At 37.8% G+C, this 144,179-nt stretch overlaps 4 protein-coding genes across 8 annotated transcripts; 3 read left to right on the top strand and 1 right to left on the bottom strand.

Annotated features, from left to right (window-relative positions):
- Nucleotides 1-8,644: 8,644 nt before the first annotated feature.
- Nucleotides 8,645-70,652, top strand: LOC149816505 (protein LATERAL ROOT PRIMORDIUM 1-like). Of its 5 annotated transcripts, none has more exons than XM_089987602.1 (3): nucleotides 8,645-9,614; nucleotides 10,579-10,938; nucleotides 70,317-70,652. In XM_089987602.1, the coding sequence occupies exons 1-2, from the start codon at nucleotides 8,921-8,923 to the stop codon at nucleotides 10,905-10,907; spliced, it is 1,023 nt and encodes a 340-aa protein (XP_089843728.1). In that variant the 5' UTR covers nucleotides 8,645-8,920; the 3' UTR covers nucleotides 10,908-10,938; nucleotides 70,317-70,652. The 5 variants fall into 5 exon arrangements, with proteins under 5 accessions (XP_089843728.1, XP_089843729.1, XP_089843727.1 ...); XM_089987603.1 differs by lacking the exon at nucleotides 70,317-70,652 and adding an exon at nucleotides 13,633-13,885; XM_089987601.1 differs by lacking the exon at nucleotides 70,317-70,652 and adding an exon at nucleotides 11,818-12,026.
- Nucleotides 70,653-74,001: 3,349 nt separating this feature from the next.
- LOC149816506 (uncharacterized) lies at nucleotides 74,002-93,092 on the top strand. The gene is made up of 7 exons (XM_089986598.1): nucleotides 74,002-74,242; nucleotides 74,392-74,437; nucleotides 84,193-84,263; nucleotides 88,855-88,949; nucleotides 92,203-92,270; nucleotides 92,386-92,496; nucleotides 92,808-93,092. The coding sequence occupies exons 1-7, from the start codon at nucleotides 74,080-74,082 to the stop codon at nucleotides 92,956-92,958; spliced, it is 705 nt and encodes a 234-aa protein (XP_089842724.1). The 5' UTR covers nucleotides 74,002-74,079; the 3' UTR covers nucleotides 92,959-93,092.
- A 4,551-nt stretch (nucleotides 93,093-97,643) lies between these two features.
- LOC149816507 (O-fucosyltransferase 35-like) lies at nucleotides 97,644-104,584 on the top strand. The gene is made up of 9 exons (XM_089986599.1): nucleotides 97,644-98,244; nucleotides 98,936-99,076; nucleotides 99,163-99,235; nucleotides 99,329-99,399; nucleotides 99,480-99,568; nucleotides 99,661-99,793; nucleotides 99,887-100,119; nucleotides 102,869-103,345; nucleotides 103,856-104,584. Exons 1-9 carry the CDS (start codon nucleotides 97,765-97,767, stop codon nucleotides 104,046-104,048), a joined length of 1,890 nt encoding a protein of 629 aa, XP_089842725.1. The 5' UTR covers nucleotides 97,644-97,764; the 3' UTR covers nucleotides 104,049-104,584.
- A 4,392-nt stretch (nucleotides 104,585-108,976) lies between these two features.
- LOC149816508 (MOB kinase activator-like 1A) lies at nucleotides 108,977-130,161 on the bottom strand. Its single transcript, XM_089986909.1, has 9 exons — nucleotides 129,963-130,161; nucleotides 122,999-123,112; nucleotides 122,821-122,895; nucleotides 122,700-122,767; nucleotides 121,096-121,204; nucleotides 120,790-120,883; nucleotides 110,472-110,605; nucleotides 110,226-110,389; nucleotides 108,977-109,443 (listed from the first exon to the last, which is right to left on the bottom strand). The coding sequence occupies exons 1-9, from the start codon at nucleotides 130,159-130,161 to the stop codon at nucleotides 109,369-109,371; spliced, it is 1,032 nt and encodes a 343-aa protein (XP_089843035.1). The 3' UTR covers nucleotides 108,977-109,368.
- Between the last annotated feature and the right edge of the window lie 14,018 nt (nucleotides 130,162-144,179).

A 144,179-nucleotide genomic window follows, 5' to 3' on the forward strand; every position in this document is an offset into this window, starting at 1 on the left:
ACACCAAAAGCAAGAAAAAACGACCAGTGAAAAGGCTACATTTTCCTCCCATGTAGTAAACGGTATCCTGTGCCAAGCTGAAGGCCCAGGTTCGAATCCTTCTGCTACATGGGGCCTAAGAGATATCTGGTAACGGTCTGCCTAACCTCAGCTTGCCTTTCAAATTTTTTTTTTTTTTACATTTTGTTACTTTTTTAACAGAAGTAAGTGCACCTTTAGAAGAGAAAAAGTGATGCAAAATAGAAAATCGATACAGATTTTTTGACCCTTCCAAATGAGAGAGTTTTTCGATGAGAGAATTTTTGTAAAAAAATACACTTTTTGATAGAAAGCATTCCTCTAGAGAGGATGGAGGAATGTTCATTACCAAAAGAAAATTTATTTTTACTCTCCCCACAGCTCATCTCATCACCACCCATCTCACCTCCAGCAAGCACTCCGACTGTTTTTCCACTCTTTTTTGTTATGTTACACAAACAAGCAAAAAAAATTCTTTTGAAAAGCTTGTCATAGGCAAAACCTTTTTTTTTTCTGAGTTTTTCTCACTTCCAAACGTTCCCTAAGTAATGATAAAGCCCTTTTGCTTCATAAGCAATAAGTCTTTTTCCATATGAAAAAACGTCCTTTATTCATGACAGAAGAAAACACACAGGTACAATCAAAGGAAAAGTTTATGCTAACAGATGTGGGTATCCAGCTTTTCCCCATGTTGTACGTGCAATTCCATTCGCACCTTCCTTGTTGAGAAAAAGGTGTTTCATAAGAAATGCCATGTTGACATGATTATATAAAAGGGTGTGCCTTTCATACGAAAGGCTTGCTCTTGCAACAATATGACCTTAAGCGTTTAGTAAGATTATGTACACTCTGTATAAAATGAACATATTGCACAAATGTTTCTCTCTCTATATATATTTTATTTTATATATTTATAGGGTAATTAGAATATGTAAACCAACAAAATATGTAAACTAGTATGCACCGAGATTTTCATAGTTTACTTATTTATTTTTTTAAAATTTAATTTACCATATTGGTTTTATAGAAACAGATTCTTAGATCATCCGAATGTATAATAAGGATCTTTTGAGACTTTAAAATCAATGACTCAAAATTTTTGTAAATATTCAAGCATACAAAAACACGTTTCTTGATCTTATTAGGACGATCCAACAATAGTAGATTTCAAGCCAATGGACCATGCTGAATGCAACTGTAGATTTAGATTTGCAAAAAAACCTATGAAAATTTCAGTTTATACTATAATTTATATATTTTGCTGGTTTAGATATTCCAGCTCTAGAGCTCTCTCTCTCTCTCTCTCTCTATATATATATATATATATATATATATATATATATATATATTAGAGAGAGACCCACGCGCGCACCCTAGAGTGATGGCTCCAAGATAGCTTAGTCAGAATCTCATGTATTATTCATATAGCTTAGTGGAAAACGTGTAGATGGAATACTTTTTTATCTTGAAATATGTTCTGAGAGGTACCAAACATCAACGGCTCCTCTTGTTCTAAAAATTGTATGAAATAAAGCAGAGTTTTTTCATCAAATTATTTCTATCCAGAACTATTTTAAAGGGCATTTCCTATCTCAACGTTTCTCGAGATGAAGACCACACCCATCTCGAGAAATGCTTGATGGGTGGCTGTCAGCAGCGCTGCATCATGAACCTGAGCCACTGCATATAATGTGAAACACTTTTTTGAATCATAAGTTCACATTAATAAGAAAAATTTTCGTAGGACGGTTAGAACAGATCCGATCCAGTCAAACGCTGAGTGCGTTGCTAATCTCACCCGGCGTTTACAACCACCGCTTTCCCGTTAGGAGATAGAAAGGGTTAGTGCCTACCAATTATTCGTTTTATTTTTTTTTAGGCACTGGCCTACCAATTATTCTTGTATGCATTTAAAGAAACGAAAGCTGTGTTTCTCTTTTCCAATCTTCGAGAAAATCTTGCCCGCAAACGACGAAGCCAATCGGTGAACTGGGAACCCGATCTTAGAGCAGATCGTGTAAGGCGACACGTGTGAAGCATGTGGGAGACAGGGACCGTACGGATGACGCGAGGCACTGGCTCACCAATAATGGCATGCGAACTATTTTAAAAAAAAAAATTCCTTTCGGGGGCTCAGAAATGATGACGCGAGTGCGTTGCTCACGTAGCTTTAGGTGCGCTACCTGCTACACCCTCTGATCCGAAAGACAATCCAAACGGCATCGGTACCTCGCTTCATGGATGGAAAGGGATGCTCAGGGGATCGCAGCGCATATTAAGGTACATGAGCGCTGAGCCTACGTAATCCTAAGTTTTTATAAAAATATGATTGATCAAGGATTCAAGATGGGGTCGAATATGTTTGCATATTGTCTTCAGAGGACGAACGCGAGAGCCAATTTTACGGTTTCCTCCTTTACCTTAAGCAAAATTTATAAAATTGCCACCCTTAATTCATCCACTGCCAAAGGTTGGTTTGTGCTAGTATTTGCCCTTGGGGCGGGGGTCCTAGCCATCAACGGGTCGAGTTTGGTTCGAACTCAGGTGAAACTAGATTTGGACTCATTTTTTCGGGTATGTATCTAGTTCAGATCAGAGTCCATTATAAGAGAAACCATACCTGAACTCGATGAGAACTACATGAACCATACTCGGTAAAATAATATTTTTATCACTTTTAACATTGAAGAATTGCTGTTAATCAAATTTCGGGTCAGGTATAAAATTTCACAAACTATACCCGGATCCATATATTAATTGAACCTTTGGATCCAAACCTGGGTCTTAATTAGGTCTTCTTATTTATCACCATACTCGGACCCTACTGGGTTTGGTCTGGCTCGGGACCCATTGACACTCCTAGTCCTAGTTAGGGGTGGCAAAACCTGACACGACCTGCTAACCCGCCTCTTAGGTGGGTTCGGGTTGGGCTTAAGCCAACCCGTTTAATAAATGGGTCGACCCGCCTAACCCGTTTATTAAACGGGTCGGGTTCGGGTTGGGGTATGCCAACCTGCCAACCCGGCTGACCCGTTTAATAAACGGGTTAGGCGGGCAGGTCAACCCACCAACCCGACCCGCCAACTCGCCTGCTATCTGCCAACCCGTTTTCCCGACCCAACCCATTTATTAAACGGGTTGATGGGTCATGTCGGGTTACCCGTTTATTAAATGGGTTGGGTTAGTGTTTGCCACAGCCGACCCGTTTAATAAACGGGTCAGGTTGAGGCATACAGACATGCCAACCCGACCCAATTTCCACCCCTAGTCCTAGTCAGGGAGTTTTCCTTGGGTCTATCTATGATCCACCAATTCCCAAGCTTTGGGTTTTTCAAAGTTGCAAGTACGAATCCCAATGATATCGTTGTATAACTGGTAGGAGTCTTGAGAAAAAATAAGGGAGCGTTTAAAACTCAAGACAAAACCAGATATGAAATACTACAACCCCTGCTAGGAGATTGTCACGTATTTGCAAAGCACAAGAACAAGGACAAAATGTCCCTACCATAGTGCGAGCATCCTAGACATGCATGCCTTGGCATTTAAATGGGTCGTAAGCACGGGCAGAGCTACATATGGGCCAGGGTAGCAAGTGCCCAGCCTGACCTAGATATCCCCAATAAGGGCGTTTGGGTCAGTGAGCAGTGCTCACCCTAACCCAAATGTTGTGCCCGCCCCCCATAAACCACCCCTCCACCGTCTCTCTCTCTCTCACACAGTCGGTTCATTGCCACACACACCTGTGCCCACCCTAATCTCGGATCTCAATCAGGTTGAAACAATAAAAAACCATAAAAGTTGCATCCTAGATATTGATCATGCATAATATTTGCATTTTATTAATCATTATTTATGCATGATTTATGTTAAAATTGCTGTAAAAACTTATTTTTATCGTTAGTTTTGATAAACCGCATTGAATTAAATTTTATTAAAAAATCAAGTTTTCAACGTTTTTTCTTGCATTTTTAGTGTTTTTATTAGGTTTAGATTTTTTTAATTGTAGTTTAGTTAGCTTAGGTTTGTATTAGCTAATTAGTTTAGTAAGTTTTGATTTTTAGAAAAAAATATGTTTTCATAAGAGACCTTGTTTTGAAAATTATCGAAAATATTCAAACTCTTTTAAAAACTTTGTTTTAACCTAATTAAGCTTATAAATAGTAGTTTAGAGGTTTCAGCAATCCTCTTGCTTCCCCTCCTTCTTGCCTCCCTCTTCTCTCTTCCTTGCTTCTCCTCTCTCTTTTGTCGATTTCTTTTTCTCCTTGTTCTCCTCTTCTTATTTTTTCTTTCTCTTTTTCTTCAAGCTTCGAACCTTTCATCATCAGCAATTTTTTCTTGTCTACATCATCGAGGAGGCAGGTATGCAGGTGGGATCAACCACTTTCTCCTCTCCCCCAATCCGTCGGAGGTGAACCTCATGGCGAGCTTCTTTCTCCTTTTTCTTCATAGTTTAGGATTTTAGCATCGCATCATATTTAAATTTTTGTGTTTTCATCACATATAGCATAACGTAAGTTATATTTCTTTCGTTTTCATAGCATAAAGTAGTTCGTATGCACCCATAAAATTTAGTTTCATTTAGTTTTTTTTTTTATTGTATTTGATTTTCGTTGATGACACAAATTGTATAGAATAAAAAGTAGAATCATGTTTTGTTCATCATATAAGCCACACAACCGAAGATCTGCTCGAGATCCATTGACCCGATCTGCATGAATACGCAGATTCATTTTAGTTTGCAAAATCAAAAACTTCATTATGATTCAACACATTTTTGCTTGCTAGACAAATATGATCAGAAGTCATCCCCGAAATCAGGTTTGTTATTTTGTTGGGTGCTGCACAATGGCTGGCTCTAAATAGGAAACATTAATCTAGAAAAATCCAGAGATTTCCAGTTTATAGCAGGTCGGTTCAATTGAATCTTATCACAAGCATATTAGACGTTGATCTGGTATGTCAAAACCGGTTGCTTGCATGCTGGTCGTTGCAATTAGATCAATGTTTGATCCCCTGATGAACCACCTGCTACATCAAACCAACGTGATCAACGCAGGTTGTAGCGTCAATATCTAGATAAAGATCAACAATATATTTATTTATTTTTCTTGATTAAAACTCGGTTCAATGGGATTGTTGCGTGCATAGTTAAGTGTGGTTTAGAATAATTCTATTAAGTCGTTAAAAGTAGTCATTCTTATTTTTATTAGACGTTTTATTTTACTAGATTAGTTTCATTAGATGTCTTAATTTTATTAGGTACAACCATAGCTAGCTTTCTTTGAAGTAGCATAGTGTTGCATTAATTGATGGCTTTAGATGTTAATTATTTCACATCTTGCCTATTTCAATAGTTAGTTTACCTTATTAATAACACGTACGTTGTTTTGTTTCATCAGTTTGTCTTTTGTTTTTATGTTCTGTTCACGGTGTGTACTTAACGTCACTGGAGTCGTCTTTCTTTAGCATAGCATATATGTAGCAGTTAATCAACCCACTATACTTTAATTTTTTTAAGTTAGTAGTATAGAAATTTCTTCATTAGTTAGTTTTTTTTTACTAGTTTATTTCGCAGCATTAATTCATAAGCATTCTTAATTTTTCTTGCTTATTCTTTTCATCCATTAGGTTGATAGCATTTACTTTTTTTTAGGTTAGATTAGCTTAGTTAGATCTTAGTGTAGTTAGCGTAACAATAGACTTAGCCGAGTTAGCTTAACTCTCGTGTTCTTCTACGTATTATCATTTTCTTTCTTATTCTTGATTTGCTTAACATTGCTTATTTGTTTAATTTGTTTCTTTATTAGTTTAATTGTTAGTTCATGAATTGTTAGTCATCAATTTGTTTTCTTTCTTGCTAGTAGTTTGTTATCCAGTGCATAATTAGTTTTTCTGTTCATAATTTGTTAGTTAATTATACTAATTCATCTTTTAGTGGTTTGTTATTAGTTAGTTTAAATCTTAGTTTGTTGAATTTTAAGTGTAGATCTTGTTTAGTTTTCGCTGTTTTGCTGTGTTTTTTGTTTTTTGTGTTTTTCAGGAAAGCAAGCAAACATGCGGTGAAGCCCTTTTCATGCCCTTGAAGTATCTTATGAGATCCTCTCAGGCCTTCAGAAGTGCCCTTCAGGGAGTCCTCTGAAATAAGGATCAGTAAAGGAGAAGTATAAATATTATAACCATTCAAAGAGAGAAGCGCAAGAATCAAGATGGGACAAAAAGACTCAAATCATTGAAGACCTTTCTTTATTTTTAGGTTAGAAGTTTTTTTGTTTTATTTAATTAATTGGGTCTGTAATAAGCTATTTAATTATTTATTTAAGCACTTTGCGTAGGGCATCACTATCATATTTATTTATTTTTATTTTGGCAATAAAGCATAGTTAGATTGTGTGTTGAATACAAAATATTTCTCGTTCTCTAAAATCGACCCGAAATCCACCACTCGTGCGAGTCGGTTTTTATTAATTTTGATGTTTGACTTTGACTTGATTTTGATCAAAAATATTATTTTAAAAAGCATTTTCATAAAACTCACATCACTAGATCCTAACGGTATGCATCGCTAGCCGTAAGGGTGACATTGAATACCTCATGTATCATTAGATATATCTTTAGCCTGACCCTTCCCCACCATCAGGCCAGTGATCCACCTATCTCTTGAAATGTGAATATGAAATGTACATTTTGGCACGTATTTTCCAATTACACACTTAGATATCTAAGGCTTTTAAATGCGGCCCTACTAAAGTAGCTAGCCACCTAACCTATTGGCAGCGAGTTTTTCTTAATCGAGCCCACATGTGCTCATGGGTCCCAATTTGCTCGAGACCATCTTTCACACTCCGAGCCATCCCACCCACTCAGTTATGCTGACACAATTCACCGAAAAGGTCCGTGCCTTTTAGGGATGTCAATGGATCGGATTTTACGTGGTATTCTACTAAACTCGACTCTGTTTAATCAGATTTAGAAAGCTAAAACTACATCTGATTATAATCAAACCTGGATATGGTTTTGATTTTTTCCCTACTGAATCCGACAGATATCTGAATCCGTTTAAATGCAAAGAATCGAATTTTGTATGAGCTTGTAACCTTTCGAACCTGAATCCACTTAGCCAAATTCTCAATAGCTGGATTTGCTATTGGCCACATCTGACCCGAATCCGAACCATTTACATCTTTAATGCCTTTCCTTAAGACGACTGCATTCATAGAATTGTTCTCAAAAGAAGCAAGATTAAAGGAAGATTATTTCCATAATCAAATCATTACAGTGAAGAACTTGCTCTGTTAATTAGCCCGATCCATCCTATCACACCAACTTAATGCAAATGGAGGAAGGACCCGTCATTTTGACGCGGATTTGGACAAATCTGACCTTTCCCTCGTTTCAAAAGCATCATCAAATGGTTGTGGTCCAATCCAGTTGGGCAACGGCTACTTAACCAAAAGGAATTGATCGCCTTTGAACTGAAGATCTCTTTCAAAAGCTAAACAGTGGATGAGCATAAATTCATCTACTTAAAAACAAGTCATTAGAAAAACAAAACCAACAATAATATTTAAAGCCAAAAAAGGGAAACATATGCTCTCCATAACCCATTATTTAAGAATCCTTAATCACTATTGATTGTCTAGGGTACCAAACAACGTGTTAAAAAATTAAAATACCACCACCATGGGGGTCGAACTGTGAAAAGATGGACGGTTCACAATGCATTTAATACTTTACCCATCGTGGGGCCACCTCCATGGCCAGAGGGGCGATTGTGAGGGACGTGCTGGTACGAAGACACCGGATCAAACGCCAATGGTAAAGTTGGATAGATGAAAAACTCGATCATAAGTAACATATTTGATCATCAAATGTAGTACAATTTAGACCTTCCTTTGATTGAACGGTCCCCTTTCTTTTTATACATAACACTAGAAAAAACTAGTGTCATGTTAACCGTTGGGTAAATGCGTTGATAATTAAATGCAACAAACGAGATATTTCTAGCAATATATACGAGAAAGGAAGCGACCTATAGAGCAGGACTCCCCTCACCATGATGTGAAAAGTGGGAAGCTAACATAACCAAGTTTGACAGGAATTAATCAAATCTGCACTATCTGACAGCAGAACAGAAAGGCCTATAGTTTCTGATGCTGGCAATAATTTGCCCTTCAATAATGTGTATGGGGCATTTTTCACTTAGCAGAGTGACCGGCCGTCCCTTTTTTTAGGGAGAGTCCTGAGGACAATCGGTGAATACTGCTTATTGGCATTCTTGTAATTTAGTGATTCTAGGAGGGCGTTTAGTGGGTGGGGCATGGGAAAATCCAGAGTGGTCCTAGGGTTGTGGCAGAGAAAGGAGAGAGAGAGAGAGATTGTCACCAACCGCGTAGGAGGCTGCCTGTAAAAGTTAACCGACTCTCTCTCATTGCAGAGAACGAAAAGGTAAAGCTCCGAACTTTTCTAAACCACGCCGACCTCCACCGGTCTTGTAATTCCGACGGGTCACAGTCGAGAACTCCCCAAGAAGAAGAGAAGAGAGAGAGAGAGAAGCTTTGGCTGAATTGGTCCGCCACGAGGTGGGGGGGGGGGGGGGGGGGGGAAGAGGAGGAGGGAAATGCACAAAGAACGAGCTGCATGAGATTGCCTCGTTCATGGCCACCGCTTTCTGAAGCCGGGCAGTCTCGGTTTCCCCCACTGCCCCACCCAGCAATTGGATGCCCCCCGCCTGCCGGAGTAATTTGATCCTGAGATCAGGGTGGCGAGGCTGGGTGGTGGCGCTGGCGGAGACAGACGGATATGGGACATCCCTCCGGAGCTCTGCCTCGGCTTTAATGCCGGAGGTGGAGGCGCCGGAGGAGGAGGATGGATCGGCAGACCGGCGGGATACGGCTTCCCCGAGATGGGTATCCGCGGGTTCCAACCCCTAACCGCCGGAGCCACAGTAAGTGCCGCCGGAGGTGGCGGAGCTCTACCACCTTACGAGCAGCAGACGGTGGCGGCGCAACAGCCTCTCCAGTTCCGAGACGTCGTCGTCGTCGGCTCGGCGACGTTCCACCACACCACCGCCGATTCGGCCATCTCCGTGCACGGCTTCGGCCCAGCGTTCCCCCTCCGTGGCTCACTCGAGGACGAGCGGCGCAGGATGGGAGGAGAGGAGAGGAGGGGAGAGGCGGAGGGGATCGCAAGCGCGGCCGCAGCGGCCGAAGCGAGGGCCAGACAGGAGGTGCTCGGCCGGGCGGGACAAGTGGGAGGCAGTACGTGCCAGGACTGCGGGAACCAGTCGAAGAAGGACTGCGAGTTCCGGCGTTGCCGGTCGTGCTGCAAGAGCCGGGGGTTTGAGTGCGCCACCCACGTCAAGAGCACCTGGGTGCCCGCGGCCAAGCGGAGGGTTCGCCAGCAGTCGGAGGCCGCCTTCGCCGCCGCCGTCACCGCTGCCGCCGCCGGAGTTTACGGCTCCGGAACCGCCGCGCAGCAGGAGCAGCAGGAGCAGCAGCTGGCCGGGAAGGGTTCAAAGCGGGCGCGAGTGAGCGCCCTGGCCGCATCCCACGCTTCCACCTCCGCTAATAGCTCTGACATCAGTTCGGCTCAACAAGGCTTGAGTTTTTTTCCTCTGGTTTTCGTTGTTTTTGTTCTTTTGTTTGCTTTTCTATCTATATTCCGTCGGTTTTTTGCTTCTTGCAAATCTTTTTTTTTTTCCTTCATGGGGATAGCTGTTTATGGTTTGCATGCATGGTAGATCAATAGTTGATCTCTTTCGTGGTTTTCTTTAGGATCTTTTGTATGAGGTCTCACCTCACCTGTTAGCTTATTACTAGCTCGTGGTGACTCGTTTCTCAATGAAATTTTCGAGTTAGATGATTCGTTCTTTTTGGAATCTCTAGCTCGTATAGTGCATGCATAAGTGGTCGATTTGTTGGGGCGTCGTGTTTTAGTGTTTTAGCGTTTCTTTGGGCACGTCGTTCTACGTGGGGGATTGTGTTGTTTCTCGTTGTGAACCTTGTCTCGAGCTATGAGAATTCATGGGCTTCTTTTCCCATACTTCTTTCTGCAGCGTGAGTTTCGTCTCTTGATCCTTCCTTCGTTTTCCTTTATTGGTCTCTTTTGGAGCTCCTTGTTTACTAGTCAAAGAAGTTTGATGGTTATATTACTTATCTTGTGTTTCGTTTATTTACATCAACGGATGGTCTGCAGAGTTTCTACCAAACAATGCGCTATGTGCATCGATTTTCGTGCGGTTTATTCTCTTGCATGCATTATCTAAGGCGGAAAACATGTAAAAGTTTTTTTTTTTTTGGTTTTTTGCATCCTTGTATTAGTTGTTGGTTGATTTGCGTAATTTTTGAAATAGATATATTTTTATAATAGGCGTGTATTATTTTCTCCTTTGAAATGTGTATGATTTTCTATGCTTATCTGACAGATGCTTGACTTCTTGCTTTGGTTGAAAGATTTTCATGTTTCTGTATACGATACTCTTTGTGAGAACGAGTGGTTTCTTTTGATTTTTGTTGGTATGAATCTACTTCTGACTGTTGTTTTCTTCTGTCTTTGTTGTAGATTTGAGCTTTAGGTCGGGCTTGCCTGGTCAAGTTCGGACTCAAGCAGTGTTCAAGTGCGTTCGGGTCAGTCCCATTGATGATGGGGAGGATGAGTATGCATACCAGGCTGTTGTGAAGATTGGTGGGCATGTCTTTAAGGGTGTCTTGTATGATCAGGGGATCGACACTGGGGAGCTACCGGATTTTTCTGAGCTCCAATTAAGCGGCCGGAATTTAAACATAAATTCTACATCCCCAATTATGGATCATGTCGATGTTTATGGTGGTGTGTCAGGGAGCGGTTTCATCGGAGGTACGAGCTATGCTGCGGGGAACTTGGTAAACTAATAAATAATTTGATGTTGAAGTTATTGTATAGGTGAGATTGGCAATTGTAAATTATTGATTTGGTGATTGCCATCTTCTTCGATGATTTTTATCCTTCTTCTTGAATGTCTGTAACTTAGCATTGGACAAAAAGTTGGTACACTGATATTCATGCTTTTCAATGTTTGATGCCATTCAGAGAATGGTAGGCCCAAGCTGGAAGTCTTCTCTGATGGAGGCAGGTAATAACAGTGATGAACAGAAATTAAGCTTTTGTATTCTGTGTTAGAGCAACTTGTACGCAGAACTAACTGGTCATGCCCATAATCTGAACTGCCTATAATCCATTCCATTCAATATGTGTTTGAAGCCTTCCATTGCTGCTCTCACCTATGCAGTATAGTGGTTAGCTTTGTCAAATTATTTCTGCATGTCTTTACAGTTAGGTTCTTCTTGATTTCTTGTGTGATGGCCCAAAATCCATACATATATATATATATATATATATATATATATATATATATATACACACACACACACACACACACACATTCACTATTGGCTTGGTTATGCATCCTATTTTCATTCGTACAACTCTTACAAAATTTCAGAGATAAGACTTTATTCATTAATGACTCGATGGGGTTAAATTTTTTGTAAAAATTGATTGTTATGCATTTTTATGTAGATTATATTCATTATTATGTAGGTTATAATGTGTGTATTTTTATCGATGAATCAGTATGTAGTAAGTGCAAAAGGGAACGTGACTTTGTGGAATTGAGATTGTCTAATTCCCTCAAATGTTAGGCACCTTAGTTGAATTTTTATAACTAGAAAAAAATGTCCGCAGCATCTATCAATTATAATCTCAAATTACTGGTTTTGGTGATAAAATACTTATAAATGTTGGATGCTTTACTTCATGCAGGTTTTGTTCGGTGAGATATATAGTTTTATTTTGAAAATTTCTTGGGACCTAGTGTCATTTCATTAGAACTGGAATTTAGTTTAGGTAGCTCGTGGGAGTTGCTCCAATTTCTTGAAGAGAAAAATATCGCCATTTTGATCCTGTCCTTTGCAACTTATGGTGCTTCCTTTATACTTCATTAGATGAGGCAGATTCGCGCTTATAAACTAAACTTCCAATGCTTAATAACCTTACTGAACTTCCACGTATTTTTTTTTGAAGGAAAATTATTATCATGTATTCATAGATAGAAAGAATTACAACAAGGAGAGATGAGGTGTCACTCGAAAGATTAGAGAGACGAGGGTCATGTATAAAACTGAACATTCAAATTTGGCTGCTTAAATTTGCATCTAGTAAGTAATTTGCGATGAGCTGTCCTGGCGATTATGCTGTGGTGATGATGTGCTTCTGTGTGCAATTTATGGTTTCGCTGCAGCCAAATGAGACACCATAGAATGAGTACGAACCAACGCCAAGCAAAGATAATCTTGTTTTCCCGTCGCTGGAAATGCGAAGCAATTAACACATCCCTTAAGTTGTTTGGTGTACTCCATGGTGGGTGCAGCTTCTTGCCAAACTAACTTGAAGAATTCTCTCACGAAAGCACATTCCCAAAATAGGTGAAGCGATCTATTAAACTGGACTCTGTCTGGGTGAAGGGACCTATTAAACTGGACTCTGTCTGGGTCTTGGTTAAAATACATATGCAGCCTGTCTAACCAACCAAAATTTTAGCCAAGTTCCTAAAGTCTGTTTCATAATTGTGAAACATCCTTGCCTAGGTTGTTTTTCTTCCCCGTATAATGGCACAAAGTTTGACTGGTGATTCTCTTGGGGCAAATTGATGCTTATAATGATTTTTAGTATATAATTATGCTTCTGAAATTCACTCATCACAAAGTTTATTTTGCTAGCGATGATATTGTATTTTTGTAATCCATGTATTTCGTATCAGTTATAGCAGCTTCTGTTTGTGTTGTTCATTTCCACATTTGTCTAAAATCCATTTTATAGGAATAGGATTTGCTGGTCATACGAATTGATTTTTGTGCTTCACTAAACTATATCCTGTAGTTTGCGTATGTCTGATGTCCATTTATAATGGTTCCAATGTACATTAATTTGTTTTTGCTTCTCTTTTCTTCAACCAAAAATAAATGAATAACAAGGAGCCTTTTTCAAATACTTAAATCTTTTGCTAAATACTCTTTTGTTTATAGTATTTATTGGGTCATGGTCACGGTTCCACATTTTGTATAAATAAATGTATTCTCTTTTTGAGGGGGGATGAGCTGAGAAAATTTCCTGTGTTGGCGGATCCCTTAGGTGTCTTTTCTAGCTTAACGCGCAGGTCTTTGTTTGGCTTATCTGAATTCACCATTGTTACTCTCTTCTTCCTATTCATTGGGATTGCTGTGTATATTTTTATGCTTTTGCTCTTGTAGCGTGAGAGATAAAGTGTGTGTGTTTGTTGTTGTGCATGCGTATGGGTGCGGTTGCGGGTGTTGCATGCATGTCATAGGGTACTATTTTGTTGTTTGTGTTTCAGTAAGTATGCAATGATTATTGTTAGTTATGTTTGTTATACTTATTACATGCCACAAAATGCGTAGGTTTTCTTCTTATGATTCAATGCATCTATAGTACTTATCTCCTGGAATATGTGGAATAGCTACAAAGTGATTCATGCAGATTATTGGTCTCATCAAATGGCTACTGTCTCTAATTTCATTTGTTTGTTTTGGTAATAAAACTGTGATTTTTCCATAACAGGATAGATGGAACAGTAGAGTTTTCACTGTCTTGACTGTCGTGTTCTGCTTTCAAGACCATCTTGGTTATTAGAAAGAAGAAAGAAATGTCCAATATATCAATAGGTTGGCTTGATCTAGTGGTTTTCTCTTGATCTTATTTTTTTTTAAAACCATGCTAAAGCTTTTGAAAGACTTGTTCTTGAATTGAACTATTTTAGTTAAAACCCAGATTATTTTGCTAATTCATCTATACCACCCCAGGTAAACCTATGATTCTATGCATGGATGGACAGGATAAATGGATTTAGTTCTGTGTTAAAAACAGATGTTCATGTTTAGTTGTAATCATTTTGTTTGATTTGAGTCTTGTGCCTTGCAAGCGTGTGCTGTTTTTGTTTGGGTGATTTAAAAGTGAAACACATTCCTGTGGCTTCCACCGATCTTTCTACTGCTGCAATTGTCAAATAATTGAACAGTGGGTGAGAAGGACGACTTAGGTTTCCTAGGGGCTGTTGTGTTCTTTTCTTCATTGGGAGTGGGTTTGTTTTCTTCCAGAAAATTCTGCATTGTATGTCAGGATACGATTTTGAAATAGTGTACTAGAGTGCTTCATGTAATGCTAAAGTGTGTAGGTGTGTGTTGTCTTCGTGTGTTTTTTCAGTAATTTTAAAATATTAGGCAGAAAACAAAATCAAGAAGTATCACACCTTTAGCACCAACAGTGCAGTCTTTTTTTTACTGCAGCCTTTGTATTTTATGTAATTGGAAACAAGGGGTAGAGATCTAGAGAAGATCTAAGTGAAACGTTACATGTTTGGAAAAGGAATGTGGACTGGTTTCACCATGGTGTTTAGATGATTGTTTTTTAGTATCAGTATGTAATGGTTTAGTATATCATATTGTACCAAACGCAATGTGCATGCACTGAAGAAGCCTTTATTTCTGTAATTACGTGTACTTTTGCTGTTTGTGGTGCGTGGTTGAGGTTTTGAGTTTGGACGTTGTATTGGCTTGGTTGCACCCCATGTTTCTATTCTCCTTTTCTTCATTTGCGTCTGTGTGTCGGTTAGGGTGATCATCGCAACGATTGGCGTCTCGCATGTAAACGGGTTAGACTCAGGTCGGGTTTAGGCATGTACCAAGTCTGACTTAATGGGGTATGGCCTAATCTGGTTCGGTTTCTCATGGAATTAGATAAGACCAAATATAGAACCGACTAGCTTAAAACCTGATTATTAATCGGGCCAGGTTTTAATCCGATTGTTAATTGGTTCTCAAGTTTTCTACCAAACCCCGAGTAAATGGGTTTATCCGAACCAAATCTGTTCTTAGTCACAAGTTCAATTGTACGTTGATTATTTCGTTAGGGTGAGTGTTGGGATGTTCGGTCACAAGTTCGATTCTCTTTGTTCTATCGAAAAATAGTTCGATTCTCTTTGCCATGATCAAACTCACAAGAGGTACAGAACAACGTTGTAGGGCTGTATCGCACTTTTTGGGGCTTACAACTTATATAACCGATCAGGACAGGCTCCATTTTGGTTGGTTTTTCATCATTTCGGAGAAAAAACGAAGTTTCAATGGTGGTTGTTATCGACTATCAGATAATCTATGATGAATTAGACCAAACCATCCTAATGAGTAATGTCTGAGTGTTATTGAATATTAGAGGTGGTTTGTTTGACATGTTCACCTGATTGATCTGTAGTGTCACAAACTCCAGTTCACCGTTTGAACTCGGTTAGTAATATCAGTCTTTGTCCGGATTTATTCATTACGCGGTTCGAGGCATACATCTGTTTCTATTTGGTTATGATACAAAAAATATAGCCTTCCTAGTTCCTACTGCCCCAGCAACCTGTAAAGTGTTCCGTGTTCACCTTTTTTAGCTTTATCATTGTACGTCAGGAATAAGGCGACGCTGCTGAAACCCGAAGGATAAAAAGAATGCTTGCCAATTTTATTTTTTTATTTTTTTTTAAGAAATCAACTTCATTAGTCTGGGCCTAAAGGGCTCTGTTGAACTGATAGGAGCAATTCACAAACGTCGCCAAGTTGACAGGACGGGTGTGCATACTTTATCACGAGGCTGAAGCTGAGTGTACAGTGTACTCCTTGGTTGGTATGGAGGATCTGGGGTTTTAAGCCAATGAACTTGGTGAGCGAGGTGGTTTTTCTCTGGTTATAGAAAAAAAAAACTAGTTACGGACGCATGGTTTAATATATGAAGATTTCACAACAAGCGCACATAATGAAAGCTTTTGCTTTTCTGGGTTTCGTTTGTTACCTGTGGTTTTGGCTAATTCTCGCATAGAGTTAGTATACCGTGCTCTTGGTTGGTGATTGCCAAAAATGAGGTTGCCATTAATTCTTGAGGGTTGGTTTGAAAAGTGAAGACTGCTAAGTTTTCTTGTGATTTAGGTATGGTGCGATGATGTCATGATAATTAGAAAGTAGTGTGTATTAAAAGTAGAATTTATTGTAAGAATGGCAGGAGGGGTGGATTTAATGTAGGGTTGCAAATGGGTCGTGTTGGTCAGGTGCACATAAAGACCTGTCCAGCTTAGGGGTCTCTCACTTTTTTTGTTTGAGAGTGTAGCTTAATTAGGGTTCTCACACTTAATTAGTGGTAACAGGATTACCTTGGGCACGCCCTGTATGTTTTGCACGGTTGGTTGCAGGACAAAGCTGTGGAGAACTATTAGGTTCTTCAGTCTCGTCTATAATCATGAATGCTGCGTCATATCAGAGATCATATGAACGCAGCATATCTTCAATGAAATGCTTCTGTAGCGACTTCCGAGCTTCATGAGCATCACTAATCCTGCAAGTCATCGCCAAAATCTTGCAATTTCTAGCTTTTCTGTCTAGGTGATTTTCCTTTCATATAACTTAGCTGGTAATAATCTCAGTCTGAGAGAGAGAGAGAGAGAGAGAGAGAGAGAGAGAGAGAGAGAGAGAGAGAGAGAGAGAGAACCCTTCCAAATGCTACTTTCCCAGCAAGCTCATATTACTCTAATATGTGCATTTAGGGATGTAATCGTTCGGATTCGGGTTGGATATTGCCAATACCAAATCTGACTAATCGGACTCGGATTTGGATTTGGATTTGGTTTCAGATGGATAATCAGATTTGGATATTTGTCAAAATTGGATATCCGTTAGCTTTGATAATGAAATCCTTAAACCAAATCTGAATCCGATTACTAATCACATTCAGCTTTCTTAACCGATTCCGACTAATCAGATTTGGAATCGGATATATCCAATGGGGAAGGCTGATCAATCAAGTGATGGCATCATGCAGTTGTCATATGTTGGCTTAGTTTTTTATTTTTTTGAATAGCAAGCTGGTGTTAGGCAGACCCCTAAACCAAATCTGAATCCGATTACTAATCAGTACTGAAATCCTTAAACCAAATCTGAATCCGATTACTAATCTGATTCAGTTTTCTTAACTGATTCTGACTAATTGGATTCGGAATCGGATATATCCAATGGGAAAAGCTAATCAATCAAGTCATGGCATCATGCAGTTGTCTTTGGCTTTTTTTTTATGAATATATAGCAAGCTGGTGTTAGGCAGATCACTACCAGTACATGAAATCAATACATGCTTTACTTGAATAATAATAATCAGAAATTCAAAATCATCGATTTTCTTTCAGGGACCACATCTCTTCTCTCCACTATATAACTCACTGGACCTGAAATCCTAATTTTTCTTTCCACCAAGACACGAATATATACATCTCGTTGGCGTGCGGCCATCCATCCCATATTCAAGAATTTTCCTTGATCATCCCTTATAGTATATCCCACACGCCACACAGTCTTGAATCTACTGTAAACCGATACCTTCACCCATCCACTAGGTGGTGGCCGCCACCTACTAGCATAGATCCAATGAAGGCTGATCGGGCGAGAAGAATTATTCATCAAGGGGATCAATAGTTCACGAATCCTGCAGAAAATCCTTGCTATGCGAACCTCCTCCAAGACTTCCTCATCCTTGAAGATGACACTGTTGCGCTCCTCCCACATAACCTCACCACCAATTGAAAAGACAAAATCCTGCATTGCCGTATGTTCTTTTGAGAAAGCCTGATCAAGGACCATTGTTTCAGCGATTGCATAAGATCTGCTTTCATTTTACATCAAACGCCAAAGAGCTCTCTCAAGCGACACCAAGCCTTGCGAGCAGTCTTACAATCTAAAAATAAGTGTTCATTAGTCTCCTCTGATTTATGACACAAGCTGCACCTATAAGCCGCCTGAACTCCAATCTTTGCATACGATCTACTGTAGGTAGCCTTCTTTCCCTTGCCAATCTCAAGGTAAACGCTGCCCTTGGATAGTGGTTTGATGGCCAAAAAAAATGATACAATGGGTTCTGCTGGCCACGATCACGAACCACCTCACAGGCATCCTTCAAGCTGAACTCACTGCCCTTTAACCATGCAGTTGTTCATGCCTCAGCCCTCCCGCTCTTGATCAGCAACCGCCTGCAACACACAAGAGGCAATCTGCACAGGAAAGTTATCAGATAGTTCATCATATAATCATTATCAGGAATAATATTTTGAACTGTGACACCTCTCAAGGATTGAAAGACCTCTCTAGTTAGGTTCACTCAAGGCGACTTATGAGGGAGAAATGACTCACCCAAAGGTCAAACCAAAATTCAATACTCTCACCAGTGCCCAAGATCCATAGCACTCCAATCAATCCCCATCTTCACCCACCTCGATTCCCATGTTACACGAGAGGGGGTTGTGTTTTCTCCCCCAAGACAGATTCATGTGTTCTGGGGTGTACGAAGGAATATCTTGGGACCCATGATAATTCATATGCCAATGTTACCCATGATGATTTTATAATAAAATAATATATAAAAAAGATAAATAACATATAAAAAAGATAGATATGCGTTTGACGGAAATGTCCTCACATAAGATAGATATGTGTTTGATGAAAATGTCCTCTCATAAATAGCTTTGCACATTCCCGCGAGTCCAGATTATCACCTTGGTTTTTAGTTTGTGTTACAACACATTGTCACCTTCTCGTTCCAGCCTTTTATTACAAAACATTCCCAGGTTCGTTCCTACATTATTGAGATAACTATAAATCGATCGACTAGTTCGATCATTAGTGGGCATCATAGGGAGATTTGTCGGCCATCTCTTTTTACAGTCTTCTCTTCTTCTTCATTTTTGTTAGGCAGTATGAAAAAAAGCAATGATGCACAAACATTCCAACAAGTGTCATTAAGGCGTCGTGAGTACCTTTTCATGTCATCGTGCTATTGTTGAAGAACATATGTCTTCGTGAGTGCCATTAAGGCATTGTTTTGTTATTGCAGGTGGATGTTGGTTTTTCGACGGTTGGAAAATTAAAGATATTTGTAAGACGCTGGGATTTGTTGACAAGAATGCTTGGTTACAGATGCGAGGATGGGCCTCTACTTCATTCGGTATTGTCCATTCACTCAGTATATGCAATGTATCGCAAATCGCGGTTATAGTAACATACTATCGATTTGTAAGATATTGTTTTGTTTGTTAATATCAATTTGTAAGTTAATATGCTGAATTGTTGTATCGATTTGTAATATATTATGCAATAGGTATGTATTTTTTACAGCGATTTATAAGATATTTGTAGTATGATTTTAAAGTGTGTGCGTACAAAATTTATAATATTGCGTGCTTGCGGTGACAATTTGCGTATTTAAATCACTAATCATTTAGCGATTTCTATTAAAATCACTTCATAGCATCGTAGATATAATTAAATCACTATCACGTGAATCACTATCATCAACACAAATATACGATAAATCATTTCTTTTATTGGCATGGTAAATAACAACTCGATGCATAATATAAGTAAATAACAAATCATTGTTGCTTTTATACTGTGATTCATTCAATCGTTTCTTTGACTTGCTTAACTAATCGATATCCGTTGTTATATGCATCTTGAATAAATCGTAGTAAACGTGTGCGTTAGCTAACACAAATTGATATATTGCTTATGACAATGGTGAGTTTATCATCTTGTTGCAGTGAAGATGATGTATCTCAATCATTAGAAAGTTATGGAGAAGTGAACATATGTACTAATGACGCATCTGAAGAAGTAAACATGTGCACTAATGATGCACATGATAAAAAGGGTGAAGACATTGGATTCACTCTTGACTTGAATGTTCCAGCAAAAGAAATGCAATTCGATAATGATGTAGACGATCATGATAGTACACTTGACTATGTTCCTATAGAAAGAGTACAATTTAATAATGAGGAAGCTGCATACAAATTTTATAATGATTATGCCTTCAAACTTAGCTTCAGTGTTAGAAGGTATTTTTGGTCAAAAAATGCACATGATGTCATGGTGAGAAAGACATGTTTGTTCTAAGGAAGGTTGAAAGAAGTCAAGTAAAAATCCAACAAGGCGCAAGATAGATTCAAGATGTGGTTGTCCAGCGAAAATGGTGTTAAGAAGACTTCCGAATGAGAAATATATAGTTTGTACTTTAATCAGTGATCATAACCATAAATTAACAACTTCATTTATGACTCCTATGTTAAAGTCACATTATAAAGTAACAAAAGTGTATGCTGCAATTGCTGAAATAGATGATAGCATTGGCATTGCACTAAGGAAAATATATAATTTGTACACACACATAGATGGTGGTCGCGAGAATGTGCCATTCACACCTATGGATCTAAGAAACTACTTGAGAAAGAAGATGACAAATAACATAAAGAATGGAAAAATATGTTCTTTGGTTGATTACATACAGAAGAAATCAAGCAATGACCCTGGTTTCTTTAGTGCAATGCAACTGAATGAAGATGAATATGTTGTGAATATGTTTTGAGTAGATTCAAAGTCAAGTAGATTATAAATGCTTCAATGATGTGCTTGTTTTTTATATGATAGTGAAGATTAATACTGAACAGTAGCCATTTGCACAGTTTGTCGGAGTGAACCATCACTCACATAGTTGTATATTAGGCGCTTTTTTGTATGACTAGACCAAGGAAAGCTTTGAGTGGTTGTCTAGAGTATTTACACAGACAATGAATGGAAAGCAACATAAAGTTGTACTTACAGATGGTGATCACGTAATTGCAGCTGCAATGTCTCATGTATGGTCAGATGCACATCATCACCTATGTTTGTGACATATCTTTTAAAATGCAGCAAAGAACATATGACACATATTTAATCAGAAAACATAATTTGATAAAAAGTTTACAAGGTGTGTACTTGAGAGTGTAGACGAGGTCACCGTTATGTCTAATTAGGAGGAAATGATTTAGATGTACGAGCTTGAAGACTGTGTGTGGTTATAAAATCTATACACAGACAAAGAGAAGTGGGTATTGGCATATGAAAGACAATAATTTTGTGCAGGTATGATAAGCACATAAAGAGTTGAATCTATGCATGCCATAATGAAGAAAACCTTGTATTCACGTTTAACAATGTTTTGCTTTATAGAACAATATGAATTATTTGTAGACAGTCTTAGACAGAATAAGCTTGAAAAAAATGTGAAATGCTTCAACACACGCCCTGTAACGTTGAGCATGAAAATATTGATGTGATCTGCAGATCTGTATACACTATCTGTATTTGAATGGATTAAGAAGGAGGTTATACAGGTTATGAATTGCAACATAGAAGGTCGTATGCAAACTGAGAATATGCACAAATATCATATTGTATGGGTGAGCAAAGAGCATCCAAAAATGCAAGAAGCACATGTTATGTATAATGTTGACAATAAAACAGTTGAATATACGTGCAAAATGTATGAATTCAAAGGTATTTTATGTCGTCATGCATTAAAGGCACTTAATCAAGAAAAGATAAAAGAAATATTCGAGTCATATTTAATGCGAAGATGAACAAGACAAGCAAAGATTGAACTTCTGGATACAGATAATGTCAGTGCATCTGGTGTTGATGGGAAGTGACACATAACCTCTCGTTACCAACAACTATTTAGGTAACTTATGCATGTTGTAGATTTGGCATCGAAAAGTGAAGAAGCCTGTGTATGCATGAGAAAAGTGTCAAGGGAGTTACTTGTAAACATGCAATTAATTCAGCATAAATCTGTTGCAACTCATGAAGACCAGTCTAAGAAAATGAGAGCGAACAATGAAGGTGAAAATCATGCTTTCTCTGACCCGCATGGGAAGTTACACTGAAGCATAAACATCATCTTCAACAAGTCAGGAGTCAACATGGTAGATTATGATGGACAAATTCACCTAGCGAAAGGTATAAAAAAGAAACCTGCCTCTGATCGCAATCATCGGAGGACAAAGGGTGCACTAGAATTGGTTGACAAAAAAAGGTATAAGAAACAACCAACCCCTAAGCAAAAGCAACCAAGCCCTTCACATGAACATGTATGTAATACATTATACTACTTCCCACGTAAATTGCATTATGTGCAGCTTATCAATATCTAACTTGTGCAATTTTCAACATGCAGCAATACCCAACAGACGCACACTAAAATGTTGGAACCTTCAATCCTCTCGATCAGTTTGAGTGAAACGATGACATCAGTTTTACAAGTCTTTTGGTATGTAATCAATGTTGGAAGAATGTTTGCATTTCTTGTTAAATGTAATGTAGTATCTTATATTGTTCTGTTTCATGACAGGCTCAATTTAATTCAAAAGTGAGCAATGGAACACAAGAATCAAGTGTGAATTCTTCAGCTACATAATTATGTAAGTACTGTATTGAAAGTAGAAATCATTGTCTCATATAGCCTTCACATATACAAATTATTGTACATATATTGTATTTAAATCGCTGCTCAAAAAGTTATTCTGTGAATAAACTGTATTAAAAGTAAAAATTGTTTTCACATCGAGCCTTCACATATACAAATCGTTATACAAACACTATACTTGAATCGTTGTATAAAAAGTTGTTATGTGAATAAATTATATTAAAACTAAAAATCATTGTCTTATCTAGCCTTCATATATACAAATACTACAAGAATTCTGCGGATTAGTGATGGACGCTATTCGACGCTAATTCATCACAAATCTATCACTAAACTGTTTAGCAATGAATTGGCGATGACTTAGCGATAGATACGTCTGTCATAATTTCTTGGTCTCTAATTAGCGACAGAACTAATATGTCGCTACTTCTGTCGCTAATTCACAATGGATTAACGAATGTCATGATCTGTCGCTAATCCATCGCTAAATAAGCACTGATTTGGTTTTGCGACAGATACATATCTGTCGCTAATCCATCGCTAAAATTTAATGATGAATATATATTCGTCTCTAATATCTGTCACCAATTTAGCGATGGATTACATTCCATCACAAAACATCAGTTGATTCAGTTTTTTAGACATAAATATTCATCCCTAATCCGTCGCTAAATTGGCAATGGATATTATTCATCGCCAACAACTGTCGCCATTTTATGACTGAATTTCTTCGAAAAATCCATCGCTGAATATTAGCGATGGATAATATCCATTGCAAAATTTAAAAAAAATAAAATAATTTTGTTTGAAATATAAATATTGAGAAAAAATTTCTCATTATACAATTTATATAACCTGTGTATAAAAAATACATATACAAAGTAGGTGAAACAAATTTAACACAAGTTATAAGTGAAACAAATTTAACAACCCAGTATAATCCTTGCCAACTTCTAATTAGTTATAAGTGAATATATACAAAAGAGTTTCGTTTGAAACAACAAGTACGTGAAACAAATTCAACACATAAAGCTAATCCTCGCCAAGATTTGGAGCATCATCCTCTTCATTGTCTCGATCTGCCCCTCCATCCATGCCTCCATCAACTCCTCTGCGTTGATAATCTCCAGCATCCTACAAGAGAACCGAAATGTTAGTATTAATAAACAAAATATAATAAAATAAATTATATGCAATGCACCTAATCTAAGGCAATCAAAGTAGCATGGCTGAATGACACATAGACTAGCAATAAAGTGAAGGACATTAACATAATTCAGAGGTTGTCAAAAAAATTTCATAGTGATGAAATCATGCTTATATGTGTTTTAAGGTTGTCAAAAAACTTTCATAGTGATTCAATTATGCATATATGTGTTATAAGGCAGTCAATTTTTTTTTATAGTGATCCAATCATGCATATATGTGTTCTAAGTTGTCAACAAAAATTATAGTGATTCAATCATGCATATATATGTCCGAAGGCTGTCAAAAAAATTTCATATTGATTCAATCATTTATATATTTATTCTAAGGCAGACAAAAAAAATTCATAGTGATTCAATCATGCAGATATGTATTCTAAGGTTGTCAAAAAAATGTCATAGTGATTCAAGCATGCATATATGTTTTTTTCAGGCTGTCAAATAAATTTCATAGTGATTCAATCATGCATATATGTGTTCTAAGGCTGTCATAAAAATTGTATAGTGATTCGATCATGCATATATGTGTTCTAAAGGTGTCAAAAAAATTTATAGTGATTCAATCATGCATGTATGTTTTCTAAGTTGTCAAAAAAAATCATAGTGATTCAATCATGCATATATGTGTTTTAAGGGTGTCATAAATTTTTTATAGTGATTCAATCATGCATATATGTATTCAAAAGGTGTCAAAAAAATTTATAGTGATTTAATCATGCATATATGTGTTCTAAGGTTGTCCAAACAATTTCATAGTGATTCAATCATGCATATATGTGTTTTAAGGTTGTCAAATAAAATTCATAGTGATTCAATCATGCATATATGTGTTCTAAAGGTGTCAAAAAAATCATAGTGATTCAATCATGCATATATGTGTTCTAAGGTTGTCAAAAAATTTTCATAGTGATTCAATTATGCATATATATGTTCTAAGGTTGTCAAATAAAATTCATAGTGATTCAATCATGCATATATGTTTTCTAAGATTGTCATAAAAATTATATAGTGATTCAATCATGCATGTATGTGTTCTAAAGGTGTCAAAAAAAATTTATAGTGATTCAATCATGCATATATGTGTTCTATGGTTGTTAAACAAAATTTATATTGATTTAATCATACATATATGTGGTCTAAGGTTGTCAAATTTTTTTTATAGTGATTCAATCATGCATATATATGTTTTAAGGTTGTCAAAAAAATTTTATAGTGATGAAATCATGCTTATATGTATTTTAAGGTTGTCATAAAAATTATATAGTGATTCAATCATGCATATATGTGACATGAAACTTTAGATATGTATTGAAATAAACGTTATATGTACTTGACAGGTATTAGAGCTCATGTTGAGGGCAGACGAAGTTCCTCTGTCCTGAAAAAAGTTGCACAATTCATTATAGACAAGGTTGAGAATGGTTTCATGTAAAAAGTCACGCATTGTGTTTTGAAGAAGCTGACAGACACCATCCCAAGAAATAGTTGGGTCAATCAGACCTTGGGAGTTGATGGTGGTGGGAGAACTCTGAGAGCCCTAGCTGCATGAAGCAACGACTGTTGTGGTGTTCATATTACTCCCAAACCCGAACACACGACCTTTTTTGGGTTCATCGGTTGCAGTCACCCATGCTGCAGGATCAAAAGGCGGATGCTGAGTGGAGTCATCACCATGACAGACCTACAAGCATAAATAATGACCATAAACACGACCAATTAAGTAATATATTATTGTTTACACAGAAAGAATGCATATCATCATCTTTACCAACTCTTTCAACCATGCCTCAAACTTATTTTCACATTCTTTTTGTACGTCTGAATTAGTGAGATGTGGCAGTTTTCTTCGCAACTCCAGATCAAATTGTCTGCACTTAACAAATAATTATATTAGCGAACCATGTACGTAGAGAACTTAGTGTAACATATTATGTATACTTACTTGATGTAGGGGTCGATCTCTGAGCAATTAAAAAGGATATAGATTTGTGTTGCGTCTTGCTCTTGATTTTTCAAGAGTCTTGATCGACAACTTGTAAACACCCCAAATTTTTCACACTCATTTCAGACACATCCCTCGTGTGAAGGCTAACCCTGTTAGATCAGTGTAGGAGTCAAACCCCGAGTCTATTTTAGAAAATCACCACTTTACCCATTTTCACTAGGAAAATTACCATTTTACTCCTAGGTCATCCTGGACCCCAGTAAGTCGGAGTCAACCAAACTTGTTGGTCAGTTCAGAACAGTTAGAATATCAGTCATTTCAAGTTCATCTAAGCTCATAATGAACAGACCATTTTCATTTATGACCATTCCTGCCAAAATGGGATCATTTCTTCAGAAACAAGCTCTTTTCTCACTCAAATCCAAGCCAATTGCCTCTAAGTCAGTCATTTACAGTCAGTCGTATTCTCCAGAGTCTAACTTGAGCTCACCAGAAGTTCAAGTGCTCTAGTTTCAGTTCAAAACCATTTTCAAGTGTCTAGGAGCCCATTTTAGCCCGTTTTAGCTCTTTCAGCTGAAATTGAACTGAGTTCAGTCGATTGACCTAGTGTTCGAGCTTCGATTTTAGTTCATGTTAGTATTACTGATCTTCATTCTAGCTCAAACCCAGCTCAGATTCGTAATTCACTTCACTCCAGTGACCATTCCGTACCATTTCTCTAAAAATGGTAGCTTTTCTTGAAAATTTAGTTGGAAAGGTCAGTTGAGTTAGTGCCTTGTCAATCCAGTCGAGTTCTAAAACTCTAAAATCCAGCTCAATCCAGTTCATTTCAGTTCAATCCAGCTCAAACCCCAATTTTCAGTGTCACTCTGCACCAGTAGAGCCCGAAAACCATTTCTTGAATCATTTTGCAAATTTTATCAATTCTAACACCTTTTGAACTGATACAACTGCCAATCAGGGTCTAACATCCAAATTTCTTCATTCAGGGTCTGCATTTCGCATAACATTTCATGTCATTTCTCAGCATTTCATAGCATTTCATAGCATTTCATCATATTTCATTTTATTTTCGAAGTCCAGAACTCCAGTTTTATAAATTTCAATCCAGATTGAGTTTTAAAAGTTTTCAGAAATCAATTTCAAACCCTGGGTTTCCAAAATTGATATTTTTACCCCCAAGATTCTGAATTTGGAAATATTTTCTCGAGAAAAACAATCTGGATTTCTTTTAAACTCAAATTTTCAAATTTTATATTGGATTTGCTTCGCAACGGGGTATTGAACTTCAAATTCCGAGCTCATTTCAAAAATTGCCAAAAATAGCCCGTTTCGTCTGAAATTATTTCCGAAAACAGTATTTTACCCCTCTAATCATCAAAATAAATTTCAAAATTGGAATTTGGACCCGCTCGGAGACGGCCCATCCATTTGAAATTTCCTTTTAATATATATATAAAAGAAAAAATATTTTATTTATTTATTTTTTTAACCTAAAGTGGGACCCACTAGGGGGTCGACCCCCCTAGCCCCCTCTCTTTCCTTTTCTTTCTTCCTCTCATTTCTTCTTCTTCTTTATTTTTCTTCCTTTCTTCTTCCTTCTTTTCCTTCTTTCTTCCTTTCTTTCTTTCCTTTCTTCTTTTTCTTCTTTCTTCTTCTTCTTTCCCTTCTCTTCTCATTCACGTAGATTTCCTCCAGCCCCCTCCTTCTCTTCCTTTCCCTCTTTTCTTTCCTTTTTCCTTTCCTTTCTTCTTTCCTTTCTTTTCTTCCCTTTCTTTTCCTTTTTCTTTCCCTTCCTTCCTTCCCCTTCTCCAGCCCAAGCCCATGTAAGTATACCTTGAATCCTCCCTTCTTCCCTCTCATTAAAACCTATTTCCATTAAAACTTAGGAAAGAAATATTATTTGGCCCTAAGTTCAAAACCAAAAAAAAGGAACTCTAGCATTCACGCTCCTCTCCCAATTCACGCCAACCCCTTGATCTCTCTCTCTCCTCTTGAGCTCCTCTCAGCCCCCAAAAAGTTTTCTCTCTCTCTTGATGCCATTAACACCCAGCCACAAGAAGTGCTTTTGGCAGCCATTAACCAAGCCTCCAGCCGGTCCATCCCCTCCAGCTCCACCAAGGAGCATCACCTTCAACAAAACTTACAACCACCTTCAGTCGTTGCCCAGCCACCTCCTTCACGCCAGCCACCAAGGAGCAAATTCCAGCAGCCGACACTTCCATCTCTTTGGTATCAGCCCCCGTTGCCTCTTACATGGCACCAAGCCTCCTCCAGCACCATCAAAGTGTTGTTGTCGCCTCTCCGAAATCTTCTTCAGCGGTCGCACCAACACAACACCATTAAGGCACCCCCTTTAGTCGATCAAGCTCCAATTTTCCAAGGTGAATACCTTCATTGCTCATGTCTTTGTTATTGTTTTAATAATAATGGTTACCTATGTCATATAATGCGATGGTGCTATCGGATCCGGTGCTTCACCCTTTCCATGGATGAAGTCACTCGATTGAATGACCAATATAAAAAAAACGATTCATACTTCCCTGCCTTTTCTTTTTATTTATTTATTTTAAACATTCTTTTTCAAAAAAATCATAGATTTTAGGCCTAATGTTTAATTAGTTTTCTTCATTTTCTAGATCGATTTATTAGTTTCGTTAGTTTTTACTTGAAAGACTACAAGTTTTGATTTATATAGGAAGTCTAATCATTATTTTATATAAATTCATTCTTCAATAAATTCTGATAATTTCATGCTAAATTTTATTATATGCTATTGATGTTCTGCAAAAAAATTGAGTTCATTTGGGTTCATGAACCCCAACAAGTAAATCAAACCCTAAATCAGGTTTTCTATACTTTGGAATCTCCAAGTTCTATTTTAGCAGACTTGTCGGCCTGAGATCTCCTAGATGAAAGATTTGAATCTCCTCTTAAAAATTACAGTAGATTCACGGTGGAATCTACTAATTGTCTAAAAATTTTGGGATTTTTATAAAGAGATTTGACCTCTGTTAAAAATCGATTTTTCCAGACCCCAAGGAAAACCTTGATTTTAAAAACTAGAATCTGTAAAAGGAAAAAAATGTTTACCTAACTGTCCTCTATCATCCCATAAAATTTTAGAAATTTTTATGGAAGTTTAGTATCCAAAATCCAATTTAGAGTTAGCATTTTACGCAAAAATCACAAAATTTAGGGTTTTTATTTGAATTTACATATTTAAAAATACCAAAAAAATATATTTTCAGATTTTATTATGTTCATGGAGTTAGTATAAGTGTCCATGCCAAATTTGTCTCAATTCCAAGTACATTTGATTATATGTTAGTTTATTTTTAAATTCAGAGACAAAAATCAGGCGAAAATCAAGTTAAATTTGATATTTTATGATATTTTTGCTATTTTAAGGTTTTTATAATCTAAATAATCATGACATGTCATATTAGAGTTAATTTCAATCTCATTTGCATTTAAATTTCCTATTTTTGCAAAATTTATTTTAGAAAACTCTGGTTTAAAGGCCATAGTCTTGTTATGAGGGGCATTTTGGTCATTTTGACCTAAATTTCAAAATGCTAAACTTCAATTTTCCAAATTTTAATGCATATCATCATATTGTGTTTGATTTATTTCATTTTATTTTCAAATTTTCAAATTTTACAAAAATTCCTTTAGAAAACCCTGATTTCAAGGTCATTAGAGGCATTTTGATCATTTTGACCCTAATTTTAAATTTTCAAGTTCATTTTCGAATTTTATTCATTATTTCTCATGTTTATATCAAAGAAGGTATGATTTTGGGTTTATATCTGAATAATATCCGATAATTTTTAATATTTTTGGATAAATTCAGAAAAACCTACATTTTGTGTTAACATTCTTTTCTAGTTTTGCAGGAACATTCAAGAAGAAGATTTAGTTATTTTATTTATTTTATTTATTCAATTAAATATAAAAAGCAATGTAATATTTAGAATAAGAGTTACTTTTCAGCTTAGACTAGGACTGTATTGCATATAATTTAATTTATGAAAAATGCAATATCTGATGTATGATGCATATGCACATTTTTCAAAATCACTATGGTTGACACAAATGGCACGTGCACAAGCTCTTAGGGAGTTTATAAACTTGGTGGGATTCGTATTTATGGCCATAGTCATAATACGAAGAAAACTAAGATTTATGATCTCCGTATTAGCCATATTCAGCCTACACTCTTAGGCTAACTTCAAAAATGCACTGCATTTCTCAAAATTTTAAAAGGATTTTCCCAATTCCTCAATGAAATTCTCTTTCAAATTCATTCATTCATTCAATTTGCATTATTTCCAAGTCCTTTTCCAAAAATGCCTCACAAATTGAACCCTCTATTCTTGCTTTATTCTGAACCTTTTTTTTAAGGTCAAACATGCATCTGTCAACAATATACATCTTGTAATACAATAAATTCTCAATAGCATTAGAGATAAAAATATAAATAAAAATATACCTTTCAAATGGGTACATCCACCGATATTACATAGGACCACCAACCCTAAGTTCATATGGCAAGTGTATGATCACATGTTCCATAATGTCGAAAAATGCTCGCGAAAATATCTTCTCTAGCTGACAAATAATAGTGACGACAGAATCCTCAATATTTTTTATCTCAATTACTATAACTTTCGATGCACATAATGTTCTAAAAAATCGATTCAACTCGGATAATACCCCCATATAGGTTTGTCTAACATATCATGGAATGCTAGGGGAATCAACCATTGCATGATGACATGACAATCATGGCTCTTCAACCTATATAATTGTCCATCATCTATCTTCACAGCCTGAGCAATGTTAATGACATATCCATATGAAAATCTCAATTGTCTCAACCACTAACATACCTGCTTTACTTGATCTGGTCCAAGCACGTACCTTGTCTTTGGTTTCAGTACTTTGCCATTGTACTCTTGGAGTTTCATTTCTAGTCTTTTACATATTACTTTTAAATCTATATGGGCTTTCAGATTATCCTTTGTTTTCCCTTTGACATTCATTACTGTATTGAACACATTATCAAATATATTTTTCTCCGCATGAATCACATCTAAATTATGTCGTATCAATAAGGTTGGCCAATATGGTAGTTCTCAAAATATAGATTTCTTTGTCCAATTGTGATCATTCCCAAATCTAAGGAAGGGCGTCTCACTATGGGTATCTGTCAGTGCATATGAAAAGTATTGCAATCATCTTAAAATCTCTATGTCAGACAGCCGTGTAGGTGGGTCTTCTATTTCAGTTGTTCCTGCTCAAAACACATTCCTTTATCGTCGAAACGGATGGTCGCTAGGTAGAAATCGACGGTGACAATTAAACCAACACAACATCCTTTCATGCATCAATTTAAAATATTTTTTATCCTCCATACAGTATGAACATGCCAACCTCCCATGTACTCAAACCAGATAACATACCATATGCAGGAAAGTCACTAATTGTCCATAGAACAACAACCTTCATATTAAAGTTTTGTTTTTTATGGGCATCGTACGTGAGAACACCGTCATCACATAGTATTTTCAGTTCATCAATCAATGACCTTAAATATACATCAAGATTTTGGCCCGTAAACGTCAGACCAGGGATCAATACAGACAAGAAAAGATTTTGATGCTTCATATAAAAAGCTTGGAGAAAAGTTGTATGGGGTGACAAATACCGGCCAACATGAGAACGGGGTTGATCTACCCCTAAATGGATTAAATCAATATGTACATAAATCTAACCTAACATTTCTCACTTCTATTGCGAATGTCTGATGAGTACGATCGAAGTGCTTCCAAGCATCCGCGTCAACAGGATGTGTGATCTTGTCTTTATCATGTCAAACTTTATTTGCATGTCATCTCATGTGTTTAGCTATCCTCAAAGACATATACAGTCGTTGCAATCTATTAGTGAGAGAGAAGTAGCGAAGTGACTTGTATGACACTTCTTTTAACCTCATGCTAGCATTACCCCTTGTCTTTAGCTTGAATCGAGGATGCCCACATGACGAACATGATCTGCCATTTTCTTGATCTTTGAAATACAACATGCAATGATTTGGATAAGCATATATCTTTTGATACCCAATACCTAGAGCGTTGACCATAACCTTTGCACGGTAGAATTTTTGTGGCAATTTCTCATCTTTGGGCATCATACTCTTCACAATAGAGCACAAACGATCAAAACATGATTGACTCAAATTATACTCTGACTTCAAATTCAGTAGTTGAAAAACTGCAGACAAGATAGTGTGACTCTTACAACCATTTCACAGTGGCTCATCAGCATTTCTAAGTAAGTCATAAAATCTACTAGCTGTATCATTTATTGCTTCTTCCTCTACCCCAGTTGGTACATCACTAGGACCCAAATATCAAATCTACATATGATTTATCGTGCACTACATCCACCCATGCGTCAAAATTGTTCTAAAATTCTTCACCATGAAGCATCTAATTTTGATAACCACTGACAAAATCCTTCCTATATAGGTGATGTCTAACGTCATGAGGTTCTACAAATCAATTGTTCTTACATATCATGCAGGGGCACCTGATCCAGCCAGTGGGATCCATTGTACTGACACTTGCCATTGCAAATTCAATAAAACTGTCAACACCATCCATATATTCAAGCGACACCTCATTATCAACTATCCTACGATACATCCATTCACGGTTTGCAGCCATTTTGTCCTATGATGTTATGGATATTATCTTAACCAATTAAAAGAGAATCATAATAATGCTATGATGAAGAAAATACTTAATAAGTCTATTTTTTGCTTGTTGCTTGTGTTGAGTTGGTTAACACTTTGTTGTGGTTTACAAATCTGTTAGAAATTTTGGTTTGGTGATTGTTGGTGAGCAATTTTTTTTGTTTCAGTTAATGCATAAATTTTCTTCCCCTCTCTACCATAAACATGCTTAACATAAAATGCAAATTCATGAACTATTATGCATGTATTGATAATTCAATATTTTTATGTGTAACACCATCACATTATATTTACACACATCACAAGGATATTTAGAAAGATAAAATCACATTCACAAACACAATATATTCATTTTAAGCATATTTTCACGATACCATTTCACATAGAATACATAATCAAATCGAAAATAACTTCATGCAAGCATGAATACAGGCACATCAAACATGACAATACAAATAATCATTCATATCACAACAATGTCAAACATATACCTGCAACAAATATACTCTAATGTCATGCTAACTACAACCATGACTAGCATGGTCTCCGAACTACAAAAATAAGAGCACTTCTATTCCCATGCATTCAAATCATGCTCAGCATGATCTCCAAACTCTAGCAGAACAGTCCTAGATATACATAACTAAGTGAGTGTGTGACTAGGAAAGTGTCACATCCAAGAAAGCAAAGAACATGTGATGTGCTTGCATCGCTTACTCACCATGGATATTTACCCGATTTGCATTCTTTTGCATTTATATTTTTCATTTTCTTATTGCATTCTTTTTGCTTGGCCTTTTTAGCAGCATATGATGCTTAGCATTAAGCATCGTGAATATGCTCAGGTACGCACCTGCAATGCACGAATATATAGGCAATACAATATAATTCTAACATTTATACAATGTGCTTGTGCTACAAACTAAGTGTGCATGCAACTAACTTTTACATTTCTATCATACAACATGAATTACATTTTAAAATTTTAGTTTAGGAATCCTACCTTTTCGATGCAATAAAAAGTAAAGCAAAACTCAAAATCCGAAAAGTCAAGTGCAACCACTACACATGATGACCTACACGACCCTCTCACCAGAGGAGAGTGCTGCAACTGCACACACACACAAATGATAAATTCTAAATACACTTTCGCTCACGTGCGACAAAAATTAAAACGTAAATTGGTAATTCGATTGGCAAAAATCATGAAGCAATACCCTAACAAGTCCAAACAAAATTGGACAGTCGAGTGGTGCAACTCCATGGGCTGCACGTTGCCTCATGCATCCCCCAGTGATGACACAATCATCCCTACGCAGAGCTACAACAAAGCTTTTCTCTCTTTTCTGCGTGGAGAGAGAGAGAGAGGTGGTAAAACACTAACAATGAGATGAGAGCCATTGGGAGATTGCCCACAAGCGCAGGGAGGCCAGCGACCACCCTTGTACGGTTTTGCCCATTCTCCTCTCTAGCAGGAGGCGACATTGGTGGTGGTGGTGGCAAGGGAAGAGGGAGAGGTGGTGGTGGCTCTCCCTTCACTCCGGGTCGAATCGAAGAATCTTTCGAGGAGGCAACCGAGAATCCCAACCTGCCTCCCTCTGGATTCGGCCATGGAAGAGGAAAACCCATCCCTTCGGCTCCAATCCTTCCTTCTCATCGTGGGTCTCCAAAATCATGCCCCTCACCTGCTGAGACCGCCCTTCCTCCCCTCCCCAACAAGAACCAGGCAGCGGTCACCCCGTGAAACCCATCTTTTTTCGATGAGAAGACGTGAAACCCACTAGTCTTCACCCAGGGTAAAAACCCCATTTCGCCTCATGTGCTTAGAGAACCCAACCTGCATTCCTCTTTGGCCGTTGGGTTAGCGGACGCAGGCCGTGGGCAGTCGGTTAGGTCACAGCTGAGTGCCGCGATAGGAGAAGAGAATTGACATCTTCATCGTAGGGGCATCGATGATGGCTGGCGTTCGGACAAAAACACAGAAGAAAGAAAGGGGGAAAAAAGAAGGGAAGGGAAAGGAGAGCAGAGGGGAGAAGGCGGTTGATCCCCGGTGTACCTGAGAAGGATGGTGGCGCGAGTCAACGACAGAGGTGGAGTGAGGGAAGAGGGAGGAGAAGGGTAATCAGAGAGAAGAAGGAAGAATTTTGTGCCCTAGATGGGCCATTTTATATCGAAAAGTAGCAACAGATTAGCGATGGAAACATTCCGTCTCAAACGTCACCACAAATTAGTGCCAACGTAGTGACATAAAATTTTTATCGCTCATCTATCATGAAGTTGTGATGGAGTTTGAGACGAAATGTTTCCATCGCTAATCCGTCGTTAATTAGCGATGGATTTTGAGACAAATTTTTTCTATCATTAATTCTATAACTAATTCCAATTTTAAGGATGATGTAAACACCCCAAATTTTCACTCTCATTCTGTGTTTACATTTCATGTGTCATTGCATATCACTGTATGCATTCGACATGTCATTTCATCGCATTGCATAACATTGTACGTCATTTCATCTCATTATTGAGATCCAGAACTCCTGTTTTCAAAATATTAAATCCAAATTCAAGCTTTTAAAACTTTTCTTTCAAAGTCAATTTCAAAACCTGGGTTTTGAATCGACATTCTACCATTTGTCAACCTCCAGGATCTTATATTTTGAAGTGTTTTTTTCATAAAACAATCTGGATTCATTTTAAACTCAATTTTAATCATTTTCAATTCTCAAATGAGACCCATTCAGGTGGTATCGCTTCCGGATTCCTTTATTTATCAAAAATCTAAAAAATTTCAGAGTTCTAGTTGGATCAGGACTCTATATTTTCATCTTTTTGAACCTTTTCAAAACTCCATTCTAATTTTAAACCAGATGTAGTTATATCCCTTGCCCATTCTCGTCAATTTGTGTAAAATTTCAGAATCTCAGTCCAATCAGGACTCTTTTTCCAGAATTCTAGTTGGATCATGACTCTTTTTCCAGAGTCCTAGTCAGATCAGAACTCTATTTTTTACTACCCTTTTTACCTATTTTTGAGAAAACTTATCAAAATCTTTTATTTTTTACCAAAAATCTAGAGTCCCAGTCAAATTAGGACTTTTTCTCAGAGTTCCAATTAAATCAAGACTCTATCCTGATTTCGTCTGTTACTCTTGTTCTTCACTTGTTTTCAAAACCTTCTCATCTGATTTTCAAAATCTTTCATTTTAGCCAAAATTCTAGAGTTCTAACCAGATCAGGACTCTTTCCAGAGTTTCAGTCGAATTAGAACTCTATCTTTTATCGTTATTCTACTTGTTTTTAACCAAATCTTTCAAAATCTTTTAAAAAAAAGTAAAAAAATTAGAGTTTTGGTTGAACCAGGACTCTGTTTGAAGAGTCTCAGTTGGATCAAGACTTTGACCCTGATTTCACTTTTGAGAGAATCTTTCCAAAATATCCTTATTTATTTTTCTAAATTTTAAAATTGTACACCTTTACCATGGAATTTCAAGATTTTGGGATTTTACCCCAGAGTCCTGATCAAGTCAGGACTCTATTCCAGAGTCCTGATCGAATCAGGACTATGTCCATAGTTTATTGTCTCACTTCATTTTCACTAGTTTTCAAAAGTTTTGTTTAAACCTCACTATTTGCTTCTTAGAAAACCAAAATTTTCAGAGTTCTAGTCGAATTAGGACTCTTCTTCAGAGTCCTAATCAGATCAGGGCTCTGAACCAAACTTCAATTTCATCTTATTTTTACCTATTTTTCAAGATTCCAACATTTGTTTTCTCAGAAAATCTAAAAATCTGAGAGTCCTAGTCCGATTAGGACTTTGTCCTTAGAGTCCCAGCTGGATCAGAACTTTGTTTTGATTTCAATATTTGTCATTATTTTCACTGTTTTCTAAAGTTATTTCATCTGTTTTTTAGAAAATTCCAAAAAAATCTAGAGTTTCAATCCGATCAGGACTCTGTCCCAGAATCTTAATCGAGTTAGGAGTCTATTCTGAAGTTTGTTTTTACTTCTGTTTTCATTCTTTTTCATTTGTTTTTCAAAAATTAGGTCATCTTACAAAGTCCAGTTAATTCAGGACTCTATTTCGGAGTTTTGGTTGAGTTAGGACTCTAACCTTGACTGCATTTTTCAACTTGTTTTTATCAGTTTTGATAAAATCTTTCAAAAACTCCTTCATTTGACTTTTAAAATCTAAAATCTCAGAGTCCTAATTGGTTTAGGACTCTGGTCCAGAATTTCAGTTCGTTTAGAACTCTATCTTTAAAACTTTGAATTTTAACTGTTGATTTTATCCCCTTTTCAAAGTCATTTTCAGTCTTTATTTCAAGTTTTTCAAAACTTCGATATGGGGGCCACTTAGTTGGTGCCATATCTGGAGGAGTTCTGACCCAGTCAAAACTCTGTACCATTTCAAAACTCTCAATCTCAAAATCTACTTTTAAGTATCTTTTGAAAAACCTCTTATTTTCAAGTTTTAAAATCATTTTTGAAAATTCAAGTGGGGCCCACTCGGGGTGGCGCCACATTTGAAGAGGTCAGGGCTAGACTAGGGTTAGTCAGTGTCCTAGTTAGTTTAGGGATTTAGAAGAGTCAAAATCTATTTTGAAAAAAACCATTTTAGCTTTGTTTGTTTTAACTATTGTTTTTCAGCTTTAAATTGGAAATTAAAAAAAAAACAATGTGGGCCCACAAAGGGTGGCGCCATATTTGGAGTTATTTTAATAGGATTAGGATTCTTAGGTTAATTAGGGCCTAATTAAGAAAGTTTAGAAGCCCAAACCAATTAGGAAAAATTGCCCCTCCCCTTTAGAGTCCATTTTTTTTAAAACTCTTAAATTAAACCTAAAAAAAATCTATATAAAGAGCCCATAGGAAGGGTCGACCCCCTATCCTTCCCCTTGGACTTTCTTGGAGCTTCTCTCTCCTCTCTTTAGAACTTAATATTCTCCATTGCAGTTGCAACCTCAAGGTAAGGTTTTTCATAATTTTTTTACTTTATTTAATGTTTTTCCATGTTTTAACATGGATTTAACCATTGGCACCATCTCTTTCATGGTTTTAACCATGGTTTTTCATCCAAGAACCTCAAGTTTGGTCAAAGAAGATGATATAACCTTGTTTAATGCTGTATTTTGAGATTCTAATCCATTAGAATTGTTTACATTATCGTTTTCCATATTCATAACCAAGAAAACATGAAATTTACCCATTAAATGGGTTAAATCCATGTTTTCAAAGGTAAAAGTAATTTCAGCCACGGATTCTCTTTGTTTTATTTATTTTTTTATCATATTAGTGTTCATTGAATGTGTTCCAGCATTAAATTAAATTTCGTTTTTTCTATTTAGATATTTTTTATTGTTTTTCATTGTTAAATAATAATTTTTTAAGGTTTTCTTAGATTTTCATGTGTTTTGATTCTAGATCTGTAAAAAGCATGTTATTTTGCATTTAAAACTTTGTTAGAAATTAATGTTTTTTTATATGTGATTTACAGATATGTTATTGAGTCTTTGTAAAAAAATCAGAGGTTTTGGGATTCAGAAACTCTGTTAGAAAAATACAAAGTCGAATCGGGATTTTTGTTGATTAAAATTGTTGTTCGAACTCAAGTATAACTTGTAGATGTGATATTTCTCTCATCCAATATCCGATTTAAAATCCATAAAGTGAAGTGGCTTTGTGTTAATGTCAACTATTTAGTGTAAAATTTTTATAATTTTTTGTCACTGTTTGTTATTTTTCTTATGTCAGAGAATCAAATAAACTTTTTAAAACTCGTTACGATTTACTAAAACCCTAATTTAAATTGTGTTGATCATAGATCTTTAACCGTAGATCTGATTCATGATCTGTAAAAAGAGAAGTTCATTATTTATCTGTCTATTATTCAATACTGAAATCTTAGAATTTTTTGATGAAGTCTGTTATTTTTTCTTGTATTTACAGCTGGAAGTACCTATTTTGATCAATTTTATATTCGTTAAATTTAAGTCCTGATTGCCAGAATGATATCTCCCTAACCATAGATGATTTTTCTGATATGTAAAAGATAGATTCTTTGTTTTTTTGTCTACTATTTCTCTGTAAAATTTCAAAAATTTCCATGGTAGATTGGCCCCTGATTCGAGCCTAACACTGAAATGGGTATGTGCCCATGGGTAAAAATAACATATTTTAGGGTTTTAATGTAATTTTTAAATTGGAATAATGTCAAAAATATATTTTTATGATTCCAATCTAATTTTAGAGTGATAATAAGTGTAGGTATATATTTTTATGAATTTTGGATCTCATTTGATGCTTGAATGAATTAGATTGCAAAACAGGGTGCCCGTAGTATCCCGAAACACTGCCAAAATCATGTTTTTTGTGATATTTTTATTGTTTTTTGCATAAGTTCATGTTTTTAGGGTTTGTTCATGTTTAGAATCATGCTAGGACACCTCATGTTTGATTTAGCTGCTATTTGATTTTATTTAAACCCTAAACCCCAAGTTTTTACCAAAATATTTTTTGAAAACCCTGATTTAAAGGCCATAGTATTGCTATCGGGGGTAATTTGGTCATTTGACCACATTTTCGAAATTTCTAACTTGTATTTCCTTATTTTAAATCATACCACATCACCTTATGTTTGATTTATTTTCATTTGAATTCCAAAACCTCATTTTTATAAAATATCTTTCTGAAAACCCTGATTTTAAGGCCATAGTCTTCTATTAGGAGTATTTTGGTCATTTTGACCCTAATTTCAAATTTTTCATATCTCATTTTCATATTTCTTCCATTTTATTTTCTATTTCATTATGTTTATCTCAGTGAATCATGGAACAAGGCTTATGTCTAGCAAAATCCAGTAATTCCTAGATATTACTGGATAAATCTAGAAAAGCCAACATATCTTCACTAACAAATTCTTTAGTTTTGCAGGGATAATTCAAGTCTGTATTTTTTTTATTTTCATTTTTTTAAATTCAATTAGTGATGTAAATTGTAATTAAATTTGGAATAAGAATGTCAATTCCTGCTTAGATTAGGATTTACATTGCATATAGTTTAAACTTTGATATATAACTATTATGCTTGTCATTCATATGCATATTTTAATTCCACCATAGTCTACACGAATGGCACATGCACAAACTTTTAGGGAGTTGGCAAACTCGATGGAATTCGTATTTATGGCCATAGTCAGAATACGAACGAGACCCAAATTTGTGATCTTCGTATTAGCCACATTCAACCTACACTCTTAGGCTAACTTCAAAATGCACTGCATTTCTCAAAAAATACAAAAGGATTTTCTCAATTCTTCAAAACAATATCTTTCAAATCCATATTCATTCATTCCATTCAATTAGCAAATCCCAATTCTAGTTCAGAAATCGATTTCCTCAAAATTTCTTAAGTGTTACTCAGAAATTGTTTTTCTCAAAACTCTGAGCTTTCAAGTGATATTTCAAGTATTTCTCAAGTTCAAATCATGATTTTCCAAGTCACAATATCTTTAATTTCAAGATTTAAATTCAGAGAAATCAAGTTTTTCCAAAGTTATTTGAAATTCCTCAGAAATCGATTTTCCTAAAACACTTAGATTCTCTAGAAATCGATTTGCATTTTCCTCAGAAATATTCTCTCACCATGATTCACGATTTTCCAAGTGACATATTCTCCAAGAATTTTCCAAGTATTTCAAATATTCAAAGCAAACATCATGTTTTCAAATCTGCATTTTCTGAAATCCATAGCATATGCCTGATTCTTTGTGCATTTAGGAAATAGAATGCGATTTAAACAAGTTGAGCAAAGCTAAGCACACTTTTGATCCTTGGTTCTATTACCTCTGGTAAAGGCACCAGGAATGGTTGAACCTCGTACCGACAGACGAGTCCCATTCTTCGAAATTATCCTGCATTTTAAAACAGAGGCGAGTTATTTTCAAAAAAACTTTTTCAAAGGTCAGTTTAACTTGCAAAAGTAAAATTTTGTGATGATAACAGGTTTGGCGACCGAGATGGACCTGTCTTTGCCTGATCAATTATGTGCTTAACTTAGTTCAAAATGTCAAAATCGTGTTTCATGGAATGTCAGCTTTTACTTTCTGTTATCATGTGAACCTTGGAGCCTAGACTTGAACCCAGCTGACATGGATTGCATGTAGACTAGGTATGGTTTGGTAGGACCATAATGAGGAGAATTATCCATGCTCACATAGACTTAGGTCTAATATAACCATCATCAATCTAGAAATTGTATGAAAACAATGTTTGCTTCTTTAGATATTTCAAAATTCTATCTCTTTAGGACTTAGAACCCTCTGTTTGCTTGCATGTGCTCATGTTTTAAAAAAACACCCCACCTATGTCTACCTGGTCTTCACGTTGTTGGGCTTTCTTCCAGAACCATAGTTCGGGACAAAGCCTCACAACTGAGCCACTTATTTGGGCTAACGCCCCCCTGCCACGTACCAAGGGCCATAGTCGAACGTATATCGGCAGGTGCTCAAAGATGTTGGAAAATATGAACCTAGAACCAGAGAAATTGATTTTATGCCACGTACATTGGGCCTTGGCTCGAGTATATAGGCATAGCATGATTAGACACAGATGATCTGAGCCTAGAGTCAGGATTAGGGTCCTACAAGCTATTTCAAAACTGATGCATTTAGAGTCAGCTTCTTAGGGAATGCTGTATATGCATAATTGTTTGTGCAGGATGTGATGTATTTATTTTTCATCTTATCATATTTTCCTCAAATTTTTCCAAAATATTGGACAATTTTTCAAGTACCTCATTTTCCAATTTATGAAACCCTTTTTCGTATTTCCTCAAAAACCATGGATGATTTTTCTAAAATCTTCTCTATTTCCTTCAAAACTCCAGGTGATTTTCCATCCTTTTGTTTTTCTGGATCTCGAATTTCCAGTTTCATTTTTATCCTGCCTGCATCTTTTTCAAAATCCTTATATTTTCCCAAGTCTTATCCCAATTTTTTATGTTCTTTAGTCTGATGGCATTCAATCAACTTGATTTGGTCTTTCCTAAGGGTCACATCTCCTACGAGGAGCGGCAAGGTATTTCTGAACATCGAACTCTCAACACTGGATCCTTAATTCCCTGGTGGTATTATTCATGGCTCAAGAACTTCTCTAGTATGTTTCCGGACCATCTGAGCGACTGTGGGTTAGAACTGACATCCACAGTGGGAAAGCAAACAATCAACGATAATTTAATTCATGCGCTAGCAAAGCGGTGGAATTCGTTCTGGTTCCCATGGGGAGAAATGACTTTGTTGATGGACAAATTTTCAGGAATTATGGGATTGCCCGAGCCAGCCGATCATTCAGGAGAACCATTGAAGAAACAATTCTTAATCAATGTCAAGGGTTTGGATCCTCGAGACGCGTTAGCCCGCATGACAGGACGCAAGTCTTGGCCATTGATCGAGGAGAATGAAAATGAATATGTGAACCTACTCGAAATCTATAGACAATATGGGGCATTTGTGAAAGTCAGTTCCTTATCTCAAACAATTCGGGAGAGAATCCAGCATGCGATGGTCTTATGTACAGTAAGATTGACTTTCTTTGCAGACGGACAAAACTACATGGATATCAGGGTAGTTCAGCTCTTGCGAAAGTGGGGAAGTCGACAGACCAGCCGTCTCTCCATAGCCATGGCCACACTCGCTTTTCTATACTGAGGGTTGACACATTTCACACTCGGAGAATCAATTCTTTTTGAAGGGTGCACCTATGCTCTGCAATCCTGGTTCCTCCAGCATGTGCCAACCAGAGCCAGTTCATTCAGATACAACGACGAAATGCTTCTTCCAGTAGCTCGCTACCGGTTCTTGATCGATAATCTTTAGGATGAAGAGGTTGTGTGGGACTACTTTGATCGTCAAGAATCACCTCTCAAATATACTTATGCATATGACAAACGGTTCAGGCTACTTGGCCCATTCTTCTGCATATATTACCATTCAGAGCGCTGTGTTAAGCAGTTTTCTCAGAGGCAGAAATGTGTAGAAGCTCGCCTACTTTCAGGGATCATGCCAGAGTTCGATCTTGCATCAGCGCAGTGGTCCGGAGCATACCATTCTGCCAGATATAACTGGGATTCTTTTGTCAATCTTACTTTGTTCTCGGGTCCTCGAGTGTCCAACGATTACTAGGACTGGTGGAAAATTGTTTGTCCCCCTCCTCTCTATCAAGTTTATTATTAAATCATGTTTCCTTCAATAAAATTCTTTTCATTTTCATTCTATCATGGTTTGACGACCTCGCCTAGGTAACAAGGCGCATTTTTAGTTTATTTTGCAAATAATAGCAGCGCAATTGTCGTGATTTCAGTGAGGACTCAGTCCCTAGTAATGGGACATCTTTCAAATTGTCTATCAGATATCCAACAAATGTTTCCTATTCAAAACCATTTTCAGCAACTAACCCTCAGTTTTGCTCTGCAGAGAGCACTTGCATCCTTACATGGTTCAGACAAGGTTCGACAGAAAAACCACACTAGTCCAGCTTATCAGTTCTCTGTCAGCCTCAACACAAGAAATGACCTCTTCACAATCCGCCGAAAATGAAAGTCAACAATCCAATGATGACATCGACCCACAGATGTATTCGTTGTTTCAGAGAATACTGAGTAAGTTATTATCTGAAGAAATAGGGGCCAGTTCAGGAAAAACCCACACTAAGAAAAAGGTCAAGGGTTGAACAATGAAGAAGAATGTGAAGATCACTAAAAGGCAGAGTCGTCATGAAGAAACATTTGATGAGGCAGATACTGACGAGAAATATGAAACCCAACAGGCATTTAGAAAGTCGACTCAAGGACAGGGGTCATCTTACAGATCCAGGAATCAATCCGTCAATGATCCTACGCAGCCACAACTCAAAGACGTGGTTAAGATGGTTAAAGATCTGCAAACCCGAGACAAGGGCAAAAGGGTCTTTACAAGTGAAGACTTCTATGATGGACTGAATGGGGATGATGATCTCGATAATCTCTCTAAGAAATTTATCAAATTCGATGGCTCTGGCGATCCAAAAGCACATCTCGCTCTATTCTTTGCAGAGTGTTCTAAGTTCAGAAGGAACAAATGAGCCATGTTCCTCTGTTTCTCCCGTAGTTTGGAAGGTATCGCAACAAAGTGGTACTCAGAACACATTAACCCCATGGAATTAAAAGAATTTGACAAGGTGGTCAATTTGTTCATCGAGCGTTTCTTATTCAATGCTGAGGCACTTCTGACCCTCAGCCACCTCTGCAGTCTGAAACAGAAGGAAAATGAGAAAGCCAGGGATTTTATTCACAAGTGGAGATCCGCTTGTAACAAGATGTGTGATCCAATATCAGAAGAACATGCACTATCTTTGATCCTGAGTAACTTTTCACAACCTCTGAGGGGATTGATTTCCACCTCGCCATCAAAAACTTTTATTGAGCTAACAGAACGAGCCGAATGGCTCGAGTTGAGTATGAAAAACAGATCCTACGAGGGTTTCACCTTCACCAAGGGCAACAATCAGCAGAAATCTAAGAAGAAAACCCATTTCACCTACTCTGTCAATAACAACAAAAATCAACATAAGGAAAATAGGAAAGATCACAGTTATGGATCAAGGGGTCAAAACCCCAACAAAAATGATGAGAAAGACAAATCGATTTCCCAGTATGGCAGACAACCACAACAGACTCTTGAACAAGGATCGAGACCTCAAGAAAAGTCGAAGCGTGAAGGATGGAGTTATAATCGCAAGTTTACTCCCCTAGACCAGTCCCTTAGAACAGTGATAGAATATATGCTCGACAACGACATGATTAAGCTTCCAAGAGTAGCTGATCCACCAGTAGTTATAGGTAAAATGAAAGACAGATTCTGCAAGTTCCACCGAACAGTGGGATATGATACTGAGAACTGTTTAATTCTAAAAAACATCATACTAGATTATATTGATAAAAATCTGCTGGTAGAAGGTGCCGAAGATGAAAAAATGAAAATTTTAAATAAGCTCTTCATTTAACATTCAACCGTAGTGATATCTGATCACCCATTTCAGCCACAAGATCACATCCAGCCATATCCGAACAATGATATTGATATTCAACACCAGGTGTTAGTATTACATAAGGCCCAGTCCAATGCTCGAAAGATGGATCTCGTTTCAGCTTTTAGTAAGATGAAAGACTCAAGAGAGCCTGCTGGGGTATCTCTTGAAGTAGCCAAAAGAATTCTATGTCTCCCCAAAAGCTTTATTAAACCAGTATCTGAAAAAGACAAAGCATCAGAGGAGAAGGTGAATACAGTGCGAAGATCGATTACTACCCTCTCAAATATCCCGATCCTTGAATTGGCGCGTGCTTCTTCCAAGCATCAGCAAGTCCTGGACGATCTACTGCGAAAAATCAAGGTTAAGCCAGGCACCACTCTTGAAGACATGGCCTAGATCATTAATCAGGTCATGACCAATGCTCCCATAACATTCTCCGATGAAGATCTACCCAAGCCCCACACATTTCATAACAATGCTTTGTACATTGTGGTTCGAACCAAGGGGATGACTATACCCCATGTGCTCGTAGATGGAGGCAGTAGCCTCAACATCTGCCCCAAAATGATCGCCAAGGGTTTGAGTATAAAAGAAGAAGAATATGCACCAGACCCAATCACCATATACAGATTCGATAATCATGGACAGACAGCAAAGAGCAAGATTTTCCTGGAAATATTTATCAACTACTTTGTTCACACAGTACTTTTCCATGTTGTCAATGTGTCGCCAATGTATAATCTTCTATTGGGGCGAACGCGGATTCACAATGCCAATACAGTGCCATCTACCCTACACCAATGCATCAAATGGTCTAAGGGCAACATGATTACTACTGTCCTGGGGGAAGACCCAAAAGAAAGGCTGCCTCAGCCTATGATTCCCCGACTGACCTATACTGCTGATATTCCTAGCATCAGGGAAAGCGAAGAAGTTATTCTTAATGACAACCTCGAGATGTTAAAGCTAGAGGAAGCACTAGAGATGAAGCATACCACAACAATGGTCTGATGGCAAGGACCACATTTCTTCAAAATCGGAGGTTGTCTCGATTACAGCACTTTCAAAGATCATTCTCCATTCCTAAAATTCATAAAAGTCAAGAAAGAATTTGATCTTCTACTGAAACACGACTATCAACCTTTCAAAGGCCTAGGCAAGAATGGAGGTGGCCGGCTAGAACCAGTAATCTCGGATCATCACCCGCACAAAGCAGAGTTGGGATTTAGAAGCAATCGCTCTCACAAGGATACTGTCTTCATCACGCGGACCCGTTAGGAGCATTTGTGATCATTCTTTTTCTACTTCAGTTCTTTGAGTCTTGCAATTTGTAGGGACGATGTCCCGTTTTCATCTTATCTCCTTATGTCATCATTTCAATCTTCAATAAAGTTATCAATTTTTCTTATCCATTGGGATGCCATCCTTCCTTTCCTCCTCTGCAATTTGTCTTTGAAATTCGTTGTCATTTATCTTCTCTGTTTCATGCGATTTGTTCCATGATAAGCCAACTTTATCTAAAAATGCTACTCCTTTTCAAATTTTCAGAATTTCTTCATGATCAATAAGGAGATTAGTCATCAATCCATCAATCATGTCAAAGTCCGCGAAGATCTATCAGGTCAAGACAAGAACTGGGGACAACAAAGTCACAAAGCAGTCAGAAAAAGTCATAGAATTTGATTCATCTCTCCAAGAATTGTCAGAGTTTTCAGCGATTCAGAAGCAAGATGAGCCATTGACCCTAGTTCAGGACCCAACTGAAGACATCAATATTGGTTCAAAGAATAGTCTGAAGATTCTTAAAATCGGCACTGGTCTGAGCGCAGATGAGAAGAAAAGGCTCATTGACTTTCTCAAACGATACCAAGAAGTGTTCGCATGAACTTACGAGGATATGGCTGGTTTAGATCCTAAATTGGTAGAACATCGCCTCGTTCAGAAACCCGATGCAAAACCAGTTAAACAGAAGTTGAGAAAGATAGATCCCTGAAACGCGATGCAAAACCAGTTAAGCAGAAGTTGAGAAAGATGGATCCTCAAATCGAGCAACAGCTCAAGGAAGGACTTGAGGATTTGCTTAAAGCAGGATTCATTCGAGTAATAAATTATCCAGATTGGCTGGCAAATATTGTAGCAGTTCCTAAAAAGAATGGCAAAGTTCGAATCTATATCGACTTTCGTAATCTCAATAAAGCTACTCCAAAGGATGACTATCCACTCCCAAATATTGACCTCTGGTGTTCAATCTTCACCTGCTGACAGGTAAGACATTGGGACACGAACTCTGCGATGTCCCGCTTCATCCCATTCCACCAGTAAGTTCTCTGAAGATCGTTGAACATCTTGGTGGAACCAGGGTGAACGAAATATCTAGACATGTAAGCTTCACTCATCAGCTCCTTCCGTAATGCTTTCAGAACCCACCATCTGTCTCCAAACATGATGGCCATGTCTTCCTCTCAGTGAAACTGCGCTTCTGGCTTCTTGGCACTTTCGCATAACTTCTCAAAGTCTGGATCTACTGACTGAAGTTCTTCAATCCGATCTATGATCTCTGGTCGTGCCCGCATCCCAACACAAAGGATGCATCTGGAGTCATCAGAAAAAGGTTGCCCACCTCACAAACTCTTCGGCCAGATCTCAACTGCGTCCAATCAAGCTAGCTGTTGTGACTGATGCCTTTCTACTACATGCGTCTTTCACCATATTCGCCTTACCCGGATAGTAAGCGATGGCGAAGTCATAGTCCTTCAAGAACTCCAACCACTTCCATTGCCTCAAATTCAAGTCCCTTTGAGTGAAGATATATTTGAGGCTCTTGTAGTCGGACATGACCTCAAATTGTTCTCCATAAAGGTAGTGGCACCAAATCTTCAACATGAAGACCACTGCCGCCAACTCCAAGTCATGTGTGGGGTAATTCTTCTCATGCACCTTCAACTATCGAGAGGCATATGCTATGTCCTTTTTGTGTTGTATAAGAACACAACCTAGTCCAGTTCCCAACACATCACTGTATACCACAAAACTGCCCGTATTGGAAGGCAATGTCAAGACCAATGCAGTGGTCAACCTCTTTTTTAACTCTTGAAAACTGTCTTCGCATCGAGAGGACCACTCGAACTTCACTCCTTTCTGCAACAACCAAGTCATCGGGGTAGCTATATGAAAGAAGTTCTGGATAAATTGATGGTAATATCTCGCCAATCCCAAGAAACTTCTAATGTCTGTCACCGTCTTCGGTTGTTTCCATGACAACACGACCTCTACCTTGGCTGGATCAACCTCAACTCCTCTCTTGGATATCACGTGACCGAGAAACATCATTCTATCGATCCAAAACTCATACTTTGAGAACTTAGCGTAAAGCTGATGTTCTCTCAGTGTCTGTAGCACAACTCGTAGATGCTCTTGGTGATCTTCTACACTCTCTGAGTAAATTAGAATATCATCTATGAACACGATGACAAAAGAATTCAGTCACAACTTGAACACCCTATTCATCAGGTCCATAAATGTCACAGGGGCATTAGTAAGTCCAAAGGACATTACCAAAAACTCATAATGCCCATATCTGGACCTGAATGTTGTCTTAGGAATATCCTCTATTTTAATCCTCATCTAATGATATCCTAAACGAAGATCGATTTTTGAGAACACATTTTCCTTTCTCAACTAATCAAACAAATCATCGATCCTAGGCAGAGGGTATTTGTTCTTCACCATCGCTTGATGCGATAGTCAATACAAAGCCGCATTGAACCATCCTTCTTCTTAACAAAGAGGACCAGTGCACCCCCAAGGGGACACACTCGGTCTAATAAATCTTTTATCAAGAAGCTCCTGCAACAGCTTCTTCAATTCCCCTAACTCAGCAGAGGCCATGCGATACGGAGCGCGAGAGTCTGGTGTCGTACCGGGTACTAGCTCGATTGAGAACTCAATATCCCGATACGACAGCAAACCCGACAAACCCTTAGGAAAGACATCCGAAAACTCACGAACAACATCTAACTGATCCAAGGGTATCGCCTGGCTATCTTGAGTGGACACACTGGCCAGGAATATCAGGCAACCCTGCTTGTGGTATCTGGAGACCTTCAAAGCTGAGACAATCCTCACCCCGTCGGTCGGTCTTGTCGAATGACATAACAATGCAGACAATTTGTGATGCTCCAAGATAACCTTCTTACCCTGACACTAAAAGGTCACATTATGCTTGGATAACCAGTCTATACCCAAAATGACATCATAAAAGGTCATATCCAAAATGACCAAATTGGCGGACAACTCATGACCTTCTATCACCACGCATACTGCTGAAAAATACTTCTCGCAAGAAAAGGATGCATCCATAGGTGACATCACATTAAGAGCCCTTTCGAGGCTAGATGGAACCAAATCAAGCAACTTTGCAAGCAAAGAAGAAATAAAGTTGTGTGTTGCATTTGAATCAAACATCACACATGCAAAGTGTTTAGCAACTAAGAATATACCTTCGATCAGATCAGCCTGATCGCCTTAGGAGGCTGTTGTCGCCGCATAGACCCACCCATTAGTCTTGCGTTGACCTTGCTACTGTTGAGGCCTCTGTTGCTGCTGCGAATGCTGTTGTCCTCCCAGAACCGTAGGCTTGTTCAAACAGAAGAGGCCAATGTGCCCTGACTGTTGGAACTGGTAGAAGACCCCCTTGAAAGATGGACCAAAACCTAGTGGATGGTTCTTGCCACACCTGCGACATGCCGGTTGGGCCTTCCCCTGTTGTCTCTGTGGTTGAGGTCGATCCTGTTGCGGTCCCTGTTGTCGCCCATCATGGGTCCGCTACTTCTTGCTGCTTTGCACCTTCCCTCATGTCAGTGAGTTCTTCCTCGTCCCATCCGAAGAACCCCCTCAGTTGCCACCCTTCTGAAATCCGCCCTTTGATCTCTCCCAATCCTTAGTCAGAACGGTAGCCGACTCGATCGCATCGACCAAAGTAGTAGGCCGACTCATCAGGACGCGAGTTTGCAATCCATCTTTCAAGCCGCACACAAACTTCGCTACCCTCGCATTCTCATTCTTGAAGAGGTTCGGGCAGTACCTCTCGAGACTCTGGAACCTGGTAGTGTTGTCCACTAGACTCATGGTCCCTTGAGTCAAATCGAGAAACTTCTGCTACATATGTTTATCGGCGTAAGAGGGAAAGTACGCATCCAGAAACTCCTCTCTGAACGTCTCATAGGAAATCTCGTCCCAATCGGCAAACTTTACCCTTCGCAGGGTGTCCCACCACTTTTTGGCATCGCCCTTCAAACGATATGTGCCAAAAGGTGTCTTTCTGTCATCGAGGACAGGTAGGACGTCGAACGTCCACTGCATCTCCTCGACCCAGCTCTCAGCAGCCTCTAAGCCTGCCTTCTCTGAAAAAGAAGGCGAGTCTAACTTTAGGAACCTTTCGAAGGAAACGTGTGAACACCCCAAAATTTTCAAAGTTTTGTAAAAATCACCCTTTTGCCCCTAACTCATTTTTTGAGAAAATCAAAGCGATTTCAAAGCTAAATTTCAGTCATTCTTCAGATTTTCTGGATTAAAAACCATATTGATCCATTCAGAATTGATTTCGGGTCTGAGCCTAGTGTTTTAAATCCAAATCTGAGTCCCGTTGTCCGAATTCCAAATTAAAATTACGAAAATACCAAAAATGGTTCTAAATGGCTCGGGCAATTCATCAGGCACTCTGGTGAATCCCTAACCCAATATTTTTCAGTTCGAGGTTATAAATCTCGAATATTTCCTAAAATTCCGGACATAAATCCACTTTCTGAAGAAATTTCCTCAAAAATAGCTTTTTATTCTCAGAAAAACTCCCCTGTGTAAATATTTTACAAAAACACCATAAAATTAGTTTTAACCTTTGTTTTCTCGCAAATCTTAAGATTTTATTCTAAAAATACAAAAAAAAATGGAAAGATAACGCAAAAACCAAAAAAATTGGGAAAATTATGAGAAAAACAAAGGAGTGTAAAAATCGATTTTTGCTAAAGAGACCTCGGAAGCCCTTTTTTTGTAAAAAATTGAAAATCAAGAGGGGGACTTTTGCAAAAACCTTTTTAGGGTTTTACAAACCTTCGTAAGGAAGGAAGAGGATGGATGGCCGCCCCCCCTCCATTTCTCTCTTCACTCTCTCTCTCCAATGCGCTCGTTCTCTCACCCATCACACTCCTCCATCACCAACAGATTCACCTCCGGCCACCCATCTCTAACAAACCCCCTCCTGAAGCTTCTTCTTCCTCCTTAAGAAGGGACTCAGGAGACCCTCTCTTCTACCGCGCTTCACCCCAGCATTTTCCTTCTTCCATCGCATCATCCATCTTCTACCACTCCACCTTCTTCTTCTTCTCGACCCGTTCTCACCCCCTCCACTTCGTGTGTTTTCTCGTCTTCTCCTCCTTTTTTTGGACGTTACGGAAGGAAGGTCAGCACTGCAACAAAAGACCTCTTCACCTCCTTCGCTCTCTACTACTTCTCATCTAATCGACCCTCTCAGTTCCAAGGTATCCACTATATATCAGAAGCCCTTTTTGCTCCTTCCCCAAATGGAAGCCCTATCGAATCGAGAATCGTTCAAAAGCCGATCTGCAGAAGGTCATTTCATTTCAACTGAACTGAGCTTCCAATCCTAGCAATAACAGCAAAACCACGGTAAGTAGTGTTTTCCCCCTCCTCCTTTTCCTTTGGTATTGTCCTTTTTTTTATGGCTTTATTATCCTTCCCATTTGTTTTCTGCTGATTTTGTTCTTTGATATTCTTGTTTCGAGTCCCTTAACGCACTATGGAGGGTCTTGGGTTGCTTATGGTAACATCTACCTTTTTCTTGTGCAATAGCAAAGGAACAATCCGTTCCAACATTTTATTTCTCTGTGTTTTCTTTTTTTATTATTATTTTCTTTTAATGATACACGATATCGTTCTCAGTTTAGTTTATTGTCTTTGCTTTATCAGGATTTTCGATTGTCTCACTCGCATATCTACATCACTTTGCCCCATCGATCCGATCGATGTCCCATGCTTTTCCATCTTCTTTGCATTACCCTTCATAATCCACCTGCATCATATTCAAAGAGTTTTGTTATGATCGGCTAGATTCATTAAGCTTTATAGATATAATAACATCTGATCCATATTACCCAATTAAAGTTGCTGTCCATTGACGATTGATGTCGTGTTGTCATAACATCATATTTTGCAGCTGCTTTGGATTTCTCAGGGTGCTCACGGTTCAAGGTGCTACCCTCATTTTTCTGTAATTGATTGTAAGCCTAAGGAGTTTTGTGGGAAGAGCATTATGCGCTATGTTTTTGCTTTTCTCTTATTTTGTTCATTCGGTTATGATCATCTACAACGTTCCCCATTTTACTCATTTGCTTGTGTGCATCACTCGATTGTCTATCCATTATCAATGTTGAGGATGATCAAAGATATTGCAAAGGCATGACCTCTAAAGCAGCTTGAGGCCATAAAAATGGGGATTCCCTTCTGAGGTTTTCTGCAAAAGGGAAATTCCAAAGGCTCATCATTCACAACTTTGTTTTGATTTCCAGTTTTCATCGAATATGATTCAGCATCGCCATTTTCCATATCATTCCCTGTTTATCTACCTCCACTCTCGAAATTGGAGTTTCTGTTTGTATTAGTGGTTACATTTTGACCTTCTTATTGTCTTGTCTTAAGATTTATGATTAAACTTGATTTTCTGTTTCGTATGGATCGTCACATTCTGTTTATATCTTCATATTTGCACAATCTCTATTTCTTTTCTGGGGTATTTTTGCATCTCTGTACATTTCCTATACTTATTTTTACCTATACATTGTAGATTATTTCACCCTTTTCTTCTCCTCTGTTTGTCTCCATTCTGTAAAGCACGTCAATACAGTTCACTGTTTAGCAGGGTGGGTACATAACGTTACTCATCTTGAATTGATGAGTCGCAGAAGCTTCGTCACAAAGCTGCTGATGAGCAACTCTCTAAGGGGTAGCCGTTGATATAATATTTACAGCAAGAGGATCTTCTGCTGTACTTAATCGATACTAAAAAAAAAAAAAAGAGTAAAAGGGCGTATAACCTTCAACCTTGTGTGATTTGGAGTAACGATCACAGAAGGACTAAGCTACAAGCCAGGCTACTGCAATCAGGTAAAAGTTACTCGTCCCTTTTTTTTTTCTTCCATTATTTATTGTCTGAGATTTATGCACTGTAATACTCTCTTTCTGCATGACTCTTAGTATGCTCAATATCATAAATAAGTTAACCTGCGTGAATACTTTGTAATACCCTTAGTCACTGCTAACATTCTATTTTTATTTACCCCTGTATAGTACTTCAGTCCTCACATCTCCACTTTACACAGTATATGCACAGTTCGCCCATTTCCCCAGTGTTGTTGTACTCACATCTATTTCCATGCACATCCCAAAAACTTCCATTACAGTAGTTTCTTCCATTTGATACAAGCATCCAACATCTTCTCCCCTATTCACCTCATCCCCATCAGAGGCATTCACTGTATGTCATGTTAGCCTCCACTACATTCTGTTCCTGTTTATAACATATCATTTTAAGTTTATAATGCATCAATGATAAGCTTCAGCATACAGCTACTGTCAAATTAAAATGCCTGGCCCTATACGGCCTGATTTATGTTTAAAATTTTGGATTAAGTGATCTTGATTTTGGCATGTATATAGCCTGGGCCTACACGGCCTATACCCCCACCCGTGTTTCCTCTCTCTCAATGTTAGCAAAGGGATTTTGGCATGTATATAGCTGCGACCCTTTATGGGTGAATAGCAGAGGATGAGAAAAGGGCCCTCTCTCTGGCTCGAGCTCTTGCGAGCACTAGTTTTATTTAATTGCTCATGTGGCTACCAAAGCATAACCATGGGAAAATATTATTTTTGAAACCACAGCCTTCCCATGACAAATACATCTGCATATCAAACAGATTACTGTTAGTAAAGAGAAATCAATTTGCTCATTGCAAACCTCTTGTTGCTGCAAAAAAAGGAAATCTAGTGGTATTATTACTGTAAATTATTTTCGGTCTACTGTCTGGATGCCAGGTAAAACATTTTAGAATATACAGCTGTATATGCCACCATTTTCACTACCTTATTATATCTAACCACAACACTTATGTTTTTGCATCCCCTTTCTGCCATAGACATCTATATACATCCCATACTCTATGACATTAATGTATACCATCAACATCACTCTCATTCACCCACATTGCATGTATGTCATATGTGATGCATAGGTATATATGAATATATATGTATATATATATCAGTTCTCACATCTTGAATCATAAAAATCGTGGCATAGGAGCATCTCATTTTACATCTTTGAAATCAAGGTGATATTCTCTTCTACTTTCATACTAACCCGGTTGTTTTGCAGGAAATATGTAGATAAAGTCGTTATTTGAAGTTGTAAATTTGATTTTATGAGTTGTAATAGCTAGACTTTAATGAAAATTTACATTTCCTGCTTTAGGTAAAATGAATGAGCATTGTAGAATATCATGAATTGTTTGTTTTCATACATTTTTCTTTATTTCTCAAAAAATTCTCACAATGGTGAAACACGAATGACACACGCACCATTTCGTAAGAGGTAATTGATACTAAGTTGATGATCCACATCAATGGCCATAGTCAGGGTGTGGATAAAACTTAGCATTTCTATCTTTTACAAAATAACACTGGATCCACACTGGATCCATTTCTCAAAATCCATCATATTTTCCTAAAAATATTTTCTTCTTTTATCAGAATTTAACTCAAAATTAACTCAAGATATATACCAATGGCCATAGTCAGGGTATATTGAGGGTTAATTTCATTTTAAATTCTATAAAAGCACCAAAAAGGTATTTTATCCTTCATTTGAATTTAGATATGACTATTATATAATACATTCAATGACCATAGTCAGGGGTGTATTATATCATTAGTCTTATTTAAATTCATTTGAAGAGTGAAATATGATTTTCAAATCCAATTTCAAACTTATTCGAATTCATTCATCATATAGGATAGAGTTGCATCATATTTTCAAAATTTCCTTTTCAAAACTTCAAGTGATTCTTCTTCTTTATTTCTTAGATCAAATATTATTCAAATCCAACTCTATCTCATCTCAAGATTTCAATTTCAAAGTCCAATTTGACTTTGAGACTCCAAAATCAGTTTATATTCAAACTTTGAATTTCCAACTCAATTCAAAATCCAATTTCAAAGTTCAATTTAACTTTGAAGTTTCTGATTCATCTTCTGATTCAAAATCAAGTTTTCTTCAAGTTTTTAATCAAAGTTGAGATTGACTCTGAATCTCAAAATCCAAACCTTCCTAAGTTCAATCTGGGTTTTCAAAACCCAGATCCATCTTCAAAAGTCCCATTTGGACTTTCAAAACCCAAAACCCAAAGTTAATCTCAGCTTGGATCCAGATTTCCAAGTATGAATCCAACTTCACTTTGGATCTCAGATTACAGATCCAAAAATCCATTCTAGGATCCGGAACCCAATTTACTTTGGATCTCAGATTACAGATCGAAAATCCATTCTAGGATCCAGAACCCAATTCGCCTCGGATCTCAGGTTCAGATCTAAAATCCATTCTAGGATCCAGAATCCAATTCTACTTTGGATCTCAGACTTCAGATCCAAATTCACCTTAGGATCCAAAACCAATTCTACTTTGGATCTCAGATTACAGATCCAAATTCCATTCTAGGATCTAGAATCCAATTCTACTTTGGATCTCAGACTTCAGATCCAATTCCATCTTAAGATCCAGAATCCAACCCTATCTTGGATCTCAGATTTCAGATCCGAATACCATCTTGGATTCCAAATCTTGAATCCAATTCCATTCAAAATTCCAGATCCAAATTCCACTTTAATTCCAATTCTTAAAACTAATTTCATTTCATTTCCAGATTTCAAATCAAGTTCGCATTTCAGATCCTAAATTCAAAATCCAACTTTGAACTCTATTCAAATCCAGATCTTGGATTCGGATTTCATCTTGAAATTCCAAACTTCTAAATCAATTCTGTTTCTCAATTTTATTCAGATTTCCCAATTCCATCTTTTCTTCTGATTCAACTTCATTTTCATTTCTATTCCGATTCAAAGTCCGTTTATGACTTTGAAAATTCCTTTTTAAAATCATCTTTCAAAAATCCAGATTTATTTTCCCAAGCTCTTGATTATTCTAAAAACTTAGAACTTTAATCTTAAGTTCTAAGTTAGAAATCAATTTCTTCACTCTATCAGATTCATCTCAATAACACTTGGAACATTTTAGAACATTTTCAAAAACAACATACATCTTTGCATTTGCATAAGCATGATTCTTTGTGCATTTAGACTTAGGATAAATTCTTAGATAATATTCTTAGCAAAGCAAAAGGCATAAATTCGACCCTTGGTTCGATTACCCTTGATAAAGGCGCCAGGAACGGTCGAACCTCGTACCGATGAGCGGATCCCGTCTCTCAGTTTTCCCACAAATATTTAAAAAACGGAGGCGAGTTATTTTAAATATTTTCAAAATTAAGGTCAAGTGAAACCCGCAAAAGAATTCCTCTTCTCTTCTCTTTTTTCTTTTCTCTTCTCTCCTTCTTTCTGTCCTTTATCTTTCTCCCTTCAAAAAGGAGGAAAATAAGAGGTTACAAAGGGTAAGAGAAGGAAGAGAGAGAATATTACGAGAGGAAAAATTTTGCGATGATTACAGTTTTGGCGACCGTGATGGGACTCATCTCCGTCCGGTCGAATTTATGCCCTTTGTTTTGCTAAAAATTATCTAAGTCTTTATTCTAAAAATATGTCAGCTTCATTTCCATGCAAACCTTAGGAGCCTAGATTTTGTCCTAAGCTGACATCATTGCATATAGGATTTAAGTATGGTTTGGTAGGACCATATTGAGGAGATTACTCCATGTTCACATTAGACTTAGGTCTGAAATACAACTCTCCTCAATTCTAGGGATTGAATGCAAAACAATGTATGCAAGTGTATGCTTCTCTTCATTTTAATCTATCTCTTTAGGACTTGCATTAGAGCCATCTGATTTCTTGCATGTTGAACATATTTTGAAAACCTCCTTACCTATATTGTCCCAGTCTTCACGTTGCTGGGTTGTCTCACTGAACCATAGTTCGGGAGAGAGCCTCACAACTGGACCAGTTATTTGGGTTCGCGCCCTCCTACCACGTACCTAAGGGCCATAGTCCGAGGTATATCGGTAGGTGCTCAAGGATGTTGGGAAGCCATTACTTTAGAACCGGAGGAATATTTCTATGCCACGTACTTCGAGCTTCGGCTTGAGTATATCGACGTATCTTGATTGGAATCAGATGATCTGAACCCTAGAGTTAGGATTAAGGTCCTACAAGCCATTTTAAAATATTGCATTTAGGGTCAGCCTCTAGGGAGTGCTGTTTGTGCATCCTTGTTTGTATATCTATGATTGTATGATATGTTATATTTCCCAAAACCCTGGGTATATATTATTCAAAAAATTTCTCCTTGTTTTAAAACCCAGGTGTATTTTCCTTTTCTTCTCTTAATTTCTTCTAATTCTCTTTGATCCTGCTTGCAATTCTTCAAAAATTTTCTTTTCTATATTCTATTCCTTACCCTCATTTACAATAAAACATCTTTTGTCAAGATATGTCCTTTTCAAAATTTATCTTTATTCACATTTTACTTGTTTATCTTTTTTCAGAAAAATAGTGCGGTTGTCGCAAACTTTGGTGACAACCCGATCCCTCGTAATGGGATATTTTCATTGTCAAATTGTGATTTCTTCCTTTATTAAAATTTCCTTCCTAGATCTTTTATAAAAACCCTTCATTTATTCTTCAGAGAAGATACCAACATTCCAATCATGGTTCAAACGAGAGCAAGGAGAAGGGCAACTCAGCAACATAATGACAGCGAAGTGGAAGAGATGAACTCTTCCAGATTGTCCCGAAAACATGATTCAGATAAGGATGACGTCGATCCGACGATGTATAAAATCTTTCAAAAGATGATGGCAAAAATGATGTCTGAGCAAGCTGGGGCAGGTTCAAAGAAGACATCTTCTAAAAGCAAGACCAAGAGAAAGCCAGTGAAGATGCATGCCAGGATCAGCAAGAAGAAGGTCCAGCAGGACAGCACGTCTGAGGGCACAGAATCAGCAGAAGAGGATTCCGAAGAAGAGCAATTTGTGTTCATCCCAAAACATCTGCGGCAGCCCAAGAAAGTGGCAGAAGAACCTGAATCAGTCAACAAGCCTAAAGATGGAGTCCCGACATAAGATTCAGTTCAAGTATTGACTAAGATGGTCAAAGATCTACAGATTTGAGATAAGGGAAAGAGGGTATATACCAGACAAGACTTTTACCTTGGTTTAGATGGAGACAGCAACTTGGAAGATCTCCCTCGAAAATTTATTAAGTTCGATGGGTCCGGCAACCCAAAGGCTCATCTCGCAATGTTCTTCGCCGAATGTGCCAGGTTCAGTGAAGACAATCGGGCCCTCTTCTTGTGCTTTCCTCGCAGTTTGGAGGGTGTAGCAGCTAAGTGGTATGCGGAGCACATCAACCCCGTTGAGCTGCAAGATTTTGATAAAGTTGTCAACCTATTTGTAGAGAGATTCATGTTCAATACTGAGGCGCCGCCAACCCTCAATCATTTATGCAATCTGAGGCAGGATGACAACGAAAAGGCCATAGATTTTATCCGTAGGTGGAGAGATACCTGCAACAAGATAAGAACCCCTGTCTCAGAAGAACATGCCCTTCAACTCATCCTCAATAACTTCTCTCAACCCCTGAAAAGCCTCATTTTCCCATACCCTTCCAAGTCATTTATTGAGTTGACTGAGCGAGCTGAATGGCTCGAGATGGGAATAAATAACGGAGTCTATGATGGCACCACTCTGGCAAGGGGCAATCAAGATGCAAAGAAGAAAGCCCATTTCACTCTTTCCGCTGGTCCCTCATCCGACAACAAGGGTAACAAGGATGATCATGTTAGCAATTCAGAAGGATTCAGGGGTCAAAAAGGAAGGTCTTCCAACAACAATAGGCCTTCCCAGCCTAATTCTCAGCAGCGAGAAAAGAATCAGGAAAAACCAAAGTGCAAGGATTGGGATCCTGACCGTGAATTCACCCCTTTAGAGCAGACACTCGATGAGGTTCTGGAATATATGCTCACAAAGAATATGATTCGTCTGCCAAAAGCTGGCGATCCTTCAGTAGTCTTGGGCAGCTTCAAGGAACAGTTCTGCAAATATCATCGAGCAGTGGGGCACGATACAGAGCACTGCTTCGTTCTGAAAAATATCGTCCAGGACTGTATCGATAAGCACCTTCTGATTGAGGAGAAAACTGAGGAGCAGTCCGCCATCCAGACATAGCCTTTTTCGGATCATTCAAAAAGCCGATGACACTAGAGTCTTTTTCTATTGTCCTCCCTTTTCTTTACCAAACCATCATGTAAGGGCAAGTCAGACTGAGTCTTTTGTGACCTTTTGGTCAAAAATACCTGTAAATATTTCAGTCTTTGCTGTCAATTTTGCTTATAAATGAAATGTCAATTTCCTTCCTATCTTTGAGGTTCAATTCTTATTTCTTTTCGCAATATTGGGGCACCTTTTATTATTTAAATTTTCATTTTCACTTCAAGGTATTCTTTTGCCACCAAATTCCTATTCTTTTTCAAAATACGGGACAATCTTGACATCATTCATGAGAGAAATGATATTACCTATGAGGGTCTTTTAAAAATCATGAAAATTTTAGTTCAAATATTTTATTATAACCTTTTTCAAAGATCAACCCTTGTGTTGATCATATTTTTTCTAACAAATTGATTTCAAATCATTGCATTTTAAAGATCAACCCTTGCGTTGATCATATTTTCTGAAAATTGATTTCAACCGTTGTGTTGATCATATTTTCTGAAAATTGATTTCATTACATTTCAAAGATCAACCCTTGTGTTGATCTCATTTTCAAAAAAATGATTTCATTACATTCAAAGATCAACCCTTGTGTTGATCTCATTTTTCAAAAATTGATTTCATTACATTCAAAGATCAACCCTTGTGTTGATCTCATTTTCCAAAATTTGATTTCATTTTATTCAAAGATCAACCCTTGTGTTGATCTCATTTTTTTTTTCAAAAATTGATTTCATTACATTCAAAGATCAACCCTTGTGTTGATCTTATTTTCCAAAAAAAAAATTGATTTTATTGCATTCAAAGATCAGTCCTGGTGTTGATTGTGTTTTCTAAAAAATTTGATTTCGAATCATTGCATTCAAAGATCAACCCTTGCATTGATCATATTTTCTAAAAAAATTTGATTTTGAATCATTGCATTCAAATATCAACCCTCGTATTGATCATATTTTCTACAAATTGATTTTCAAATCATTGCTTCAAATAATTAACCCTCATGATGATCTCTCATGAATGATCCCCTTTCAAAGATCAGCTCTCGCGGATGATTTTTCTTTCCAAAAATGATTTTCTCATATTCTTCTCTCATTTTGAAGATCCCACATGCAGGCAGGATCAAATCTTTTCTCAACTTTTATCAAAATTTTCATTTATCAAATTTTCTTTTCAGTCTTATCAGTTTTATTCATCTTTATCAAATTTTATTTTATTTATTCATTTTTATTAATTCTTCTTGTCAAATTCTTATTTCAAAAATCTTACCCTTTCAGGTTAAGGGATAAACCTGATGCCACTTTCCCATGAGGTATTTCTTTTTCCTTCTTTTCTTTCTCCCCCCTTCAGGTTAAGGGATAAACCTGAAACCTCATCCTGCGAGGTCCTTATTTCTTCAAAATAAGGGATAGTCTTGAATGTCTTTTCTCCTCTTTTAAAGCTTCATTAATCTCTGCCAAATTTCTTCTTTATCAATTTTTCAAGCTTTGCTGATTCTTTTGATTCTTTATCAAACCTTTTATCAATTCTTGCCAAAATTTTATTTCCTTCCCCATTCAAGATAAGGGGTTAATCCTGAAGAACCAGGCCACATACAGCTTAACTATGATGGTCTATTTCAATCCACAAGTTGAATCCTTTTTTCTTAAATTGAGATATTTAGTTTGAATTCTTATAAAATCAAAAACCCGTAGGTTGAACCCCAGTCAAACCAATATGACTCGTAGGTTACATCCCTTCTCAAACCAAAATTCTTTCTTAACCCATCGATCTTTAGGCTGAACCCCTACTGATCAGCGAGCCTTAGGTTGAAGTCCTACTGATTCGCAGTCCTTAGGTTGAAATCCTTTAGGACCTTTTCTTTCGATCTTTAGGCTGAACCCCTACTGATTAGCAAACTTTAGGTTGAAGTCCTACTGATTCGCAGTCCTTAGGTTGAAATCCTTTAGGACCTTTTCTTTCGATCTTTAGGCTGAACCCCTACTGATCAGCGAGCTTTAGGTTGAAGTCCTACTGATTCGCAGTCCTTAGGTTGAAATCCTTTAGGACCATTTCCTTCGATCTTTAGGCTGAACCCCTACTGATCAACGAACTTTAGGTTGAAATCCTACTGATTCGCAGTCCTTAGGTTGAAATCCTTTTAGGACCATTTCTTTCGATCTTTAGGCTGAACCCCTACTGATCAGCGAGCTTTAGGTTGAAGTCCTACTGATTCGCAGTCCTTAGGTTGAAATCCTTTTAGGACTATTTCTTTCGATCTTTAGGCTGAACCCCTACTGATCAGCGAGCTTTAGGTTGAAGTCCTACTAATTCACAATCCTTAGGTTGAAATCCTTTAGGACCCTTTCCTTCTGATCTTTAGGCTGAACCCCTACTGATCAGCGAGCTTTAGGTTAAAGTCCTACTGATTCACAGTCCTTAGGTTGAAATCCTTTAGGACCATTTCTTTCAATCATTAGGCTGAACCCCTACCGATCAGCGAACTTTAGATCGAAGTCCTACTGATTCGCAGTCCTTAGGTTGAAATCCTTTAGGACCTTTTCTTTCGATCTTTAGGCTGAACCCCTACTGATCAGCGAGCTTTAGGTTAAAGTCCTACTGATTCACAGTCCTTAGGTTGAAATCCTTTAGGACCATTTCTTTCAATCATTAGGCTGAACCCCTACCGATCAGCGAACTTTAGATCGAAGTCCTACTGATTCGCAGTCCTTAGGTTGAAATCCTTTTAGGACCATTTCTTTCGATCTTTAGGCTGAACCCCTACTGATCAGCGAGCTTTAGGTTGAAGTCCTACTGATTCGCAGTCCTTAGGTTGAAATCCTTTTAGGACCATTTCTTTCGATCTTTAGGCTGAACCCCTACTGATCAGCGAGCTTTAGGTTGAAGTCCTACTGATTCGCAGTCCTTAGGTTGAAATCCTTTAGGACCCTTTCCTTCCGATCTTTAGGCTGAACCCCTACTGATCAGCGAGCTTTAGGTTAAAGTCCTACTGATTCACAGTCCTTAGGTTGAAATCCTTTAGGACCATTTCTTTCGATCTTTAGGCTGAACCCCTACCGATCAGCGAACTTTAGATTGAAATCCTACTGATTCGCAGTCCTTAGGTTGAAATCCTTTAGGACCATTCCTTCCATCGATCTTTAGGCTGAACTCCTACTGATCCACAATCTTTAGGTCGAACTCCTACTAATTCGCATTTCTCATTTTGAATCCCCTTCAGACCATTCATAAGTCAATCTGTAGGTTGAATTCCTACCAATCTATATTCTTTTTCAGTTCTTAGGTTGCACTCCTATTAAACCAAAATTCGTTTTTCCAAAATTTAATCTGTAGGCTGAATTCCTACTAACCCATGTTCTTTTACGGTTCTTAGGCTGAATTCCTATCGAACCACATTTATTCTTCAAAAAGTAAATCTGTAGTTTAAGTTCCTACTAATGTGTATTCTTTGGCGGTTCTTAGGTTGAATTCCTATTAAACCCAAAATTCATTTTTTCAAAAGAATCAATTTGAAGGATAAAGTCCTACTGATCCATATTTCTTTTGTTGTTCTTAGGTTGAAATCCTATTGAACCAAATTTGTTCTTCGAAAATTCAGTCTATAGATAAATTCTTATTAGCCACAAATTCTTTTGCAAAATTCTTAGGTTGAATTCCTATTAAATTAAACTTCATTTTTCAAAATTTCAATCTGTAGGATGAATCCCTACAGATTCAATATTCTTTACGACTCTTTGGTTGAGTCCCTGTTGAGCCAATGTTGTATGATAAAACCAATATTTTCATGTTATTTCCTCCAAAATTTCAACTCAAGGTCTCATCAAAATCTATATTGAGTGATTATTTCACAAAAGAATTCGTGAAAACTTTGCCAATTTGCTAAAAGCATTTGTTGATTCTAAAAATCTGACTACACAAAAGGAATTTCTTCAGATTACCTCTAGCATTTCTTTTCAAAAAGGTAAAACTTTTTGCGAAAGAGGTAAAATTCAAAATCTTTTCCTGTTGATCAACCAAAAGGATGCGAGAAATATCCTCGATATGATCAGTAAAAGAAATCTTCAATGATGTTGAAAAGCCAGAAGCGAGTTGATATTGATCATGGCTATGACGCATGTTTAAAAATGACTTTCTGGCAATCAGGAAGTGGAAATATCTTGAGCTATAAAAAGAATTCACTCAACCCATATCTTCTCATTTTCGTTTAAAAAGTTGCAATCAAATATCCGCAAAAGGGATCTCTCAATTGTCGTCAAGATGAAGACGAATTAAGCGAGTAGACCCCCAGGGCCAAAGAAGATTTGAAACATCTCAAAGATGACGAAGTTTGTGACGGATCCTTCCAGGGAAAGTTCAGATCACCGTCAAGATGAAGGCGAGTGTGATGAACCTACCGACAAACCCTAAAAGATATTTGATTTCTGCTATCATCTAAAGACCTTTTGAGCCAATATCATATATAATCCCTGAGAAAAAGAAGGATCGGAGCATCTCCAAGATGAAGGAGTTTGTGACGTACCCTTCCCTGAAAAAAGAGAGAAAAGTCAGGACCCATCCAAATGAAGGATGATGTAAGAGCCCGAGAAAGTGCAATGACTCAAAAAGAGTGCAAAAGATCATCATGGGAAAACACCTAGATATCAAACTGCCAAAGTTGCCAAAAAGTCATCTTTTCTAATGCAAAATTCTTTTATCAATATCTCTTCATTTCCTGCTTTTATGAAATTAAGAATATTTCTTCTACTTCTCATATCAAGGAAATAGATAGCTTCCTTGAACAAAATCATCAGCGCTAAAATTTTGAATTTGACTCTTAGAACTGAAGGGTAACCCCATTTGGGGGAAATACTCTAGGTAAAAGAGAAAATATCTTTTGCACATACGTGCACATTTTCAAGCATTTGAATCTACTATGATTTTATCTTATTGGCAAAATTTTCTATCTATTCCAAGAATAAAATAAACATTCAATATCCATTTTGATGCAATCTAGCATTGTTTATATTTCCCAAAAGAGTTGCCTCTGAAGGAAGTATCTCTTCCTGTCCCATCACAGTTTTCTCATTAAAGGATTCCGTATGGTTCTCCCGCTTAGGATAAGGGTCAAAACCTGAACCATTTGCGAAAGATCATTTGATTTCAAAAGCTATTTCAGTCTCAGCAATAAGACGCCCAATTTCTTCTCCCTTTTCAAAAGCTTTAGGGAACCCTATATTTCCTCCTTTCGCAAAAACCCCTCTCGGACTTGTTCGTCCAAATTCCGAAGGTCCCATCGTGCTTTCTCCATTTTTGAGAAACCTGTATGGTAGATTTCCCCCACTCATAATAAGGGTCAAACCTGAACCTTCTGCGAAAAATTCTTTGATTTCAAAAGCTATTTCAGTCTCAGCAACGAGACACCCAATTTCTTCCCCTTTTCGAAGCTTTAGGGAACCCTATATTTCCTCCTTTCGCAAAAACCCCTCTCTGATTTGTTTGTCCAAATTTTGAAGGTCCCATCGTGCTTTCTCCATTTTTGAGAAACCTGTATGGTAGATTTCTCCCACTCAAGATAAGGGTCAAACCTGAACCTTCTGCGAAAAATTCTTTGATTTCAAAAGTTATTTCAGTCTCAGCAACGAGACGCCCAATTTCTTCCCCTTTTCAAAAGCTTTAGGGAACCCTATATTTCCTCCTTTCGCAAAAACCCCTCTCGGACTTGTTCGTCCAAATTCCGAAGGTCCCATCGTGCTTTCTCCATTTTTGAGAAACCTGTATGGTAGATTTCCCCCACTCAGAATAAGGGTCAAACCTGAACCTTCTGCGAAATATTCTTTGATTTCAAAAGCTATTTCAGTCTCAGCAATGAGACGCCCAATTTCTTCCCCTTTTCGAAGCTTTAGGGAACCCTATATTTCCTCCTTTCGCAAAAACCCCTCTCAGATTTGTTCGTCCAAATTTCGAAGGTCCCATCGTGCTTTCTCCATTTTTGAGAAACCCGTATGGTAGATTTCCTATCCAGATTAAGAGTTAACCCGGAACCTCGCTTCGCGAGGTATCTTCCTTGCAGGTTTGGGTTAAACCTAAGTCACATTCCAATGAGATTCCTCGTTTTGACAAGATGTTTTCTTCCAGTCCCATCATGGTTCTTCCCATCAAGGAACCCATGCTTTGTATATCCATCCAGGATAGGATTCCACTTGAGCTTCATTTCACAAGACATTTTCCGAAAATGTCCCATCAAGACCCTCGTGTATTCCTTTCCTCATTTCAAATTCATCTTGATATATTTTCGTCCCATCCAGGTTAAGGGCTAAACCTGAATCATTCCGATAAGAGTATCTGGTCTCACCCACGAGACTTGATCAAAATTCTCATTTCCCACCATTTCAGAATTTCCATCTAAAGTCCCATCACGATTTCCTCATTTTCTACTCAATCATATCATCTTCGAGGATTTCGTCTCCCCAAAACCATCCAGGATAAGGTTTCAAAGCCTGAGAAGCCATGTTTTCAAAATAATTCTTCCACACCCAGTTCAGATATGCTGACTGGGGCATTTTTCAAAATTTGGAGTGTAATCTTTGCCACTAAACTCGGCTTTCAACCTGCTTAGTAGCAAAAAGGGGCATCTGTGAACACCCCAAAATTTTCAAAGTTTTGTAAAAATCACCCTTTTGCCAATGACCTCATTTTCTGAGAAAATCAAAGCGATTTCAAAGCTAAATTTCAGTCATTCTTCAGATTTTCTGGATTAAAAACCATATTGATCCATTCAGAATTGATTTCGGGTCCGAACCTAGTGTTTAAAATCCAAATCTGAGTCCCGTTGTCCGAATTCCAAATTAAAATTACGAAAATACCAAAAATGGTTCTAAATGGCTCGGGCAATTCATCAGGCACTCTGGTGAATCCCTAACCCAATATTTTTCAGTTCAAGGTTATAAATCTCGAATATTTCCTAAAATTCTCGGCATAAATCCACTTTCTGAAGAAATTTCCTCAAAAATAGCTTTTTATTCTCAGAAAAACTCCCTTGTGTAAATATTTTACAAAAACACCATAAAATTAGTTTTAACCTTTGTTTTCTTCCATTTGATGGTTAAAACTAATTTTGAGATGCAAGCATCCAACATCTTCTTCCCTATTCACCTCATCCCCATCAGAGGCATTCACTGTATGTCATGTTAGCCTCCACTACATTCTGTTCCTGTTTATAACATATCATTTTAAGTTTATAATGCATCAATGATAAGCTTCAGCATACAGCTACTGTCAAATTAAAATGCCTGGGCCTATACGGCCTGATTTATGTTTAAAATTTTGGATTAAGTGATCTTGATTTTGGCATGTATATAGCCTGGGCCTACACGGCCTATACCCCCACCCGTGTTTCCTCTCTCTCAATGTTAGCAAAGGGATTTTGGCATGTATATAGCTGCGACCCTTTATGGGTGAATAGCAGAGGATGAGAAAAGGGCCCTCTCTCTGGCTCGAGCTCTTGCGAGCACTAGTTTTATTTAATTGCTCATGTGGCTACCAAAGCATAACCATGGGAAAATATTATTTTTGAAACCACAGCCTTCCCATGACAAATACATCTGCATATCAAACAGATTACTGTTAGTAAAGAGAAATCAATTTGCTCATTGCAAACCTCTTGTTGCTGCAAAAAAAGGAAATCTAGTGGTATTATTACTGTAAATTATTTTCGGTCTACTGTCTGGATGCCAGGTAAAACATTTTAGAATATACAGCTGTATATGCCACCATTTTCACTACCTTATTATATCTAACCACAACACTTATGTTTTTGCATCCCCTTTCTGCCATAGACATCTATATACATCCCATACTCTATGACATTAATGTATACCATCAACATCACTCTCATTCACCCACATTGCATGTATGTCATATGTGATGCATAGGTATATATGAATATATATGTATATATATATCAGTTCTCACATCTTGAATCATAAAAATCGTGGCATAGGAGCATCTCATTTTACATCTTTGAAATCAAGGTGATATTCTCTTCTACTTTCATACTAACCCGGTTGTTTTGCAGGAAATATGTAGATAAAGTCGTTATTTGAAGTTGTAAATTTGATTTTATGAGTTGTAATAGCTAGACTTTAATGAAAATTTACATTTCCTGCTTTAGGTAAAATGAATGAGCATTGTAGAATATCATGAATTGTTTGTTTTCATACATTTTTCTTTATTTCTCAAAAAATTCTCGCAATGGTGAAACACGAATGACACACGCACCATTTCGTAAGAGGTAATTGATACTAAGTTGATGATCCACATCAATGGCCATAGTCAGGGTGTGGATAAAACTTAGCATTTCTATCTTTTACAAAATAACACTGGATCCACACTGGATCCATTTCTCAAAATCCATCATATTTTCCTAAAAATATTTTCTTCTTTTATCAGAATTTAACTCAAAATTAACTCAAGATATATACCAATGGCCATAGTCAGGGTATATTGAGGGTTAATTTCATTTTAAATTCTATAAAAGCACCAAAAAGGTATTTTATCCTTCATTTGAATTTAGATATGACTATTATATAATACATTCAATGACCATAGTCAGGGGTGTATTATATCATTAGTCTTATTTAAATTCATTTGAAGAATGAAATATGATTTTCAAATCCAATTTCAAACTTATTCGAATTCATTCATCATATAGGATAGAGTTGCATCATATTTTCAAAATTTCCTTTTCAAAACTTCAAGTGATTCTTCTTCTTTATTTCTTAGATCAAATCTTATTCAAATCCAACTCTATCTCATCTCAAGATTTCAATTTCAAAGTCCAATTTGACTTTGAGACTCCAAAATCACTTTATATTCAAACTTCGAATTTCCAACTCAATTCAAAATCCAATTTCAAAGTTCAATTTAACTTTGAAGTTTCTGATTCATGTTCTGATTCAAAATCAAGTTTTCTTCAAGTTTTTAATCAAAGTTGAGATTGACTCTGAATCTCAAAATCCAAACCTTCCTAAGTTCAATCTGGGTTTTCAAAACCCAGATCCATCTTCAAAAGTCCCATTTGGACTTTCAAAACCCAAAACCCAAAGTTAATCTCAGCTTGGATCCAGATTTCCAAGTATGAATCCAACTTCACTTTGGATCTCAGATTACAGATCCAAAAATCCATTCTAGGATCCGAAACCCAATTTACTTTGGATCTCAGATTACAGATCCAAAATCCATTCTAGGATCCAGAACCCAATTCACCTCGGATCTCAGGTTCAGATCTAAAATCCATTCTAGGATCCAGAATCCAATTCTACTTTGGATCTCAGACTTCAGATCCAAATTCACCTTAGGATCCAAAACCAATTCTACTTTGGATCTCAGATTACAGATCCAAATTCCATTCTAGGATCTAGAATCCAATTCTACTTTGGATCTCAGACTTCAGATCCAATTCCATCTTAAGATCCAGAATCCAACCCTATCTTGGATCTCAGATTTCAGATCCGAATACCATCTTGGATTCCAAATCTTGAATCCAATTTCATTCAAAATTCCAGATCCAAATTCCACTTTAATTCCAATTCTTAAAACCAATTTCATTTCATTTCCAGATTTCAAATCAAGTTCTAATTTCAGATCCTAAATTCAAAATCCAACTTTGAACTCTATTCAAATCCAGATCTTGGATTTAGATTTCATCTTGAAATTCCAAACTTCTAAATCAATTCCGTTTCTCAATTTTATTCAGATTTCCCAATTCCATCTTTCCTTCTGATTCAACTTCATTTTCATTTCTATTCTGATTCAAAGTCCGTTTATGACTTTGAAAATTCCTTTTTCAAAATCATCTTTCAAAAATCCAGATTTATTTTCCCAAGCTCTTGATTATTCTAAAAACTTAGAACTTTAATCTTAAGTTCTAAGTTAGAAATCAATTTCTTCACTCTATCAGATTCATCTCAATAACACTTGGAACATTTTAGAACATTTTCAAAAAGAACATACATCTTTGCATTTGCATAAGCATGATTCTTTGTGCATTTAGACTTAGGATAAATTCTTAGATAATATTCTTAGCAAAGCAAAAGGCATAAATTCGACCCTTGGTTCGATTACCCTTGGTAAAGGCGCCAGGAACGGTCGAACCTCGTACCGACGAGCGGATCCCGTCTCCCAGTTTTCCCGCAAATATTTCAAAAACGGAGGCGAGTTATTTCAAATATTTTCAAAATTAAGGTCAAGTGAAACCCGCAAAAGAATTCCTCTTCTCTTCTCTTCTTTCTTTTCTCTTCTCTCCTTCTTTCTGTCCTTTATCTTTCTCCCTTCAAAAAGGAGGAAAATAAGAGGTTGGAAAGGGAAAGAGAAGGAAGAGAGAGAATATTTCGAGAGGAAAAATTTTGCGATGATCACAAAACGCCACCCACATTCAAACCAACGTCGACTGAAGGGTCACGCTCGGCTGCCTGAGCAGCCTGTGTCGCTTACATGACTTGTGCTGCCTGTAGAGCCTGAGCAGTTTGTGTTGTCTGTGTCGTCATGGTCTCCGTTAATGTATGGATGGCTTCCATCATAAAGTACCTCTGCTCCTACCAGTTTGCGGGAGCAGCAGTGGAAGACGAAACACCTCTGCATGAGTACGACATCTACAATGCATGTATTTTTCACAAATTAGACTCTTATCGATCCTACCCCCCTTGGGGATGATCATGAATAATAATCGTTCATACCATCACACTAAGATTTTTAATTCCACACCAATAACAATTGAACTATAAATGCAATCACTCATACAGAGTTCATATACTTTAAATAAAAGTATTAAATAGCCTTACCAATGGTTCTAGGCCCTCTACACCACTTCCTTTAAATAGAAGTTGTTCGTGAGGGATTGTGCTCTTTTATTGAAAATATGTTCTAGATCTCTTGCTAGCATGGAGGAACGTTATTAGAAAACCCCACCCAATATATGAGCATAGTTGGCGCCTTACAATATTTCACTTTTACCATACATGGTATTGCATATTCAGTCAATAAAGCCATCAGTTCATGCATGAACCAAATCAGGATCATTGGGCTCATATAAAAAGAATCCTATGTTATCTAAAAGGAACATTAATTTTGGTCTACAGATTAGGAAGTCCTCTTCCTTATAGTTATATGTGTTTTCTGATGTTGATTGAGCAAGATAGATAGGTGATCACAAATCTACAGGTAGTTATCTAACCTATATGAGAACCAATTTACTTTCTTAAACCTTTGTCAAACAACATATTTAAGCAGAATATAAGGTTGTTGCAGGTGTTGAAACTGGACTTGTTTGGCTCACAGCTAATGCAAGAACTGGACTTTCAGCCTTGTGGTGTCCCAGTTATCTGGTGTGATATCCTAGGTGTTACATATCTTGTTGCAACTCATGTCTTTTATGTGTGGCCCAAACACAGAAATTTATTATTATTTTGTGCAGGAAAAGGTTTTCAATGCAGAAATTGAAGTTTACTTTATTTCTTCTCAACACTTTAAGAACAAGGTCAACCTCATGGAGATTGGCTTGAGGGGGCGTATTAAGACAAAGCATCTAAGGTCAGATCCAAGATTCGGTACAGGTTCCAAGGGGGTGCCCAAGAGTCCTCCTCGGGAACAGACATCCAAGATTCCCTATATGCTTTTACACGAGTCATTCCAAGAAGTTTTTGGTTGAAGAGGCTTGTGAGAAGCAGTCTGAACTAAATAGGACTCCTATAAGAAAAATGTTTTATCTCAATAATGACTCTCTTATATGTAAGGGCTCTAAGGATATTGAAAATAATAGAGTTCTCTCATCTAAATGCAACTCATACATGAAAGGTTTATAAATAAAAAAAATCACACTCTTTACATGAATTGAGAGAGTGTTTACTCATGGACATAGATTACACTGAACGAATCATAGTTTGTGTTTCCTGTGTGTGTTCCCTATACCAGACGTGTGAGCCTTATAAGCTAAAACTAAATTAATAAGCATCACACACCCGACCATGGAAAGAAGATTTTCTCTCCAAGACTTCAACTTCTTTTTCGAACTTCACAATCAAGCTGTTGTGACGACTTGCTTTAAGGCTCCCCTGAAACACTGGAAGGCCCGTAACTTGTTCAATTTTGGAAATTTTGGACACCAAAAGGATCAAAATTAATTATTCTTTACTCACCCTGAGACTCGAAACCTCTTCAAACTCATTTAGCAGACTCATAATGTTCCATAATTTCTCTCTCCTTCCTTCTTCTTTTGTCATTGTCATGTTCGCAAGCTGAGGCAAAACCCGCCATGTCAGTAGAACCCAAATGTGGAGGGCCAGTTTAACCTTCAACGTTGATGCCAAGTGGTTTTATGGTAGAGCCTGGATTTTTCACTTGAAGGGTTAGCAAAAAAAAGTGTTGGAAAACCTATTTTCACCTATTTAGCATGTTTATTTAGCATATTGCATTTTGTAGATTTTCATCACACTCTCTCTCTCTCTTCATATATATATATATATACATATATATAGGGAAAGTGGTAGCTGCCTACTACTTTTTGAGCCTACCATCAATAAATATGTATTTTTGGGTTATTTTTCGAAAAGTTGACCCTGCAGATGTGTTCGGCATGCTAGATTTTCTAGGAAATGTCACCCGCATCATGTTTTTTTTATTAAAATATCATTTTTAAGCATTGAATATCTTTAAAAATTATAGATTGTCAATTTTTAAATCTTATAAAAACCTACCTGCATGTGGGAATCTTGATTTATATAAAATCAAGCATGTATATCACATATGTATGGTCAGATTTTAGAAAAAATAGAAAAAAACCCTTCCAAAGCTCGATAGAAATATTAAGAAGAGAAAGAAAGAGAGAGAGAACAAAGAAAACACTAGCTTTACGTGGCTTGGCTTTTGGCCTACATCTACATCGGATAATATACAGACCAGCAATGAAGAGACAGGCATACTCCGTTCCTCAAAGATCCTCACATTGCTTTTCCGCCAAAATGGCCATCAAGCACTGAACAACCAGCACCTCCAAAAAAAAATGGCCTATGCAGGACTTGGGTTGGATTAGGCCCATTTTTGCCTCTTGCCCTACTCTTCTTGCAAGGCTCAGGGTCGATACCACATCTCCCTGAGCTCTTCTCTTTATTTTGATTAAATAAAATCAAGTTTACTTTTTCTCTCAACAAAAAAAAAAAACCAACAACAATAGAAGAATACAACTGCTTATAGCAAACTCTCAAGGAAGTCTTAAACCCCAATACACTTGAAAACAGACTGCACTATCTTCTAAAAAGAGTCAGTTCTCTTAAATAAAAGAAATTAAACCCTAATCTGAACACTACACTTAAAAAAATAGGTGAAGTTAAGAATAGTACAAGCTATACAGCTGGAAAAGAATAGGCTTTAGTTTTCTTTGAAAGATATGTAAGTTTGACTGTAGTTTTCTCAAGCTATTTGCATAAACCAGGATAAAAGGTTCGGTGGATATGTTAATTAAGACTAAGAATTTGGTAGTCATTTGAAAATTATTTGTTTTTTAATAGGCAAGCTGTGGGATATGCCCCCCAAGTTCGCCTTTAGCACGTCATGAATGAAATGTCAGTACCCCCCATTTGGTACTCATCAATAATCTTAGATATCGTTATTGAAGCATTTATTCTAGGGGTGCAAATGGGTCAGATTTGGGTTGGATTAGGCCAAATTTGAAATGAAAACAATAGATCAAATCAGCTCTAGTGAGGTAAGGTTGAATAAAAATCCAAAATACATGTGGTAATATTGAATCCAGACAAACTAGAACAAAAAGAAGCTATTTACATGTAAAAAATGCAATCAGATTGGATTTTGATTCAGTTCAGTTCTAAATTTGACTTAAAATACAGATCTGAATCTGACCCAAATCTGAAAGTAATCCAATGAAAGAGATCCGAATCTTCCAAATGCATATTCGAAATTTACTTTAAGGATCCAGATCCAAAATTAACATGTTGGACTCTGATAAGATATCAGACCATATATATCCATTTGAAGCCCTAATTTATACCCTTCCAATTGGTGTCTTCTTCACTCCATTGCTTATGTATCTAGTAGTGATTATATGTTAAAAGGGCAGTTTATTGACAATGCCTAGATTGAGGGTTATCTCTTGAGAATAATTCTTAACTTCACTCAGCCTTGCTAATCTCACCCAGCCTTTACAACCACAAACCCCAACCTCTGTGGGTCTCACTTGCACGGAACTACAGTAGGGTGATTTTTTTTTAATGAACATGTAAGGGTCTGTCTAACCCCATTTTGCCTATAAAAATAAAATAAAAATAAAGCGATGTTATCCCATCAATTGTAATAAATAACACTGCTCAAGATGAACTTATAAACAAGGTTAGAATTTAACTGCATGGACAAACAACTAGACAAGTGAGCTTGTTCATGATGCAGTTGATACCAAACGAAATGCAGCATTTTCAAAATACCGCCTATTCTGAAAATAACGAAATAAAAGCATATAGTTTTTACAATTTATTTATGCAGATATTTCCCAAGGTTTTCTTCAAAACTATCCCGATATTTTGCCGAGAACAAAATTTATTTTTAAAAACCCAGCTATGCCACTCCATGAAACTGTTTGACTATCGAATTACGTGCACGCCCGCAAATCGCACGTCTCTCTCTCTCTCTCTCTGAGACGAAAAATACTTCCGTGAAAATTATTCGACTTTAAAGAGTAAGTTGTAAATCCAATAGCTGCCACGTTAAATCTGCAAAACTGCATCCGTTTTGGACTACTACGGAAGGCCATTTGGGCAACATGACACGAAGACACGGACATTTACACGTATAAAAATACCATTTCATATATTTTTAATATCAATAAAATTCCTTTTAAATATTAAAATATATAAATTATAGTTTTTTATTGATTAATAAAATTAAAATTTCCGTGTTCATGTGCCCTAGTTAAAAAAAAAAAGAAACTTGAGCATCCAACCCACGTGTCGTATCGTGTAGTGTCGTACCCGTATTTTTAGTTGTGTTGACGACGACGAGGCATCTGAGCTTGATTTTTAGATGACCATGGCGTTTACGATGATGTACTCGCCTCTAAAATACGTGGCTTGGATAAGACTCCAAAAACCTTCCATTCCCTCTACGTTGCTCTCGGAAGAGAAAGAGAAGGATGGCGAGAATCCGGTGTTAGGGTGGTGGTGGTGGTAGTGATGGCGACGTTATGGTGGTGCTCGGCGATCTCTCGGCCGTCGGCGACGCCTCTGAAACCTCGCTTCCGGCCGATGTGCTCTTCCTCTTCCTCGATTCCGGCGGTCCGTACGTCCAGGCGACTCGCCTCCCTCTCGCTCGTCCTCTTCCACTTGTTCTCCCTCGGTAAGAGATGAAGAAGACGAAGAAGAAAGGAACGAAGAGAATCTTGTATCCTTTCCGTTTCCATTTCCGCTCATTCTGTTTCTCGGTTTTCTGCTCTCTTCGCTGAACTCTTTTTCCTCTGTTGCTTTTGCATCTCTCTCTCTCTCTAGATAATGGCGCTAATGCTGGCAGCATCTTGGACAAATATGTGAAGAGGTATCGCCAATTCGCGCACTCTGCTTTTTATTTTCTCTTTTTATCCAAATTCATGATTTTTACATGAGAAGGATGGCTGAATGGTCTGCAATCCCATTTACTTGAGCTCCTGCGAGCGGAAAATGGTCGTAAAACCTGCTGCCTAATAAGAACCCCAGGTTCTTGTGGGAGTTGTTGCTCGATTTACGCTCAATTTCTCTTGCGCAAATTCATAATTTTCGTGATCTCAGCCGCTCATTGTTTGGAGTAATGGTATTTATCTTGGGCAAATTCCTTTTGTGTGAAATAAGGTATATTTTATGTGACTTGAAGGTTCACCACGTATGCAATGAGAATGAGAAATGTGATTTCTGTATGGTAAAGTTGCAATTGTCTAAGGGACAAGTACACCATCGAATCTGCAATGTTGAGCTTGAGGAAGGGTATTAAGGACATACATGGAATTCCCATTCGGAGATGTAATATTGGGTAAATTGCCGCCACACTGTTTGCGGAGGGTCTTAGATCAAAATTCAAAGCTGAGATGAAAATAGTCGGCATTATCATGATTGCAGTTTTGTGCTTCAATCGTGAGGGAAAATATTTTTTGTCAGTCCAAAATACTTGGTGTTCTGACTGATATTTAAAAAATAAAAGGATTTAAGTGGGGGAAATGTTTCAAGTATATAGTGTAATAATCTGCACTTTATGTCGAGCTTATGTTCCCTACTTAGTCAACCTTACTGTTGAGCATTATAGGAGGTGATGATTAACATTCTTTTTCCATAATTCTAAAAATAGAGAAATTGTTTTTGATATAATGCTAATATGATAAAATGATTAATTAGAAACATGATTTGATGTACAAAAAGCCAATGAATCATTTTAGTATGTATCGTTTAACTGTACAAAGTACAAACAGTTATTTAGTCAATTAAATGACATTATTAAGGATATATATATATATATATATATAACCAATTTAATGATGATTGAGCTTTGGTTGGTCTGATGCCTCTGCTATCATTTGAGTGGTGATGGCTATAATATTAGAGCTTGGAGGACTTTTTTTCAATGTTTGGACTTTGGAATGGAAACCTTTAAGGGTTTGGAAAGAAGAATTGTGAGCATATGAAGTGGTGCTTTTGTTTTGATTTTTATTCATTCTCAATCAAATATTAAAGCCTAAGGGCTTGTTTGTTACACACAGAGTAGGGCGGGAGGCAGGCAAATGCCGTCAAAGTCGTTCCCCTGGGGGGAGGGGGGCAATGTGACTTTGACGGCATTTTATGCCTCCACCCATTTAAATGGGTGGGCCCCATGAAACTTTCTGTGTGGGGTGTTCGTTTCACCCTTTCACTCCCCCCATTCAGGGTGAAACAAACGATCCCTAAAGCTTAGGTGGAATCTGTTTTGCTGAGGAATCTACATTATGAATGATTATATTGGTTTGGGAAAATTAGAAGGGAGAAAGCGAAGAATGGAGAACAGATCATTGTTCTCCTTCGAAACTCATTACAAGGCCACTTAGTGTATAAAACGACCAAGATACCTCAAATTAAAAAAGAAAACAACAAGTATGTACGTATGACCAAGAGCGCTCATTGTAATCAGCCCAATCAATTGAGCCGAATAGGTTCACTGGTACATGGGTGTTAGGGCTGCAAACAAGCCAAACCAAGCCAAGTATGGTTTGTTTGTGCCTATGTCACAATGACACTTCACTTAGCATGCATATCCCATATCGACATGACACGACACTCGGACACTTCACAGACATGATATGATGCTTCATCAACATAGTCAAACCAGTTTCAAGCACAGCCAACATTGTGTCATTAACTTTATCTATTTTCTTTTATGATCATAGTTACTTATTTCATATTCACTTGGGTTATGTTTCTTTTAAATTTGTCATCAATTACATTACATTTCAATTTCAACTTAGTTTCATTATTTGATATTCCTAAATATAGCAATTTAAAATTGTTGTTTAATATACACACTCACACACATACATACATCTATGTGTGTGTATGGACGTGTCTCCGTTTCCTAATTTTTGAAAATTATCGTATTGTACTAAGTGTATCCGCATTGTGTCCCGATCTCGCATCCATATCCATGTGACATAGGTTTGTGCTCATCTCAACAAGCTTGACCACTACTCATGCTCAATTCAAGATTGTCTTGAACTTGAACCTGTAATAAAGTAAGCGGAAAAAGATATAAGGAATGCTAAAGCATGCCCAATGTCCTATAAAGGACAACCACAAGTGCAATCACAAAGAACAAGTCCACAATTGACAAATACAAAAGCCAACAAAGGTCTTACAAAGAAAAGAGGATGTTATTGAACAGAAGGGTTTGGAAAAGCCTATCTTAAAAAGGGGTGAAGACCCCTATTTATACAACTAAAGGGGAGGCCATTGAGGGCTCCCACTAAGAGTCGTTGGGGGTCCCAACGACTCTTAGTTGGGACCCCAATGCAATCCAATAAAAAAGAAAAAGGAAAAAGTACAAAAAAATAAAGAAATAAAGAAAGAAAAAGAAACTAAAAAAATAAATGATTGAAATGCCCCTATTGAGCAGAAATACAAGAATACCCTTTATTAGGTATGAAGCAATATATATATATATATATATATATATATATATATATATATATATATATACTTAAGTACATATGTTTTGACACCCTCCCTCAAGCTTTACGGGGAGATGACCGAAAGCTTGTTAAGCAGAAAGATATAGAGAGGAGCAACAAGAGCTTTGGTGAAGAAGTCCGCCAACTAGTACTTGGATGTAATGTATAACAATGTGATAGTCCCTCTTAGATATTCATCACGCACATAGTGACAGTCCATCTCAATGTGTTTAGTACGCTCGTGGAAGGTATGGTTGCTTGTGATATAAATGACTCTTTTATTATCACAACACATCTTCGAAGGTGTAGAGATGACTATGCTCATATCACTAAGAAGACTACGAAACCACACAAACTCCATGGTTGTAGTGGCAATTACACGATATTCAGCTTTTGTTGAGGACAATGATACTTTGTGCTGCTTCTTGCATATCCAAGAAATCATAAAGTCACCTAAAAACACACAGAAATATGTAGTTGAGACTCTATCATTGGGATTTTCCCCCCAATCAACATAAGTATAAGCAATTAAATCAAGTGACGAATGTGCGGAAAGAAAAACTTCCTTGGTTATAGTGTTTTTAGTGTATCTGATGATTCTTAAGACTGCACTCATGTGCACCGTTGTAGGTGCGTGTTGAAACTGACTGACTGAATGAATTGTATAAGCTATGTTTGGCCGAGTGATGGATAAGTATGTCAGAGACTCGACAAGTTGACGTTAGGGAGTAGGATCTTCAAGAAGAGTTCCATCTTCCAATCTCAATTTGGCATTAATAACTTTAGGGGTTTTTGTCTTCTTGTCATCTGAAATGTCGGAGTTTGAACAAATGTCAGCTGCAAGTTTTATTTGAGAAAGAATGTACCTTTTTAAGGAGTACGCTACTTCAATACCTAAAAAATATCTTAAGAATCCAAGATCAGACATGTCAAATTTTTTTTTTAAACTTTCTTGATATCATTAATTCTCTGCGTATCACTTCCAGTGATAATCATATCATCTACATAAAGCAGGAGAATAACCACCAAAGACTCTATACTTTTTACAAAAAGAGTAGTGTCAGTATAGTATGAACGAAAACCCAAACATGTCATTACATTACTAAATATATCATGCCAAGCTTTTGGGGCTTGTTTTAATCCATATAAAGCTTTGTTGAGTTTAAGAATTTTATCATTACCAATACATACCTCTGGCGGTGGATTCATGTAAACCTCTTCATTTAGTTCACCATTTAAAAATGCATTTTTAACATCTAATTGATAAATAGGTCATTTTTAAATAGAAGCAACAACAATAAGGGTCCTAACACTAGTCATTCTAGCAACCGGGGCATAGGTTTTCTCATAATCAATACTGTATTCTTGAGAGTATCATTTAGCTACTAACCTAGCTTTGTAGCGTTCTAAGGACCCATCGCTCTTAGTTTTGACTTTATAGACCCATCTACAACTTATAGATTTCTTTTCCATAGGTAATGAAGTTATTTCCCAAGTTTTTGCTTTTTCAAGGGCACTAAGTTCTATGTTCATGACTTCAGCAACAAAACACAACAACAACAACTACGCCTTCATCCCAAAACAATTGGGGTCAGCGATATGAACCAAAAAAGAAATTCATTTTGGGTCTTCCACATGAATCCTTTTCCTCCAATCATTTCTATCCAACGCCATGTCCTCGGTGAGGTTCAAAGCATTCATATCCTTTCCTATCATCTCCATCCAAGTCTTCCTAGGCCTACCCCGACCTCTTTTAACTAATATATTTTCCCATTTCTCCAACCTTCTAACTGGAGCATCATTAGGCCTTCGCCGAATATGTCCAAACCACCGTAAACGATTCTCTCGCATCTTATTTTCAATGGGTGCAACACCTACCTTCTTACGTATCTCTTCGTTCCGAATCTTATCTTTTATTGTATTTCCACACATCCATCTAAGCATCCGCATCTCAGCTACACTCATTTTTTGAATATGATGTCTCTTGGCAGCCCAACATTCCGTACCATATAGTAAAGCGGGTCTAATAGTCGTCCTATAAAACTTTCCCTTCAACCGCAATGGCATTCTACGATCGCACAGCACTCCAGTAGCACTTTTCCATTTCATCCACCCAACCTTTATCCTATGATTTACATCTCCATCAATTTCTCCATACTTTTGAATGATGGATCCCAAATATTTGAAATAATCATTCACCGGTATATCTTGCTCACCAAGCTTCACTACACTCCCATCCCTACTTCGTTGCTTACTAAACCGACATTCCATATATTCAGTCTTACTCTTACTCAACTTAAAACCTCTAGCTTCCAATGTCTGTCTCCATAATTCTAACTTAGCATTAACCCCAGCTCTAGACTCATCAATCAAAACAATATCATCAGCAAACAACATACACTACGGTACATTTTCTTGAATTGATCTCGTAAGCTCATCCATCACTATCGCAAATAGGAAAGGGCTTAAAGCAGATCCTTGATGTAACCCAACCGTTATCGGAAAATTGGTTGTCACCCCTCCACAAGTGCGGACATTGGTTACTACTCCTTCATACATATCTTTAATTATACTAATGTACTTGAGAGAAACACCTTCATACATATCTTTAATTATACTAATGTTCATGACTTCAGCCCAATGAGAAAATTTTTTAGTCTCATTATAGTGGGATGGTTCATGAAATGAATATAACGCAATTAGGCATGACCTATATTTTGGTGTTAGTGAATCATAGGAAACAAACCTATTAAGGGGATTGGAGATACGACTGGATCTTCTAAGTGAAGTTTCCTCTATGCTAGAATCTTGGGAGTATTTTTCCAAGCCATTCATGAGAACTTGTTGACCACGCCGAATATAGGTTTGAATTGGTCTACTATCAATGATATCGTTTTCATGTATTATTTCATCAACATTATCATTTTCAATATTGTTAAAAGGAGTGTCCTCTTGGTCATTCACCGAATTTTCATTAGGAATCACTTCTTCTTGAGGAAGAAGATCAAACAATAAAGTATATTCGCTTTCACTAATGTCTTTAGATTTCTCAAAGCCATTTTCATTTTCCAAAAAGGTTACATCTTTAGATACATATAGTTTGTTATTTTTGGAGTCGAAGCATCTAAATCCTTTTTTATTTTCTCCATAACCTAATACACATTCAATAGCTTTTGGTGATAATTTATCTCTTTTATGTGAAAGAACAAAACATTTACAACAAAAAATTCTTAACCTATTGAAATCGGGTATTCTTTCAAATAGTTTTTCATAGGGAGATATATTTTGTAAAGATGATGAGATCATTCTATTTATCAAATAAATTGATGTTAGTGCGGCTTCGGCCCAAAAACTTTTTGGAATTTCTTTTGAAATAAGAAGAGTCCTAGTAGTTTTCAAAATGTGTCTATGTTTTCTTCCGGTTAAACCATTTTGTTGTAGAGTTTTAGGACAAGATTCTTTATGGCAAATTTCATTGGTTTCTAGATAATTTTGAAACTCGTTTGACAAGTATTATTCACCTGAATCGGACATAAGGATAGTGATATTACTTAAAATTTGATTTTTGACAATCATATGAAATTTCTTAAAAAATGAGAAGACATCAGATTTTAAGTTAAGAAAATAAATCCATACATATCTAGTAAAGTCATCAATAAAAGTAACATAATATGAGTATTCTCCTTTTGATATGACAGGAGAAGGGCCCCACACATCCGAATGAACTAATTCAAAAGGCCTCTTAGACACAAAGGTTCTATTTGGAAAAGAAGTGAATTTCATTTTTCCAAAAATACAATCCTTACAAACAAAATTTTTCTCATTACAATTTTTTTTCCAAAGGAAAAAAACTACATTTTTGAGAAACTTGGATGTCTAAGTCTTTTGTGCCAAGTCTCAATATTTTTATCTTGCACATAATTACAAAAAGAGTTGGTGGGGAGTTTCAAGTAGTTCATGTAATAGAGATTCCCCCTCCTATGGCCTTGCCCAATCTGTTTTTCAGACTGGAGATCCTGCACAGAGCAACCCTTATTTGAGAAGGAGATTTTACATTCACGATCGAAAATTTGAGAGACGGAGAGAAGGTTTAAATTTAGTTGTGGAACTGACTCTAACATTTGGCAAAAAAAAAAAATTTAAAGTGCTTAATATTCCAACACCTTTGATTTGTAAAGATGTTCCATCGGCAGTTGAAACATAGGAGGTTTTTGAATTAGAACGTAAGTCGGTTAGCCCATTTTCAACTGGTGTCATATGAAAAGAAGCTTTTGAGTCAAGGATCCAAGAAGACATACCTGGAGGAGAGGAAGAGGCAATTGCGGCACCCGATGTAGATGGAGATTTGAGTAGAATTTGAAGCGCCTCCGATAGTTGTGCAAGAGAAAAGGATATTTTTCCTTTGGTTGAATCTTCCTTCCTTGGGGTGGTTTCTTCAACAGAAGCAACTCTAGGTTTGGGAGCTTCATTTATCTTGGGACAATTAGGTCTTATGTGTCCCGGTTCTTGACAATGATGGCATATGACCTTCTTATAGTTTCCATTATAGCCATTTTGCCTCCCAAAATGTGGAGGCTTGTAGGTCTTAACATGGTTGTCGGGTTTGGATACGGTTAAGACTTCATCTCCTCTTTTTATCATGTCAAGACGAGTTTTTTCTTGTCATATTTCGGCAACCACGTCTTCTAGGGGAAGAGACTTAGATCTATGGAGGAGAGAAGATCTAACTTGCTCATAATCGGGCCTAAGCCCATGTAAAAATTGGAAAAAGTGTTCTTTTTCCATTTGTTCTCTTCTAAGCTCTACATCTTAACTAGCCACCTACTTGGGTTCTAGGAGAGAGAGCTCATCCCATAAGGGACTAAAAGAGCTAAAGTAGTCACAGACACACATGTCCCCTTGCTTAATGGTGTGAATCTTTTTTTAATGAAAGAATTGTCTAGCGAGGTCTTTTTATGTGTACATACTTTTCATGAAGAACCATGACTCGTTAGCTTTACGAAATTTGGCAATGTTTGCACAAATTTTTAACTTCACATTGTTCATAAACCATGCAAGTATCTTTGCATGTTTACTCTCCCAATCCTCAATCTTGGATTGATGTTCTTCAATCGCCTTGATTCGTGCACCTCCTTCAAAAGCCTTTTCTTGTCCTCCTTCCATTTTGGTAAGTTGAAGTTGAGGTTCCGGAACGGTGCCCATCACATAACCCCAAAGCTTTTTGTCTTTGAGGTTGTTCTCCATAACGGATGCCCATACCAAATAGTTTGTACCATTTAGCTTGAAAGAGATATCTATTTTTTGTTCACCCTCCATGGTGATTTAGAGAGAGGATGAGCAATGAGAGAAATACAAGAAAAGCAAATACAACTTTAACAAGAATCAAGAGCACAACCTTGCTCTGATACCATGTAATGAAGTAAGCGGAAAAAGATATAAGGAATGCTAAAGCATACCCAATGTCCTATAAAGGACAACCACAAGTGCAATCACAACGAACAAGTCCACAAGGGACAAATACAAAAGCCAACAAAGGGCTTACAAAGAAAAAGAGGATGTTATTGAACATAAGGGTTTGAAAAAGCCTATCTTATAAAGGGCTGAAACCCCTATTTATACAACTAAAGGGGAGGCCATTGGGGGCTCCCACTAAGAGTAGTTGGGAGCCTCCAACGGTCATATTAATGACCGTTGGGGGTCCCAACAACTCTTAGTTGGGACCCCCAATGCAATCCAATAAAAAAGAAAAAGGTTAAAGTACAAAGAATTAAAAATAAAGAAAGAAAGAAAGAAAAAGAAACTAAAAAAATAAATAACTGAAATGCCCCTATTGGGCAGAAATACAAGAATACCCTTTATCGGGTATGAAGCAATATATATATATATATACTTAAGTACATATGTTTTGAGAGAACCATGGTGCTCAAGCCTAAAGCTTGAGCTCAAGTTTGCGCTTGGCTAGAGTCCAAGGTAAGTCCTACAAAAGAAGATGAAAAATGAGGAGGTAAGAAATCAAAGGGCATGAAGATAAGAATTAGGGTTTCCAATATGGAGGAGTAATAGGCAGAAGAAGAAGAGAGGAGTGAAAATGAGAAGAAGAGCAGGCAGAGAAGAAAAAGAAAATGAATCACATGGTATCTCCTTGCACTGTCAGATATTTATCCTTGTCTTTGCCTCTTTGAAACCCTATAAATTGAAGAAGAGGGTTTTGGTTCATAACCCTTTGGTCTTTAGCCTTTACATTTTAAGAAAATTAATTTCTTTGACTCATATAATGATATTTATATACAAGTAAATTAACTATCTTAGACAAGCTTTAACAAGCTCAAATGAGCTCGAGCTCACAGCATAGTCTCAACTGATCTAAGCACAATCTTGCCTTGTTTAAGCAATTGAGCAAGTCAGCTTATTGTGTAGCCTAAAGGGTGTGATATGGCTATAAGTTTACCCCTTTTTTTAACCTTTTCATGGACTAATAGGCCCAGGCTTATGCTTGACTTTGTGGATCATCTAACCCAATAGTCTGGATCATACCTGGTCTACAATTGGCATATGACAATGTACTTGGATTGCTACCGGCTACATGTTGGAATCAAATTGGAAACTGTTGATCCAATCAATTGATTTTTCCTACCATTTGTAAGAAGTTTTTTCTTCAACCCTCTACATTGTGTGCCATCCTGTTCTGTACATTTCTTGTGGAAGTTTAAACCATGGTTGTACTTGTAAGCTCTCATGCTACTACTAAGCTGGAAATCAGGCTGGTTGTGTGCTTTATTTCCATGTTGGTTTCTGGATTCAAAAGATTTTTGCAGAAGTAACTGTCTGTCTGTCAGTATATTGCAACATGATCATATTATTTATTGCTATTTCTTCTTTGGAAAGGAAGTTATCCTTGTGTAGAAAAAGGATGCCCTATCTTGAGTCTTTTTTGGCAATGTCTAGCTATGAATCTACCTAGATGGTATTATACGCACTTGTAGTGATCCTTGGTCTGTTAGTGACATTTCTGTATTCTATTTTTATGTTGTCCTGATATCATATACTTCCAACTGTGGGCATAGCGTGAATTTACAAGCTTGGTTTAGCATATTTGATAACATGCCTTCTTTCATCCTTTTAACATCAGGAAAAAGCTTGATCCACTGGAGGCATATGTACCTGCTGTTATACTGAGCCAATTTCAACTCAAGGATCTAGGTAATGACTTGTAACTGAATATGTTTCTTATATTTTCAAGTTGGGGTTAGAAGGAGGGAGATATTAGCGTGAGGTTGGGTCTGGGTCAGGATCCAGGACCTGTGTACCCGTGTTAGTCCATGTTGTTTTATTATATTTTTTCTTTGCCTTAAATGCCCCTCATTAGTATTCTTTTGTATTATATGTAAGCGAGGGTATTTCTGGAATGCCACTTAATCAATAGATCAATATAAAGGAATAGTTATAGCAAGAGGCATGATTTCCCATATTGGGAATCGTGTGTATTCAGCCCCACACATTGCTGTTTTCTTTTCTTTCTCCAAGAAACTCAGAAACCCTAAATCTAACATGGTATTAGAGCCATGATCCGGATCAGAACTGGTAAATCTTTGTGACCTTCAAGATCTGATTTTTCTTCCTCCAGGTAATCACCTATTTCCTCTAATCTTTTTTCCTTCATCAAGCTTTCTTCAAATTGTGCCCCTTTTCTTCAAATCTGCGTTTTTTTCTTCTCTATTATTATGATTCAAATCATTAATCTTGATTCCCATAAATCTTGTTTGTGTTTTCCCAAAATGTGTTTGGGTTTATTTGAGTTTTCCCTTCTTGATATTCTTGGATCATGTTTTCTTTCTCAAAACATGTTTGAGTTTTATCTTTGTAGATAAAATTATTTAATCTTTCCCTCTGATCCTTGTTTCTTGCTCTTATTTTCTGATTGAATCTATTCTCTTATATATCACACAATATTTTTGATATATGTTTGTGGTGTGATTGCAAACCAACATTGATATTGATATGTGGGTTTGCTGAAAATATCCTTGTTGATTATTGGTAATCGTTGGGTTCTGTTTTAACCTGATCTTGGAAAAAAAATCCAGGCTTATTTTACTTCGTGGTTTATCGCGTGATATTGTCTTTGCTCATTGTTGTTTGCTGCCCATGATTTACAGTGTGATATTGTATTTTCTCATTATTGTTCTCTACTCATGGTTTATCGTGTGGTATTGTTCCTTCTTCATTTATTCCTCATGGATCCAAATCCTTCTCAAGGGTCTATCTCCGCCAATTTTCTCAGCCAATTGATCTCTGGAAAATTGAACAATTCTAACTTCCTTACCTAGAAGAGGCAAATCATTCCTTTTATCTGGAGTCAGGATCTTGTTGATCACCTAGATGGATCAGTAGCTGCTCCATCTGATTTTTTTGTCCATGAAGTTAAAGATGACAAAGGGGTTGTCATCGCAATCAGAAAAGTTCGTAATCCAGATTATACCAACTGGATGAAGAAGGATCAGAGTTTAGTAGCATACATTACTTTCACTCTATGTCACATGGGTGTGGGTGCGGGTGCGGGCGCGGGTGCGGGGATTCGGCACTTCCAAAAAACCCGGGTGCGGGGGTGCGGCAGGGGAAAAAATGTAAAAAGGGGGTTGGGGAATAGGCGGGGTTTTTTTTTCAAATTTTGCAGTTGACAGCTGCTGCAGCTGTCAGACTAGCATAAAGTTTTTTTAAAAAATTTCGAAGCCCATTTGGGCAAATTATTTTTTTTTTAAAATGGACATTAATGATCCTGGGTGCGGTCAACGCACCCAGGATCGAGTTGACCGCACCTTGTGCGGCACCCGCACCCGCACCCGCGTCGAGTCGCGTCGACGCGGGTGCGGCACCCTCCTAGCCGAATCCCTGTGACATAGCTTTCACTCTATCTCAGGAAGTATTAGTGGGAATTCCAAATGACTGCAGTGCCATGGTGTTATGGAATACGTTGATGCAGACTTATTCTCATATTTTAGAGGCTAAAATTATTTACCTAAAAAGAGAATTCCAGATGTTGAAAAATAAAGCATCCATGTCTATTATGGAGTACTTCAACAAAATTAAGTTTATTGTAGAAGAGTTAGCCTTGATTGGATGTGAAGTTTTTGAGAAAGACAAAATTCAGCAAGCTCTAGTTGGTTTAGGACCCGAGTTTCATATGTTATCCACCACCTTGCAATACACTGGAACTGTTTGTATCTTTGATGATATGAAAGCCAAGCTTCTTAGTTATGAGATGACATTGAAAGGAATGTCAAACATCGAAAGGGCTGAAGTAAATTCACATGACGTGTTAGTTATGAAAACATTTATGAATTGTGGACGTGGTAGAGGCAGAGGTTTTTATCGGGGAGGACGTGGAATACTTCCTATACCTAATAGACCCCCCTTTGCAGGAAGAGGTACTTCTAATAATAATATTCTTACATTTTATATCTGTAAAAAGAAGGGTCATGTAAAGGCAAAATGTTGGTTCAAGGATGACCCAAGATATAATTCTGACTCTCGAGGTAAACCTCTGTCTAGTGATCAACGACAGAACAAGGGACAAAATGGTTTTGACAAGGAACTTCTTTTGGCTACACTTTCTGGGTTGAGCTTTAAACAAAATGACCAGGGTGTTTGGTACGTGGATTCAGGGGTTGTCAGTAATGTCACAGGTGATGCTGCTAAATTCTCTAGATTAATTCTATTTTCTGGTAAAAGTAATATTGTTACCGGAGATGGTAGATGTCATCCTATTACACACTCCAGAAATATTCTTATTCATTTATCTCATCCCAATCACTTGTCTAATGTATTGTGTTCTCCCAACATTAAGAAGAATATAGTCTATGTTTTTAAACTTTTCGATGCTACCAATTCTTATATTGAGTTCATCTTTTGTGTATGTAAAGGATCTTCAAATGAGGAAGACATTCGCATAAGGAGAAAGATGTGACAACATGTACGTCTTCAGAGAAGATCCCTTGAATGCTTGAGCTAAATTGGATAGTCGTTCAAAGCCTAAGTCCTCTACGTGTGTCTTAAGTATTTCAGAGTCTGGTTGGTCAAGTGTTTGACGTAGTAGGTTTGGTCATTGTGGTGGAGTCTTTATTGAAAGATTAGTCTCAAATAAAATGTTGCCTAAATCTGTCTTGGATCAAGAGTCTGGTGATAGTTTATGTCCTAATTGTCAAGTTTGCAAAAGTCATGTACTTTCATTCAATGCATATAATAAAAAGACTTCGAGACCTTTTGAAATTATTCATTATGATGTATGGGGACCCTCTCCACTTGTCTTTTTCTTTGGTAGTAAATATTATGTTTCATTCATTGATTATTATTCTTGTTAAACTTGGATATTCTTCTTGAAACATAAATTTGAAGTTTTTGGTGTGTTTAAACAATTTTGTGCCTATGTTCGTACCCAATTCTCCTTGAACATTCTAAATTTTCGGTGTGATGATGGTGGTGAATACTCGTCGAAGGAATTTATTGACTTTTTACGAAATAATAGGATAGGATTAATTGAAGAGTTTCATGCCTGCGGATACCTCAACAAGATGACATTGCTGAAATGAAGCATTGCCATATTGTGGAGAGTGTGATGTCCATCATACATACAAGTAAGATTTCCATAAAACTATAGATCGAGGCGTTTCATACAGTTGTCCATATGATAAACTGATTGCCCATGAAACTCTTGCAAAATAGCTCTTCTTACTATATGTTATTCGAGAAGCATCCAAATTATAATGAGTTAAGGGCGTTTGGCTGTGTATGTTATGTTCATGTGGACAGTCAACTGAGAAACAAATTTCAGGATAAGCTTATATCTGCCGCTTTGTTGGATATGTTGATGACTACAAAGATTATAAATGCTACGATCCTAAGTCAGGAAAGATTAAAATCTTCAGAAATGTTATATTTGCCGAGTGCAATTTTTCTAATGATAAGTGCAGCAATCATGTTTTGCAGGACAGCAATAGTCTTGAAGTATATCAGCCTTGGTTGGATGATGATTTATTTTCAGCAATGAGTTGCGGACTGCAGAACAAGTAGTTGACTTATTTACCAAAGGCCTCACGAAGAACAAATTTTGGTACCTGAGAAGCAAGTTACCCATGGTTGATAACCATGTTCAATTTGAGGGACGCTATTAACGTGAGGTCGGGTCTGGGTCAGGATCCAAGATTCGTATATCTGTGTCAGTCCATGTTTTATTATATTTTTTCTTTGCCTTAAACGCCTCTCAATAGTATTCTTTTGTATTATATGTAAGCGAGGGTATTTCTGGAATGTAACTTAATCAATGGGTCAATGTAAAGGAATAGCAAGAGGCACGATTTCCCATATTGGGAATTGTGTGTATTCAGCCCCGCACATTGCTGTTTTATTTTCTCTTTGTAGGAAACTCAGAAACCTTAAATCTAACAGGCGACACACAAGGAAAGCACAAAAATACTTTCATTCAATAGGGTTTCAAGAATACGTAAGCCTCTTAGGGGTCAACCTTTTGTTTGATTCTCAAACCGCAAGTTGGACATAAATGTCCTTGTGGCGTTGGCCAGAACAAATACATTACAAAAACACTAAGAAAACACAAATATAGACCTATGTAAATAGTATACATGACAAAAAAAAAAGAAATACCGACCATGCCTCTAGGTGCAACCAACCTATTATTTTCGCAAATATTAGAATGTTTTGATTCACTACTTTTATTTTTTTCATAATTTTATATTTGGCAGTATTTTATTTTGATAATTTTCTCTATGTTCTCATGCAGAAACGTCATTGGAATTTGATCGGCCAAAATATGCTGACTGTAGATCTCTCTTGCGCTCAGGACCTGCTGCATCTCTTCGTATAAATATAAGAGCGGTAATGTCCTGTCTGTTATTTGTATGAGAAGATTTTACTATTGCTTTGGTGTGTGGCTGTGCTCGTTCATTTTATGTGGATTAAGGATACTTCTTATTTGTGTGTGATATATGATTAATCTTGTTAAAACCATTTCTGCCAAACTAAAGTTTATATCTAAGGAAAAATAATCAGTAAATTCATTCCAGGCAAGTTTTTTTCTGTGTATTTGAAATCCTCTCGGTCATGTGATTGAGATTCTAAATTCTCACATTCTATTTGAGTAGTACCTTTATGCAGAAGTTACACCGGGAATTGCTATTTATTTAACTTTAACTCAATTACTGAGATACAGTGCTTGTTCTCTGCTTTTTAATTGTTATCCTCTCTTCCAGTACAAACATGCACCACCATATCCTCCATTTTGAGTCAGACAAGGTTTCTAAAGTGCAACAAAAGATGATGTCAAGATTCCTTTCAGTCCACCAGTATGGCTTGCAGCACAGTTGCTTATTTAACCATGAAAATTCATACTGGCACCTGGGTTTCCTTACTTTTTAGTTTAATTGTCACAAATATCATCAATAATGTCAACTTATTGTGCTAACTTTGCAAAGCATGAAATACCTGATAAAGTCTTGATAAATTCAGTTCATCACCTATTTTGTATATATCACGATTGAAATGTGATGTAACCCGTTTTTTTATGTTTTAGTTTTCTTTATATTTTCAAATATTATCTTTATTCTTGTTTCTTTTTTATTTTAAAATTTACCAACAATTTCCTAAAAAATATATTTTTCCTGATTATGACTATGGCTGCAATTATACATCCTAGAGAAACTATGAAGTATGATTTGTTTCTGGTATTGGTAGATAAGAGCATTTATGACTTTTTAACTGAACTATTTCATTGCTGAATTATGCTACTCCTGTAGGGCCTCTTGTTCTAACGATGCTGTGAATTCAAAAGCATTGGGATTGCATTTCAGAAAATGAAAAGTAATTCTAGATTGGTGTAAATATTCCTAAGATCCACATCTTCTCAGATTGCATGTTGACTCGGTATCTGATGGTTGCCTTTAGACTAGCAGGTTTTTCAATATGTTTGTATGAGGCTTTAAGTGTTTGGATGTCTTAGTTCCACGTGTTTGTGCCATTCACATCTGATTTGTTGTTAGCCCTTAACTAGCTCCAGTGTGACTGGTTTATGTGGCTTGCTTGGGTCCGAACCATGGGCACCTAATGCAACGATGGTGTAAAATAAACAGTATCACATGCATAATTGGTTTCTCTTTCCTCAGTGCCAGAGAGTTTAGATGTGATGCAGGAGACAATGATTTTATCTTATTTTTCCTTTTTTGGGATGGCTAAACTGGGGAAGAGTCCTCTATGCAATTTTAACCTGAAATCCCTGGTTAAAGATGGTATTACCGTCTGTCTATTGAATGCAACCCTAACTTGCTGGATACATAGTACATACCAAGTAGGTTTTTGTCTGTGCATTGTCTATGGCATACAGATGTGTATGGATAGGGTATGGTATGAAATATTTTAAGGGGGATTTTGCTTAAAGGAAGACAGGAACACAGACATAAAAAAACATTTAGGCAACGCACTTGATGTTTTTCTTTTAATCACCTTTTGTTGGAAGTCGTGATTATGTATTTGTGCTGAAGGCCTATGAAAAATTACTCTCCTAAGGCTGAGTCCCATCTTTTCATAAGCCTCCCCAACAATCTAGTCAAATGTATTCCTGAATGAATTCGCTCAACTAGTCAGCATCTTGAAGATGATTTTTGAGGCACTATCTCAAAGAGAAATTTATAATCTATAGATATCTTTGTCCATGCTCCAATCTCGTTGGGGTTACAATCAGAAGGGATTTGTGCATTCTCTATGATGTGAGGTAGAGCTCCTTGAGTGGTTGAAGACTATGCTATATAGACATGGACATGGGTCCAGGACATTCTATGTCATAGAGACACAGACGTAGGTCCAGGACGCATACATCAACAAAGTTGGTATGACATAGGAATTCCGTAAAACTAGTACAAGAGGACACAGTTGTACACTGTATAGTTATGTGTCTGCATGATTAAGTACATTCATAACTCCTAATCTAGAGCAGTAAGGCATGACTATCATATCAAGTACAATATTTGAACAACCATTCTAAGCTACGGTTACTCATTGAACATTAAATACTAAATCCAAGTTAAAAAAATTGAAATGCATGTAACAAATGACAAACTTTAAAAGGAAAAAACACAAATAGCTGCAGAAAAAGGATCAAGTTCGGGGCAAGATAATGACAGTGTCCAATGCAAAGTTTGATTGTGTCCCTGAAGTGCCATAGTGTATTCAGTGTCATGTGTTGATACAGACACACTAGGTGAGATATCCACGTGACAAGTTGAAAAAAAAAATGCATATGGGAGAACCAGCAAGGTCCGGTGCCTAGTTATTTTTCATAATTCATCAGGCAATCGTAAGGAATGAACATTTGTAGATGGTCACTAAGCTTGCTTCATGCGTTTCTGTGGCATTCTTTGAACATTTAATCAGCAGGAGCCTTTGTCTGGTTGGTTGTTTTGCAAACTGAGTTTCTTCCATTCTTTTTACAAGTTTCACCTGTTGAATGTTATCCCTTGCTTCTTGACTGTAACCCAGTGTTGTGAAATTGGAAGTGGTTTAGAATCCAAGGAGGGTTAATTTGTATCAGATCCAGAAAACAGGCTTGGATCGTTTACACATGCACACGTTATTTTTATTAGTAATTTCATTTTGACCATATGAAGTGATAGCAAAAGTAAAATTTCTAAAATCAGCCAATAAGTGAACAATTCAGATATGCATAACAGTAAGATTAGGATTGAGATCTTAAGTATTTTTTTATGTTCTTTTCCTTTTTATAAGGTATTTTTGGAAGCCTAGGGTAGTAGATTTCTAATCTACACCTAGTTTCTAAAACTGTTGTCTTCCCATGTTTTTCTCCCCTTTATTTAGGTTTGTTAAAAGTGTAAAATCAGGAAATCAACAGAACCGGTGAAAATGGTGGTCTTTACTATTTTTTGCCATTTTTATATCATAACCAATACCCTTAAATCTCGGAGCAGGTTGATTTCATTTGTTGACATGATCTAGTAACATATTGAATTGGGTGTGGTAAAAATTGAAGTGGCTAGGTGTGTCCTTATTGTTGTTTATTTGCTTTATGGCAGTCATGTCCCTGAGTACCTTCTAGCTTTGAAACTTCTGTTCGGAATTATAGGTTGCACAATATGCATCTGAAGATGGTAAAGGCAAGATTGCTACTGACTCTGTTGATCAATGCCTTAGGTACAACTTTTCATATGCTGGCATGTTATATACTTGTGCAACTATTCTTGTAATTACATTCATAGGAATCAGATCTTGACATGTAACTCTGACTATCATAAACATGGTTCTTCAGGGCCTTGGAGGATCTTGATTCACTGCTGCTGCATGCGTCAAGGAAAGACCCTTCAGCTTCAGTGGAGTCCATGAAGGCAAAAATAAATGCTGCTGTGCTAGCATTAGACAAGTCTCTCTCTCTCTCTCTCTCTCTCTCTCTCTCTCTCTCTCTCTCTCTCTGGGCCTGCCCTCCTCCAAGGTAAACCCTGGGTGGGGTCAGTGACACCCCCAAAGCCCTTAGGGAGCCTGCCAGTTAAAGGCACCTATATACCTGGTAGGAGTCGAACCTGGGATGAAGAGTTCAGCACCTTCTCCCCCGGCCCACTGCCGCTCAGGCGACCTGGGCGGGTATGTGCGTGCGGGTATATTGTATCCTATCTAATCATTTCATTGTCTCAAGTGTTTCTAGTTAATGAAGTATTGATTTTTCTGAAAATGCAGCCTGCTGCAAACTGTGCCATCTGAGGTGCTTGTTAAAGCTAAAGTCATAGCTGATGCATATAGGGGGCCGGACATGCCTCTTTCAGAGGAGGGTGGTGGCAGCTCTGAAAAGTTGGATCCAGACATCAAGCGGTTGGAGGAACTCCTCTAGAAAGTGCATCATGTGTCGTACGTAACTCTTTTCCTCTTTTCTGTCATTTTGTATTTGTACTTTTTATGCATAACAGTAAAGCATTGAAATTGTAAGCATACAGAAATCCAAAAGATAGATTCTTTTGTAGCGTCTCTCGTGGGCATGGCGTTACAGGACAACAAAATCAAACTGGGTGCGAGCCCACCCCCATGGACTTATGCAACGCATACCTATCTTGGCTCTATCAGTCCAGCTTGGAGAGCCCCTACCAGACCCACTCTGGGTCACCACCAAGTTACCCGCTTGGGCTGGCATACAATCCTTGTCCTTCAAATTTACTACAATCATGTTCTGCTCGTTGGTTGAGTCAACAAATGGAAAATTGAAAAAGGAAGATGATGTGGGTCCCAGCCACCGCGAGGCTGTGTTTATTGCCTTGTCAAATGTTTTGGTGGGAGTTTAATGTTTGTTGCCCTGCCGGTCTGTCCCACCCCTGGTCTAGTTTGGGGGGTCGGGGAGGGGGAGTGGGCTGGACTGGCTTGTTGATGGACCATGGGCTGATGAAAGCTGGCCGGACCCTCAGCTTGGTTTGGGTTGCCTAAGACCCAAATGCTGACTTGTGCCTGGCCTGCAGGCAGCACATCTCCTGTGCAGCTGGGCCTGATGACCAGCCTTGGCTGTGGATCTTACCTTTACCATAATAACTCGCCAAACTATTGGTTCTGTCCCTCTGATGCATTAAAAATTACTGATGCCAAGAAGGGCTCCTATCATCTGATAGGGACAATTTGTGAATGTCAACAAGTTGATGGTAGTCACGAGTTTGAAACTCTCGGTGGATAGGGGACCGGGAGACCTTAAGGGTTTTACCAACTGGATGCTACCAATGTATGGTTGGTGATTTGGGGGGGGTCTTTGTTTAGATCGCTTCTTTGAGCCCAGCTAGGCCTGGTATAAGTTGAGCATTATTCAAGTGGCGGGTAAACCCGATGGCGGGTTTGGTTCATGGGTAGAAACTCGTTTTCCATGGATTCAAGGACTCTGTTTTGCAAACACTGTGGTTGCAAACAATACCTTGATTCCATGGAACTGACGTTTCCAGTTCCACAAGCCAAACATGCTTTAAATGGATCTTTGTTGCAGAATGTCCTTCAGGCGGGCTAGGCTGGTCCCTCGCCAAAACCTCCTCATTGATCAGCCTCTCGGATCTGTCTGGCTCATTGATCCAAATACTTCGCACCGGGGAGCCCGAATCCCGAATCTGAATTGGTTTCTTTCAAGTAGAAGGGGCAAAGTATGGATCTCGGACTATGTGGTCCAACCCAACATAGCCCGTGGTCCTGCTCCATTGAGAACCTCTGGAGGTGGGTCCCAAAATGATGCACCGCGTGGGGCCAGCACCAGACTGAGCCAAATGAAGTCAAAGACACATCAGCAGCCAATCACGCGCTTGTTTGAGTCTTGGCCCCTTGTCGGTCCTTGGCCGTTGTGTGCCCAATGGCCCCACGGCTTCTCAAAGGGAATGACAAAACTACCCCTTTGTTTCTGTTTTGGCTAAAATGCCCCTGTGATTGTTCCTGGACTTGTCGGTGGGCTGATGGACGGTTTTGTATTTTTCTAAACACCTGTTCATGGTTAAAGTTCGTCCTGACATTACAGGTAATTTTTTTTATAGAAGACCAAAAAAATGCAAGATATTACCCAGCCAATAAAAACTTAAATATCGGCTAGAGATCGATTTTTAGTATTTAATTATCTATTTATTTTAAATTTTAATCCTTTTTTGTGCTTTTTAAATTTTTTTTTTACCTACCAGGTGCACGTCACCTTGTGTTGGGACGTTGCAAGTTCGAATCCTAATGGTTTATGGTTGTGACCCCAGCTTTCTCTGTGGAAAAAATTATGTTTTTTATCCTTTTGCCAAAATGTGAGAAAATTAAAAGTTTTCAAAATATCAGGAGAACTTGGCTGCCGATATTTACTCCAAAAAACGTTTCGTCACTATTCATGTGCATTATTTATTGTTATGGGACCCAAATTGATTTTGAAAACCATTCAAAAAAATGGTCGATTTGGATTTTGAAGCGAACGAGCTAAATCGGTCATTTTTATTTCTAATATAAAAGCGCATTACAAATTATGAAAAGATTATTAGAATATTAAAATATTAAATTAATGTAAATATATTAAAAAGCAGCCGAGGGATCAAGTTCGTTGGATGCTAATCAATATTGGGCCGTGGGCAGTACGATAAGAATCGGCTTGAGTCGCCCGATTCACAATGATACAGAACACTATTATCGAGGGAAAACCGGTTCACATCAGCCACGAGCAAAATGATTGTGAATCCAGCTAGCTCTCACTGTGCCAACCTCGACCAAATAAGGGGGGCGTTTGCATCGCCTTCCGCGAGATACCCACCGTGCGGGCCCCATTTGCATTCTTGTGCCCACGCAAATGCGGGACACACAGACAGAAAGTGAGTGTCCCACGAATGCGATTTCGACATCCATCGGTGTTCTGCCCCCCTCCCCCACAGAACAGGGAGGTACGGACAGCCCCAGATGGTGCGTGAAACAAAAAAAATCTGTTTTTTTTAGGGTGCTGGACAGGGCAGGACAGCACGTCCTGTCCTTTTTGCAGACGATCTGTGACATCCGATGTTGTTAGGTGGTTCATCTGCCCAGGTGTACGGAGCACATTGGGTTTTAGCAATGTTGTCAGTATCAGTGCGTATCGGCCTGATACGTATCGTAATGGTAGAAAATCAATACACTTAACTCTCCTGAATCGGTTATTTTTTAATAAAATGTAAAAAATATTTTTAATATTATTTTAATGGCTTTAACACGTGTCACATTCCAGACTCCGACGAACTTAACAAGAAAAGTAGTCTGTCGATCCTTAAATAAAAACAATAAGTTGAAAGAGTTATTGCATGTAACCATTCATAAATAATTGCTTGCTTATTTATGCTTCTAAAATTTATGGCTGATGTTCTATTAACAATTTTCTAATCAACTAACAGGATTTCTTAAAGGCACAAGTATATTATTTAAAATCTCTAGGCCATCTATCACTTAAAAGTGATTTATCATTGTTGTATAATTTATGGCAATAATTCATTACAAAACTACTATAACGAGACTTGCAATAGCAATTGCATTATAACATAATAAATCATTAGTCCACTACATTAGTTAAAAGTATACATTTGTATTAGTTATAAAAAGTTGTGATAAAAGTAGCTTTTTTCTATTTCGAGTTACTAATGCATCTTAAACAAGTTTCAAATATATAAGTTCTTTTGGTATTTAGTTCTCGAGTAATGCGTTCCTTAGGCCTCCTTTCCATTAAGTCTCGTTAGGCCCCTTCAAAAAATATAGTTTTAAGTATTTGTTCTCACTTCTAACACCCTAGATGTGATCTATAGGTTTTTTTTAGTAGGAACCGACTTTTGGATAACTGGAATCTGACCTGTATACAGGTTTTTATGGTAATCCAAAATCAAGTTTTTTTTTTGCTCAAAAAAATATGTTTTTCTATAAAAAAAACATCTTAAGTTCTCTAGAAATATTTATATATGAGAAAATATATATATATGAGAAAATATTTACTACTAATCAAGGTAAAAAACTAATGAACTAGAAATCATAGGTGCAAGTTGTATCGACTCCATCTAACCACATAGATGTATTCATTATAGTTTGTTTGCTAAAGATATCGTGCTTTTTTCTTGTAAAAATGTGATCCTTTGAGTTATGAAATTTTGGCACAGGCTGTTGATTTTTAGATCATTTTAAAAATCTAATTACTTCTCATAATCACATGCTTAAAAATGAGTTTCCTACTAAAAAACCATGTAAATGGCATCTGTAACATTTTACCAAAAAAAAAAAGAGTGATTTCTACTAATTCGTTCTTTACCTTAATTGGTAAATAATATTTAGCCTATATATATGTGTGAAAAGTATATGCTATTAATGAAGGTAAAAAACTAATGAGTTAGAAGTCATAGTTGCAAGTTGGAAACATGCTTTGTTTGAGATGGATCAAGTCTTGAATCATGTTTTTTTTTATGAAAAATTTGATTTTTTTTAAATAAAAATTTGACACATTTTCTTTAAAAACCTAATTAATTATCATAATCACATGATTCAAAACAAGAACCATGTATTGTCCGTAACATTTGATGTACAGAAAGTTAAATTTTTTTAAGAAAAAAATGATTTCTACTCATTAATTTCTTACCTTCGTACTATATATATAGTTTTTTATGCAAGTTTGACGCTAGCAGTACCTAGAACTGGTAAGGTGTGATCCCGTATCTGTCCTGAAGAAAGAAGGCATGGAGCAAAATGGATTTTGTATGGGTACGTTGGATGTGGCTTGGTAAGAGGCTGCCACGTAGGGCATGATGAAAAAGGGTTGGGGATCGGTGGTTATGGTAAGTGGGAGAAATTCATAAGCATGGTAGTATCGGGCCTTGGCACTTCAAACCCAAACAGAACACGTGGGCACGAGGTTCAAAGAAGGATCACATGGGAATGGGAATTTTCTTTTAGAAGTCATTTTTAACAGAGGATTGCCTTCCTCTGTTAAAGAGACCGTTTCCTCTAACTGTAATTCCTTCATTCATATATATATATATATATATATATATATATATATACCTCTCTGTAAAAGAAGCAAGGAGGAAAAAAAAAGATCGTATGGGTCGCTGCTATACACCACCCATGAATTTTACAAACGCGTTTGCCAAAGGCGTCCTCCGTTGCCTTTCTTGTTGAATAAGCAGAAATCTCTCTCTCTCTCTCTCAAGAGATGGGTATGCAGCACACCAATGCAGAAGAGGTGGGGGTGTCCCAAAGAGTGAACAGCCCCAGGTTTTCAGGCCCCATGACAAGAAGGAACCATTCTTTCAAGGTCAGCAACAGCCATGACGTAGAACTCCAAGTCCACTCCCCCAAACCAGAGAGCCCGGTTCGTGAATCAGAACAAACCAAGAATACCAACAGCAATACCACCACCAGCAGCAGCAGCAGCACCACCACCACCACCACCAATGGCAACAGCCACCATCGTTGGTATAACATCTGGGCAAGGCCTTTGTTTGGGAACGGCCTGCTCAGGAAGCCGTCATCACCATCACTGGTAGATCTTGGTGTCAGAGCATGTGGGAGGAAGAGATTGGGCCACCTCATGTTCTCTGTCTTTTGTGGGGTGTGCTTGTTTCTTGGGGTATTGAAGATCTCCACTTCGGTTTGGATTGGATCTGGTATCGATAGCAGAGATGATTTCACGGTGGGTCTTTTGTACTTTTCCTTCCTTTTTTTTCTTTATTTGGAATTTTCAAAGACTAACACCTGATTAATTTGTGGTGATCTTCTTTACTATTTATTTGTCTTTTATTTTATCTTATTGTTGAATAAATATAGTTTCCAAATCTTCGTCTCCCTCTATTTATGAAAGGAATCGATTTTGCCTCCATGATATAGTGGCATGTTCAACAAGTAATTCTGGGGCTGGGGGGGGGGGGGGGGGGGGAGGGAGGGAGGGGGTGAATTATTGTGTTTTCAAGTTCATTCAATGAGAAACCTTGTTGATATGTCCACAAGGCGTTCAAAAGAACTTCATAAGCCCATTTTTTTTTTGTTTTTCCAGTGATTGGTTACAGATGAATCATCTGAGAAATGCCATGCTTATCATGTGTTCCATTTTGCACTTTTTTATTGATGTTTGTTGCCTATGGTTCTTGGTCACAATGGTCGGTTGTGGAAGTTCTTTACTTTGTCACTGATTGATAAGAATTCTGAATTTTGTAGCTTCTCTATATGTTTTTTTGTGTGCTATCCCAAGATTAATTACCTTTGAGATTGTGGGTATTGCGTAAAACTCGTGAACCTTTAGTGCACAATCTTTTTGAAGTAAATTAATGCAGGGATTTCTTGATTGCACCTTCTACTTTGTCTAATTGGATTTTCACGGCGAGCAGGAATTTTCTGATGGTGCCACATTTGGCAGTAAGACCTCAGGCTCTGAGAACCATCACTGGTATAGAGAGGGTAGTGATAGTGACCGTTCCTTAATGACGGTTTCATCAGTTGCAGTTGAAAGCTCGACAAACAAGCTTGATGTACGTGACATTTTGAAGAATCTCTTTTTTATTTCTTCAAAGCATCAATGGGCATTTCCACTAATCTAGTGGTTGATACCTTCCAGTATTCAGGGATCTGGTCCAAACCAAATAGTGAAAACTTCAAGCAGTGCATTGATCGACCAAAAAGCTATAAGAGTATGTATGCATTTTTCACTATTCACGCTGATGCATTCCAAAATCTGCTAATGTGAGAGATTTCTAATCTATGGCTGCTGCATCCACGTGCAGGGTCAGACTCTAATACAAATGGGTATCTCCTGATAAATGCAAATGGTGGTCTGAATCAGATGAGATTCGGTGTATGGCTAAGTTTCATTCAATCAAGAACTTCATGCATTTTTCATAGCAGTTTCTGATTGAATCAGAGTCTATAATGCAGATATGTGATATGGTTGCTGTTGCTAAGATCATTAAGGCAACTCTTGTTCTTCCTTCTCTGGACCACACCTCCTACTGGGCTGATGAAAGGTCTGGAGGACGTAGGCATCTGATTTATTTTTCCTTCACATTTCTTAGATATTTTTGCAAAAGCTTGTGATAGTGTGCTTTCTTCTTTGCAGTGGATTCAAGGATCTGTTTGACTGGAAGCACTTTATGCTGACACTAAAGGATGATATTGATGTTGTTGAGACATCACCTTCTGGCTTTACAGAAATGGATCCCTTCAAAAAGACCCCTGTCTCTTGGTCTAAGGTCTGGTTTTGAGCATGCCTTTCCTTTCCCTCCTCACTCTTGTAAGAACTACAATGTTTATTGATGTTGCCAGGTTTGGTTGATTTGGTTCAGGTCAATTACTACAAATCTGAGGTCCTTCCATTGCTGAAGCAGCACAAAGTTATTTACTTCTCTCATACTGATTCACGGCTTGCAAACAATGGGCTTCCAAGTTCCATACAGAAACTTAGATGCCGAGTAAACTATAGAGCATTGAAATATTCAGCTCCAATTGAAGAACTGGGAAAAACCTTGGTTTCAAGGATGCGCAGAAATGGAAACCCATACATCGCTCTTCACCTGAGGTAACTTTGTGCTGTTCTAAGGCTTTTGTTTGCTTTCTCTAGATGCCCAAAATTTATATTTATAGTACGTATCCTAGTATCCTTAGAGCTGAGTATATGTTAAAGATTATTGTAACTGATGGAAAAGCTCAAATCCTAGAGATTGATTCAGGTTGCAGATTGTAGAAATTGAAGATAAGCTCATTCATGCAAAGTCTATGAACTGGAGTGAAAAGAAACATCTTTTGCAATTTAACAAACAAATATAACCAGAGACAGGAAATGCCCGTGTTATACAAATGCATTCCTGTCACCCTAGCCAAAACAACATTTTAGAACGGTTCATTAACAAACTAGGGTTTATTGAATTAAAACACTTAATGGTTGCATATCACTGATCAAGTGGCCTGCATCTGCTCCTACATGTAGCAGGTTAATAAAAATCCTCCCCCTCTTCACTCAACAATGCCCAGAGATTTTCGTTTTATTAATTCGTCATAGAGAGGTAAAAGGATCAGACCCAGGTTTGACTTGTTAGATATAATTGGATTCTGCCTAACTGGTTTCGTAGTCAGATGGAGAATGCTCTTACCAACTCTTGATGCGATTAGCTATTTATTATTATAAGATATATAATTATGCGTATTGGAGTTGGATCTTTTAAGACAGACTTGGATTTAGGTTCAGATATTTAAAATGCTAAAAGTGGATCCAAATCAAGTTATTAATTGGATGTGACTTTATCTGATTTAAGGGATTCAGGTTTGGTTGGATATCTGGCCCAAAACCAAGCTGTTGACATCCCTGATTTCAATTGAGCTTGCTATTTTAATGCCTAAAAAAATAAACATTTTTTTTAGCAATATTCATAACTAATGGTGTCCAGATTATTTTGTACAGACAGGAATCCTCTTTTGTCTATAAAATCTTGTTAGATTAGCCTTTTAAATTTGGAATTGAATTTAGCTTCATCCTCTTGGTGTATCAACTATCAACTACGTTGTATACCTTCTGACCTGATTAGGATTGCAGCATTTTGTTTTCCTGTCTGATTAAATTGAAACAAATACCTTCTTCTTCTGTTGATTAGGCCCCTGAAGTTGGCTATATGGTATCTTATGCCAAGTTGAATTCGATAAAGAGGCTGCAGTCTGCCCATGTTTGTTCATTTTGTTGTCAAAATGCTTTTCCATAGATTAGAAATGCCAACTGTTGTTGGATCATAGCTAGGTTAGCTCCACTAACACAGGCATGCATGCAGACGCACACACAGAGAGGCACACACACACACACATGCACAATGGTTATTAAAGGCACAAGACACAACAAGACGGTTTTTGAAAATATGAAAAAGGCCTAAGCATGTTGCAATGAGGCATAAGCCTCAACATGCTTTTGGCATGTAAAATTTAAAGAATATTAAGAAATCTGAAAATTATTGTTTTAACAGTAAAGCATAAGAAAGTAATGAATAGTTCAAATAATAATTAGAAGTAACAAAGCTAATAACAAGAAAGAAATGAATTATGAAATAATATGAATACAAAAATATGCTAGTAGATACATACATGTCATTGTTCATATCAATGGTCACAATGATTAATGAACTTGATCAATCTAAAACAAGAACAAATTAAAAAAAAAAGCCTCTAAAAGTCTTTTATAAATGAGATGAAAAATGTCTTCTTTGATCCTTATTTATTTTTTCTCTGTGTTTGTTTATCTTTTATTAAGTCTAATTTATAGAGTTCTCTTTAGCCTCGCTGCATATATATTTAAATGGGTCTATTAATTTTTTAGAGAACATTAACTGTGCATAAAACACCATGACCCTGAAAGGAGTTTTGAAGGCTCTTATAATGGTATAAGCCCCTAAGACGTGCACCGTTAGGTGTTGAAGGCACGTGCATTTAATGCTCTGAAAACACCTTTTAACACACACACACACACGCATGGGAGTTGTCAATGTCGGCAGACATACATGTGTATTAACATATTTACCACAAATTTATGTCCTTAACAAATTTTGAAATGACATTGTCATACGTTAAGTATCAGCATAAGTATTTTTGTAGCTTTATATATAGTAAATGACGTATATCTTAGCTGCAATTGATACATTTGTTAGCTGAAATTTGGAATATGCAATGCTTTATAATGCTTTCTTTATAAAATTGCTAAAGAGCCTATGCCTATGGTAGTGACAATTATGCATGAAACTAAGATGTAATTGTAAAATTCATCAGAGGTATAAATTTGAACTTATTAATGTCTATGCATGTTAATTAGTTAGTGGATATGGGAGTATCTTATAGTCTTGTCGTACTCAATTTACTATTTACAGGTTTATGGATGTATAGTAGTATGTATATGATGGACAACACAAAAGATAGAATTTGAAGCCTCATACATGAAAAAACGAAATCCATCTCTTTTTCACCCTGTGAAAACAGAATGAAATCTTTGATTTCTGATTCTAGTAAATTGAGTCGGTTATGACCCATAATCTGGTATGTATGAACAAACCATTTTTTGGTCCACAAGGTCCAGCAAATCCTATGGCCATGTGTCACAAAGCTTTATGAGTTTGTGAACCTATGCCCTTCGTATGATACATGTACCAAAGTTTTTCCATTTTCATATTTTGTGTTCATCATTTAATTCCATTTATCACATTGCTCCAAAATGAATAAGAACATGTGATTGTAATTATGGAAAAGCATGTTTTTACAAATTATTAAATCTATATTTTTGTGTCTGACCATCGCAGGTATGAAAAGGACATGCTGGCTTTCACTGGTTGCAGTCATAATTTGACTACTGAAGAAGGTGATCACCTTCGTCGTATGCGATATGAGGTGAGCCATTGGAAGGAGAAGGAGATAGATGGTGTTGAAAGAAGGAAGGAGGGAGGCTGCCCCCTGACACCCAGGGAGACTTCCCTTCTGTTGAAAGCATTGGGATTTCCTTTAACTACAAATATCTATTTGGTAGCTGGAGAAGCTTATGGCAATGGCAGCCTGCAATATCTCAAGAATGACTTCCCCAATATATACTCTCACTCCACTCTTTCTACAGAGGATGAACTGAACCCTTTCAAGAATCACCAGAACATGCTTGCTGGATTGGACTATGTTGTTGCACTTGAGAGTGATGTATTCATCTATACTTATGATGGAAACATGGCAAAGGCTGTGCAAGGACACAGGCGCTTTGAGAATTTCAGAAAAACAATAATTCCTGACAGGTATATATTTGACGGCACTTTAAGTGAAGCACTTTCTTATGCTCTATTTATTCCATTGCTTCTTTCTGTGCTTGTCATTTGGCTGTTTCTTATGAATTACTGTCATCTATTTGGCAATTTTGGGGGAAAGAAAACCTTTACAAGAACTTTGAAGTTCTGCCATGCATCTGGCTTCTTGTTTCACACTTTAGCAGCATATGCTCTTGATAAGGTTACTACATTTTTTCTAGTTCATGTTGAAGGTCAAGTTATTTCAAGCAATTTCAATTGCGTAGGAGTTTATTTTGTTATGGATTTCAGTTTTACTTTCCCAGTTATTGCCCCGAGATATTTGTCTTTTATATGTCCACAGCATGTTATTTCCTCCTGTTTTATTTTCCCTGTTTTGGGGTATCATATTGATTTAGAGTTGCTTATTTTGCATAGTTATGCTTTTACTGTCAATGCTCTTGCTGTGATAGAATTGGTACATGCTGATTGCTTAGCATAACTAGATCCTGTCATTAACAGGCAGAATTTTGTAAAACTTGTTGATGAACTGGATGAGGGAAAGATCTCGTGGAAGAAATTTAGTTCAAAAGTTAAAAGGCTACATGAGGAACGTATTGGAGCACCATATTTCAGGGAACCTGGTGAATTCCCAAAGCTGGAGGAGAACTTCTATGCTAATCCTTTACCAGGCTGCATTTGCGAGACAGCATAAAAAGTAGAAAGAAACTGGAAGTTTAAACTACTTTTCTCGAGCACTCAATCATAAGGATTCAATCCAGGCACAAAGAAAATGCAACTATAAGGTTAACACGGATTTCTTGCCTTCTTGCTAATCAGCATGTACCAGGAGGCTGCAAACAGCACCATTGTGCTGGATGATATGGGTTTGAGCCTTTCCATCCCAAGCGACTTCTGTATTGAAGGACTGTTGATGATCAGGGCTATTTGACTACATGCTGATCATGAATCCTAGTTGCTGACATGAAGATCTGAAAACTTCTTTGCAAAGTAGGGCCAATGTATGGCTGCAAAATTTTGAAGTATGAAAAGAAGGTAAATCTTGGTACAAGGTTGGATAATTGATTTATTGATATAAAAAAACTTTGAATGATAAATACATACTTATTGCTGCTTGTACTTTTTTGTAAGTGGTACTTTCAATGTATAGGGAGTTGCAAACTGTAGTAATTATCGGAAGAAGGAAGAACAAGAAAATAAAGGTGCAGAAGGGCATTCTTTGTTTGATCATTCTGTGTCATATCATTTGGTTCTTTATGTTGTTGTATAATGCTGACCAGGAAAAACAGTCAGATTTCAAACGCGTATCTTCCTGCTGCTCGTTGAAAGTTTATAGAATACAAGATATCAAGACTCTCAATGATTGATTTGATATATTAGTTTCTTGGCTTAACATAGGCATAACAAGTTGTCGAGTAAAATGTTATATGCAGGGTGGAGATAATTGAACATGAATGGTAAGTGAACAATCTCTAACTGACATTATGATCAAGTTCTCTTTTCTCAGATCGAATGTGAAAGCTGTCCAACGGGAGGAGCATTATTTTTTTTTTTGAGTAGGCAGACCCCCACCAGCTATTTAATCGTACCACTGGGTTTTACCACAAGGAGACGTGCACTGACAGCTCCTACCAACAACGCTGAGCACCCGTTGGTGAGGAGAACTATTGTTACTGTATATGTTCGGATCAAAGCCATTATTCCCCAGCCTGGTTCCAAAAGAGTAGAAAACAAAGAAAGAAAAAAAGCTGCCTTTATGATAAGCTCTCATTTGAGACAAAAGTAACAACCTCCTCCTGTTTATCGGAAGACACATTTGAGATAAAAGATAGATTTAGAATTTCAATAGCCTTCTTTCTGCTTATCGTTACTGTTTGATGTATCGTGGATAGACTCTTGCTTCCGTATCAAATCTGTGAATACGAGGTGCTACATGTAGATGCTTGACAGCTCTTGAAATCAGATCTTGTAGCAGGAAGGACCAATGTTGTCAGTATCGTTCCGAGTTGGCCGATTCATATAGTATCGGTTAGAAATCAATATGAAACCAAGCTGATTTGGCTTATTTTTAAATGGTTTAAAACATTTTTAATACTTTAATATCTCAAAAAATGATAGTAAAGTCCTTGCAAAATGACTTGCTTCTCGAAATGTCTACCAATTTTCCCAAATCTCCTTCATATCCAAAATATTGTACCTATATATTGTGTGAACATCCACAAATATAGTATGACCTTCATAAAGTTACCCTACTAACCTTAAGTAAATACTCTTCAAGGAGTTTCGCAAATGTGTGCTGCTATTCACAATTACCTGTTCTGAATGTCCCTGGTGTTTGCACTCTGATTCAACATTCACAAATACAATACTTTCACAAATATAGTACTACCTTTATGAAAAAACCCTACAAAACTCCTTTAACTAAATACTCTTGAAAGAGGTCTGTAAATGTGTGTTGACATTCGTAGTCACATGTTGCGAATGTTCCTAATGTTCGCACTCTGATTCAACCTTCGCAAATACAGTATGACCCTCACAAATATAATATGGCATTCGTAAAGAACGCATGCAAACCTCCTTTAACTAAATACTCTTTATGTACGTCTGCAAATGTTTGCTGACATTCGCAAATACCTGGTGTGAATGTCATCACTCATTTGTGAACGTTTTCATGACATTCACAAGATGATTTGCGAACATCCTCTGTATATGTGGATCTCGTGACCTCATTTGTGAACTTGCTAAACATTCACACATTGTACATGAGATTCTCAATTTTTTACGAGACTTTAATGTGAATCCTCTCATGTTTTTGTGAATCTTCATACGATCATTAAATGTGATGCTTCATTTTTTTCAAAAATGATGGTTTACATTTAAAAACTTTTTCGCATAAACTAAGGTTTTTGTAGTCCCCAACCTATTTTTTTTCTAACATGTTTTTCCCAATAAAAATTTTTGATGATTATTTTTTGGCAAAATTCCTTAGCGCTATTGTTTGCTCTCTATTGTGCGGCAACACTTCATTGGCGACTTTTAAGCTTTCAGGACATTATCAACATCAAGATATTCAGGTAAACATATCTTTAAAGACTTAATCAATTATTTTTTTAATTTTTTGGCATGAATCAATTATTTTTTTGAAACATTGGTATGAATAAGTTATTTTGTTAAAGAATTAGATGGTTTTCAAGTTATCTTTGCATATTCAATAGTCTATTCTTTTTTTTTTCATTTGAATCTTCGTTTCTCACTTTGTTTTCTTAATGTGGTATGCCTTCATTTTCATGTGGTTGTTTATATGATGTGGTCATGAGCTTTATATTAAAGAAAATATATGTTTATTGCATTATTTTTCCTTGATCATTAAATTTGTTGAATATAATTCTTTTTGAGAAGTGACTGATGGATTTTGAATATCTTCATATTATGAGCCTGTAGTTTTTCATATAACCCTTTATCGAAAAAATTACATGAGGAAGAGTTTCTAAAAGGTGACAAAAAGTTCTTGATTCTGTCTTGTTTTACATAATTGAAACCATAGTGAACCAATCAATGTCATATTTTTAAAAAAAAAATTTAATCTTTGCTTTTCTATTTAGTATAAATTATTTTTGAACCCCCTCATTTCATGATCATCATATGTCATACATATTTTGATGGATATCTTTTCTGACTTTTTTAAGACTGATCTCTAGTTTAGATGATTATTATATCTAAAAAGAAAAATAGAAAAGTGAATATTGTCTCCATTTTAATGAATATCTATTGTTTACTTTATCTTCCTTGTGGACTTTCATTTTTTTATGGCATTTTCATCTTGCAAAAAGAAAAAACTAAAAATACATCTTCTTGTAATGTCTATGATGAGGCATTTGCAATCTTTTACTAGAAGAAAAATAGAAAACTCTTATGATTTTATCATTTTTATTTAAGTTCATAGTTTTGCATTTACTCTCTAAAAATATTTAAGTCCATAGTTGAATTTATCTAGTTTGAGATCACTTATTGATGTTATAAGATATCTGGCATTAACAATGATAGAAAAAATAAGGTATTAAAGGTTACTAGAAAGAAAATATTCTTTAGTTATTTTGTAGAAGAATTACATGGTTCTCAAGTTATTTTTGCATGTTAAATAATTTATTCTATTTTTTTTAATTCATTTTCATGTACGTCTCTGTTTCTCGCTTTATTTTCTTAATTTGGCATGTCTTCATTTTCATATAGTTGTTTATCTAATGTGCATTAAATTTGTTGAATATAGTTCTTTCTAAAAAGTGATTGATGAATTCTAAAAATCTTTATGCTTATGAGCTTATACTTTTTCATAGATGATTGAAGATTGTTATGAAGACAACACCTAATGATGAAACAAAGCAAATAAAAGAATAGTACCCACTAGTTGATTGATCCTACTATGAAGCATAGAAGAGACTTGACACATGAATAAAATTTGTGGCCAAAAGTATGGGTGTCTTATATATTTCACAATAAATTTATTAGTAAGCGAAAGCCCAAAAAACTGCAACTAATACCTTCAGTGGCAGCAAAAACAACTGCTAAAGCGGCAGAAAAGGTTGAGGAGTTTACGACTAAAATCATGCCTCTCATCTTAAAAGAATCTAAGAAGGATTCATGTATGCAATCAGTTATGAAAAAAATTAGTCATTAACTGAGTCTGAAGTTATTCCTAACCTTAATAACCGACTAGAAGAAGCAAGAGATGTGGTCACCTACAGTTGTAAGATGAAGAAAAACAATATGAACACCATAAGGGTAAAAAGGGCAGAGGAGGTAACTCAACAAGAAGAAAATGCCAAGAATGAGGTGAAAGAGATAGAAGGTGATACACATATTTATGAAACTCCTTAAAGAGTATTTACTTAAGTGAGATTTGCAATTTATATTTGCAAATGTTGTATTGCATTTATGAATATTTCGTAGTATATTTGTAAATGTTGTATTATATTTACAAAGGTTATACTATATTTGCGAATATTCATAAAAAAACTATTTTTTATTAAAAGGTTGTGAACTTCCTACAACATACCTATATATCATGCACCTCAACAGGTTTGCATGTGCAAAAGACAAAAATGACTTAAAAGTTGAGAATCCATGATTTTGGATATGCAAGAAATTTTGTCAAATTGGTAAGTATTTAAAAAAGAGCACCATTTTTGCCCAGATAGTACGGCTATTTTCCATTTGGAATATGCAGGGGATTTCAACAAATTGGTAAACATTTTGGAGAGTGCACCATTTTGCAATGACAGTACGGCCATTGTTTGTTAATATTATTTTAATCATAATATCCCTAAATCATTTGGAAAATCTATTTAGGGATGATGACGATTCTGACAACATTGAGACCGACCCAAAGGTTCCCATCACGCTGGCCTTGAACAAAAAGATTCTAGGGCACGTTGATGTCCCTCTTATACCTTCTCTTCTGAATTTGTTGTCGTTGCTTCTAATTTAGCTCAGTTTGGTGGTTCACGTTTAACAATCTCCCATCAGAATAGTCAATCTCAACTCAAAATGTTCCAGATAATTCAGGTGGCCAAAACATTCCATCCCACCCACCCCACGCCCTTCTCCCCCAAGAGAAGTGAAGAAAAAGAAAAAGATCTGGAACATAATTGTGTACTTGAGAGCAGCAATGTACGATTCATCTATCCTGGCATTGCTGGATGAAGCCAGCTTCAAGTTCACACTCATGTGACCTGCAAAACATGGGGAGAAGTTTGTACATCCAAAAGAATCAAATTAAGACATCCCATGGCTGTTGATAACTTAGCATCATGGAACATATCCAAGATAAATGGTTATTTTTTCATCTGAATAGAAGCTGAGGTCAAGATTTGCCCCAAAACTGCTCCCATCAGAAAAAAAGAAACAAAAAAATTGATACAACACATAATTGGAAGCCAACCAAAGTAGCAAAGATAACCTTCTGCACACATTATTTTCTGGTCTCTCTTTAGGAGTTCCAGCATGTTTAATGTATTTCAATAGGAAACAGTAATGGATTCTATCAGGTCTTGCAGAGGCGCAAGTTCCCCCTTCTCAATCAAATGGAACTCCTGCATCAGAGCCACATACAAATCACTCGCAATCTTATGCAATTTCAATCACCTTGCTGGCAAAAGTTCAAAGCATACGCTCTCAGAAATGTAGAAACATAAATTGAAGAGTCGTCATCAATTTAGCATTCCAGTTTATTGCGAGACATGGGATCAAAACTAAGCAGAATGGGACCATGATGCATGACTAGCAGAAAATATAATATTTAAGAATGTGGATGGGACTAGCGGAAATATAACAATTAAAGAGTGTGAATGAACATTCTGACTAGCAGAAATAATTAAAAGTGGATGAACACTGGAATGCAGTAAAAGGATTCTCCTTCCATCATTTCCCAAGAGTGTGAACATTTGTGTATGTTTGTGTCCGTGTTATGCCTTATACCCATGTCCAAGTCTATGTGACACAATATGTAACTGAAACAGAAATAAGTGCAGGTCCTGTTTTGTATCAAATTGTTAATGCACCAATGTAATTATCGTCAATTATTGTTCCCATCGTTAACAACCTAGATCTTCATGGACGACTGAATTTCAAAATTAATGATGGACGTCTGAATTTCACTTTCTCCACATTAAGCGGTGAAAACATATACTCTTTTTACCAACAACAATAAGTAGGAAATCAAAAGAGAATTCAGACACAAATTAAGTGCACAAGGTTCCATGGAAAAAGCAAAGGACCAGACAAGCAAAGGAGCAAAATGGTAAGGAAGCATTCTCACTCTATGATTAAACTAGTTAAAATCCTTCAAGAAAAATAACTAAGTTGGAGGACTTACACATGTAAAAAAAATGAAATGCTTAAAGCAAGTATTGAGATGAGCTTCTTCTTTGAGGCTCACAATCTTCTGGAAGTGTGAATGATAAATATGGGCATAAACACGGAATAAGCGTTTGAAAATAGTCTTAACTACATCTTTAAAATTAGGAGGGAATGGTGTCCCTGCAACAAACATTTAATGAGCCTCAGTGGCTTCACTGATAAGGACAAAATCCTGAATCATAATAAGGAAATTGCATTTTACCAAGTTTTTGGGGAAATATAGATTCATTGTCAAGCTGTGATTCAATCCAGTCCATCAAATACTCCACATATTTTGGTGCAGATACCTCTATGGGTTTTTTTATTTGCACCCCATCAGCCCACCTGTACTCATACCTGCAATTTACACCTGCATTAGATTTGTTGCATATTAAAATATTAACTTAAATGACATAACAATCCTAAATATACCACATGGTTTCGCCTTTTACTTCCAATAATGCACAAAAAACATAATATAATTTTTACGGACCCTTTTTCAGCTCCAGGTCTGATCTGCCCCAGTAGTGGATCCGCCCAGTCCAGGACCCGCCCCAGAGGAGCCCGCTTGGAGTATCCCATGACAATGAGGACTCTGCACTAGTTATTAGAGTCCACCACAGCCTGGAGTCCTACCTAGGCTGGGACTTTGGTGGGACGCTTTCCCTGGAATCCCATTCAAGGTAAGACTGTGTGTGTATTTTTTACCTTTTAGTCCTTTTGTAAATCTATTTATAGAGGTGCTTAGCTTAGGTATTTTTTAATGAGATTTATTGAGTTCAACCTCTAAATTTTGTTCTTAGTGTGTATGTTTGCTCCCCAAGCGAAAGACTTTGCTCCCTCACTCGTTCATCCATCCTTGTTCATCGTCGTGTTTCTCTTTTCCAATCGTGTCTTCGCCTTCCGCCTCGATCCCTGTGCCTGCCAGGTGAGATCCCCCATCACCCTCTCTGCCGTCTTCCCCTTGGCCGTGTCCTCTACCCGACAACACACCCAACCCCCTTCGCACGCCCACCTCTTTCCTTCCTTGGCCGAGTCCCTACCAGAACTTGCCTCTTTCCCTTCTCAATTCGTGTGTCTGTGTCCCCGACATGGCGTTGGACCGATAGAACCGATCCTCCCAAGGTTCGAGTTCTATCATTTGGTATCAGAGCATCATTCATGCGAGACACATCGACTAGCAGACTGCCCGGTCGATGCAGCAAAGGCCCACACCCTTCCTACTTTCGCTCATGTACGATTTGACAGGCGTATTAATTATTTGAATTAGATTTTTAAGTCTATTGCATCGGATTTTTATCGTATGAAGTGTTAGATCAGATCCAACGTTGATCTAACCTGACTCCAGATGATTTGATTTTGTTTCCCATGCCCATGACAATTTTTGGGTCTCCAAAGAGCTGGACAATAGTTTTGATAGCTTTGTAGACGTGTGGCTGAATTTTTCCCCAACCTGTACCGAGCCAAATACATATTTTAGTGCAACCTAGACACTTTTGGGAGGGTTTGACCAACCCAAGTGTTCGACAGTTGATCCGAGACGTGTTTGTCTTGTGTACGAGAGCCCCATGCCATTTGCGCACGCAACGCTTCTAGTACCGTTACCGAAACTCTTTTCCATGTAACGAGTCTCGTTAGCGAAGAACCACACCTTTCTTGTTTCCGCAACCCTAGAACTCTGCACCACATCCGAAGCGAGATCTACTCAGGTCGACAAGCATCTCACTAAATTGTCTAGTGACATGGCTATGCCCAATGGGAAGCTGGATGAGCGATTCCAGCAGCTTCTTGTGTGTATGGATGAACGCGATCAGAACGATCATAACGGAAAATTTGGCTCGGGCGGCCAAACCACGGGGTCCACCAATGGACCTTATCAGGTCCACCAACCCTGGCTGAAATTTTCTAAATTTTCAGGGACCGACCCTACGACTTGGCTATTTCGGACTGAGCAATATTTCCATATTGTCAGGATGCCCGAGGAGAACTGGGTGGCCTTCGCCTCGATCTACCTCGAAGAAGATGTCATCTGTTAGTATCACTGGTTGGTGTCCCAGTTGTGAACACCTACTTGGAAAGATTTTTTCAGAGCCTTAGTGATACGATTTGGTTCCGCTGCCTACGCCAACCACCATGTCTCGTTGCCCAAGATCCACCAATAGGGCAGCATATCGACTACTAGACATAGTTTGAGAGGTTGAGTAACCTTGTCACTCGTTGGTCCCAAGAATCACTTATTGGGATGTTTATTGCAAGTCTTAAATCAGATTTATAAATCGAGGTTCAGGTGGCGAGACAAATATCCCTAATGCAAGCTTTCGAATTAGCACATGTGGTTGAGGAGAAATTGTCACGGATAAACTCACGCTGGACCCGTGGGTATATGTCCTTAGGGAACCCAGCTTCTAGTAGGGTTGTGTCCCGCCCCACAGAGGAGGCTGCCCCTCCTAGGTCTATTGAGTGGGCCATAGATCGCTCTCAGCCACCTAGTCGAGCATCCGAACAGCGTCCCAAGATGCAAGTAAAGCGGCTCTCTCGCGAGCACATGGAGAAGTTGTAATGAAGTGCCAAATGAAATAGACGAAGTCTCCAAGCGAAAGCATGGAAGCACGCACATACACAAGAGGCCACAAGTGGGTAAAATAAACCACAAAAGTGGTCAAACACACAAAGAGGTAAAAAAATATATTTCACTCATAAAATGCTTCACAAGAAGCTTAAAGAATACATGGGGCCATGCCCCTTATTTATACACAACAAGGGACCCAAGGAGGGGCTCCCATAGAGTCGTTGGAGCCCCTCCAATGGTCATATTTATGACCGTTGGAGGGGTCCAACGACTCTATGTGGACCCCTCTCAAATAAATAAAAAAAAGAAAAAGGAAAAAGTAAAAGGAAAAAGAATAAAGGAAAAAAAGAAAGAAAAGAAAGCATATCAATGATATGCGTGTATAGGTGAAATGACAGAATTACCCCTATCGGGTATTATAAAATAAATATATATATTTATATATATAGATAGACACATAGACATATATATATCATATATATGTTGTAATCTATATATATATATATATATATATATATATATATATATATATATAAAGATACATCATATTTTAACACCCCCCCTCAAACACATGGTGAAATCACCGAGAGTTTGCTAAAGAGGAAGTAGAAGTGAGGCGATGACAAAGCTTTGGTGAAGAAGTCTGCCAACTGATATTCGGTAGGAACATATGGGAGTTGAATGGTGCCCCGTAAGAACTCATCACGAACATAATGACAGTCCATCTCAATATGCTTCGTTCGTTCATGAAAAGTGTGATTGCTAGCAATATAGATAGAGCTCTTGTTGTCACAACACAACTTTGAAGGAGTTGAGAATGAGACACCCATATCTTTAAGTAAGCTTCTTAACTATATAATCTCAGTTGTGGTAGTGGTCATCGCACGATATTCTGCTTTGATAGATGAGAGAGAAACTTTATGTTGCTTCTTACACCTCCAGGAGATAAGTGACTCACCAAGAAACACACAATAACCTGTGGTAGAAATACGATCATCGGGGTTACCCCGCCAATCGGAGTCAGTATACGCAAGTAAAGAGGTGAAGAAGAGGATAAAAATACTCCCTTAGTTATGGAATTTTTTAAGTATCTGATAATCCTCATTACTGCTGTCATGTGAGTAGTAGTAGGAGCAGTCTGAAATTGACTTGCACTATGAACTGCATGTGAAATATCCGGCTTGGTGATAGATAAATATGTTAGAGATCCAATCAATTGACGGTAAGGCGTGGGGTCTGCTAAAGGAGTGCCATCACTGGCTCTCATCTTGGCATTGATCACTTCTGGAGTCTCCACCCTTTTGCCATCTGTCAGCCCAGACCTAGCAATAATGTCAGAGACAAGCTTCATCTGAAATAGGACATACCCCTTGGGGGAGTATGCAACTTCAATTCCTAAGAAATACCTTAGAAAACTCAGGTCAGACATATCAAAAATTTTCTTAAGAATATTTTTAATAAGGTCAATACCTTTCTTATCATTACATGTGATAATCATGTCATCAACATATAACAACAAAATTGTTATGTATTCATTAGAAGATTTAACAAACAAAGCAGTATCTGTGTAACATGAGGAAAAATCATTATCAAGAACTACTTTGCTAAAAAGATCATACCAAGCTTTTGGTGCTTGTTTAAGACCATAGAGAGCTTTGTTCAATTTTAGAATATTTCCTTTCCCAATTTCAAGACCTGACGGAGGGTCCATAAGAACTTCTTCACACAAAATTTCATTTAGGAACGCATTTTTAACATCAAGTTGATATATCGGCCATTGTTTGATGGATGCTAAAGCAATTAGAGTTCGTACACTAGTCATTCTAGCTACAGGAGCAAAGGTTTCTTCATAATCAATCCCATATTCTTGGGCGTAGCCTTTTGCAACCAAGCGAGCTTTGTATCTTTCAAGAGACCCATCACATTTGGTTTTGACTTTATATACCCATCTACACCCAATTGCCTTTTTTCCCAAAGGTTGAAGAATAATGCTCCAGGTTTGGGCTTTGTTAAGAGCCTCTAATTCGATTTTCATACCTTCAATCCAATGTGGATGATCTTTAGCTTCCTTGAATGAAGTAGGCTCATGATACGAATGTATTAACATGAGACAAGCCCTATAATTTGGAGAAAAGGATTCATAAGACACAAATTTTTGTGGTGGCCTACTAGTACGAGAAGATCTCCTAGGTGGATCGTTGTCAATAGATTCTTCTAAAGAGAAGTCTTGAGAGTATCTGTCAATAGCAGGTTGATGTTCATTTCCTAACCGCCAGGTATATACATTTATATCATTAAGGTTTTCATTTTGGGAAACATTATCATGTTGTGGTATATCATTATAATGTAAGATGCCATCACAAGTAGTATCACAAATAATTGCCTCAGGGGACTCAATTCTAGGAGCTAAGTCAAATAGAAAAGAATAATCGATGTCTTCCCTAGATGTGTGGATATCGAAACCATTTTGTTCTTCAATGAAGTTTACATTTCTCGACACATACAGTTTATTGTTTCGAATATCATAGCATCTATAGCCTTTTTTATTCTCACCATAGCCAATGAACACACATTCAAGAGCCTTAGGTGACAACTTATCTTGTCCTTGACTAAGTACAAAACATTTGCATCCAAAGATTCTTAGTCTATTAAAATCTGGAGTAATTTTAAATAATTTTTCAAAGGGTGAAACATTTTTTAAAGAAGAAGAGGGCATACGATTTACAAGATATGTTGCGGTAAAAAGAGCTTCGGCCCAAAAGTTTTTAGGAACATTTTTAGACACAAGAAGAGTTCTTGTGGTTTCGATTAAATGTCTATGTTTCCTTTCCGCAAGACCATTTTGTTGCGGAGTTTTAAGACAAGATCATTTGTGCAAAATTCCATTTGTTTTAAAATAATTTTGAAAATCTTTAGACATGTACTCACCTCCCGAGTCAGATCTAAAAATGGCTATATTGTGTTGGAATTGATTTTGAACAAGAGCGTGAAATTCTTTAAAATTAGTGAAGACATCGGATTTATTCTTGATAATGTAAACCCATGTGTATCTAGTAAAATCATCAATAAAAGAAACATACTAAGAATAGCCCCCTTTGAACATAACGGGTGTCGGTCCCCATACATCGGAATGCACAAGTTCAAAAGGCCTTTTTGACACGAAATTACTATGTGAATATGGAAGAGAGTGGATTTTCCCAATAATATAATCATTGCATGTAAATGTATTTGTATTACAAAATTTTTCCAAAAACGAAAAAAGGTACAACTTGGAAATACTAGGGTGTCCAAGTCTCTTATGCCAAGTCTCAATATCTTTGTATTGAACATGATTACAAAATGATTTGGATGGCAAAAACAAAAAGTCCATATAATAAAGGTCTCCTCTTCTATGGCCTTGCCCAATCCGCTTCCCGGACCGGAGATCCTGCACATAGCAATGGGTTGGTGAAAACGAGACATTACATTCAAAATCGGTAATTTGAGAGACAGAAAAAAGATTTAGATTAAGTTTTGGAATAATTCGGATTTTGGGAACAAAAAATTCTTTGTTTTGGTCATAAGTTTTCTCAAGGTTTTCAATGCCTTCAACATTCAAAGATGTTCCATCGGCGGTGGATACATATGATTTGAATTTATTGAGACTTGGTTTTGACAAAAGTGATGCATTTGGAGTCATATGGAAAGAGGCACCCGAGTCAAGGATCCAAGAAGTCATACCTGGAAAGGAGGAGATGGCGGCACCGGAAGTGGAAGGTGAAGAGGATGATGTAGAGGTGTTCATCTTTATAAATTGTTGAAGAGTTTTGGTTAGATGAGCGATGGACTCCTTTATGTCACCATCCTTCTTTGAATCTTCATTGATGATTGGAGGAGTTTCCCCTACGGAAGCCACCTTCTTTTTGAATTTAGGGCAATCGGGACAAATATGGCCCGGTTCATTACAATTATGACAAATGATTTTTCTTCTTCCACCGCCATTATTCTTCCAAAAATGTGGTGGTTTATATGATCTTACATTGTTGTCGGGTCCAGACACGACATGCACTTTATCAACATCTCTTTTCAAGGCCAAACGAGTTTCTTCTTGACATAAGTCGGCCAAAATATCGCTTAGAAGAGTAGAGGCCCTATGAAGAAGAGATCCTCTAAGTTGCTCAAATTCGGGACGAAGCCCATGAATAAATTGAAAGCACCTCTCTTTTTCCATTTGCTCTTGTCTCATGGCAATAACACTTCCTTCCCATTGCGGTTCGAGAAGAACAAGCTCATCCCATAAAGAGGATAGGGCACTATAGTAGTCCCTAATACTCATATCACCTTGCTTGGTAGCTCTTACCTTTTCTTGTAGAAAAAAATGCCTAGCAAGGTCTCTTTGGATGTACATGCCTTTCATAAAAAACCAAGCTTCATTAGCCTTTTTGAATTTTGCAAGATTGGCACAAATCTTCAATTCGACATTATTCATGAACCATGCTAAGATTTTAGCATGCTCACTTTCCTAATCTTCCATTTTAGAAGAGTAATCAAGAATAGCTTTTTCTTTTTCTTCTTCGTTCAATGTTTTTTCCTCATCTCCTTTAAACTTAGTTAACTTCAATTGTGGTTCCGGAATGGTTCCACATACGTAACCCCAAAGCTTTTTACCTTTGAGATTATTTTCCATAGCGGTCGCCCACATGCAGTAATTGGTCCCATCCAATTTGAATGAGAGATCGATTTTTGCATCTTTGTTGGCCATTTATAGAAAAAGAATTTTTAAGACAAGAGAGAGGAGATGTATTACTTGTCAAGAGAGGATCCGATGAAGCCTTCTTCACCAAGGCTCTGATACCATGTAATGAAGTGCCAAATGAAATAGAGGAAGTCTCCAAGCGAAAGCACGGAAGCACGCACATACACAAGAGGCCACAAGTGGGCAAAATAAACCACAAAAGTGGTCAAACACACAAAGAGGTAAAAAAATATATTTCACTCATAGAATGCTTCACAAGAAGCTTAAAGAATACATGGGGCCATGCCCCTTATTTATACACAGCAAGGGACCCAAGGAGGGGCTCCCATAGAGTCGTTGGAGGGGTCCAACGACTCTATGTGGACCCCTCTCAAATAAATAAAAAAAAGAAAAAGTAAAAAGTAAAAAGTAAAAGGAAAAAGAATAAAGGAAAAAAAGAAAGAAAAGAAAGCATATCAATGATATGCGTGTATAGGTGAAATGACAGAATTACCCCTATCGGGTATTATAAAATAAATATATATATTTATATATGTAGATAGACACATAGACATATATATATATCATATATATGTGTATGTGTCGTAATCTATATATATAGATATATATATATATATAAAGATACATCATATTTTAACAGAAGTGCCACAAAAAAGGCCTCTTTTACTACTACGATGAGGTATAGACTAGGGACCACAAGTGCAAGATCCTGAACATGTACCTTATTGATAGTGAGGTCAAGAACGATGAGCTCAATGATCCCAATTTGATTGATATAGGTGATAATGCTCTGTAGGAGGTTCCAGAGATATCGTACCACGCGCTAGCCGGCGTGGAGGTACCTCAAACGATGAGGGTGCCTGGTAGAATCAGTCCATTGATAATTTCAGTGTTGATAGATATGGGTTCAGAGCACAACTTCGTGTGCACTCAGACCACTAAATGGTCCGAGTGCACGACAATGCAGCAGCACCCCTTTGAAGTGGTGGTCCGGAACGACAACAAGTTCAGATACACCGCCCTTTGCCCTAGGGTCCGTTTAGAGATCCAAGGAACCATCCTGACCATGGATATGTATGTATTGCCGATTAAGGATGCATACATGGTTTTAAGAATGCAGTGGCTCCAGTCCTTGAGTTTTGTCTAGTGAAACTTCAAAGACAGGATTATAGAGTTCGATTACATAGGCCATCAGGTGTCGATCCGAGCCCCTTTATGGACACTTGCTTCTCTAGCTGAATCTAAACAGCTCACCAAGGTGGTCCGGGAGGGTGTGTCGCAGATAGGGATGGCATTGGACCGGGGGAAAGCGGGGCCCCGCCCCGTTTGGACCGAGGATGAAGGGTATGAAACGGGGATGGAGGCGGGGACGAAGGTTAAAATCCATCCCCGTCCGGGGGTGGAGGCGGGGATGGACGTGCACTTTTCCCCACCCCGCCCCGTCCCCGCCTCATCCCCGCCCCGACCACTTTTCCCCGCAATATCCCCTCCCCGCCCTGCCTCATCCCCGTTTGAACTGGGGATGGAGGACATGAAACGGGGATGAAGGCGAGGGTGGAGGATAAAATCCATCCCCGTCGGGGGATGGAGGCGGGGGTGGAGGATAAAATCTTGAGGCGGGGCGGGGGTGGAAACCTTGTCCCCCGCCCCGCCCCATTGTCGTCCCTAGTCGCAAATATTTATGATGATGGCAGTGGGTGGGGTGTCCACAACCCCAGCAGAGACAAGCGATTTGGAGGCCTTGCTCCAGGAGTTTGGCACACTATTCGATGAGCTAAGGGCCATGTCGGCTAATGTTTGTCCCTACAAATATACACACGCGCAAAAGTTGGAGATTGAGTGGTCGGTGAAGGAGATGCTCTTGGCACATGAAAAAACCATGCACCTAGTGTTTGACTCCAGAGGTGACAAGGATCGGTTGTGCAACAGTTTCCTAAGAGCTCTCACCTTGAGGACAAGGCGTGTTTGAGAGGGGTAGATTATTACAGACCATTTTTCAGCTCCAAGTCTGATCCGCCCAGTCTAAGATCCGCCCCAGAGGAGCTCCCCCGGAGTATCTCACGCTAATGAGGACTCTGCACTAAGGACTCCAGGTTAGGACTCTAGTGGGACGCACACCCTAGAATCTCATTCAAGTTGGGACAGTGTGTATTTTTTACCTTTTAGTTCTTTTGTAAATCTATTTATAGAGGTGCTTGGTTTAGGTATTTTTTAATGATATTTATTGAGTTCAACCTCTAAATTTCGTTATTGGTGTGTGTTTGCTCCCCGAGAGAAAAACTCTGCTCCCTCACCTGTCCGTTCATCCCTCCTCATCGTCAGCCAGTCAGGAATGTGTTTCTCCCTTCCAGTTGCGCCCTCTCCTTTTGCCTCAATCCCCATGCCCACCAGGTGAGATCCCCCATCACTCTCCCTGTCAGAGTCCCTACTAGGACTCTCCCTTTCCCCTTATCGGTTCGTGTGACCGTGTCCCTGGCCTGGGACATGACTCAGCTCAACGCTTGGCCATGTAAGCCCTGACCGTGTCCTCCTCCCAAGGACATGGCCTTGCCTTCTTCCCTATTGTGCACCCGCATGTGTTCCTGCCTCCTTTCGTGGTGCAAATCACCAAGCCGCGCCCCGTTCCGTGCGTTGGACCAATAGAACCGATCCTCCCAGGGTTCAGGTTCTATCAATAATACAAATAAGGAATATGATGACAGTAGCACTAATAATGAGTCTTCTCATAGACTGATATAACACCATTATAACAATAAGAGTGATATCATTGATATGATAAAGGCAGGCATAACTACAGTGAAGGGTACATTTCTACTTGTTTCACACTTTAAGTTAAAGAGATCTAGTTTTCTTCTTTTCTAGAAGAAATTGAAGCTGACTAGTTTCTTTGACACTGAAAATTGTGATCAACACCAAAAAGTTCAGTCTCCACTCCAAAGAATGTACAAATGCCACGCCCAAACTAGGACATATGAGCACTCAATGTTGCAAACAACTAAAGCATTTACAAGAAAGTAAGATATGCAATATAAAAAAGAACTGATCATGTTATCATACAAAATTAAATGAGATCATAATTAAAGAACATAGGCCTCATGAATGCCAGAACTTCCTATGGCTGAGACAAATACAAACTCTGGCACATGAAAACTGATGGATATAAGGTACCAAAAACAGACAGCCCTTGTTTCTAACAATATGACATGAATATAGGATCAGGACAATAAAAAATATTACTTGGATCCTGCAGACATTGTCGGGCAGCTATTAGGCGTGCAAAACTCTGTGAGGGTGCCAAAGAGTAGATTCACCTGATTAAAGAAGTCCACAGCTGAAAATGAAACAAAAAATTCCAAGTCATCATTCACCATCATCTTGCGAGTGGTTCCAATCAACATCATTCACCATCATCTTGCGAGTGGTTACCAATCAACAAAAGGTTAGAAGTCCAAAGAGCTAAAAAGGGAACTAATCAACAACTACAATGAAGACAATTTTGGAATTGGAGACAGGTTTAATTTAACAGAGCATCAAGAGCCATACTATTTACTGCCAACCACTCGTTCACATCTTCTCCTGGTGGAAGAAGTACTGCTTCCCTCAAGTTCCCACTACCTAAGGTAGCATCAATGTGCCTTTGAAGTTGTGCACCCTGCAACAACACATGGCACAGATATCAACAAATTTTCAGAGATTTTGCTCCTTTTCAGAAAAAGGAACTGAGTTGTGCGGTTATATTTAAAGTTCATTCGACTAGCTGCAAATATATGAAACTTATAAAAGTTATATGACCAGATTTACTGCATATCAATGTGAATTATATTCACACGACAAGCACAATTAAAGCCAACACCACCCACTCACTGACTGCATATAAAATTGTAATGAAAAGCAAAAGAATACAAGTGGGTGCCCCTAATGGGCTTACAAGAGCACAAGAACATACACAAACAAAGATCAGTTATGGGTTAATACAAGAACACATGAACACAAGCCACTTAGGGGCTAGAACACAAGTAAAAATATATAGATTTTATTGAGAGCAAATATGCTTAAGAAGAGCATGATACAACTAGGGGAGAACACCCCTTTATATACACAAAGTAGGGCTCAAAGAGCCATTGGGAGCATCCCAAAGACACTCAAGGCATTTGACAAAAATTCCCTTAGCAAAAAGGAAAAATACAAAACAGAAAAATAAAAGGAAAAAAATACAAAAAAAAACTGATGTGCCCCTAGTGGGCACAGCCTATTACACAATAGTGAAATGATGAAAGTAGCCCTAATGGGTATTACCTGTTACAACAATATAACATATATATATATATATATATATATATATACTTATATGTACAACTTAACAAAAATATCATATCCACATGACCACTGTCAAAGCTCTTTCCATCAAGACAGGTGACAAGTCAATGAATAGATTCACATCCAATGATACAGATGCTTGCATCAATGGCTAAGAAAAAAAAAAGGGAAAGGATTAACATCCAATAGGTTGCACTGTGAAAGCAGAAGAATACCTAACATAGTTCAAACTAAATAAAGAGGAACAGGGGACATCCTTCTAGTGCAGCTAGGATGTATCAAAGGCATGAGTTTTCCCATGAAGTATCCATTCACAGTTATGCATGTGTGATTCTTCTTAGGTGTTTTTCTAGAGTGGCCAGGCATGAACAAGAGCCAAGACTGGAAAAAGTTAAACAGGGCCATTCTACCTTCTCTCAGCTGATAGAGATATTTCCAGATTTATCACTTCCCCAGACAAAGAAATATAACAATGTTTTGCACAGTTTCTCCCCATGCCCTTTAGTCGTAGAATAAGGAACACTTGTCTGGAGAGCCTACACAGACTCCTGTAGTGTAGTGTATACTTTCAGGTTAAGTAGCAAGCATTGCAGGTAATAGTCAAGCAAGCAACACATTCTTGGCTGCAAAGGTGCCCCACACCCCATGTTACACTGATGCAGAAAACAACTTCCATTGTGACATGACTTCCATCTACTTAAAATTAAAATCAAGGTTTGGCAACAGAGCATCAAACTGTGATGGCAAAACTCCATTTTTCATGCTGAAAGATGAATGTGTAATGATATAACCATGATAAAATCAGTCAAGAAGTTTACAATGGAACCAACCTTGCTGCCAGATGGTGCACTTTTCTTTGGACGAAATGTTCTCTGATTCCTGGTTTCACAACAACCATCTGTGAGAAAAATTATCATGAACAAAAACAAAGTAGGGGCCCAATGAACCAACAGGTCACCCAGCCCAGAGCTATCCAGTACTCAGGCTCAAATTTTGGACCTGAGCTGAGCTGAAGCACACCTACACCTAACTCAGTTTAACAACCAGCCAGGGCTCACATAAGGGCAAATCACATCACAATGAGGCCTGACACAAGCCCAAGTAGATGTTCCACATAACTGGGCCACACTTTGGAACCTGGCCAGAAAAGACATGAGAACCAAGATAGGCTCAGTCTTATCAGGTCTTTCCCAAGACCTAATCAGGTCCTTGGACGTCTGGCCAAGCACAGCACATGCCACCTCTACAAACAAGACAGAACTTTCCAAACAAGAAAAAGGTCACTGTAGATTATTGAATTTGTATATAGGTCAAGCAGATTCAACCATTAAAAAAACAAAAATATAATATAACCTCAAAATCATGGTCAAAGAATCACATCAACCAATTGAACTACCAAATTCTCAAGCAATGAGTTTAAACTGTAGCATGTCCCATTGCTGTCACATCTTAATGATACTCCTACAGATGAGAAAGCTAAAATGAAAATATGGCATAACTAAAGAAGCCATAACAACAAATGCTATTCAAGATTAATGAGCAGAAAAAAGTTTCCACCATGCAAAACAATACATGAACCCAAGGAAAAAGCATAGAGGAAAAGGGATTACTGATGGAAATGTGTGGTCATCTAATGTCATGAGCTTGCACACCCATAGAAACATTGATGCTGGACATGAATGACACTTCAAGTTATGTTTAGGTTTACTGTAGACATATGTCTTCAGTGCACATAACCAACACAAAATTGTGCAATGTTCAGGTTTTCAAGAACATGAAGAAAGATATCCTCAAAATGCTTTTTTGGTCTTATCTCTGTGTATCTTCATGCCCATCTGAAAAAGCATCATATTTGACATCTACACATGTTCCATTGACCTTTTTTCCCTTTATATACCTTTTCGGCACAACATTATGGGTCTCATTATTTTTACTTTTTATTTTTTTACCTATTTTTAATATAGAGGCTCAAACAGAATTTATTAAGGTCTATAAAGTACAAAGTTCAGTTTAAAATAGGTTCTAAGGCAGTAAAGCTCTTGGATATGGAAAGGGGAAAAGATTTATGCAAGACATAGGTTATTCAATCATTGAATGCCTAAAAGGAAATGCATTTAAAAGAGATGAATACAACCAAATCCATCAACATCAGATATGTTCTGGCAACCTTGGCAGCACTAATGAAAACAAAATTGCTTTTGTTTGTTGTTGTTGTTGGGGGGGGGGGGGGGCTGATTAATCAGCCCAATATAAACATGTACCAACAGAAACAAAGATGCTTTTGTTTGGCGGGAATGCTCAGCTAATTGCCTCAATAAAAGAAATGTACTAACAAAAAAAAATAAAAGCTTTTTGTTTGGGGGGAATGCTCAGATAATCGCCTGAATGAAAAGACATGTACTAACAAAAATAAAAATGCTTTTGTTTGGGGGGATTAGTCAGCTATGTCTCCAACAAAAAATATGTTACAGGTTGCTTTTCAAGCGGCTTGGTGTCCATGAATTATAATATCAACCAGAAATCTCACGTAACATTAGAACATTATCAAGAAAACTTGTGTACAAGCATTAGATTCTCGACTGAAAACCCCTTGTTTTTCAACTTTAAAGATGTGATCATTGCACAAGATAACCGATCCTTACTGGATCTGCAAGAGCTAACAACACCCCATCAAAAATCAAATTCAGTTTCTTCCTTTTAAAATCAGTGGCAAACACCACTAGAACTTTCATTCAATATCTCGTAGAAGCATCCATCAATCTACCACCAATTCTCGATGACCAACTTCCCAATCCCAAAGGAGCACCAAACCAATTTCCACAACAATAAGAAAGAAACAAAACTAAAAAAAATGTAGTTTTCAAGGAACGAAGATCATAAAGTTGTCGGGAAAAAAGGCTAACACTTCAACACGGACAATCTGCTAGGCAATCAAGGGATATTCGCAAACAAATTAGAACCCCTAGACAACACCAGCATTCCGCGATTTTCAAGCAATCATGGCGAATCAATTCGATCCCAACTTTTCCGGGATACAACGTAAAATTCCCATTTCATGTGTCTGCTTCAACGATCCAATCGTTTCTTATTCAAATCAAAGACAAAGCCAGCTCCAACCATTTCTAATTCAACCAAGAAAGGCAAATTCATCTAAAATTACGCATAAATCACGGCCTCAGAGAGAACGAACTAAGAGGAAGAAAAACGGATCGAAAGAGAGTAACAACGTGATCTATGCAACCAAAATTCATGCACGTCCGCATCCAGATTTCCAAAAAACTCAGATTCTTTCGGAATCGAAGCGAATTAGAGTTGGAGCTTTGCTTTTTTACCTGCTACCGAGGCCGAAGAGGCTCATGGCGCTACTCGCACGATCTCTCTCTCTCTCTCTCTCTCTCTCTCTCTCTCTCTCTCTGGGATTTGAGGAGGGGGAAACGGAAGATGCGGGAAGAACGTCTCGGTTTTGTGGATTCGCGTGCTTCCTCGCTTCGCTTTATTTGTTCCAATCAATCACAAAAATAAAAATAAAAAACGAAAAAAAAATGAGTATTATTTCACAAACCAAACGAGAAAAGGAGGGAAAGTCCGTGGACTCCCGAGTTATCAAACGAACCGCTCTGGCTAATCGAACCGGATCTTCCGACCTTTCTCCCGACTTGAGTCTGCAGTGATAGGTTAGACGATGTGGGTTCGGGGGATAGGGCTGTCAAAAGGTCCGGTTTGTGTCAGATCAATTTTCTTGCCCGATCGAATGAATCTAAACTCAACCTGTATAATTTTAAAGGGTGTTTAAAATGTGTACTTGTTCTAAAAAAAATCTTGTAAAATATTCGGTGATCAGGCCTGATTTCCAAGCCAGATTACATCCCGAACCTGACCTTCATGTTGCTTGGGCTGGGTTCAGGTAAGAAGTTTTCTTGCCCAAACCAGGGTATTCGGGTTCAGATCGGCTCGGATATCAGACGCAAACATGGACGGGCCTAGTTCGGGAGGGCATTGAGCCTTGGCCAATGTGAGACTCGCGAGCTTTGGCTCCAGCCCGGCTCATGTGAGTCGTTTTTGTGAGCCGTATCGGTCACGGTAAGACCAGGACCACATGGTCGTGGGCCCACCCACCTGAAACCTGGCCCTCTTGATGTGCAGTAATTCAACGTTAAAAAATGGCACCTGAATTCGTTTCATTGATGAGGTGGTTCCACCGTTCCACTACAAGCACGGAACCACGGCCAACCTGAGGTTTGTTCTTTTTTTCGACAAAGAAAGCTGGGGTTAGGCTGACCCCTACCAGTTATACAACAATATACCATTGGGGTTCGAACTTGCAACGTTCCAACACAAGGTGGCGTGCACTAACTGCTTCTACCAGACGAGCAGAGCCCCTTATGGTACCTGAGGTTTGTTTTTTATTGCGACCAAATTTAACCATTTAGTGGATTTATAGTACCAGCATGACAAATATCGCCAAACTTTTTCAAAATTATCACGATATTTCATATTTTTTAATATTTTACTGTTTTTTTGCTATATTTAGGCTATGTTTGGGAGCCTTACAATGAGATGGAAAGTGCAGTCAAAATACTGTGTTGGCAATGTGTGATGTTGAGAGATGGAGTTGCCAAAAACATTCTATGGTGAAAGGTGTTGAAATGTGGTGTTGGGCCTGCCAACACCGGTCCCAACCTATTGTTTCAGCAACGCCACTTCTTCCAAACGCGAGCATGGCAGAAACCACAACACAACCTCCCCGTTCAAGGCTCTCAAACATAGCCTTATATTTTTATCGATGGCATATTCTCGTATTTAATTTTCATTCTTCTTTTACACATACTTTTCTAACATTTTTAATATATTTGTTTTGAATAATTTTCAATTCAAAAATAAAAGAAACATGAAAATTTTCTTTTTCGACAAGAAACATTTTAATTTTCATTTTATTTGCATGTCAATATGATTTACACTAAATGTTTCGTGTGTGTGTGTATGCATGTGTATATGCTAAAACAGTCTTATTAATTATTGAATGGTTTATATCCAAGGAATAAAGCAATTACCTTGTCTGGCACGCACCTTGTATTAGGACGTCGCAAGTTTGAATCCCAATGGTATAGTTGTATAACTGGTAGGGGTATGCCTAACCCCCAGCTTTTTCTACGGAAAAAGAAAGTGATTACTTAAAAAATCATTTTACCATATTACCTAGGGAAAAGATTTACCACAATAGTTTGTATGCACAAATGGCTTAGCAAAATTTCTTTTTTTTTATTTGATAAATATGACAATGTATGTAACACTTGTAAATTTTATCTTCTAAATAGACTTGAATTTCATGGTCAAAAGTTGGTACGAGGATATTCTCATTGTTTATTTTTATTCTTTTTTGGATATCGAATATCCTATTTGGATCTTCGATATTGGATCATGGATCTCCTATTAGTATCCTCGATATTGGGTCTCGAATATCCTATTCAGATCTTTGATATTGGATCCCAAACATCTTAATTGGATATCTAATAGTAGATTTTAGTTAATGATTCAAATCCTCGAAATTATAACAGATTTGATATTTGGATCCAAAGTATATTACGTGGATCCATGAATTTTAAATTGGATCTTGAATGTAAAAAATATTATACGGAAACCATAGCATTGTATTTGGATCCGTAATAGTCTACCGGATGTTTGGATCCACCTTTCTTGTTTTCGCAACCCTGGAACTCTGCACCACATTCGAAGTGAGATCTACTCAGGTCGACAAGCATCTCACTAAATTGTCTAGTGACATGGCTATGCCCAATGGGAAGCTGGATGAGCGATTCTAGCAGCTTCTTGTGTGTATGGATGAACGCGATCAAAACGATCATAACGGAAAATTTGGCTCGGGCGGCCAAACCATGGGGTCCACCAACCCTGGCTGAAATTTTCTAAATTTGCAGGGACCGACCCTACCACTTGGCTATCGGACTGAGCAATATTTCCATATGTTTGGGAATCCATAGCATTATATTTAGGCTATGTTTGGGTGACTTGCAATGAGATGGAAAGTGCAGTCAAAATACTGTGTTGGCAATGTGTGAAGTTGAGAGATGGAGTTGCCAAAAACATTCTATGGTGAAAGGTGTTGAAACGTGGTGTTGGGCCTGCCAACACCGGTCCCAACCCATTGTTTCAGCAACGCCACTTCTCCCAAACAACAAGATGGGAACATACAATTCATTCCATTTCTAATAGATTAGTTATTTTCATTTCTGTTATTATAATGTTCGGAACATTTGGTTTATTATTAAATTTCATTAGAAATGGAATGAATTGTGCTGCTTTGATTCCTATATGACGTGCCCCAGATGATTAACTGAATATTTCCACTGTTATATAAAAAAAAAACTCAAAATTCGGGTTAAATTTTAGGTAGTTATAATGTGGATATGAGTATCAACATTTGGATCACTAGATTTTGATGTGTGAATGGGTTTTGTCAGCTATTCAAAAATGGATGACCATAAATGCTGTAAGATTTTCAGCTCATAAAAATACAATTTTTTATAAAAAAAAAATGATCGAAGTGCCAATCCCAAGAAATTAACCATCTCAAACATATATATAATCTCAAATTAAGTCAAAACAACTTGAGGCGTGAGATCCCAAATTGATTGTAACATACGAACAATTGTAATAACCTAGCTGCGGATTTTGGTAAGTCAGCCTATAGAAGACAAGATATTGAAATCACACTTTGTATTATTTAAAGTAAAAATAGATAGTGTGTTTTGCATTCTTAAGAGTTAAAAGTGGGATGTAGACACCCTTTACCTTATAATCCAAAAGGTTTCTTATGTCATTTTATTTTTTCAAAAAGCAAATGAGTGTTAAGATATATGTAGCTCTTCAAATCCCAATATAACCACCAAGCTTCTTCATGGTTGTAAATCTGTCGAGTTATTTCAAGGTATATATTTAATACAGTTGATTTTACCTACAATCTAGTTGGAATCTAACATTCCAAATTGTCTTGACTCAATCTACCCCAGTAGATGTGTGGTCAACTTAGTGAGAATCACTGCTGGATCACGTTTTTTTTTATGAAAAAATGTTTTTTTTATTTAAAAAATTTGTTTTTTTATAGCCATAGAATCGGTTGGTTCCATCTGTTCCTATGTCTGGGTCATGATAAGGACACTAACAGAAGGAAATGGATGATTTGAATCAGGGGCAGAGCTGACCCAAAAATCCCTAATAACCCAAATGTTGTGCCCACTCTCTCTCTCTCCTCCTCAGGGTGAGGGGCGTGGAAGGAGAAGAAGAAGTGGATTGTCTCTCCCATAGCGGACCCCCTCACCGGCAAGAAATTATGCAAGTGCCTCCTCAAGATCGTCAAAAGAGATCCAAACAAACCGTTGTTGGTGGCAGAGACGTGAAAAAACAAGTCGAAGAAGAAAATCGCAAAGGGCTCGAAGGGTGCTTCCTAAAGATGATGAGTTGGAAGGGTTGGTTGGCTTTGCACAAGGGAAGTTGGGTATAAAGGGTCCCTCGCCTACCTTTCATCATGTCTCCTTCTTCCTGCTTTTTCTGGGGTCTCTGCCCAACCCACTCTCTGTGCGTTAATCAGCAAGCCCTTCTCTTCATCCAGGATGCCTTGAACGACTGGGGATTGGCTTTCTCCTTACGTCGGCAGAGCATTGTCGTTGCCCTTCCTTTTCGTCTATCCTTCAAGATGTTATTTTTTCTCTCAGAGATTTTCGCCTCGTGTCTAGCCTCTGACTCGCTCCTCCACCGAAACATTTGGCATTTCATCTGTGTCGTCAGGCTAGAACCCCTAAAGGCTTGCTTTGTGGGTACTTTGTTGTGCGCTCCTTTTTTCTTCTGTATTTCTCCTTGCACGGACAACTCCCGGGTGTGGCAAAACGTTACGCCATCCTAGCAACAATCGTTCTCTGAAAGTTTCTCGCGTGCCAAACTTCTTCATGCTAAACCTGGTGACTGATGGTGTTCCGTGTGTCTTTCCCTGAATTTTCGAAAGCGCATGACCTGTCAGCATTATGCCACCTCTATCCTTTCCAGGCGTCACCCAGTCTGCAAGCGCCATCGCATTCCTCTACTTTCCCCCTCTAGTTCCTTGGTGCAGCGGTCGTCGTCCTCCACCAGTCGGGTGTCTCGGCGTCCAAAGCCTCCTAAGCATAGGGATTCTTTCTCGCCATGGGTGCAGGTTGGCAAGTTGTAGGATATGTCATCCTCGTTCATGGCTATCAAGATCGGTGCATGTTGGGTGCCGACCTCTCCGACGTTTGATGCGCCCATGTCTTTCTTGGGGAAATCTTTCTTGCCACCTTCGGTCGGTGGCTCCCGCGCGACCGGCTGCCCCACCTGTGCCTCTAAGTTGGATCCTTATTCCATATTGGTGCCTATCCAATCCCTTGGAATCTCATCCATCTATGATTGTGGTCCTGAGGGGGTCAATCTCCTTTGGCTACCTCTGCATGGGGTCTGCTGGGAGCCTCTAGAAGCTCGCCTCCCCATTCGCCTTCTTCCCCCGCCGCACCTTCCCGAGGCGTGTTGGCTGCTCATGGGATGGATGGAAGATCTATCGAGTGCTCCTTGCCTCAGTATCCCCCCTTCTTTTGCTGGACTTGGTGGCTCCTTGATTCTTGCAACTCTTTGCCATCGAGCTCTTTTGAGGGGTGCTTGCCTGAGGCAGTTGGCTCTTCATGCCATGCTACAGTTGCCCAGATCCCTAAGTCGACTCTTTGCGCACCTTTCAAGGCCCCAGTCAGCTTTTTGCCATCTCTCCCAAAAGGTGGGTCATCATTTTTGCCAGATTCTCCTCCTAAGTCTAACCTTTCAGTTGCCCTTTCGTTTGTATGGGGTACTCAATTTCTGCGTCATGGGGAATCGCTCATGCTTCTTTTCCCTTGCATGTATCATGATAAATATTTGTTCATTGTGATGGCTATCAATGCTCTCTGCGGCTCATCTTTCATCTGCATGGTTACACCATTACACGTCCAACCTCCACCATGTCTTACAATTCCAAGGATCCCTTCCCCCACATATGGTTTCTCTATCATCCAAGAATCATCCCTCGAGCCTGAGTATGATTCTGCAAGCTCACCCTCATGTGTCGATGTTGCTCCACCGCTCCCACTAAGTCCTCTCTCCTCAACTATGGGTATCAGTGTGGTTGATGTCGCCCGGCTACTGGATGTCTCCCTTTCACAGCAGCAGATCCTCAGCATCTCCGACGTCATGTGAAATTCAATCAATTCTATCATTGACTATGTGCCTTTGTTTATGGCTTCTGGGCAACATAGGTCGTCTGACCAATCATCTTTTCCATTTGTGGGGTATGTTTCATCCCATGCGCCTTGTGGTTCCAACCGTTGGGGTCGTCGTCGACTACCTCAATACTCGACCTCCACGCCTAGGCTCTCTCCTAGGCGTTCAGCGCGATCACGCACCCTGCGGTGTTTTCATGGATTTCAGCTATGAAGGTGTTGTGCTGGAATGCCAGGGGCCTTAATTATCCCTCTAAGCGTCTTTTCCTTGTAAGTTGGATCTGTCAAGAAAAGCCAGACCTCATCGCTTTTTGCGAAACCAAGATGGTTGAGGTGTCGCAATCTGTCGTGTCTAAAATTTGGAGAGGTGTTGATTTCTTATTCAAGTCTGCCATTCTCTACGGGGGGGTATCCTTATTCTTGGTAAGCCCTCCATTGACATTTCTCAACTAGACGTCAGCAATTTCTTCCTCTCGGTCGCTCTTCCATTGCCTGCTAGACCTACATCGGCCGCAGTCGTGGTAACTATCGTTTATGGCCTCAACCGACACCATCTTCGTGTTGCTCTTTGGTTCGATCTGACTAGGGTTATTCACTCATTTGGGGAGAAGCACCTTATCATGGGGGACTTTAACTGCTTATTGTCCTCTAATGATTTCAGCCTGCCAGTCTCTAATTTTACCTCTATTCATGACTTTCAGGAGTTTATCCAACTGCACTAGCTTTATCATGTTTCCCCTATCAGTGAGGCTTTTTCTTGGTCTAATCGCAGATTTTATCCATGCTACTGATTGCTTGACCGCGTGCTCATTTCTCCTGATCTTCTGAGTATTCTTCTAGTCATCAACTGTCGTCTGCTTCTTCATTTCGTCTCTGATCATAGCCAAGTGGTTATTTGCTGGGGGATTGGTTTCTTCGTTTCCTGAACCTTCTGTTTTGAGCAATGGTGGCTCAAAGAGATAGATTTTGAGTCGATCATCCTTCGGTTCTGGAGTCGGTCGTGCTCCGTAGTTAGGGCTTCTTCTTATTGCCTGATCAAGCTTTTCCCCCTCTTCGGCGACATTCGCTCTTGGCTTTCTTTCAGCAAGATCAGCAAATTCTGGCAACTGGGTGACTGGGAATCCGAGTTGTCTACAATCCATCACTCGCTGTCATTTCTCGAGGATCTCTCTGTCTTCTGTCTTGAGGGCTTAAAAGTCAGATCGGTAGAGCTGTCTTTTCTCTTGCATTCCTTGCGGCTTAAAAATGAGATTCGTTGGAAGCAAAGGTCGGGTGCTCTGGCTTAAAGTGGGTGATGGGAATACCTATTTTTTTATTCTTTTGCCACACATCATCATAGGAGGCATGCCATCCCATACATTTCCATTGACGGGGTAACCTACTCGGATGACCATGTCATTCCTGCTGTTACGCGCTATTTCAAGGACCTTTACGCTTTCAACTCGTCCGTCGGTAGCTCTATAGGTCGGTCCTTGGTTTGCTCAATGAGTACCGCTCTTTGCAACTCCATCCAGGCTACGTTTGCAGATGTTGAATTTTTTTTTGCCGTTCGGTATCTGTCTGGGGGGAAAGCTTCTGGTTTTGACGATTTTTCGGTCGACTTCTTTCGGATCTTTTGGTCTTGTATTAAGAATGACATTCTTCAGGTTTTTGCTGAATTTTATCGCAACTGTCGATTGCCGGTCCACACTCATTTGGCAATTGTCTCACTCATCCCTAAAGATGAGACATCTTTGGACATCTCAAGAGTCTACCCTACCTTGATGTTGGGGGGGATTTACCGTATTATCGTTAAGGTTTTGGATAATTGGCTCCATACCGTCTCCCCTCGAATTTTCTCAGACTCCCAGTTATCCTTCATCCCTCAAAGGTGGATTAATCATTCTTTCAATTTAGCCTCCAAAGTTCTTTAATCTCTGAATATCAGTGGCTAACCATTTTTCTCTCATAAGCTAGACTTTCATAAAACTTTCGACTCAGTTCATTGGCCTTTTCTTTTCTATATGCTTGACAACCTTGGTTTTGGTCGTCGCTTCTCTAGTTGGTTTTGTGAACTGGTCACTAATGCTCATTCTCAAATTAAGATCAATGGGGTTAGAGGCTAGCAGTTCAAGCTCAAGCACGGTATCCGGCAAGGTTTCTCTCTTTATCTTCTGCTTTTTAACGTCGTCGTTGAAGGTCTTGTGGTCTTACTGATGAGGGTCGTGGAGCATCGGCTTATTGATTCCTTCAGAATTGAGGATTTCTCTTACCATATTCTTACTTACGCCAACGACATGATCCTTTTCGGCCGCGCCACCATTCAACAAATATTGTGATTTAAGCTAATCCTCCAATTTTTTCTTTCGTTGTCAGGGTTATCTCTGAACAACGGTAAATGTTGCATGTCCATGTTTAATGTCCCTCCTTCTTTGCTTGCTATTAGGCAACAGATTTTTGGTTGCGCCTCCTCGGAGCTTCCTATTTCCTATTTGGGTCTCCCTCTTCAACTATCGTGTATCTTCTCTACTGTTTGGAATGCCACTCTCCAAAAAGTCCAATCTAAAATCTCCTCCTGGCAGGCTTCCTACCTTTCCATCGTTGAGCGCTTAACTATCATCAAGCATGTTCTAACATCTATCTCAAAATTCCTTATGTTCATGTTCGTGATGCCCATTGAAGTGCATAAAAAGCTCTCTCGTTTACTGGCAGATTTCCTTTGGTCAGGGCGCAATCTCCAGAATAAGCATCATCTGGTGGGTTAGAACTTTTTGCCGCTTCTAAGGGGTCGGGCGGGCTTGAGGATATTTGACTCCTGAATGAGAAGTCACATCCTTGTCGTGAAGCAAAGCTAACTCGTGCACCAATCTGGCTCTCTGTGCACTAACTTCCTCCTCGCTAAGTACGGCTCCTATGAGTCGCTCTACTTTGATCGTCACTCCCACAACAAATGCTACACTTCTCTGCTGTGTCGGTCTTGGATCAAAGCATGGTTGATCATAATTTCCAAGGAGGGTGACTCTGATCCTCTAGCCCAGTTTTTTTGTCGGGCTTTTGCGCCCAGCGGAGCTTTCCGCACCAAAGCTTGGATCTCTGTGAGCCTTATCTAAGCTCAGGGCTCTACTCCTCGTTCGTGGTTCCTCGCATGGCTAATTATGCATGATCGGGTTCAGACAGACTATCTCCTAAAACGTATTGGCTTTCATCTACCAAGTAGGTGTAGTATGTGCAAGACGGTTGAAGAATCTACTTATCATCTGTTCTGAGCCTGCCCCATCTTTGAGGATCTTTTCAAGCATACATGAAACGCGCCTGCGATCAATGTGCGTCAGAAGTCTTTCGCTATTGATCTTTTGTGGGGCTCGCAACCTGTTCGCAAGTGAAACCGATGGCATCTTATCTGAAGAACGTGGCTTCTCGCTTCCTGGTGGGTTGTCTGGATAACCCACAATAATGCCATCTTCCGGGAATGCCCAGTTGTTTTCAATAAACTAGAGCATTGCATTTTAGCAGACGTGCACACTATTTTGTGATTTTTGTTTCCTGACCTTTAGCGCTTTTTGCTGCCCTGGACGCCTTCTGAACCGGGCAAATCTTTTGTATTTTTCGTTTACTTCTCCTGTATTTCTCGTTTTGTTCTTGCTCTTGCCCTTCGGGCCTGTTTCCTGCTTTGGTCTTTGGGCTCAATGTTTGTCGACCCTTCGTTCTCTCTTTAATGTTGGTGCTTCATTTCGTCTCTCTCTCTCTCTCTCTCTTTCTCTCTCTCTCTCTCTCTTTCTTTGATCGGTCCATTGCCAAATTTGGATTTCTTGCTACACTACTGCTTTGGATAAATCTCTTTATTTTTTTTTAATCCTAAAATCATTGTGGAGCCTTTTTTTTAAGAATATATCATTCATTCAACAAGTGACACACCAATGATGAGATATTGTTGGGATGCCGGATCAAATCAGTACATAGCAGAGAAACATTGCTCACCATTGATATTTCATGGATAATAACAACAGAATACAACTGCACCAATTTTGATCAAATCGGTTTCTCTCATCCCCTATGCCATCCCTATCTTCATGCCCCCCATGGGATTTCATTAATGCAATTTGTTTTGTTCAAATCCAAACTCCACAGATGCAATCTACATTATTCATTTAGTGAAAGATCACTATTTAAATTGCCGAAAACTGACGTTTGTGTAGGATTTTTTAACAATTCACAAATCAACTGTTGACAAATACACAAAATTTTGTGATTTAAAAAATCCTATTTTTTTATAAAAAATTATGATCCAAAGGTTGATTCCTATTAAATTAACCATACTGAATCCATCTACATGGCCAGATTTTATTAAAATAACTTGCATCCTAAGATTTAAGATGCGTATGAAGATGGAGGACACTACAAGAAAAACGTTGATTAGCGGCAGAAATTTGCAATGGATTAGTTAGAGAAAACCATTCGTCCCTAAAATTGGAATTAGTTGCAGAATTAGTGATGAAAAATTTTTATCTTAAAATTCATTGCTAATTAACGCCGAATTAGCGACGAAAACATTGTCTCAAACTCCGTCGCAACTTCGATGCATGACAAAAAAAATTTGTCGCTACTCTGCCGCTAATTAGCGATGGATTTTAAGACAAAATTTTTTCGTCACTAATTTTTGATATAAAACAGCCAACTAGGGCTCGAAATTCTCTTACTGTGAGCGACGCTCGAACCTTCTCCCTTTCATCGCTTTTCCCGACCCGTCGTCAGCGAGCACAGATGCCGACGACAGCATCGCCACTCTCTCCTCCTCTTCAACTCCTATTTTCCATGCGGCCACCAATGACCAGAGCCACCGGCAACCGCGTTGGTGACCTCTCTGTCACCGTCGTCCCCTTTTGCCATGTCGCAACCGTCGGTGACCTTCGACCATTGCTGGTAGTCCCTCGCACCTCCTTTCACTTGCTTGCCATGATTCAACAAGCCTCTCTCAGCCGACGACCTCTTTTCCCTGGCGACCTGATTGGTGCAACCCCGGCGACCTTCTTCCCTCCTTTCCTCTCTGCTACCACCGTCGACTAGCGCGATCGGCGAAAGCAGCCACCGACCTTCCGTTTCTTCTTCCTTGTATCATATGGCCAACTGAAGTCGTTCTCATCGCTTTTGTCGGAACAACCCTCGACGGAACCCCGAAGCTAGCGGTTCCCAGGTAAATTGATAACAGTGAAGTTCACTGACCTCTATGAGTTCACCGTGGAGATGAACCTTGACGATGTGAATGTGTTGAACGAGGTGAGAGAGGGGGTGAGGCAGCAGGGTCGCGTCTGGTGAGCTTTATAGGCCAACAAGGGCGCCAATTGGTACCTGCAACCACAGATTTCTTTGATCTTTGAGGGGATTACAGTCTCTTCGCTAAAGATTTTCATCATTGTGAATTCGATCCTGCTGTGGTGGCTTATCTGGAAGGGGATTCCCCCTATTCTTAGGCTGAAGGTCTGGATGTCCCTGTCCGGTGCGGCAAAGAAGAGGTCGACGATTTCGGAGAGCTATTACGCTGATCTCATCAAGGATGTTGAGGGCAAGGTCATGCCTGTGACCTTGCAGATCGATCATGTGGGTTTGCAGTTTTAGTTTTTTCTGTTTTCTTTTTATTGGATTCCTTTCTTTCCATCAGAATTCAATGGTTCTGTGGGTAAAAATCATGTTTTTGGTTATTGTTTGATGATCAATGGTGCATTGGTTTTTCAATTGTTCTTATAGACTCTTTGCAGCTCTGGGAAGATTTGTATTTGGGCACAATAAGCATCTGGAGTCTACAGCGGCTGCATACTGGAAAACACAATCTAACTCTTTGCCAAGTGCTTTGCCATCATTGACAAATATATGTAGTCCACCTAGTGGCTACACAGGTTCCTCACAATTTTTGCATACTACAAGTGTTCTCTTCCCAGATTCCTATTTTGAGGGTTGGAAGTGACCACCCTCGCCATCAGTTCCTCTGCTTGTCGGACATCAGTGCTACACCATCGGGAGGCCAAGCTTACCGGACATCATTGCCTATATAATTGTGCATTGCAGGTGTGTAGCAAAGCAAAATGCGCAATGCTTAATGCTAAGCATCGCATGCGGTTTAAAATGCCATGCGAAAAGAAACAAGAAAAATGCAAAAGCAAAAACATGCAAATCGGGTAAATACTCATGGTGAGTAAGTGATGCAAGTGCATCACATGTTATTTACTTTCTTGGATGCAACACTTTCTTGCTCACACACTCACTTGGTTATGGATATCTAGGATTGTTTTGTTAGAGTTTGGAGATAAAGCTGAGCATAATTTGAATATATGAGAATAGAAGTGCTCTTATTTTTGTAGTTCAGATTTCATGCTAGTTATAGTAGTAGTTAGCGGGATATTGGAGTGTATTTATTGCAGGTACATGTTTGACAGTGTTATGATATGAATGATTGAATGTATTGTAATGTTTTACATGACTATCCATGCTTGCATGAAGTTATTTTTTATTTGATTATGCATTCCATATAAAATTGTATCATGAAAACATGCTTAAATTGAATGTATCATATTTGTGAAATGTGATTTTGTCTTTCTAAATATCCTAGTGATGTACCAATTGGGGTAGAGGAAGAAGTAGCAAACGGTGCAGCTAGTAGATTTTATGACTTACATAGAGATGTTGATGAACCACTGTAAAATGGTTGCGAGAGTCACACTATCTTGTCTGCAGTTCTTCAACTACTGAATTTGAAGTCAAAGTATAATTTGATCAATCATGTTTTGACCATTTGTACTCTATTCTGAAGAGTATGTTGCCCAAAAATGAGAAATTGCCACAAAATTTCTACCGTGTGAAGGTTATAGTCAACGCTCTAGGTATGGGATATAAAAAGATAGATGCCTGTCCAAATCACTATATATTGTATTTCAAAGATTAAGAAAATAGCATATCATGTTTGTCATGTGGGCATCATCGGTTCAAGCCAAAGACAAGAGACAATGCTAGCACGAGGTCAAAAGAAGTGTCATACAAGTCACTTTGCTACTTCCCTCTCACCCCTAGATTGCAATGATTGTATATGTCTTCGAGGACAGCTAAACACATGAGATGGAATGCAAATAAAGTTTGACATGATGAAGACAAGATCACACATACTATTGACGCGGAAGCTTGAAAGCACTTTGATCGTTCTCATTAGACCTTCGCAATGGAATGAGAAATGTTTGACTTGGTTTATGTACAGATGAATTTAATCCATTTGGGGGTAGATCAACCTCATACTCGTGTTGCCCGGTATTTGTCACCCCATACAACCTTCCTCCAAGTTTATGTATGAAACAATTTTTTTCATATGGACTGACAGATGCTGGTAGTGCGATGCCCTTTTTTGGATTTGAAAAGGATCACAATTGGACAAAAAAATCTATATTTTAGAAACTATCATATTGGCCAACCTTATTGATACAACATAATTTGGATGTGATGCATGTAGAAAAAAATGTGTTTGATAATGTGTTCAATATGATAATGAATGTCAAAGGAAAAATGAAGGATAATCCAAAGGCACGTATGGATTTAAAAGACCAGAATTGGAACTCCAAGAGTATAATGGCAAAGTACTGAAACCAAAGGCAAGGTACGTGTTTGGACCAGATCAAGTAAAGCAGGTATGTTAGTGGTTGAGACAGTTGAGATTTTCAGATGGATACGTCTCTAATATTGCTCGGGCTGTGAAGATAGACAAGGGACAATTATATGGGTTGAAGAGTCATGATTGTCATGTCATCATGCAATGGTTGATTCCTCTAGCATTCCATGATATGTTAGACAAACCTATATGAGTGGTATTATCCGAGTTGAGTCAATTTTTTAGAACATTGTGTGTATCACAAGTTGTAGTAATTGAGGTAAAGAATTTCGATGATTCTGTCATCACTATTATTTGTCAGCTAGAGAAGATATTTCTGTCAACATTTTTCGACGTTATAAAATATACAATGATACACTTTCCATACGAACTTAGGGTTGATGGTTCTGTGTAATATCGGTGGATGTACCCATTTGGAAGGTATATTTTATTTATATTTTCCTCTCTAATGCTATTGAGAATTTATTCTATTATGAGATGTATATTGTTGACAGATGCATGCTTGACCTCAAAAAAAAGGTTCGAAATAAAGCAAGAGTGGAGGGTTCAATTTGTGAGACGTACACTTTAGAAGAGATTTCAAATTTCTTATCTATGTACTTTGAGCTTCACATTCCAACATGTTACACTTGCCCACCTCGTAATGATGATGGAGAATAAGTTATTGCGCCTGACAAACTATCGATATTTAAATCACTTGGGAATGCCCCGAGTATGATCAGTTACAGGAAGACAAGATTGTTGAAGAGGGTGATTACTATCAATCAGATGATATGTATGACTTATCTTATGGTCACGATGTCACACATGGTTTGCATATCACATCTTCATTGTTTGATGACACACGTATGGAAGAATGTGATCCAAAAGATATACCAAGTGAATCGGTGCCCAATGAAGAAGAAGACGAAGAGGATGAAGAAGAAGAAGAATACGAAAGTCAAACAAGTGATGAGGAAGCATACTCGAACTAGTGAAATACATCTTGTAATACATACCACATCACTTTCTCATATGCTCTTATTTTTGTAATTCGGAGACCATGCTAGTCATGATTGTAGTTAGCGAGATATTGAAGTGTGTTTGTTGTAGGTACATGTTTGATATTTTTGTGATATAAATTATTTGAATGTATTCTCATATTTAATGTGACTATATTCATGCTTGCATGAAGTTATTTTTTATTTGATTATGTATCCATGTTCATGAAATTGTATATCATGTTACATTTCATGCATACTTAGCATGTACATGCAGAATTCATGCATAGTTATAAAACTGATTCATGTAGGACCTTTAAATCTTTACATTTCATGCATATGCCATGTTCATGATAAGATCAAGACTTATGTAACTGATCTAAATAACATTTTTATTTGTTAGAATATGGTTCATGGAGGTCACAGTGGTCGAGCACCCAGTGGTCGAGGACCAAGTGAAGGTCGTGGGACATCATTAGGTAGATGTCTTTGTGTTACATTTAAATATAGGCATTCATTATGTTTTTGCTTATATGTTGATATAAAAATTATTACTTGTTAATTGTCTTTACAAGATCCCATCTCAGTGATAGTCAGTCTCAACCTTCGTCTTCATGTAATGCTTCGATAGGTATATCATTTAAATAATTATATATTTGATTAGTTTAAATGTCCATTGTATGAATTTCTAACTCATTATTTTGTAGCTGATGTTTTGCCTGCACATGACACACCGACACCAGCTACTCATACACTTCATGAGACAACGTCTGATGCAGGGTCTTCTCAAATTGACACACGATGAGTTATTCAAATAGTGTATATCAATATCCGACCGTAAGTATTTCATTGTCACTTGCTCAATACTTATCTTATAAATAGTGTATATCGATAGTCGATTGTTAATGTGTACTAATTCATGTGCAATGCGAGGTTCGAGCCACAAGAAGTAATACGAGAAATTAAGAAGTCACCAGTTCAGCATCTTCCAGAACTAGTCGCTCAATGGAAAGAGTACCCGAAGGAGGTGTTGGACAGATTATGGTTCTCATTCATGGTATACAATTGTTTATCATAGCTAATGTATTTCATATTTAATTTTTTGTTATAGACATGTGTACTAACTTTCTGAAATTATTTGTAGGCTTCAAATCGCTTCGCGACTGCGAAGGAGGAGAAGGACGCGAGGCTAGTGTGGCAGAAGGTGGTTGTCAGTCGATTTGCCGATATACTATACATTATGAAGACTGCAACAATAAAAGCAACTGGTAGAATAGATGATCCACTGCAGTGGAAGGGTCATGACCCTTCTACTATCAGGTTAGATTATTGGGATGCAATGTGCGACAAGTGGGTGAGCCATGAATTTCAAAACCGCTCAGCAAAGGCTGCACAAAACTAAGCGAAGATGTCGGATGCCCATCTACACACAGGTGAATCATCTACACACAGGTGAATCTAGGACTTTTGGGAGCCACCAGAAGAAAATAGTAACTCATCAATATATATATTCAAATTTATAAGTATTTCTGCATACTTTTTAATTGATTTTTTTATCATTTAACCTTGCAGAAAGCTGAAAAATGAGGCATTGTGCTTTACAAGGATATGTTTGTTGAAACACATAAACGTAAGAACACGGAAGAGTTCGTATCAGAGAAGGCGAGAGCGACAACAGTATGTATTTATTGTATTAATAAATATTGTAATATACAAGTTACCATGAATTACATTATCATAAATATTATAATTCTTAATTATTAATTCATACTATAATCATTACTTTGTAGGAGTCATACGAGCAGCAGATGGTAGAGCGATATGACGATGACTCTACTCAGCATCCGACTTTTGATCCTGCAACATGGGTGACTGCAACCAGTGAACTCAAAAAGAGTCGTGTATTTGGGTTTGGGAGTAACATGAACACCATACCAGTCATTGCCTCTTGCAGGCAGGGCTCTCAGAGTTCTCCCACCAGCATCAACTCCCACCGTCCGATTGACCCTGCTATTTCTTGGGATGGTGTCCGCCAGCTTCTTCAGGACACAATGTGTGACTTTTTACATGAAGTCATTTCCAACCTTATCCATAATGAGTTGTGCAACTTTTTGGGGGATAGAAGAACTTCGTATGCATTTAACATGAGCTCCGGTGCCCGTCAGGTATAAAGTTTTATGTCTTTTGTTTTATGCTGTTACATTTCAAGCTAGTATATGCATGATTGAATACATATATGCATGATTGAATCACTCTGAATTTTTTTGACACCTTTAGAACACTTGCATAATTGAATCACTATACAATTTTTATGACAGCCTTAGAACACATATATGTATGATTGAATCACTATGAATTTTTTTACCACCTTACAACACATATATGCATGATTGAATCACTATAAAAATTTTATGACACCCTCTAAACACATATAAGCATGATTTTATCACTATGAATTTTTTTTGACAACCTTAGAACACATATAAGCATGATTTCATCACTATGATTTTTTTGACTGCCTTATAACACATATATGCATGATTGAATCAATATGAAAGTTTTTTGACAAACCTAGAACACATATATGCATCATTGAATCACTATGAAAGTTTTTTGACAACCTTAGAACACATATAAGCATAATTGAATCACTATGAAAGTTTTTTGACAACCTTAGAACACATATAAGCATGATTTCATTACTATAAAAAAAATTTACTGCCCTATAACACATATATGCATGATTGAATCACTATGAAAGTTTTTTGACAACCTTAGAACACATATAAGCATGATTACATCACTATGAAAGTTTTTTGACTGCCTTATAAACCATATATGCATGCTTGAACCACTATGACATTTTTTTGACAACCTTAGAATACATATAAGCATGATTTCATCACTATAAAAGTTTTTTGACTGCCTTATAACACATATATGCATGATTGAATCACTATGAAAGTTTTTTGACAACCTTAGAAGAAATATAAGCATGATTTCATCACTATGAAAGTTTTTTTACTACCTTATAATGCATATATGCATGATTGAATCACTATGAAAGTTTTTTGACAACCTTAGAACACATATAAGCATGATTTCATTACTATTAAAAAAATTTACTGCCTAACACATATATGCATGATTGAATCACTATGAAAGTTTTTTGACAACTTTAGAACACATATAAGCATGATTTCATCACTATATACTTTTTTTACTGTCATATAAATCACATATGCATGCTTGAATCACTATGACATTTTTTTGACAACCTTAAAACATATATAAGCATGATTTCATCACTATGAAAGTTTTTTTACTGCCTTATAACACATATATGCATGATTGAATCATTATGAATGTTTTTTTGACAACCTTAGAACACATATAAGCATGATTTCATCACTATGAAAGTTTTTTACAGCTTTATAACACATATATGCATGATTGAATCACTATGAATGTTTTTTGACAACCTTAGAACACATATAAGCATGATTTCATCACTATAAAAGTTTTTTGACTGCCTTATAAACCATATATGCATGCTTGAATCACTATGACATTTTTTTGACAACCTTAGAACACATATAAGCATGATTTTATCACTATGAAAGTTTTTTGACTGCCTTATAACACATATATGCATGATTGAATCACTATGAAAGTTTTTTGACAACCTTAGAACACATATAAGCATGATTTCATCACTATGAAAGTTTTTTGACTGCCTTATAAACCATATATGTATGCTTGAATCACTATGAAAGTTTTTTGACAACCTTAGAACACATATAAGAATGATTTCATCACTAAAAAAAATTTGACTGCCTTATAACACATATATGCATGATTGTGATACATAACACATTTATTTGGCAGCCTTATAAACCATATATGCTTGCTTGAATCACTATAACATTTTTTTGACAACCTTAGAACACATATCTACATGATTGAATCAGTATGAATTTTTTTTGTCAGCCTTAGAACACATATCTGAATTCTATTAATGTGCTTCACTTTATTGTTAGTCTATGTGTCATTCAGCCATGTTACTTTGATTGCCTTAGATTAGGTGCATTGCATATAATTTATTTCATTATATTTTGTTTATCAATACTAACATTTTGGTTCTCTTGTAGGATGCTGGAGATGATCAGCGTAAAAAAGCTGATGGACGCATGGATGAAGGGGTAGATCAAGACAAAGAAGAGGATGATGGTCCAAATCTTGGCGAGGATTAGACTCATGTGTTGAATTTGTTTTGCGTACTTGTTGTTTCAAACGAAACTCTTTGTATATGTCCACTTGTAACTAATTAGAACTTGGCGAGGATTATAGTGGGTTGTTAAATTTGTTTTGCGTGCTTTGTATATATATATATATATATGTGTGTGTGTGTGTGTGTGTGTGTGTGTGTGTGTGTGTGTG

Source organism: Nuphar pumila, chromosome 14, assembly GCF_984573655.1.
Source record: "Nuphar pumila chromosome 14, dmNupPumi1.hap1.1, whole genome shotgun sequence".
Lineage (NCBI taxonomy): Eukaryota > Viridiplantae > Streptophyta > Magnoliopsida > Nymphaeales > Nymphaeaceae > Nuphar > Nuphar pumila.

Bases quoted from the DNA above. Each gene is read 5' to 3' on its own strand.
- LOC149816505 (XM_089987602.1), top strand. From the start codon at position 8,921: ATGGGTATCCGCGGGTTCCAACCCCTAACCGCCGGAGCCACAGTAAGT. The intron at 9,615-10,578 runs GCTTGAGTTTTT...TCTTTGTTGTAG, and splicing joins CATCAGTTCGGCTCAACAAG to ATTTGAGCTTTAGGTCGGGC.
- LOC149816506 (XM_089986598.1), top strand. From the start codon at position 74,080: ATGGCGACGTTATGGTGGTGCTCGGCGATCTCTCGGCCGTCGGCGACG. The intron at 74,438-84,192 runs GTATCGCCAATT...TTTTAACATCAG, and splicing joins TTGGACAAATATGTGAAGAG to GAAAAAGCTTGATCCACTGG. The intron at 84,264-88,854 runs GTAATGACTTGT...GTTCTCATGCAG, and splicing joins ATTTCAACTCAAGGATCTAG to AAACGTCATTGGAATTTGAT.
- LOC149816507 (XM_089986599.1), top strand. From the start codon at position 97,765: ATGGGTATGCAGCACACCAATGCAGAAGAGGTGGGGGTGTCCCAAAGA. The intron at 98,245-98,935 runs GTGGGTCTTTTG...CACGGCGAGCAG, and splicing joins ATAGCAGAGATGATTTCACG to GAATTTTCTGATGGTGCCAC. The intron at 99,236-99,328 runs GTATGTATGCAT...ATCCACGTGCAG, and splicing joins TCGACCAAAAAGCTATAAGA to GGTCAGACTCTAATACAAAT.
- LOC149816508 (XM_089986909.1), bottom strand. From the start codon at position 130,161: ATGGGCGCATCAAACGTCGGAGAGGTCGGCACCCAACATGCACCGATC. The intron at 122,768-122,820 runs GTTGGTTCATTG...TTTTTCTCACAG, and splicing joins AGCTCTGGGCTGGGTGACCT to ATGGTTGTTGTGAAACCAGG. The intron at 109,444-110,225 runs GTAAGTCCTCCA...GCTCTGATGCAG, and splicing joins ATTTCATTTTTTTTACATGT to GAGTTCCATTTGATTGAGAA.